Here is a 105,011-nt window from a genome sequence, read left to right on the forward strand (position 1 = left end):
GACCTGTTCCAGCGCACAGTCACCAGCACAGTAAAATTCTTCCTCGTGTTCAGATGAAACTTCCTGTGCATCACTTTCTGCCTGTTGAAGAGCCTGGCTCCATCATCTTGTCACCCCCTTTAGATGATTATATATACTAATTAGGTAAACAAATCTTCTGAATTTCCAAACCTATGAATTGTATCTTCTTAAAACAAAGAAACCTTTTGGAATATGTGATATCTGTAGCTTGCTCTGACAGACTTGCTGGGGGTTGGTAGGACATCTGGAGATCATCTAGGCCTATGAGTCAGCTAGGGTGTATGGAAGTGTCTATTATTCCAATTCACATCCATTTCCTCTTGTCCTGTCACTGGACACCACTGAGAACAATCCCACTCCACCTGCTTTACTCCCACCATCAGTCTTCATCCACATTGGTAAGAGCACCCTGAGCCTTCTCTAGGCTGAGATCACAGATCCATTAGACAATTCTCATACATCACATGCCCAGGCTCTTCACCATTGTCATGGTTTCTAATCATCTTCATGGCAACCAGGTGTTGTAAGGAATGACATGGCTTAATTTTTCAATCCAGTACTAGGAAACAAGTCTCAGACACCACCAATCCAAAAAGCAACCAGTCCCCTGCAATAGCCCCTCTCTAATGTTACGGTGGATCTTTGCCAGCGCTCTGACTCGTTAGCACTGTCTTCATCTTTCTTTATAGGCAGGACCTGGGTCTTAGACAGTACTGTCCCTTTCCAGCAATGGTCATAAAAGCTACAAATACTGTCATCTTCATCTCAAAAATATAGCACTGATGCTTATGCACATTCATGATTGTGATCAGAAATGTGGATAAGCACAATGGCAAGTCAGGAACTTCCCATCTCCTGCTATTTGCACTGCTGTTGAAAAGGCAAAATGACTCATGCTTTTGCTCATTTTTCTGAGCCTTAAAAAAAATTAGCATTCAAATTCTCTCTAAAAGGAAGAAGCCTCATGTAGCCAGTACTCTACTTCCAACACATCTCTGCTTTGTCCTTCAAGAAAAGATTTTAGAGCTTTTGCACCAAATGACAAAAAAGCCAAACAAAAACAAACCACAGACTAATTTACCAGAATTGTAGCATTTTCCCAAGATGCTAAATTTTGTTTCTAATAGTTCTTATTAGTGAAAATGAAGAATTAATGACTGTTCAGTAATAGCAATGCAGCTGAGATTGCAGCAGAAGAAACACAATATTCTTGCCTGATGAGATGTGGAACTGCAGGTGCACAACTGCAAGTGTAGATAAGGGTGCTGCACAATCTTTTTTCCATTCCTCCTGTCATTTAGTTTTCTGACTCTTCATGCTCATCATTACTGTCTCTTCCTCTTAATAGGGACAGCAGTGGGAACTTTTAAAATGCAAAAGAATTCAGCTGAGGGAAGAGGAGAGGTAGCACAGGCATTCACGTTGTGGCTGACCAGAATGAGGATGGAGCTCCATCTGCAGCAGCTGCCCTCTTATGGCTCGGCAGCTGTGGCGTCAGCCCCGGGTTTAGTGACACGGAGCCAGAAACTGCATTTACAATTAGAGCACAAATTCTGCAGAAATTCATTCTACCAGTCCTTCTCACTTGCCAGATCTTTAGATTTGTGTGTAGTTAGCAGCTGCTTGGGGTTTAACAGACATCTAGGAAGCAACAGCAAAGGAAAGTAAACAACCCTTCTCACTGTAGCTGATTTAGAATTGCAAACAAACAAACAACAACAAAACAACAACAGAAAAACATTCTTGAAAGGAACATTATTACAGAGTGAAAAGCTTTGAATTCCTTCCAGATCTGTGGTGGTTCAAACAGAAAGAAAGAGAGGAGCTTTCCTGCACCACTTACAACAATTATGACTATGTTACAAGAATAAATTTGTATTGTTGCATTTGTATGTTAATAAAAATTATATAAAGAAAAAAACATCTGAATTTTTGTCATTTTTTTCTGTACTACACTCTCAAAAAAACTTCTCAGGGTTTCAGATCTACAAACCAGCTGTCCAAGCTGAATTTCCAGTGTTGTTGATACACAATTATACTTACAAATTCAGGGTTCAAAGTTGCCAAAAATTGATTCTGATTTTCCTTCAAACTCTGTTGAATTCCTCTGTTTGTCATGTTTTAAAAGAAACAATATTTTAGGGGAAAGCATAATTTATATACCTTTCAACATGAAACTAAATTAGAAGCTAAGACTAAAATGTTCATGAATGCAGAGTGAAGAAGCCACCCCTTCAGGTTAGATGCAAATCTACAGATATAAATAATTAATAAAAAGTGGATTACTCACCCACTGTGTTCATATCTTGTAGCTATTTCACTTTCACAAGTGATAACTTTAAGATGGAATTAGTATTAAGTTGAGGCTGCAAAAAGCTATGGGGAAATGGTATGTTGTGCCAGTGGAATAGCTCCTGAGGCACCCTCCTTGCCCACAGTTTGTGTTCTTTTGTCCACCTGTGGCAACCTATCTAGGTTGTCCCTGTACAGATCCTCCCATTTGGTCCTTTTGGTAATGCCTTAGAACAGCATTCTTTTTCCTTGGTGTTTTGATCATAGAAAAGATTCTTTTGAGATATCATATTACACCCTACTTTATGAAGTTTCTTGTTCCTGCAGCAGCTCCTATTTCTGTGAGGAATTGAGGGGGAAAATATCCTCAGAGGTTTCCAGTTCAATCTTGTAAGCCACACAAGGAGGGAGGGACGGGCAGACTTCATTCTGATAAATTCCAGGTATTGTTTTCTAAATATTGTGTTGGATATGAAGCAGCTTTATTCCAACAAAACTACTCATGAGTCACAGGCATTATATCCTAGTTTATCCTGCAGGTTACAGTTCTGTCATAATTTAGCAAAATAACCTGCAGTGCCTGCCAAGCCCAGCATCAGTAAGTAATAAAACAGAAATGTGCTCCATGTCACTGAGATTTGATAAGCTACATCACACAAAGCTTTATCAGAAAGCCATGTTCACCCACTGTAACTGGTAAGCCATGCCAACTGGTGGAAATCATGAGTGTGCCTTACTGCCCAAAGCTCTTCCAGGTTATGTTTGTTCTATTTTGCAGTCCGAGAAACAGGTAAACCTAATTTTGCTTTTACTGCACAGATTTTGCTGTGCTGTGTAGAAGAGCACTTCTGCAGTGGAAGACAAGGCAGTTGTGTCTTTCCATAGACTATTGGAAGGCAAGGAGGAAGCCTAAGTTCCATTCTGCCTTCAGAAATCAGGCTCAAAAGTGCTCACAGACCCCTGCACTGAAATTCAATTGTCCTGAAGCTGTCTGTGAGGAACTGGCTGCTCTGAGACTGGAGGAAAGGAAATGTTTCACTGCAAGTATTCCCAGGCCTCCTAGCAAGGGCACCTGTCTCTGCAGCTCATCTGTTCTGTTTTCACAGATCCATATCCTTCTCTAGGCAGGAACGACCTGCCAAACATATTAATACTGGTGTGCCTTGCAGGTATTGATGCAGATGTTTTGATTATGAGAGGCTTTACTGCACCTACTGCCCTGCTCAGTCCATGTTCTCCTTGTTGTAGCTCACATCATAGCTCTGATGGGCCTGTGAGTGGGCCATTCTTTCCTGCAGGGGATAAATAGGATGTGTGTGCTCAGACAGCTGGAGACCACAAAAGCAGGACATCAATATGATTCCACGTTCCCTTAGATACGAGAGAGAGGACATTCAGATATTCATTCTCTGGTCCTGTACAAAGGCTGTCATCTTATGCTGAATCCTTAGGGCAGGCTGTGACCAGTCTAGCCTCAAACTTGTGTTTTCCTTCCTGCTGTCTCCTCCATAGTAGGGGGGGATACTGACAGTGGGGATCACCCTCTGCCAGAAGTGTGCTTGCTTGCAGAAGATTTACAGTCACATAAATCACTGCTGTAGAGAGTATCTTGATCAACCAGGTCTATACCTCTTGAGAAATCATGTCATTGAAGTACCAGGCAACACACCATAAAAAATTATTGCACTACTTTCCGTGGGGCATTGTTTGCTGTGAGCCAATTTCTTCTATCAGATAAACCAGGAGAAACGAACATAATCAGGCAGGCAAACTAATGTGCACACAGTCCTTCTTCTGGTCTAAAGGAGAAGCTACATCCTCAAAGCCAAGTGCAATTTGAATGAGATTTTGTGTTAACCTGTTAAATGGTTTGAAAGAATATGTGATTGTAACCTGTAAAGCAGAGGTTGGTATTAGAGAGACATACAGCTGTAAGACTGGTAGCTCCAAAAAAAGAGAGAGAGAAGTCATTTACTCCTTACAGAGTAGATCTGTAAGGGATAAATCAAGGATGTGAAGTAGGCAGAAGCAGTATGTGCTACAAACCCAACAATTTTTTTCAGTCTGTGGTTTTCAGTATGCAGTACAGTTATCAACTATGCTTGCCAGACTCTTCTGGTTGAGGTAAACAACTTGAGGGTCATGAGAGAGGTGAAAGGAGCATTTTCTCTGAAAATGCTGACAATATGACTGTAAGGAAGTGTTTGCTCTGGGATACTGCACAGCAGCAGTTTGGTTTCTTCAAAATTCAACATATCCACTTCTACAAAAAACAGCTACAGTCCAACATATCAAGTTCAGATACTTGTAATGACAACATTCATTTAAGAAGGATGTTCCTTCTTAAAACATCATGGGATTGGGGAGCCCCTTAAATACACCTTACTATGTTATAGAAACAAACCCAGGTTTATAAAACATGCTCAGTTGTCACAGAGCACTGCTGAGTGTATGGAAGAAATGCACACTCAAGAGTGACCTGCCTTCTAGAGAGAAAGAAAAGATCCTTGGTGGGAAGGAATTGCCTCTTTTCTTCAAGGTGGTCAGCAGAGACTCCTAAAATTTTAACAGCTTCCATTTCTATTAGGCACTTTAAATACTAAACATCACTTTAAAACTCAGCTCTCATTTAACTTCCAATTAAAATTATGCTCTTTAAAGGGTTTTCTGTTTTAAAAAATCCATTTTGGATCCACAGTTTGTATAAAACCACAGCTCCCTGAAGTCTGCATGTAAAATACTGGCTTTTAGCCATCTTCAGCTTTGAAAAGTTTCCTTTGATAGAGCAAGATATTTTTGCACTCTGATCAAGTTTTTTAGCCTCTAATCTTTGTAAGTCATATTTCTTCAAAGAAATAAGCTTTCCACTTGGACTAGGATCGAGCTCAGAAATAGCTATTAATATTTAAGTATATGCTATTTGTATAGTGAAATACCTTTCATCTGGAGGTCTCAAGACTTTAGGCCAGCTTCAGTCTGACTCTTGAGTTCAACAGAGTTATTTAAGCTGTCTCCTGTGTCAGAGAAAAGGCCACAGGCTCCTTTATTTTCTGCATGATCAGATTTAAAGTGCTCCAGAGGCCAAATAATCTCAGCAGCTGGAGAGCATGGAGAACAAGGATGATCGATACAGGATTCCTTCTGGCCAGCACTAGGACAGGAGGTCAGAAATTTTCACCAGCAACTAGGTGAGGTGTATTCATTTGTGCACCTTTGAATGAGGCTGCCCCTGTCACAAAGGGCTTGCTGGTAAATTGAAAAGGCTGAACTTGCTGATCTGCAGGCTGTCCTTCCCTGAGGGTCTGGCAGTTGCACTTTCCAACAGTTCAAAGATTATTTCATAGTGTGGAAAAGTTTTTCTCTACAGCATTGAAAACCTTGATAGGTAGCATGCAGCCTTTCTTCAGTGAAAGTCTCTTGTGTGAGAGGCTGTGTGAGTGTGGAATTTTTAAGTCTGTTCTCAATAAGGAATTTTTGTATCCATCCACAGTCTTTCTTAGGCAGAGAAAAACCACCTCTTTTCAGCTCACGTAGGTCAAAATCTCAGTCTGGTGACTCTGCCAGGCCTAATCCAAACCACACTATTTCCAAGTCCACATGGTTCCTGAAATCCCAATTGGCCTCTTGTTCTCAAATGGAACTCAGTGGGACAGAAAAGGGAAGGGCAGAGGTGAGTGCCACCAGCTTCAAGCACCATTCAGCCCTCTGTGTACTCTGGGCAAACACGTGGCACACCCATTCACCAAAAAGAGAAAAAAAACTGCTACAAGAACATGCTATAGTTAAGCAAATGGTTTAGAAAGCTCAGCTAAAATGAGACCACCAGGCATGTTTCAACTGACAAACGTTAACTGCCCTTCAGTGACAATTGCCTGATATGCTAGTTCTCTTGCTAGGGTGGTGTTTGAGAATGGAGTGAAGTTCTAAAAGCTCAGTAACAGAAATAAGAGGCAGCTTTATGCAATCATACTATACATGTCATAATGGAACTACTGGGCCTTATCTGTACAGATCAAAACAAAATAAGATTTTAGTATTTAAAAAGAACGTAACAGTCATAAATTGGCATCAGCTTGATATGGACACAAATGTGAAACAATTCACAGTACTGGTTTTATGATCAGTGTGAGTGGAAGTGATATGCCTGAAGCCTCCTCATGAGAGACACAATTAATGCTGAGATGCTTCTCTCCAGCAAGAGCGGATTATTAACTTCTTGCTGCTTTTCCATGTCTTCAAGATCGATTTTTGGATTACATGGGATGGAATGAAAATGAAACTTATAATATCCATATATCTTTCTTGTAACTCAAGTTCCTAGTAAGCAAGTTATCATATATTTTGATAAGTCCATTATGATAATGAAAAGTGCCCAATGTCCTCTGAGCTTGTAGGATACAACAGTCTTCATATCTAATTTAGAAGTTTTTTTATAATGAGGGTGGTAAAACCCTGGAAAATTTCAAGGCCAGATTGGATCTGAGCAACTTGATTTAGTTGAAGATGTCCCTGCTTACTGCATGGGGATTGGACTAGAGTCCATTTAAAGGTCATTTCCAACCCAGACTGTTCTACGTTTCTATGATTGTAAGATCCAGAAAAAAACCCTCAATATACAAGAGAGCTAAGGAACTCCAGATGAAGTTGAAGAACTTCAGTTCTTAATTTCATTTTTTTTTCTTTAATATAGCCCTTGGCAGTGGCTCCAGATATTGAAGTTACATAGTAGGAAGCAGAGTACAAGTCCACATAATGGGGGCAGCCCTCTCCTGAGGCATGTAGAGGTAAAATGGGAGTGAGGGATGTTACAGCAAGATGCCCAAAAGGAGATTTGAGAAACACAAAGCATAAAAATATAGTCACACATTGTGTCCAGGGAAGACACCCCAGCTATCAGTCCCAAGGGGGAAATATGAAAATGCACTAGAAAGCCTGTTCCCAACTCTTACCTTTGTGACTGTGATTAAATCCTCCATCATGAGCAGTGAGAAAGTAAACTCTGGTGAATTGTTGATGGAGTATCCTGTAACTGTGCTACATTGATTGGTTTCAAATATTTCTCTGACTTTCCAGGAGGAAAAAGAAAACAACCAGCAAGTCAGTTACAGGAATAAAATATAATTGAACTTAATTTTCTTACCATCTTCACAGAAGCAACAATGACACTAAAGCAAGGTATGTTGGGAGAACATAAGGCTGGAGATACCAGCACAATCTCATGGTTAAAAACACCTCTTTCAGATTTTCAAAAACTTACATCTGGTATCAGAAAAGAAACAGATGTGGTGGCTGAACTAGTCACAGTCCTACTAGCTAGTACTGAAACTTGCAGGACTGGTGGCACAAGCTGCTTCTTTGCTGAGAAGCTGACTCAAAGGTTTCCAATGTTGATGGATAGCAATAGGAAGAATTTATGTCCTGAAAACTACTCATAAGCAAAATACTGGACAACAGCCAAGGAAGATGGAGAAAAGATTGCCAAAGCTGGGAAATACAATGTGTACTAAGTATTAAACTGTAGGAGCGTGAAGGGAGCTAGGGAGTCAGACAATAAACAAGTGAAAAGTGGAGCCCTAAATTAATTTAATCAGACAGTAAAAATCATAACACATTTTGAAGAAGAGTGAAAGGAAAATACCAAGAGGCTGAAAATTAAATAAAGGTACAGGAAAAGCACAATGGCTTTAAATTGCTTTAATTTAAAAATGAAATCATAGGAGGAACATTTATCACTGTAAGGGGAAAAAGAGACAAAGAGTTCTCTATCATCCTTCATTCAGCTTCAATTTGGGCAAGTCAGCTTCAAAGCATGGGTGAAAGCTACTTGCAGGCACAGTGTGTATGGTTATTTGAGCCTGACAGCAAACTTTTCTGTGACTGTCTCCTACTGCCACAGTACTGGAGTAGATGGTGTGGAGCCATGGCAGAGATTTGAAGGGTCTTGCCCAAGCAGTCCATGGCTAAGCCAGGAACCAAAACCAGATGTTGCTTGAAAAAACATGAGCCAGAAGCAGCTGGTACTTGAGACCATTCTTTCTTGCTCATGCTTGAGTCTGGCCTACATATTGGCATGGCTAGACTGGTCATCCCCAAGCAGCGCTGGAAGACAACCAGGGCTTTGTAAATCATTGTTTACAGCAGTGGAGAAGACCCAGACTCCTGCATGTGTTCCCAGATCCTCATGCCTGTGTATCTTCAGAAGCTCTCTGGCTTTAACCAAACACAGTTTATTACTGTATTCACTGTTAAGATCCATCCTATAAGAGTTGCTTGGCTTCAATGGCTTCAGAGACCTGCCATATATAAATATGCTATTACTATTCCAACAATATTGAATCAAGGCTTCAGAAACTCACACGACTTGACTGGAAGTGGAGCTGTCTTCTCAGTGCAGCAACGCTGTGTTATGGGTTAGCTGGGCAGGCAACTGACCACCACATAACTGCTCACTTGCATCCCCCTCCAATCAACAGTGGAGCAGGGGAGGAGGAAAGGAAGAGCAAAAGCAAGATAAAAGTTGTTTAATAAGAAAAGGAGAAGTGGAAGAAGAGAGAAAGAAAACAAACTGAACCAAACCAAAACAATCACTCACCACCTCCCACAAGTGGACTGATGCTCAGCCATGAGCAAAAAAATGGATGGCTCATTTCCCTAAACACCGTTCTGTCCATTTTATTGCTGAACATGACCTTATATGGCATGGAATATCCTTTTGCTTAGTTCGTGACATCTGCCTGGTTGTCCCCTCCCCACCCTCAATCTATTCCCCGGTGAGGGTGGACATGATGAGTGAGAAACCAAGCCCTTGCTGCTGTGCAGACACTGTTCATCTATAGCTAAAACATCAGCATGTTATCACCACTCTTTGGTCACAAACCCAAGGAAAGCACCATATGAGCTGCCATGAAGAAAATAAAGTGCATTCCAGCCAGGATCAGTACAGGGGAAAGTGGAGGGGAAGATGGGAATCATTGCCTAGTGGAAACGTGTCTGTCTGCAATTAAGTGACACATCCACTGTGGGAGCCCTTTCCTGTCCTTCTCCCCCTGACTATAAGCAGGAGTGAGCTGAACAGCCTACACTTGATTTCTGGGTAGTCAAGGAAGGTGAATCATGCATCTCACTTTTCTGTCACCCCCACTACATGTAAAGGTAGAACACCTTCCTGTTAATGCTTTTGTTTGAAGGCGATCAACAGTGGCAATTACTGAAAAAACAAATGCATGGAGTGGAAGGAATTGCATTTCCTACAGCATGCTTGGTGAGGATTGCCCCAGTTTTAAGACACTCATAATCAGAAGATGAAGGAACTATTCAGGCTCACACATCATGTGATAGCAAGCAAATTACATTGCTATGCAACTCCTGAAGAAGTGTTTAAGTTCAAATCTTACCCTCCCAAAAGGGGAGAGTAATATCAGGCTTACTTCTAGACAAGCCCTGCTGTTACGGATGTCATAACTTAAAAAGGAACATGGTGTGTTGTACAGCTTACAATTTTCCCATCCCAACCTCAGGCTTTTCAGTTACTAGAAAAATACACAAAGATTTTCTATCCAGTTTAACAGCAAACTGCATTTGTCCACGTCTGCTTGCTGAATATGCTCACTTATCAACCAACTTAATGGACAGTTTTTGGGTACTGCTTAACATATGAGGAAAGTCAGATTCGTAAGTGTCAGAAATAACTACAGGGTACAGCCCACAGCAGAAAAGAAAAGTCTTGATGGGGGTGTGGAACTAGATGATCTTTAAGGTTGTTTCCAACCCAAACCATTCTATGATTCTATATAAAACCAGCTGATAAAAAGCTGTGTCTTAGCACATTTTCACTTCTTCAGCCTTTTTTTGCACACATCCCATCTTCTGTCCAGACTGGTCTGTTCTGTACTTACCCTTTTCACTCTGGAGAAGATTGTTAAGATTACAGCTGGGAAGGGAACACGGAAATCAGAGTAATTAGCAGTAAGTCCTGGGAAAATCATGACAGCTGAGGATCTACGCCAAGCTAAGGTTCACCTTGTCACTGAAGGCTCACTGAGGAACAGACTGACAGAACAGTGAGCTCCAGGTCAGAAAGACTCAATAAAGACACTTCAAGTATTCCCCACTACAGGACAGTGATCACTTTGGAAAAAAATATCTTGTTTCTAAAGACGACAGAAAAAGATAGCTAAAAGGTAACTGCTTGACGATGCCACTCTTCAGTGCCAGCCTACCAGAGTATGGTTTAAAAGAGTATCATGCTGCATAGGAGATAAAATAACAATTGAAATATCAAGCTGGTGGGTTTTTTAACAGAACTAATGGCAATACGAGCCAAGTAATTTGTTTTACCAGATATTTCAGAAAGTGACTTGCACAGACAGGATAGGTCCATAGTGTCAGGATAACTGATGGTAGGCTGTAGAAGCAAAGGACAGCGTAAACAAGTCTTGACACATTTGCTCTGTTGTGCAAAGTACCTTACCAAGAGTGAGAAGCATGAGAGACAGAGGGAGTAATTGGAATAAAAGATGGCTTGCCAGGAAATGTAGTCATTAGGCAAAATAAAGATGTTTTGGATCCTTGCAGAGACAAAGAGGCCAATGACCAGGAAGGTAGGACAAGCAAGATGCTCAACACAGACTTCCAGGTCCTTTGAACAGATCAGAATTTCTTGTCAGTGGCAATAAAATAATATATCCATGAATATATCTGAAGGGAAGATGGGACATATTTTGTAAATAAGTCTTCTATCTGTCAGCCTAAACATGCCTCACCAGCATTGGCACTGGCTGCCAATGATCCAGGAGAACATGGTTTACTCTCATCTCAGAGTACTAGCAGAGACTCTTCTTTAGAAGATGATGTGCACAGAGACCTTTTTCTGCAAATTCAATATATACATTCAGATCCCTGCACTTACCTAACACAAAAGCTGAAACAAAGGCCCCACACCCACATCTCCCTGGGGTTCACACAGACAAGCTTTGCAGTGCTCCTTGGGATGAGACACGTCACTTGCCACCAATGAACTGAATTTCTTTTAAGAATCTTGCTCTTTATAAATAATGGGAATCCTTGTAATAATTAGTTCATTTTCTTCCATGGGTTAAAGGATTTAAATTATGCAATTCTGACAGTGACTGTGGTAATTATACCCCTGCAATTACATAACAGATTATTTTCACAGATGAGGTAGATTTTATGAAAAAACAGTTTGAGGTTTTGTTTTCAACAGCAATCTAGACTTGAAAAAACCACCATGTTTACAGAAGAATCAGGGGAAACCCAAAACAAATTAGCACTTTGATTAAATTCTGTCTGGGCTAAACATATTTTTTGCCCAATGTGAAGCAAGGAAGGAGAAGCTATTTACTGCTTATGTTCATCAGAAGGGTCCCCTGCAAGCCCTGCAAGATTACAGCAGGAGAATGTGCATTCAGGGTCTGACCTTGGGCTCGCTGAAACCAAAGGAAAAAAAGGTAACGCTTTGCACCTTGGCATCACCCCTGGATTTCTGAAGGCACATTACAGAATTTCATGCTGGTTTAATTTTCTAACACTTCTTTAGCCATCACATTCCCATCTCTAAGCACCCTTGTGAACATGTCAGTAAAATAACACCCACTGGTCAGAACATTTACATTTAGCTCCTCTGTTTTCCCTGGTTATTTATCTTGGCATTTTTTCAATAAATGCTCTGAGGCACTCTGAAATTGCTGGTTGTGTCAAGTTCATGCTCTCCTCAACACCTGTGTTTCTCTATTATGCTGCCATTTCTTCTCTTCAGTGAAGGCTGAGGTGAGGAAGAGAGAAGGAATAAAGTGTTTGCTGCCTTTCACCTCCACCAACACATGAAATCATCCCAAGCTAGTAATAAGACAGCAGGCACTATTTTCAAGTCCACATTTTCATAAGTGACAGATACTGAAGAGCACAGGTCAACTTTAGAAAACAAACTGCAGTTCTCATTGTTGTTTCATTCCAGTTTTAACTACCACCCAGGCTAGGCAGTACATTCAGTCCCAGCACAGACATCTATATGGTCAATTGTGTGCTAAAACAGGCACTATCACAGGATCAGTCAGAAGTGGGGGGGGGGGGGGGGGGGGGGGGAGGTTTGTGCCTAGGAGCTCACACTCTAGTTGCTGGTGACAAAACTACTGCTGAAACTATTTTCAGCACTTTGCAACACACAAACCTAGGTTGGAAAGAAGAGTTCACTCACTAGACCTTATGATTAGGAGCATCTTTTAGTTCCAAAGGGAAGGATGAACAGTGGACATAGAAGCAGGCTAAGCCCATTGTACCTCAGTTTGCTTTTCCAAGGGTCTGATGCCAAAGCATTTGCCGAGGTACATGACATATAGATTGCATCCATATTTGGCCAGGCCCATTCCTTGCTGAAACAGTGTCAAAGAAGCGTGGGCCGGACATACCTTCCATCATACACAGCAACGAGTACAGCAGATGCTCTACACAAGTACTGAGAAACGTTTGCTTCCAGCAGAAACAGCACAGGCAGCTTTGCTGAGCAACAGCATTACCTGTCTCATTTGGGCTAATGGGAGCAGTCTTTAACAAGCCTCAGAGAAAGACCTTCTCTACAACAGGGCTGTCTTTGAGGATGCTCTTCCCAAGAGACCACCCATCTTCCTTCTACTAAAACCTTTGACTTGCGCTTGGTTCGAGAGGTGTTTGTGCCAGCTCACTGACAGGGTGCAGGTCCCACCCTGCAGGACTAGGGGCATAGAAATAGACTAAGCCAGTGGTTCCCTGCATGCTTTTTACATTGTTGGCTTCCTGGCAAAGCTCCTCAGAAATTGCTGGGCAAGGGATGGCCAGCAGTTTTTCATTTTGTGGGAACAAGCAGACAATTTGATGAGAGAAATATGAGAAGACTGAAGCATTTTCACTATACCAAATTTTCAACCTAGATTAAAATCTGAGATGAGAGCAGTCGGTCAGGATGGAGGATGAAAGAGGAATGTCCCGCTGATGCTGTACCCTCACAAAAGACCAGCAAGGTCAGGAAAGCCCATCAGAGCAGGAGTGACCCTGCTTCCTAGACCCAACATGCATTGAGCTGAATGTGCATAGAACCCCAACCTACACAAGGGGTGTTTGCAGTTGCTGGATCAGTCACCTCCAAAGTAACAGAAAAGAAGTAACCCTTGTGCCTGAATGATGGATTTATCCTGCTCTCCTTTCAAGCAGCACACATTAAGAGATACTTCCAGATAACCCCACTTCTCGGGGTCATGATCTGTCAGCTCCTTTTTCAAGTGTTCAGGTTGTATGAGCATCCCAATACTCAATTCATAAGCATTGCTGCCATGCTTAGAATTTGATTAAGAGCTTTACCAAGAGGAAATCCCACTGCATGAAAAAATTTATACAACCATTATTTATTAAGTATTTTTTTAATACTCATATCATTATTATTTACTGAGTAAAATTCCACTATCTTTGGGTCTCACTGTACACAGCCTAACAGGATACAAATTCTGAATTTGCCTCACACTCATTCTCCCTTGAGTACATAAAATTTATTTGCAAAGAGTGCCATGATACCAGTCTATTTGAAAGGGGAAATAAAAGCAAACATGCTTTCACTTAGGAAGCTGTTTGGACTGCCAAAACTGCTGCATGCCATTAAAAATACAACTGTGCATGGAATACAAACAAAAATTGTATCCTGTGCATTTTTCTGTGGAATTTATTCACCTGAGACATACTCTGGTGTTGTTATTTTCCTATTTTATTAAACATGACATTTTTCTGTTGGCTTTATTCCCAGTGAATGGAATCTGAACTAAGTGTTGTTCCAAACCACCCATGGCATGGTCCATCAGTCCAGCTAATTTCTCTCTTATGCTGAGCAACATTTTCATTGCTATGGTAACTATAGAGTTGTTATAGGACTGGGGTAGAAAATCAATTTAGGTAATTATTTCTCAATTCCTCAGATCCAAGGGAACTCCTGCTTATTCTGCTATATCTACGTATGTTTTGGGGAGCACAGATATTCACTGATTACAGAACCTCTTTACAGCCACATCTGCAAACGGAAAAAAACACTCCTGCCACTGTCAAGAAGACCACACTTCATGCTGTCAGAGGGATCTCAGCCATTTGCAGAGATGCAAGGTTATGTGCACTTTCCATGTTCATGCCATAAGATAGTTTTCAGAGTTGGACTAGAGAAACTAATACAGAGAATCAAAGCCAGGCACCTGAAAGAAAAAAAGTTCTGGTGCTTTCAGCTTGTGTGTCAGATCAGGACACCTCAGTGCCTTGCCCTAAGACATTGTTTGGCTTTTTAATAGATTAAACTGTTCCAGCACAATCTAAGTTGTCCATCAGTCTCAGTTTATGGCTTCTGGTGTAACAACTATGGTTCAAAGGTACCACAAAACCAACCACTATGATGCAGCACAGCCAGACCAGGAGCATTAAATCTGCTGCACAATTTTGCTGGAGGATATATTGGGATATCAAAGTAGAGTTCACTGTAAGTTCTCTCAATGGCAACTGATGGGCTGAGGGAGCTGAAATCAGTCTCTTTACTCCTAGTAGTCAATAAAAGGTTAATAATTGATGAAAACGTATTTCAAAGAGTTATTTTTAATCATCCTTAGCTTGCAGAATATAAATTCTTTTTTTTTTTTTTTTTTTGCTGCCTCGAAGAATATAGAAAAGTATAATTTCTAGTTGAAAAAAACTAAGCAGTTATGCACAGGATTCATGAGTTTTCTTGGCTTCTGGCAAAGGATGAAAAAGGAAAGGAGCTGCACTCAATTTGTAGACATTTTGAAATAGTCATACTAATAATCAGGAAGAGATTACACAAAAGTTTGGCCATTACTTGCAAGTTTTTTTGCCAGATCTTTTTTGCTATTAATGTTTTACAAACTATTTTCCAAAGCAATTATTTGCTGGGCTGGGAGAAGCTCTTTTGCAGCTATAGATACACTGACATTTTATTACTAAATTATTCTTATTTTACTAAGAGAATGCTAGGGAGTGCTACACAGATTTAAATGCTCACTGAGATAAAGAACACCTTAGCACAAGGCCTTATCAAGAGAGACTGGCAAATGTCTTCCTTACATATGCAAGACACCATTTTCTTATGTCCTCAACATATGCTAAAGGAGTGTGTTGAGGTTTTCTAATCTTAACAAGATGTGTTTTACTGGGAGACGCTATTTCTTGTCTTAGACAAACTGAAATAAGAAAAAAAAAAAAGGAGGGCACACAAACAGCAAGAAGAGACTTCCAGCTGAAATTTGAGATGGTTCATCTGAACTTGATTCTGTTCCTTAGTTACTCAGCTTAAGGGGAAAGGAAAGAGCAGCATGGAGCAGAGGAGAGTGCTCCTGAGGAGAATGGTGAGCACAGTGTTAGGCACAGGGGACAGAGACACACACACACACCAGTCATGAGTGCTGTGGAGTATATAAAGTATATAGGTTCATGTATATGAGGTGGCTTGAGATCTTAAACTGGAGCGAGTAGGGTAGAGAGACATTTTGAGACAACAGCATTGAATAAGGCAAGCTAAGCTAGAGATTAGTTGCACTGGACAAACTGATGTATAAACAACAAGTCTGAAAAATAATACACCAAACATCCTGTATAAGCAGAAGCTGGTGTATTATCAGTGCAGAATTTCCTCCCTTGCCCTTACTCCCTGACCATCTGTGCTTCTGCAGGACACCATTGCAAAGGCCTGATCGAAGGTCTCTTGAATGGAGTTTTTGAGAGGCTATGTCTCAAATATAAATAGAGCCTAGGAGATGAGGTCAAAAGGTAACCAAAGCCTCATAGGTTCACATTTAAAACAACCTATTTATTTATTTATTTAAATATGAATAAAATATCTGATAAGGCTTTGGTAGCCGTTTGCATCATCAACTGAGAGAAATGTAAGAACAAGCTGACTCTAATTAGGGGAAAACCAAAATTGTATAACTGAATATCCACTCAGGCCTATGGTGCACCAAATTCCTGCTCTCCAAAATGGCTCTCTGCAGGAGCTGGAACACTCCCCATGTTCTCCAGTATGCACCAGTCCACAGCCTCCAAGGTCTGCGAGACAAGCCCTTCAGCCTCTACCTCTCTTCAGTAGAGGCATGGTGGGGTGCAAGGTTTGCAAAAACGTTTGGCAGGGTCCATCTGTACTGTACTCACAAAGCCCAAAGCTAGGGGAGTACCAGTCCTATGGTACCCATCTCTCTCACACTGGGAGCCTGAACAGACACAAAGCAGCCTATGCCAAGCTGCGTGGTTCCAGGATGCCAGCTTGGGGGGGCTGGTCAAGTCCCTGACTTTTCTAAGAAGAGGACATAGCAGTAACTCAGCATGTAAACATTGCTGGCAAGTTTCCTGAAGTTCATGAAAATACAGAAGGGAAGACATTAAGTCATTAAAATTGCTTCACTTATTTCAAAATATGCAGAGGAATCTCTGCATATAAGTATTATTTATCCAGAACATTTCTTATTTAAGATTTCCCTATTCAGTATTCTTTATAGAAAAGTAATTGCACAGAAATTTCTGCACCAAGAAAGAATAATGTTCATTTGACTAGTGTACTGAATTTCAGTTAATGAATTTATTTTTCCAGGGAGGAATGATGCAGAGTCTTGAAGCTACAACAGATGTATTTAAAGATGGTTATTTAAACACATTTTTAGACTTAAAACATGCTGCCATAAAGAATCTACTCTGCTTTTATTTATTAATCTTGTTGAATGGCTACAGGGCGGCAGCAGGTGAAGATGACCTTACTTAAAACTCACATAGTGTTATTTAGGAGCAAACTCCACTGCTCCAAACAGAATGAGCTACCAGAGACACTGGATGCCCTTTTTAACAGTGGCTCAGCCTGCTGTGGAGGTAGGAGATGGCTCTTCCTTAAGACACACATGACAACTGCTCACATTGGTGAGCACTGAGGTACTCAGCTGCTCTTTGTGCCACCTGGAGTAAGTTTTTGTGCCCCTGCATTTAGGTATCTACCTTCAAGTTCCTGATTTTTAGAAGTCTTCCCCACAAAATTCAAGTTACACTGTAGATACCGTCCTTTCTCTCTCCTACCCATGGTCTAAAAATACCTGTAAAGGCCTTTCACCACTTAGACCACTGACATATGAATGGATCACTAAAGACAAGAAGGCCGTTTTTAATTTCATAGTGGGCAGAAGCCTCTAAATTATCACCTTCCTCGACATCATTTCTTTCACCTCTCAAATAGCAGATGTTTAGACCTGTCACTTGTATCTCCCATATTGCCATTTTGGAGCATGCAGCAGAGCAGGACCTCCCTGCCTTCTCCATGAACACCATTCATGGTGCAGTTTTCACAACTTTAACTGAAGCAGATGACTCTTCCCTGAAATGGTTTGTCTCCTCTTCATCTTTTATGGAGCTGATGCTCAAAATTTTACTTTGTGTTCTGCACTGACCTTCATTTCATCAAGAGGGACACAGTTCAAAGCTGAGATCAACAAGACCAAAAGGGAAGCAAGGTCATCTCCCCCTTCTTCCATCCTGAGCTGCTCGAGTGGTTTAGCAACTTTTTTCCTCTTTACTGGGAATGAGCAAGGCCCCACTTCTAACTTGAGTAGAAAGGTCCTGTCATACTGTGTTTTAACTAACATACCTGTCTTTATAGACATTGGTAAAAGCTTCTCTTGTATGACTAACAGTGTAGTCAATTCGAGTAGCATAAAGTCACTTACTCCTCTATCACATAATCTCAAGTGCTTTTCCACCCCTCCATTTTCTGCCAGGTAAATATCTTTGTATCTTTGGCAAGTTGATTCAAACTTCTTGTTTTATTTGCTTTTAAATCCACAATAAGTAGATCTTCCTTACCTTATCTCATGCATTTTAAACAGATTCCTTATTTCAAATAGGAGAAAATATTTCCAACAGGATCATGTTTTCTACCTACAGATGCAAATACAGACAGGATTGCCAGCCGGTACATTTTAGTTAGAAGCATTTGCAAGTTGGTGATGAAACCCAGACATTCCTTTTTGACCTCTACATGCCCAATCATCAATAACAGAATCAATAAATCCCTTGGGAAGCTAGAAAACACACAAGGCAAGTGCATTTCTCATGGTTAAATGCAGAAAGATATGCAAGTTGGGAGGAACATTCTGCCACTTTAAGGTTTAAGACCACCATCTGCATCCTAGGGAGCTCCTCACTCCCTTCTGGGACATCCAGCAGCAGCTCCTGGCAGACGCCAGATGCTCAGGCTTAGCAGCCAGCATGGACTTGACACTTTTCTACACCTACTAGAATTTTTTACCTGTGTTGCCACAGCAACTCAGCATGTCCAGTTTGTGTGAAGACAGTGATCTGTTTCCATGAGAACTAAGCACGGAGGCCTGCCCTGAAACTTCAGCTGGGAAAATATGAAATTTATCCAATAACAGGAAAATCAAAGAATGAAAGGCAGGCAGTTAACTAAGAGAATTTGTATTGCATACTCATAGGACTGTAGAGAGAGACAGACACAGAATATTTACTCTGAAGAAGAACTAAGTAAATTTGGACTCTGAGTAGAGTGTTCACATACTCTAGGACAGCTCTGTAAAAATACGAGGTTTTTCCCCTCAGTGATTGGCAACTTTAATATTTATAATATCTGCTCAAGAAGTTGAAAGTGCTGTGGTACAGAGAGTTTGGGGTTTTATCAATCCAAATTCCTCCAGGCTAGCCTAGGAAAACCTGCTCCAAGTAGATTTAAATATCTGTAGAATACAAAATGAAGTAAGCTTTTTCTTGCTGCTGATTGTGTGAAAGCAGCTATTTTAATAGGACCATTTAAAGTAAGATCAGGAAAATCATAAAAGTATTAATTCTTTAGGAGTGCAGATATATTTTTTTAAATAACCATATTCAGGAAAAACCTGAAGACAGTTTAAAAAAAAAAAAGACACCAAGAAACCTAAACCTGCTTTCATAGCACTATTACTTTACATCATTAGTGATCAAAGACCTAGTTATTGAGACAGATTGAGGCAGCGAACTGGGCTTCTTGTCTGACAGGCATAAACTGAAGGAAAAACAGACAAAAAAAAGAGATGCTGTTGATAGGTCTGGCTTGCCACTGAACGTCTCAAATGGCCCTGGGCACCCTGAATCCCATATCCAGCACAGCTGAACCAACTCTCAGACCTGCACAGGTTGTGCTGATTTGAATTCTAGTGATTACAAAAGGAGCTTGGAAATGTAGCTCTGCCATAGGCAGGTCATTTTAGACAACTCGTTTTCAACCTAAATTCTGCTCTGAGGAGATCAAATAGACAGAAAAAGCACTAAATGTAAGGTGTTTAAAACTTTTTTATGATTTTTTTTTCTGCCATTTCACCCCTTGCCCCATAACTTTTTAACACATCATAATGCAAAGGATGAAAGAATGGGAAAGTATCTCAACTTGACAAAAGTAGCCATGGTACTTTCAATATCATCCTACAAAGGAAAAAAAAGGCTATAAGGTAGTGCTTATATAGGCAGAGATAATTGTTTTGTGTGTAAAACGTGTTGATATTCATCTAACCACAGAACACTGTATTGAAGGAATGTTACTAGAAGCACTCAAGTGAATATTTTAAGTACTTTGTTTCTCTTGCTTCTTTTGTAAGTCACACAATTTGCTTTGTGTTATACCTTATCAACACCAGCTCACATATGAACATTGAATACTTGCAAGAATCACAGAATCATTTAGGGTGGAAGAGACCTCTAAGATCATGAAGTCCAACCTTTGAGCAATCACCATCTTGTCAACTAAACCATGGCAGTAAGTGCCATGCCCAGTTGTTTCTTGAGCGTTCCATTGGATGGTCACTACACCACCTCCTTGGGCAGTCCATTCCAATACCTGACAACCCTTGAAAAAATTCTTCATGATGTCCAACCAGAACCTCCTCTGGTGCTACTTGAGATTATGTCCTCTTCTACTGTCACTGGTTGCCTGGGAGAAGAGGATGACCCCCACCTCGTTACAACCTCCTTTCAGGCAGCTGTAGAGTGAGAATCTCTGAGCCTCCTCCTCTCCAGGCTAAACAACCCCAGCTCCCTACTCAGCTGTTCCTCACATGAGTCACTCTCCAGACCCTTCACAAGCCTTGTTAACCTCTTCTGGACTCACTCCAGCACCTCAATGTCTTTCTTATAGTAAAGGGGCCCAGAACTGGACACAGGACTCAAGCTGCAGCCTCACCATTGCTGAGTACAGGGAGACAATCACTGCCCTGGTCCTGCTGGCCACACTATTGCTGATATTGCTGAAGGCCACTGGCCTTCTTGGCCACCTGGGCACATGCTAGCTCATGTTCAGCCACTGTCAACGACCATCCCCAGGTCCTTTTACTGCTTTCTAGTCAAAAAGTTCTGTGCCTGTTTGATCACATTGCCAGCAATAAAGGTTAATTACAAGAAAAAACCCGACTGCCAGCAGCTCCATTTTAACTGCTGCATTAAGGCTGGGATGATTCCTAATGCAAACAGCCAGACCATGAGCACTGCTGCCTTCAAAAAACATTTCCACTTGATTTTAGATGCTCAGCCTGGTGGCCATCACTTTAGGAATGTAGTATAAAATCTATAACCTGCAACAAGGCTTTCAAGTATTAGAACAATGTAAGTAAAACTTAAAAGATACACTTCAGGCACTTTTAACAAATTGTATCACATCTAGATTAGCAACTTGAAGGAATGTCAAATGACCATTTGTTGCTGAGCTACTCACACAAAGATCTGTTATGAGTAATAACAGATCTATTCAAAACTCCAAACGAAATCTGAGGCTTTTAGAAGTATGACAATTAATCCTAAACTGCATCTGAAAAATCCTCAAAGTGCCTACAGTTTTTAGAGCCAGTCCTGGGGAAAACCAGCAACTCTTCAAAGTTCCAAAGTGAACTTTCTGCTGAGATAAGCAAAGTGTCCCTCCACTTAACTCCACTATAGGTACCAAATTATGACTCCCCTCAACTACAATCTTCTGAAATAAGTTGTGACCTATGGGCAACAACTGACAACCACATCCTTTTCTAACTTCAAGTCCAATAAACTGAAGAGGAGCACTGAAGAGATGACAGTTCAGTTAAGCACAGCCAGTCACTGTCAGATAGCAATTTTAACCTAATTTTAAAAGGGTATCATTAAGACATTTTTCATTAATGTATTAATGCCACAACTACAAGTCTTGCCTCTTAGGAGGAAGAAATATCCATTCAACACAACAGGAAGACAAACAGTACTAGATGTCACACAAAACAACGCCTACATACACTACTGACAACATCTAGAACAGGAGTAGCTGCTTTACTGCTTTTTCCTCCAAAATCCTACTAGGCAGCAGATTACTGCCTCATGATAACACATTATTACTCCCAATAATGGAGTAAAAAACCACACTAATGGAAATAACCGTATTTAACACTAGTGCAACCTGTCAACTATTTTTAGCTATTTCTGTGGTCCTGACCCTGTTATCTGTGCTCTCATGTTTTTATCTTCAGATTGTGTCATAACAAGGGATGCCTGACATCAGTTATGTGATCATATGAGAAGTTTTGTGGGAGACCAAGACTCCATGGCTCTGTTTTGAGTTCTCAGCTGGAGTACTAAGCTTGTGGAAACCTTTTTTTATAACATTATTAACTAAAACTACAAAAAAAATTTGCAGAAATACATGAAGTAATGTAAAATTATTATTTTTTTTATTTTATATAAATTTTATATTTTACCAAAGGTACTTTTCTTCTTTGTTTACAAAGCCAAAAATGTATCTGGATTACTTGCACGTCAAACAGAGACATCAGATGAAAAGGAAAATTTTTCAATGACCGATTACCTGAGTTACAGTGCAATATTTAATTTCAGACAGTATTGCTCTTAGGACTTTTTACAGTAAGAAATAAGCTTTATCAAGTCAAAACCTTAATCAGAGCTTGTCGTAAATTTAAGAATTCTCATGAACCAACAACATGAAACACCAGACATAATGTATAATATACTTTTTTGCTTGCCTCTACAATAAATTAATACCCTGGATGACTTAAATATTAGCAAAAATATTTACAAAAAGAAGATAAAACACAGTATAAAACTTTTTTCAAAGATACATGTCTTCCAAGAAACAGTTTGGTACCAAGAGTGAAATTTCAAGTCTTACAAAATTGTTTCTCACTTATTTAAATTCATGAAGATAAATAAATAACACTGAATTATATAAACAAACATTGATATCCTCATATGGTTTATGCAGTAAAAGCGTGTATCTCTTCCTGGGAGTATCCAAGATCCTTCAGATATCTGAAAGTCAGAAATCAAGTTGGTAATATTAATATTTGGAACTCAAAACCCACCACAGACACAGATGAAGCATAACTTTAGCACCACTTCCTTGTTTTTAATCAGACATGCACAATGAACTTTACCACTGCATTTAGAAAACAATCAATGCCCAGGAGCTCAGATATACTACATGAACTTTTTGGGTAATGAAAACCATTTCTAAAAATAAATACTGATATCATCTGAATTATTTCAGATTTCTCAAGAGGCAGTGTAATTATTGGTCAATACACGTTGACTTCAGTAGGAGTGCAGAAATGCAAATAATGTCATATTGGTTCAATATTTTGAAGCTAGGCAAGAGAAATTTAGACAAGCTTTTATCTTTAAACATGCATATAAAATAAGAAAATATTAGGTACAGGCAGAAATGCATTAAGTTTAAAAAATAATTAAGAAAGATGTTTGTGATAGAACAACTGCTTTGAACTTCTGTAACTTAATTTATCAAGCTAACACCAACAAAGAGAGCTTATTTCCTATTATTCCAACTTTTCTATGAATATCAACTTAAAAGCAGCATTTAAAACCTTGGGAAAAAATGTTAAAGAACTGTTTTTAGAAAGTTCTGGACAAGTTACTAGACCTCATGAAACTTACATATTGCTGATATTACTTAGCTACATATAAATATAAATATACACCTCAAGTATGGTGCAAGGTGTTTTTTTTAAATTTCCTTTTTTTTGTTTTAATTTTAAAAGTTTTCTTGCAAAGCAGACAACGTAAGGCCATTTTTGAAAGACTACCAAATCAGAAACACTACAGCTGATTAGGTGATCAAATTTTAGAAAATTTCTCACTTTCCAGTTCATCATTTAAAATACTCACTGTACTCCTTGTTCTGTAAAAGGTGCTGGACCACAGATGCAGATAAGCACTTTGGAGTCTCTTCTGCTTCTTTTTACCAACTCAGAGAGAAGAGATGAAGAAATCTTCCCCTGTTTACCTACCCAGTCTTTTGTTGGTTGTGAAAGAATGAATTGAACCTCAAACCTGGTAAGCAGAAGAATATTTCATAAATATGACCTCAGATTAGAAATCTGCTACACAAAATGCTAGTGACCAAGACACTGATGTTTCCTATGATTACCTTCCTGTTCTGCTCAGCTCCCCACTGCAGTATCAGATCTCACAGATATTTTAGTCATTCCTACTGATCAAGTCAGTCAAATCACCTCCAATATTGTGTATTTATTTAACCATCTCTTTCAATGTTAAAAATTCCAGCTTTCTATTTTGCCTTACAAAAAAACCCCATCTGGGACCAACTATGATACTTGAGCACAGATTTTACTGCTCCATTATTCACTTACACAAATGTTGGTGTAGATCAATACAAAAGTAGTGAGATAAGAATGCTTGGCCAAATTAATGAAAATGTCAGAACAATTTCAGTAATGAGAAAATACTACAGTTGGTTTCAAAAACTCACTAACAGAATAGTAACTGAGTAAAAACCAAGCACTTCTGTATCTAAGGCTCCTACTGAAAGGGAGAAAAGGCTTTTACTGTAAATTTGCACAGTGCCTAGACTACAAAGCTTTGAATGTGCCAGACAACACTAGGGTATGAAATAGTATTGATTTTTCACTTCAGTGTTGTGAAGGAACAAGCGGTTTCTACTGAGGAAGAATTCAACTAAGAATTAACCATAAACAAAACATATTTTTATCACAGAAAATCTGAGCAATGACAATGTATCTAGTGATAACAGCACAGGAACTGAAATTAAAAGGTAATCTGATAATCCTGTGTCTCCTGACAGAACTATGGCCTGTTGAATTAAGTTGACATTACATGTGCACTACTTGCATTTTAATCTGCAATTACATTGTAATTGAGGGCAAAATGCAACAATTATTAAGGAAAAAATTAAAGTAATGAGCCTAATTAAACTTTGAATTTCTACATAAACATTTTCATAACCAGTGACACCAAAAAGATTTTTATAAGACTTCTCTAAATTTGGAGTGTTGCTCCTGTGGTACATTATCCTCTCTCTCTTCTGTGCTCCTTTTTGCATATCTGTGCTTTCTATTGTTAAGGCTAAGGCAAATTTTCTTCTGCATCAAAAAGCTTCTGTTTTAAAAACCATCTAATCTAACATATCATCTCCAATAACCATCTATTAAACACTGTCAGATGAAATCCCTGGCTTCCCATGGGACCTACAGACCATAACAGCATAGCTTCTGCTATGCATCTGCAACCAATGGATCTCCTTGCACTCCCTCATTATATTGTTAGCTAAGAGCTTCCAGAATCAGAATCGGCCCTGGTGCCAAAGCTGTACTGTTAATCTAAGCCCCAAGACTTGTTCTGTATGCAGAGAGGTTACAAGTTGTTCTCCACAAGAATAAATTACCTTTCATCTTTAAGAGCTAACTGCTCTAGTTGGTTTCTCCAAAGTATGTCATCCTCAGTTTTGTTGAAGAAGATCAGCTTCACTGTCCTTAAAAAAAAAAGAAAAAAACCAATTAAAATTAACTGCAGATAGTTTCTGTTAAATAATCAGAACTTAATGCATCATACAGATACCTTTTAATTACATTTTTTGTTTGTTTCCAGATGCATTATAAGTGAAAATGAGACACACAGAACAAGCTTTGGAAAATTTGCCTGGTATAGACAAAACAGACCCAAATCAGCTATGCTACATCTTTAAACACTAAAATCATCCTGTTCAGAAGCTAGAATGTGCCAGAATCTTTACATGCTTCCCACAGGCCACTTCTCTGGAAACATGGAAAATAAAGCCAACCACACTAATGTAGTGCTCTCAATGGTGCCATGGTGCACCACAGCATCGAGTGTTATTCAGGTGGGGGAAATGTCAACAAAAAGTGCATAGGAAAGTCATGCATTTTGTTCACTGGGCACAAAAGTACAAATTAGTTATTTGGAGAATAATGTTTTGAGACACCCTTACTAGTACTCCCAGGGGTAGACAAATACATCTGCTGCAGTTCTGCTCAGTACTTAGCACTATAAAGAAGAGAAAACTCCAAACTTGGAATGAACTGGTTGCAGTTTTGCTGGAAATAAGGGAGAGTACAGCTAAAATGAAGAAGTGGAAATTTAGATATGATCCCCACCAGTAAAGAAAAGCTGATTGACAGAATGATGACTAAAATTTAGATAACAAATAAGAAGCTTAATCAGCCCTTTGGAAGGAAATAGAGTGAATCTAACATACTGGAAACTACTTCAAAGGATGTAGATTTTAATAAACTAAAAAAACCTGGTATGAACGGTCTTATGAAAACTGTTCAGAAAGAGGAGTTAGAGACCCTCAAAGGACTTTAACAAAGAGGAAGAAAAGGAGACAGCAAGTTAAAAAATCACCTTCCAAACAAGAACGATGATGAAATTGGGATACTATATTAAAAGTGAATATGAGAACAGAGTGGTAATTTAGGAATGAAAAGCTGGAGACAAAGCAAGATACAACTATCAAGGAGACTCAAGAATAGACTACAAGCATCCTATACTGAGAAGACCATTAGCCCCCTACCTAGTGTTTAGTGCCTTTGTGCTTCAGTCTTCTTTTAAGAAATCTACCTACCTGACTGCAGTTATACACAACCAGTAAAAGGAGCAAAAAAACCTCATCTTAAAAAGCAAGCATAGAGGACCAATATTCTTTTATAGTTAATACTTCGGCCAAATACAATTTGGCCTGTAAGAGGAAACAGGGCTGAAGAAAGAGCATCATGACTTGATGCACAAAAGAATAGTGCAGCTATGAAGAGAACAAATTGTTTTGCCCATTTACAATAGGCAACAAATAGACTTACAAGATAGTAGGCAGACTTTGTCTAGACAGTAAGAACGAAAATCCAATTATCCAGGCTCATTACAGCAAATGCTGCCTAGGGAAACTGAAGATTCTCCAGCGTTCACAGTGCAGCCCCAAAGCTTCAGCAGCACTCACCCAGCACTCCAGAGAGAGGTTGCTTTGGCACCCTCAGGTGACAAGTCTGTCATTGTACAGGTTATTCTTCAGCTTTCTGCAATTTGTGTTTTTAGCATGGGCAATCCAAGCTTATGGCAACAGTTACTTTGCAAAGTAAGATAATTCTATGCAAATTATATTTATATTGTTCATATATACATATATATATAAAATATATATTGTATATATACATATACACACACATATGTCATACAGATAAACATACATGTATTAAAGACACTTTGGTAGTACTTTCCCAAAAAATAAACTGAGAGTTAAAGAGCAAATATAAAGCCAAGAAACTAAATTGCTTAGAGTAGTCAGAAAAACAAAGGTTTAAAGTGTTTACGTATAAATAGAACCTGTCTCAGTTCAAGTCATTCAACCAGCCTCCACAGCAAGAAGGAAAAATTAATTTACTGTGCCTAGTAAGGAAACAGATGCTGCTGCACCCTGAACTAACATTGAGTTTCCATAAGAAATTGTGCTGAAAAGAGCTAAAAATGTGTTCCCAAGCACTTTGTCAGATGATCGACTCATCCTTTGGATTCGCAAAGTCAGTCAGCCACTTTTTATTTTCTACTGACAATACAGGACATTTTGGAAGAGCCGAACAGTACGGTCTCTCCCCTCACAAAACAGGATTATATGTAACTGCTGAAATAGAACAATATAGGTATAGTGTCTGGATTTAGGGTTTGTTTGGTTTTTTTAAGACACAAACTTTTGCAGGACATGTCATCCTTTGTAGCTCTAGTATGTAGATTAGTGTACAATTAATCTCTCTCTGTTGTTTCAAAAGCAGAAGTACTCATTCTACAGTTCTGAAGGACAGAAAACCCATTCCCTTGACCAAAAACAAGTAGTGCTTTCCTCTGTAGATTTTACAGAGTACAGAATGCATATGCAATACACATCTTTTCATGCATTTGAATACTTAACGCTGTACTTACGTAAGTGACATACAAGTCTTTTGTGAAAACTGGAACTCATCTGGTAACAATGTGTTACTGGTGGGTAGCAGGTGAAAACCACAGGCTAACTATTTTAATGTATCAAAGAGAAGCTATAAGTAAACAGTTGCAGCCCTCCTCAGTCCAAAACCTGGTATCTACATTGTAACATTGCTATACTAAAAAAAGACACTCAAATGTGAAGCTAGTTTAAAAAAAAACCTCCTCGAAGTTTCTACTCAGTGAGCTCATTTGCACCACAACTAAATTCCAAAATGCAAATCAGTCCATTACGTTGATGGTAGCCAGTAACCAAATATGTGCAAGTTGCCTAAGCTTCTGACAGATTCTTCCCTAAAGCATGCCAGTTTTTGGTGTAAGTTCAAGAAAAATATTTTCATACCATTTTATTTGTTAATTGTTCTATTAACACTGAGGCTTGTGTGTAAAGAAGCCCACATACCTGAGACAGCTAACTTCAGTCAGAGCAAAATTCAGCAGCTTAACCATTGGTGTGAAGCCTGTGCCTCCTGCCAATAAAATGAGGTCTTCGGAAGTTTGAACTTGCGACTTCTTGAAGTTGCCTTCAGGATTGCTGACAAAAATATAGTCTCCTTTATTTAAAAAATAAAAAAATTAAAAGGTAAACATTATTTGCTGAAAACAAGCTAATTAGCATTCTGATTTTTTAAAGGCCATTTCATATTGCCTTCATCTTTGTAATATTAGGGTTTCTTTCAGAAAGGCACTGTACACTTCACATAAGGAACATTCTTGTTAAAAGAAGAGATGTATAATTAAAATGTTTTGTCTTGATGGATTTTACACAATATGAGTACACAAACATTTGCAAAGTCAGTGTTAAAAATCTACCTCTGTATCTGAAATGGAAAAGGAAGTGCACCCTAAGTCCCATAAAACAGACCTCCTTTCTCTATGCAAAAGTACAAGAAGTTGTTCTCAGAGCATATGGCATCAAAGCCATCAACTATAATGCGTGATATAGTTCACAGACATCAGTCAGGAGAGCTGCCTGTAATGGGCAACTCCTAGTTACAGTGAGGACAAGCCTTTACATTCAGGGAATGGAGAAAAAGGTTTAAAGGAAGTTTTAAGTAAGTCTTGGTGTATGGGTAGGTAAACAATAAGAACATCACAATACTCAGACAGTGAATCTTTGAAGATGGTGCAATTGCTGCAAAACCAAATACAAAACCCCCCAAGGCATATTTACCAATTTGTAGGTGGTCAAGTGCCTGTGTGAACAGTCCATTGGAATAAATTTTAATCATTAAATATATATGTACACCATTACGGCGAGGTGGTTCTTGGAAATCCAGTGGCAAAAAAGGCAATACAGGTGTGTATGGTTTTACTACCTCTGTCCCTAGAGAGTAGAAAGAAAGATAGCTCAAATAACATGGAAAGTACTCTACATCCAGATACTACAAACAAATACTAAAATAAACGAAGAGTAAATAAATAACCTGTATATACCATAAAAATAACACCATCCCATGCTTTTGTGCAACTTACTACTTTCCACTGCATCAGTTTTTATTACAGAATTGGAAGCCTTCTACTTCCAATCAAAAACTTGAGTACATTATTTCCATGCCACTTAGTAATTCAGGACACAGGATAAAGATCTTCAGTCATCCCCAAAGAATATGAAAATCTAAACATTTTCATTGATTTTCAAGTACCACAGCTTGATGTATTCTAAATTTAAACAGCAGTTTTTTAGTACTGCACAATTATATTTTCTTGCAGTATCATTTCAAAAAGCTGTTGTATGATAAAAGATCTCAAGAGCCAGATACTAGCAAAGAATGAGGCAGGGAGGAGGAGGAGGTCAAAACAATTCTTAATTAATGGATTTTTTAAAATTCTGAGAAGTCTCTACCATGTATAGTGCAATCCAAGTACAGTGACCAGTATAACTATTAATATGCAAATTTTAAGAAGTACCCTTTAAAATAATAAACTGGCTATTTCTTTAACCTTCCATTTTCTTGAGTTCACCTTTTACAAAATATTGAATAGCACATTGAAGAAAAGCACATGTGCTTTTCTAAACACATTCCTCTCATAACCTCATGTTATCGTTAATATTGCACAACTGGAGTGTAAAGCAGTGTTACCATGACTACTATAAATCCCTCAGAAGAAAAAAAAAAAAAAAAAGAAAAAATTGCAATAGTACCCTCCTCATTTCAAAAAAGCTGCAAACTAAAAGGAACTGACTAATGATACATCACACATATACAGTAAGCTTCCCACACTTCAAAGATGAACAACACTGTTTGGTAGAAAGAATGTTTTAAAGGGAGAGTTGAAGGTGGAGACAATAAGGTCACCAGTAAATGCCAGTCATCTCAGTAGTTAGATTTTCATTAATATTAATTCAGTCAGTTCATTTAAGCATCATTACTGTGATCCTGGAAGCAGAGAGTTGCTAACAACAACCAGGGAATTAGCGGCCATGGACTTGGCATTCTCCCAACACTATGAAAAGGATTTATGTAAATATATCCATTACTACATTCTCAATTTTTCTTACCTGCAATAATTTGTTTGAGGTAAACATGTTGTCCAGTGGGAACATGGAGATGTGTGCCCTTAGGCAACATTAGGCAGAAGAGTCTGGTGTTATGGGTAACTTCTGTCTTAGAAACCAACTTGCATTTTCTGTAGAACAGTCCTAAAAACATGATTTTACATGTTAGTTAAGTCCCAATCTGTCATTCTATTATTATATATCTTTCAGTAAGAGAGAGAGAAATGCTTATATTTCACTATGTACTTATAAAAAGACAATAAATAAATGCTTCTTGTATAATTACTTATAATAATTTTTATAATTTTGGACTAAAGACTCAATTATAATCTCACTTTAAGAGCCTCTGAGTTATTGACTGGGAAGAAGTAGAAAACTACCAAAAACTATCAGAACTCCTTGTCCCGCATTGCACCTATACTGAGTTTGCCATACAAGTACAGCATGGGTACACACAGGCAGACTGAAACCAGCAAATGAAACATAAGCCAGCACAGCACCACACTCCTCAGACTATCCACACCCACCCAGTAGGCTGAGAGAGGTCATTCTGCACCTCTGCTCTGTTCTTGTGAGAGCTCATCTGGGGTACCATGTTCAGCTCTGGGGTCCCCCCATAAGAAGGATATGGACCTACTGGAGCAAGTCCAGACAAGGGTCACAAAGATGATCAGAGGGCTGGAACACCCCTCCTATGAAGATACACTGAGAGAGTTGGGGTTTTACAGCCTGGAGAAGAGAAAGCTCCAGGGAGCTTACAGCAGCCTTCAATAAAGAAGATGACTAAAGTAATTTTTCTTCCTCTACCTTTAGAAGAGCATTTTTCAGTTAGGCTTTTGTTTCAGCACTGCATTATTTTAGCTCTAACCTGGAATATCAGTGTGATCACAGCACCACAGGGCCTAAACAGGTTTGTAACTCAAGGGAACTTTCAGGGACTATCAGGTACTGGAAGTTCAGCTCTGCAAAGAATTTTAAAAAAAATAAAGAAAAAAGAAAGAAAGAAAGCTAACAAGCAACAAAATCTGGGTTGCTTCGCTCTGATGAGGCTGAACACGGGGCACCAACCGACACTGTACCGTGCTGTAAATCAAGTCCCTCCGGATGGGAGAGAATTTCCTGAAAGTCCTTGCAAGGAGTTTCAAAGATAAACCAAGACTTTTCCTTGAGTTTCAATGCTTCCAGATAGTTGTTTATTAAGTCTTATCAGAAGAACAGAGCCAGTAGCGTGACCCAGGTACAGCATAGAAGGAAGAAAAGCAGGAGTAAGGCCTCTCTATCAAGATTTACACAGCCTTTTAAAGATATTTTAACCAAAATTACTAAAAACGTACATTATTTTCACTTTCCTACCAACTATTCAGTAACATGAGCAGGACCTGCAGAATTCTCTATCCAATCATTCCAAACTACTTTTACTGCAGAATGTGGAGTAGTAGAAGAAGGAGAAGAAGATTTAGAGAACAACAACAATCCTCCATTTTGGTATTTTTTACTCTTATCTATGTACTACAAAGAGAAGCCCAAAACCTCTAAATTTTTCACCCTGTGACAATCTTACACAGTAGTCTATCACCTAATTCATACCACTGTATTTTCTAGTTCTTGTCTGACTGTTGGTAATTTTTTCCAAAGTTTGATGCTAAAACAGTGTTGTTCAGGGGGGTAAGAACCCTTAAAAACAGGCAGAGAAATAATCTCGGCACTCTGGGTTCCTACACAGCATTATCTAAACTTCATACATCCAAAACAAGCCAAGTAATTTTTTAAAAAAGGCAAGGAGAGGAAGCCACTTTCCTACAATAATCCCACTGTGTCATTTGTCAGTTTCAGTGAAGAATTTGTGAGCAGTTCCAGTGGATATTTTTATGTAAAGCCTCTCAAAATTTGACAGGTTCATGTACGAGAATACTTGAACATGACATCCTTCTAACAACACTTTCTACATTGGAGCAATTTCAGTGAAGTAACATTTCCCCTTTTTTTCATGGCATTGAAAAATACTCATGTTGCTCACACAAATAGCTGAGCTACTCATGAAACAGGATGAGATGCAAAGGAAATTCCAACCAGGCATCACCATAAGGATGGTCTGGTCAAACACTGGGGCAACTGCTCAGAGGGAGACTGTTCTTGGAGGTATTCAAACCTTGACTGAACAGCTTTGAGCAGGAAGTTAGATCAGATGACATCCAGAGCTCCCCTTCAACTAAGTCAGTCTACAGTTGTATTATTTCTCAAAGGCCTTAAGAGTTACAAGTACAAGCACCTTTATCTTTTGTGTTTTGCCACTGCACCAGCAGATGCTTCTTTACTTCCTGACTTCAATCTCATGTTGATTCTCTTTTGACAGGAATGGACTATCAGAAAATGTCTAATAAATGCTTATCACTTGTACATGGTCTTAATCCTGATGCGAGCCAAAAGTCTTTCTTGAGTCAACACAACTCTTCTTAAATGAATCTTGCCTGAAGGAAGGCTTATGCAAGTTTCCAGTGAAGTCTCCATTAAATACAAATCAAAATGTAAAGGAAATTCTAGCATTGCTGCAGCTCAAGTGATCACTGCCATTGCTTCCTTGCTCTTTCTTCCAACAGCATCAAAGAGAATCCCAAGTCAGTACACCTGGTTGAACTTTACGCTTAGGGTTACAGTTCACAAACAGGTAACAATCCCTGGACTTTAAAAAAACACAAGAAAAGCTTTAGAGGGGCTCTCAATAAGACAGCCTGTCCAGTCTCCTTGCCCAGTGATCCCCAAGAGCCATTTAAGGACCACGTTGAGTATTTCAGCAATTTCACCTAATGAATTATCCTTTTTCAAGTAACTTATCTGTACTACAGTTTCCTTATAACATTTTGCTCTTTCCAGATATCCTAGATTAAAAACACAGCTAAAGAGTACAAGACAGCTGGAGACCAGATAGAGAGTGCCCTCTGACAGTGCAGTCAATTGCTGCTTGAAGGAACAGACATTGCTATTAACATTCCCTTTTTCACTAAGTGCAGGATCACAGCCTGTCAATTCAACCATAACAGAAACAAAATAATTTTAAATAGAGGAAAGCTTTCAATAAACAGTATTTATCCACACATTGCTTGAAAGTTAAAGGTTTAAACAATATGTTCCTGTTCAGCCATGCTTCTTTCTAAATGAATTTATCTCCAAGGGTATAAATAAACTCTGCTGGAACAGTCAAGCATCTAAATACATTCAGTTACGCCTCGAAACATACATTCAGGTTACTAAATCTCAGCTGCATATGCAATTTGTGCATGGACTAAATTAGGATCAAATTTCTTATATACCACTACTGATATATATACCAGAGTAGATTGCCATGGCAGTTTTCTGCTTACACTGGTTTTCTTAAATTATTCAAATAGCTACTAGTGAGTTATCCACTATAAATGCCTACAGAGACATAATGTAATGCTTCTGACATGGAATAAATCTTTCTTTATTAAGATTTTCTCACATCTTTCATCCAACATCCTACAAATCCCTTATTTTGAATGAACAAACATTTCAGATGAATCAAAAGAATGCCTAAAGCCCTGAAAAAATGAAAGTCAGTAATTCTATTTCATATCAATCTTGAAGTAAAGCAGAACATCAGCATCTCTCCAGCTATATAAATATTATGAAAGTTTGTGGAAATTTGTTTTCTATCCTTCTTTTGAAAAACAATACACAATAAGATTGCAAAGTACAGTAGCCAAATAAATATGCCAAGATTGCTGTCAATTCTGCAGACTTAAGAACTGCCTAAAAGGATGTGTGAGGTTGGTAATATAACCCTTAACACTCATCAGCTAATACTCTTACAGATATTTGGGAGTGGAGAAAGAAGTTAAAAAAACTGATTCATCAACTGAATCACTGTTCCCTGACAATTTTTTCACCTTTCCAACCTAATTCCAGCCTTTTCCACATAAATAACCTTTATTTCCCTTTTTCTTTTCAATTTGCCATACAGAACTTTTGTCTTGATTCATTCAATATAACTTTTGAAAACAAGAGACCTTTCTAAGTGAACTTCTAGTTTAGACTGTAGTCTTTGCTACGTTAACTAAAATTAGTTCATTATCAGTCATTCCAATAAAATCTGAAGCAACAAGTAAAAATTACTATCAAAGCAGAAAAGCCTTTCAACAAAAGGAGCCAGTCCTTAGTAGCAAGCTGAAGCCAAACAGTTGGTTGTGTCAACCCACCAAGACACATTAACTGTCAGATGCCAAAGACCTATGATTTGCTACTATACAGAAGCAAAAGTTACTGTTCTCTCAATTTTGGATCACAGTGCCAGTGTCCAGCAGCAAATCCTAATTTTCATAGTGGAGAAAGTCATTAGTGAGGAGGTTAGGTTTGATTAAATGCTTTGCAGACATCAAGAGTCAGCACTGCAGCTCCTGATCTAGGAGAGGCAGCCCTGCAGCCCCTCACTACCAAAGGCTTGCCACAAAATCCAATACAATCATGGGCTACACATCATTCTAAATTCAGCTTCCTCCTTTGCTGGAATCAAGAACTACAGCATTTCAATTCATAGGCATATAAATTCAGTTTTACTAACAAAATTCACTATCATTATCTGCTGTACAGATAATGATACCTTTTGGAGAGTATCATCCTTCTGCGTACTGCGTGTTCTTCCTTGTCATGAAAGGGAGTCTAAGAATTTTTCCTTAATCACGTTTTTTGCTTTTCTTCACTCATAAAAATTTAGTCACAATTCTTATTTCTTAGTTACCAGTCATAATCCTAGTGACACTACAGTGGCAATATTAGCCTGTTGGCTTTGGAAAAAGCCAAATCACTCCACTACCCTTCTATCTCAGGTAGAGGAATTCCACCCCATTCCTAGCAAGCATTTGTCACCCAAACATGTCCATCAGCCAGCTGAAAGTTAATCCTTATTTTGTTCAGGTTACTTGGTTATGGAGCCTTTCAAGTACAATTACTGCCAACATAATGGAGATTAGACCACATAGCTGAAGGAAGGTGGCTGCCTACCACTCCCAGCAGCAGCCCAGTCTTAAGAGTTAAGACAACCATGAACCCTCACCGCTGACCATCAAATCATCAGTACCCTCAAATGCTTCAGTTAATTACTAGATATCACAAGCTAGCTCACATTATCCAAATAGGCCAGCCATGCTCTCCCCAGACAGTCTCTCTCCCCTCCCAAAATAACATTCCCACTGAATCAATACCTTCTAAACTTTTCTGAGTTCCACAGCACCCTGTCACAGTGTAAGTCTCGCTGATATATAGTAAATGCTGCAGCAGCACTCTGCTCCCTTCTGGTACTTCCAACAAAAAAACCTCTATGATCTGGCACTTAATGTGGATGAAAACCACTGCACAAAACAATGAAATTGCACCCCATTTCAGCCCTCAGAGGCAATGACACCTTGTTTCTTTACTGAACACTCTAAACATCTGCCAATAGTTGCACAGTCTTTAAAAGAGCAGAACTTAGTAATTAGGTTACTTTCCAAAACAGCAACCCGAGGAAAAGTTCAGAATCATTTTCAGAAGGAAGAAGCATTTTATTCTCCATGGGAAAAAATACACACATCCCCCCAGGTCATCCCTACTAGCACATCATATTTAATTGCATCTGGCTACTGCTTTTATGTGCATTCCCCCTCATATCTCATTTCCCAGAAAAAGCACTAACAAGAAAATAATGTTTTAATACCTATTTGAAAACCTACACTCTATCATTGTGCTAGATGATGCTTTGATTGGCTGGGAGGGGTCAGGTTTTAGGGGTTTGCTTTGGTTTTTTTGTTTTAATGAGAAAGCTCTATCTGACTTTTTATACTGCATATACATTTGACAGGATGCCAGCACTATGACCATAAGCTTTTGTTTACACTTTTAATGACCAGTTTCATAATAGCTACCTAAAAGTAACGTTACCGACTCCCCTACACTGACAATCTAATTATAGTGAATTGTGTTTTCTGTGCAATACTGTGGGTTGTAAATAATTATTTCTCCAGAAAACTAAGCACTTAATCCTTCTTAAGGAGTAGAAGCAGTATTGAATATTCTTCTGAATCTCCTGACCATCCTAAAACACAGTGCAGTTAACTGAAATTGCAATACTTTTTTTTTTTTTTAATCCTCTTCAACGAAATTCAACAATTCTGTTCATTCCTTCCAATTAACTAAAATACACTGGCCAAAAATTTTAGTATAAACTCAGAAGGAATTTGAGAGTACATAGGCAATTTATGTGGGAGTATGACTTTCCCAGCCTACGGAAAAAGAAGGAGGGGCTTATGTTAATTGTTTCTTCATATCACAAAGCTATCAAAGGCTTCCAGTACCATCTCTGGATTATGTCATTGGCCCTGAAGAAGACCTTTATCACTTTTTTTGCAGAATTTCAACATCTGCTTTGAAACTAAAGATTAAATAACCTTTAAGTATAGATGCTTCTGCACATATGGTGGACACACATCCCTCCTTTATGAACTCATTCATTAATACTGTCATATGAACAAGTAATAAAGAAATAAAATAAAATAAACTTTTCAAGTATCAATCCTGACTGGTTTTCAGCCCTTCCTCCTGTGCTCTGAATACAATTGAAATGTTTTAACTGGTCAATACACACAGAAATACTAAAAAACTCAATGACATGAAAAACTCAATGAATTTAAACATCAGTGCTCCCATAAGCAGTTACTACTCACAGCCTTGCCACCAAACTGGAATTGTGTAATCATTTCAGGTAAAATGATTACTTTTATTAGAAAGCATAAATTACCAAAAGAATATTAATATACAAAAGTTGAATAAAATAAATAAAAAACGTGTACCAAGATAACACAGCTACTTTCTATTCTGTTCCCAAATTTTCAGAAGTGAAAATTATTAGTTACACTGTCTTCACACATGACTCTCATAATCCTTAGAACTAAAAAGTAATGCTGAGAGTAAGGAGACAAATATTCAAGTGAAAAAAATCAGAATATTTTGGGCAACATATCCATGCTACCATGTATTGACTGCTGCATAGAAATACCAGATATAAAGCTATAAAACAGCTTTTTAAATTTTTTTTTAGCTATTAATTATTATTTCTTTGTTCACACTGCACAAGATAGGAGTTTCTTTGCCCATAACATCATTTTGCTCCCACAGAAGTGAAAACAAAAATGAAAATTCTGCAATTTAGAATAAAGGAGCACAGTTCTAAGCAGAAAAGGAAAATGGCTACTTGAAACTAAACCAAGTGAATAGAAGCCTCCAACAAGTAGATTTTATGGCTGAGCTGAAAGCAAAGGTTCAAATGAAGGAAAGACACGGAGGCCTGAGCATTCTTCTTCTATAAACACTCTTACATGCTCAATTTTAAATTAAGAGATTTTAAAATTAAAAAACTGAAGAACAGGAGTTTCTGGAGTAGGAATTAAAAAGCTACAGATATCAATTTATTTGCTAGATTACTAATGCTCAATATGTCTTTTGTCAATTGCATCTAACTATCCCCAGCTTCCTCGTTGTAATGAATCTATAAAACCACTATATTCTATATCTCTTATTCTTTCAGATTACCTTCTCTTTCTGTTTTCTATAATCACAAAAAGCGATAAGGAGCAGAAAATGAGCAATGGACAGTGGACAACACATTAGATCAGGCTGCAACCCCTTAGATACCGAGGTTATATTGAAAAATCTAATATTAAAGTGGATGACTCAACAGTTTCTGAAACTCTTATAAGGAAAATGACATTCTACATAAACTAAAGGTAGCTAGAGAGATGTGCTTTTACGCAGTCTTCCTTTCTGTAGCGCAGTAATCTCTCAACTTTAAAGGTCCATGTAGCATAACTGAGGGCCAGTAAGAGGTGTACAACATGGTGAGCAACATTTAATTAGCTCATAAAAATGTACAGCTTTGTTTTCACACATAATAACACAGACTATAATCCAACAGTCAATTTTTGAGCACTATTAGACAGAGGACCAAGAGGGCTTTTGAGAAACTAGGTGACAGTAATAACATCAGGAGTGTGGTTATAGTACACACTATAATTTTGCAGAAAATTTTAGTTTAGCTGACAAAAACCCAAACCCACACTGATCACTGTAATATTCTTTGGTGCTGCATCAAGTTCATAATGTTCTGTTAGGGCAAAGTGAATCCATATATAACATTTACTGCTCCTTGCAGACACATCAGCTTATTATTAATACCTACACAGGATTTGAAGTCCCTTATTTAACCTGAGCTCAAGTTACATAGATGCAGTGTACTGGAACAACCTTACAGCATTGACAAATGTTACTGTATCTGTAGTAACAATTGGAAGTGAAGGTTTCTGACCCTTCACTCCAGTTACTCCCATAGTGATTGACACATGTCCATGCACTCTCTCCTCAGGGTCTACTGTGGTTTTCATATGGACAGAGAGGTCATTAAGCACACAGGTAACCATGAGATGCAACAACACTAAGGCAGTGTTCACCTTCCAATATTAGGTTCACCTTCAACTCCACTGTGGAACAAAACAAACCAAGAAACCAAAGAAAAGCAAAAAAACCACCTCTAAGTCAAACCCTTTAAAGGAAAATTCCTGAGTAGCTTCCAACAAGATCAGACAATTGTGAAAGAAATGAAGGTACAACAACAGAAAAAGAAAATCCTGGAAAAAAACCAAATATTACTAACAAGCTCCAAGACGTCCTAAAACAGCTGGTAGCTGGCCACGAAATTGCTTACCTCTGTCTGTGCGTTTCACAAAGGTATTATGACCTTCCTGGGCCTGTCCCAGCACTTTCCAATGAATGTTATCCTTTTTACTTAAGATAATCTCTACTTTCCCTACTTTTTCAGCAATATTTACTAAAAGAGAAAAGATTTCATATTGTTACTTTTAGTTACACTTTGTACAAAAAAATATTTCACGTCAAGTATAATGAAATTCAGAACAATTACTCATTTCTCAAGACATGTCTAATTAAGTCCTTAAATCAGAATATCAAATTAAAGGTACTTACAGCTACCTCTCTATAATGTTATACAGTGCAGTTAAAACAAGCACTAACTGCATATGCATAATTAATACATGTTATTTGCTAAACAGATTGTGGAACCAGGACAGCTTCACAGACCATCTGGTCAAGAAAAATGCTCACGAACCCAGAGTCGTCATGTACTAGAAATTGGTAGTTACCACTGCTTACTACTTTTCTTTTCAAGGCCGCTTGAATTAACAATTAAATCCAAGAAAATCCCAGTCTAAGCAAAGAACAGTTTACAAATCACAACAGAACTGACTTCTAGCTTTTAACATTTAGTCATACTAAGAGGGATCAGAGCACTATCAACGTATTACTTTCACAGGCCCAAATGGCACAATTAAAAAAAAAAATATTTAATGTTATGGCTTGGTTTGATTGTGTCAGGACCTGGTGGTAAGTAAAACTGTAAAGTATCTGATGAGTCAGAAAAATAAATTGAAATTCCACATTCTGATATCAGAATCATAGAATATCGTGAGTTGGAAGGGACCCACAAGGATCATGGAAGTTCAGCTCCTGACTGGACTATCCTAGAAGAGATACACAAGTGCTGCAAGAGACAGAAATTACCAGCCACATCTTCTGAAACTGCATGATCCAAGTCTGAAATAAATACAAACAAAACTCTGTGTTAAGCAATAACAAAATTCTATTCCAGCCATCCTATATACATAGTCTAGGAATACTGAGTGAACTAATAACCATAAAAAGCTATGCATGTTTACCTGGCCTTGAAATTTGACTCATGACTTCTACAAGCCTCATGCACAAAGGCATTATTTTTCCCATTACTTTTAACAATGGCTCATGTAAAGCAACCGATCTGCATTTATGTAAATTATTGTGCCAGACCCTTGGGAATGAGGGCATTTTAATAATCACAAAAAACACACTTGAAGAAAAATTTTACATAAGTTTAAAATCAATTTCTTACTGCACTTTAGTCCGCATGTAAGAAATTTAGTACATACTAAACAAATGAAGATGTGAGTTGATAAACAACGTAATTCCTTTACATCAAGGTGCTTTAACAATCTCTGATGAAAGAGAAATAAAATATTAATTGGTACATGTAAAATGCTTATGGTCTGATGAGTGGGTTTTAATAAAATAGAATGAAAATTCAGTATTTTCAACTGCAAAATTATAGTACCTACCAACTTCTACAAGATATGAGTGGTCATCCATGATGATCTCTCCCCTTAATCGTTTGTCTTGACAGTCAACTATCACCAACTCTGCATTCATATCCTTTCATAGTCAAGGGGAAAAAAAACCAACAGTTTTTGTAAAATTCTCCCAGAATTCAAGCTAGATCACAACTGGATCTTGTAATTCTTCCTTCACAAAATATACTTACCTTCTGCTTAGTATATATGACAATTGTGACCAAACTATCTGTTTGGAACCAGTCATAACTGTAAAACAAAAAATACAATAAAGAAAAAAATATATACTTTCTTTGGGCATATAAAAACATATTTAACCCCAAGCCTTCCAGCAGAGCTTCTTTAATGAATTTACAAGCCAAACATATTACTTATTACTTTTGAAGACTAAGTCCAAAGTCAGTAATTTTGAAAAAACTACTAAAATAACTATCTAATTATGCATCCTGATAGTCAGTACATTGTAGTTAAAATTGTATGGCATTAGTTTTACTTAAAAAGTACATGCATTCTCTTTGTAGTATATGAACCTTGCTTGCGAGACAATAAAAATCTTGAGTCCAGACAAAAGCACTAAATAGGCAGCATGACATCCAAGAGTTAAAGATTTGGTGCACATACCACAGAACCACAGTTCCCTTCATCTCCATAGATCAAGTTTTTGCATTCATTCCTATGTTCCCAAGTCCAAAACTTGTAATAAATCCAGGGTAAGGTAGAAAAAAAGAAAGCCTTCAAATGCTAATTATTTGTATGGCCTTACACTTGCCAGGAAGTAACTTCCATCTACTGTTTAGACTCCTGGACCAGAAAAACAGGCAGAGAGGGAGGAGCAAACCCTCCTGACAGCCAACATATTTTAGGCTGCACACCTTCCAGTCACATGCCAGAATATGCCTGACACACATGGGAAGAAAGGCAGCAAGGTTTGTAGAGCACTTCAGCACTTCATTCCAGTTGTTTACAAGCCACAATATTTTATGACTGCATGTAACTAGCCCAGAGATCACACACTCACAAGGGATTTTGATGCCAAGTGAGAAACTGCACCTTGAGGACCAAAGGCATCATGGAATAAAATGACACTTCAGTGATAACAGCAGGCATATCACAGTGAGCTTTTAGTGCCTGCTTTGCTTTACATGTTGTAGAAACTTGAATGCAGCTATCCCATGTTAATATATTCCAGCCTGAAATGAAGCACTTTTTGAATGGCAACTGAATGGCAATTCAGATGTTTATGGACAAATTAGTTTAAGTCAAGAAAGTAGTCAGTCCAGTTGGAATCACTTTCCATGAGTTTTCTCAAGAAGCAAAGCTGAGGAGCCTGCAAATATAAGCCATACATTTGTATACAATGCAAGACAGCACAAGTGTTAGGAATCAACAGAACAAGCAAAGAACCATCATCTGTTCATATGAACTTTGGCAAGTTCTTTAAACCTGAATCTCACATTTTCTACTTACACAAGGATAGTAATGACAAATACTCATTTTACTGAAACTTCAAGAGCTAACCATGGAAGCAGTTGCCTGCCTTTACTAAGAATTGCACAGAATTCTTAAATAGAATGTTCAACAGATAGTAACAGACAAAGGCTTACCTCGGACCTAAATCTTTAGCAGAAGAAGCCAGTACTTTCTTCTCAGGAAGCACACCTGGAAAGAGCAGAGAGTCATTAAAATATTTTCTGGGATGCTTGCTTAATAGAAATAATACTCAGGTATGTTTGGGGTTTGTGGTTTTGTTTTTTTTTAATTGAATGTTCTAAGTGTCTGCCTATTTAGTGGCCTTATTTCCACAGGTAGCCAGACTATGTACTTTTTATATTTATTTTTTATTCAGCATTTTTCCCTGGAGAGCAGGGTCCTAGAACATGGAGCTCTACTTCAGAACTTAAGAGTTCCATACACCACAGTACCTATGTTGTTCTCAGCTTCATCTGTTACTAGCTTGTGTTTTTACATTTTGTGATAGTGAAGCACAAAAAGACAAAAACATTTTCTGAACGACTTTCCTTTAACAGAACTATTTGTTTCTACAATTCAGATGAACAAATTCAATTTGAGATGTCTGATCTAACCTAATTCACAAGTAAAATTTCATGTCAGCAGGTTAAGCAAAGGTATCAGCCCTAAGCTTTCTACACAGCACTTTGCTAGGAATTTCCACAGAACACAGATACTCACTTTAAGTATTTAACTACATTAAACAGTCTGAAACAGCCTTTGCTGGGAAGCAACAGTTGGTCAGTCTTTCAAAATGTCAGTTGTACTAACCTCTGGCATAAAAGAAACTGAACGTATTTCGCAAAATCTCGAGCACAGAGACAGATAAACAACTGCAATCCTGCACCAATTTTAACACCAAGAAGCTAAACAGAATGATGATGGAGGAAGTTGCACACTGAACAGCTGGTAAGTGCTGGTTTCAAGCCCATTCAAAGTTAAGCCTTGCAAACCTGAAATGGCTATGCATAAAATAATTAGCACATGAATTCTCAGTTACCCAGATTATTATCTTCTAAATGCCAGTAAGTTTTGTAGTATGACTACAAGCTTAAACACCATAACTGAGTGGCTCCACGATGTGGGAAGTAGATGAAAACAAAGAGAACCACCCTGGTCTAATCCAATCTGTCAAAACTATTTGATCACCCAGATCAGGGAATTAATCCAAAGCAATTAAAACTCAGTCGAATTACTTATTCTTTGATCCTTAATTACTCCTAAGTACACACCATCTGCAGCTGCCAAGGAAGCTAAATGGCAGAGCAGTCAGATCATTGCAAAAGAAAACCAATCACCTAATAAAAGCCTTCTCAAAAGCTAAGCCTTTCTTGAGGACACACATCATGTGATTTACTTGGCCTCCACAGATAACAGGAATCCATGGTCATACACACTTCTATTTGCTTTTGCAAGTCAAGAGAAATATATGAACAGCCACAATAAAATAGAACATTCTGGCAAACCAAGTGATTTACGAATTATTTGAAATACTGTAAGAGGCTACATGAAAACAATGATTCATGCTGCAATAAAAAGACAATGATTCAGGTGATCAGTGAACCAATTAAGCAAAGTGTTCTAGTAGTCATGGTGATCATAAATAAAGAAAAGCTGGGGGTGAAGCCAAAGGCTGATGGCAGGCATGAAATGAAGAGTTTAAGGTGACCACATGAACAGCAGAATTACAACCCTGTGTGTCACGGGACTACTTTGCACAATCCCACGGGACAGCAAGGCTAGCGATAAATGTTCTTACATTATCCTCATAGCCACATTGGAAAGAGCTGGGTTTGACAGGTGGATTGCAACACCGAGAGAAAATGAGTAGAACTGCCAGTCACAAAAGGTGTGATCAGCACACAAAGTCCAACTGGAGGCTAGTTACTGTTGGCACTCCCTGGGGAAAAGGCAATGCTGATACTGTTTCACACAGTCATTAGCAAAAATATAGGGCACACACTCTTCCAGTCAGAGCAATAACAAATCATGCAAACAGGCAAAACATTAAAGGTTAAGGTTATTAAGGGATGCAGAGAGACTGAAGAAATGGGCTGACAAAAACTTCATGAAGCTCAGAAGAAAATAAAAAATTTTCACTTTGAAAGAAAAAAAAAAGAAAAAAATATCCAGCAAAACAAGTGTAAGACCTGACTGGATAGAAAAGACTTGGGCAGAAAATCTTCCAGGCATTTCACAGACAAGCTGACCTCGTTTGTCCATCCCATACCTCCCACATCTATACTACTCTACTGCAGTCTTACAATACTTTCAAACACAGAATTCACAATACTTGGTTAGGGTTTTGCCTTCTGAAATTTCTTACAGAGCACTCAGCACTGGATTCGAATGCAAAGAGAGAGAAGTTTGGGTAAATACTGCTCATTCAGTGATATTCACGTAAGTTTGAGATTGACTCCCCACTTCACTCCAGGTGAAAACTTACCATTAAGCTGTTTCTTGTCTTCAGACACAACAGAAGAAATCTCTGCAAGCATTAAGAAAAAACAACTAGGACAACAGTTAAGAAGTTACAGTATTTGCCCACATCATGCTAAATTAGGCAAAGTAAGGATCTCCCAATAAACCTTCCAAAAGGCTTAACGGAATGACCAGGATGCTTCAGACATCAAGAAGCAACAAATAAATGCAGCACTGTTTACCTTTCCAAAAGATTAAGTCTAATTAAAAAATTGGTACATTACAAGTAGGTACATTACTAAAGAATACGAAATGCAAGAACTCTGACACTTCAAAAAAAAATAACAGATTATCTTGTGCAATTATAAACTTCACAGCTAAGAAGCTCACTGAATCTGTTAAGAATTCCAATGGCACTTGTCTCACGACATCACATTGTATAGTGGACTGCAAATCTGACCAACCCAATCCTTAGAAATCTAAACCCAATCCTTGGCAGGAACACAGGAAAAAGAAAATATTTCTATAAGCTCCCTCCACCAAATGATTTTATTTTCAAGTTATTATCTGGGTTTTGCATTTATTCTACAGTGCTCTACACCTATTCCAAACCAACCAACTCTAGCAGGAAAAAAAAAAAAAAAAAAAAAAAAAAAAAAAAAAAAAAAAAGAAGAAAGAAAGACCAAGCAAGTGAATTACACAGTGTCAATTCATTTATAAGGTGCTCAACTCGATGGGAAAGGCACTGCACCTCTCAGCCACACGTCCTTCTGTTCACAGTAAATCTGTGGAGAAACTAGTCCTCTGGTTATACCTGGGCCCTTTTCTGCCCTTCTCTACACTGCACATCTCAGAGTGTCCCAATATGAAAGGCCCAATTTATATTCTCTCTTATGGGAGCCAAGTTTGGGTGGGAGAAACAAATCTGCTATTTCTGCTCCCTTTTATGAAAACCAAAATGGAAATGTTTCTCCCCTGTTCTTCCATATCCTTCCCAGTGTCCTGCATCACACAGAGCAGGGTTAGAGGAAAAATGCTAGAGAGATGTTAAGGAAGGCTCCTAGAGCAAAGCACCAACCACACAGTATTCCAAAATTACTTGAGAGCTCTTCAAGAACAACCTTCATCAGAGGCTTTCATATTGTGCCATTGTAAGGTAAAAAGAAAATACTCCACATATTTTTGGTTGAGGCAACACTTGTCTGAATATTCTGGTATACACCACTTTATGGTTTCTGCTAGGATGGGCAAGTTGCTCACAGAAACTTCTTTCTAATGAAAGGTAATTTTTTGTATTTAGAAGTCTGCTCTCATTTCACCACATTTTAACATACTGCACAGAAATCAGCACTGCCATTTTAAGGACCACACAAGACACATCAAAGGCAGAGCCCAACCTCTCTCCCTTGGATGACATCCAAGCTCTCAGTCTAATCTAGCTGAACAGTAATACAACATGCATTCTGACTCCCAAGCAACCACTGAAGTAGCATAGGGACATACACTAACGTGTCTCTGGAAACATCAGCAGTATTAAAGTATTTCAGACAACTCTGATAATGTTTACAGCTGAGCACCCTGAAGGGACAGCAAGCAGTTTAATGCTGTACAGGTTTGATGAGAGAGATTCTGAAATCATCTCTTGCATACCTGGTACTGCACTGGCCTCCTCAGCAAGTACAAACACTACATGTTTCAGTGCAAAGACCCACTGTAACACTACAGAGGGGACACTTCAGAATTTCCTATTAGTCACTACCAAAGCATGAAGCAGTATTCCCAAAATACAAGTTGACAAAACATTAACTATCACCAGCATTTTCAAAAGACTCTTCTTTCTTAAAAAAAAAAAAAATCTAGAGTGTGCAAGGACAAACTTCAGCTTCCTTAAGCAGTTCAGTAAGCAAACCATTGTACTGTCTCCCAAAAAATCACCAGAACACAGGAAAAAAACCCTAAGCTAAACAACCACAAATCTTCCAGCAATGCCCCAACAAAAAAAAATCTGCCATCCGTGCTCTGTATTGAGATTGCACCAAACAGCAAGTACCAATGTTTCTCCTACTACTGAATACACACTCTCTGTCACAAAAAGAAAGCAATGTAATCCATAATTTGAAGTCTTCCCTCTACACTTATGGGGGCATTTAATCCTCTGTTCAAAAATATGCACGTTAAGTTAGTAATTTATTCTTCTATTCTGAAAAGCAAACTTCACCAAATATGGTTTTCTGGAAGGATAAAAGACTAGAATTAGTACTGGTTAATAGCGAAGTAAGTCAATCACTTTTTGGTAATTCAAAGGAGGAGGATACACAACCTTTGAGGAATCAAAGTAAACCTTGAGAATCTTACAGTGAAGGATTTCAGCAAGTCCAGTGCTGGAGTGTTCCAGAGAAGGGCCAGAAAGCTGGTGAAGGGTCTAGAACGTAAATCCTATGAGGAGTGGCTGAGAGACCTGGGGTTGTTTAGCCTGGACAAGAGGAAGCTGAGGGGTGACCTTACTGCTCTCTACAACTCCCTGAAAGGAGGCTATAGCCAGGTGGGGGTTGGCCTCTTGGCTGCACCAGGGGAGGTTCTGGTTGGAGATCAGGAAGAACTTTCCTGAAAGGGCTGTCAAGTATTGTATTAGCCTGCCCAGGGAGGTGGTGGAGTCACCATCCCCAGAACCGTTCAAGAGATGACTGGACACGGCACTCAGTCTATGGTCTAGTTGACAAGGTGGTGGCTGTTCAAAGGATGGACTTGATCTTGGAGGTCTTCTCTGACCTAAATGTCTCTGTAGTTCCGTAATCAGCTTGATTCTTTATTAACAAAATTACTTTTTTTCAAGTCTGAAATGGCTAAAAGTGACACAGGCAACAGAATTGGTTTTATATAGTTGACAACCTTTATTCTGTAAATTTTACTACAGCAAAATGGATAGCAAAATAATTACAGAACAAAGCAGAAAAAGTGAACAGCAGAGAAGGGACTGCCAGAGACAGCAGGGGCAAAGATATCTTTATGCTTTACTGACTGGCTGTCACAAGAATTCCTTCCAGTTGCAGAAAGGTTAGGTTAATAAAATCAACAAAACTCATGTTTACTATTAAATTTCTAACTAATTAAATTTCTACCTGACAAAGTAGCACTAATGTCTCTAATGTCTCAACTCAGTGAGGCAGTCATGCTGCTGAGGTTTCTCCATACTTTGCAGCATGTACCTTAAAAGTTCCACCCTGGAATTAGCTACCTAGCATCATGGAGATGTAAACTACTACTCCATTTCACACACAGACCAAACTCAATGTAACTGTTGTTAAGATGTTGTTATTTAAGCAATGTTAAGATGATGTTATTTAAGCATTAAGCAAGCATGCAGAGCACCTTTTTAGGAGTTGACGAGCTACAGAATGACTGAAATTGTGAACTAAAGGATGCCACAGAATTCGAAAAAAATAGTTGTAATCATTAATCCTTTCATGTTTTCACTGCAGTTTTGCTAAGGGTCAATACTGAATAACAGTGTCTGCTTCCCAGGCATAGGAAATTTTGGCTGTGGCCTACAAACTGAAAGACAGACTGAAGATTAAAAGTTTCTGGAAACCATCACCCACATTCTAAGACTATACTCCATTTCTTACTCTCCTGGCTCAGAGGAGTCTGTTGCATCAGCAAAATTTTCTCAAGGTAAATTCAAACGGAAGGACCCAATAAAGTGTTCTGGAAAGAATAACTGCCCATAAAGTGTACACAAATACCTCAATATGTATGTAACTTGCCAGACATATGTAAGGTGCTAGAATCACCAGACTGAAAATACTGACTTTTATTTCATGATGAGAACTGCTTATGACAGTTTGCCCTCTGGGATAAGAAGAAAAAAGAGGGATCTTGGAGGAGAGCAGGGCAGGAAAAAGTCTTTTCTATACACACAGACATATAACACACACACACAGCTGTTTTCTAATGACTAAAAACAAAAGAAAAAATGTAGCAGTACACTACTTATAAAAGTCTTCAACTATACAACAACTTCATCTTCAGGTATCTGATGTAAAAAAAAATTAATATATGCAAAAGCCTTCAACTCTATGCAAGAATAGAGACTCTCCTCATAAATATGAGGTGATTTAGGATTTCTCATAATTTCCAGATAACTTTGGAATAAAGTATAATAGACAATATTTCATTCATAAAAAAACCTCACCTTTTGGAGCAGCAATAGGCTTGACAGCCATTCTCCCAACAAGACATTCCTTCAGCATTGATTCATAGTTGACCCAACGATGAACCTACATTAACAAAATATTTTTTCATAAAATTTGGAATTCTTACTATGTTGTTGTTCTATGCACTGAAATAAAAAAGTTCATTTTTGTACATTGACTAATAGAATTCATTTAGCAGATTATTTCTTAAACACATTAGAAGTCACTATTACATCATTCAGTACTTATTTGTTCCTCTATTACAGGTATCATGGAATTAAATGAAAAAATAGGATTATGAACAAAGTAGCAATAGGTTAATTTACTCATTTATGCTTTTCAATATCTGAACATCATAACCTTGAGCTACAGAATATATTTCAGAAGAGCATTTTTATGATGCATGCTACACAACTAACAGAACAAAGACCATGTCATTACCACAACGTTTATTAGTCTTGTTTAGACAAGTGAAGGGAAAAGGGATTAAGGAAACAAACATAAAGAATAACAGTTAAGCCAAACAAACACCTCCTACCAAGCTGGTGTATTTCTGTTTGCTTCTGTCTTACTATCACTGAATCATTTGGAAATCCCCTAATTTAAAAAGTAAAATAAAGTGAAGAAAAAGCAGTAGCTTTACAGACCAGAACTGGAGAACTTGTAGAGGAAATGGATGGCAGAAAAGCGAATTCTGATAGGGCATCCAGGATAACATCACAAGAAGAGAAAAGGAAACAAAGTGTTGCATGACAAATTTGAATGGTATCTAGATTTAAAAATAAGAACTTTAATCTGGACTAGCTAAGGAGATGAGATAAAGAATCCCATCAACAAATTGTAGCTTCCTCATATACAGATAACAGAAAGAAATGAAGGATTATGAATGACAGTTAATTTTTCCAGAAATTTGGGGAACACTAGCAACCTACCAAACTCTCAAAAAAAGACCAGTATCTGACAGACACAGAAAGCAGAAGGGAAAACAAATGCCTCAGGTAACAGGAAAGTCATAAGCCAGAAACAATAAAAGCAAAAAGCATAGTTTCAGGATCTAAACCCACTTTCATTCCCATGACAAAAAACCCTAAAAAAAAAAGTAGCAAGCATATCTCTGAACAACTACAAGGGCTTCCCCAAATATTCCTGATGTCAAGACTCCTGTTTTCAAGGACATCATATAATGACCCAGCCATGTAATTCCAAGCCACAACTTGATACTACAAATTTCTTGAAAACAAAGAATTATGCCCAAATCCAACACTTCACTTGTGAAAGGATTAACCAAGGATAAACTCAACAAAGATAAAACATTATTCATCTATTTACCTCATTAAAAACATTTTGCAATTAAAGGCATAACATACTCTGATGCACGACATGTAAAGAGATAACAGAGAAACAGAGGAGATTTCTCTTCTGCTCTTTCCCAGTTTCTCAGCTAAACCTAGTGAGTAATGGAAACTCAAAGAATGTCTGTTTCTAAAAAATACCAACTCAGTGAATCACATTTTACAGCAACAAGTTTGCAAGTGATTCCTTGCAAAAAGCACACCCATGCTGCAGAACCTTTATTTTCTGAGTATTTTCAAAACATTTAAAGAAACAGTACACAAATAAGAGACCAACTCTCATCTTGTGATTTGTTCACCAGTAAATAGAAGCTCCAGCATTTTTTCTGATAACACAGCTGCCAAGTAAATAGACAAGGAATTCTACAAGCATTTTTCAAAAAGTGAAAGCTCTTGGAAAAATAGGTCTCTCCAACAACACTAATTAGTCATTGCAGCAATTTATTAAGAAGGTGGTATCTCAAATTGTTGCTAGCTTTATTGCTATTTCTGCTAAAAAAGAGCTCTAATTGAAGCATAATTCTAACAACATAAAATGACCATGATTTTTATTACGGTCTTTTGATACAAAGTTTAAACTACATGTCTCTTTCAGCACATAAAAGTGTCATTCTGAGCAGTGACCAACTGCCTTTCCTTAGGACTGAAAAAGTTTCCACTTAAATGCCCTAGAAATAATCACAAAACATGCATTTTTCAAAGTATGGTGAGCAAGTGTTGTTTGCTGCCAGTTGTTCTCACCTGATCAAAGAGATCTGTACCATCAGTTCCTGCTGCTTTCATTAGTTCATCCTCACCACCTGGATGATATTCCATGTATGGTGTGACATTATATACAAATCCTGAAGAAAATATAATTTAAAATTAATATGAGCAGCATTTCTACAACCACTCCTGTCTCCAAAAACAATGGAAAGGTTAGCACAAATTAAAGAATGTACTAGTAAACAGCCAGCATAATTGGAACAAACAGTATGACTTCACAACAACAGAAACATAAGTGACACAATTGTATAGAGCACAAGAGCTATCTTATCACATGGAGATGCCAATCCTACAGTGCTGTACCACTTGCTCTGGTTTAAGACTTCAACCTAGAAATTGAACATGACGTATCCTAGATAGAGGGTAAAAGTACCACGGGCAGGTTTAAAAAGAGACAAAATTGAACCAGCTAGTGCACAGCATTGTTTTCAGTTTCTTTTCCAATTAAGTTATCCCTGAAGTGTTGCCGTAGTTGTTTCCCTACCACCCAACACCATCATGGAATGAAATGCATACAGGAACAACGTGTCTCACACAAGGAAAAACTGCCACCATCAGCAACAAAGCTTCCATTCTTTAGATTCAGCAAAATAAGAAACTTCACATAGCTTGTGCTCATTAAACGTTTACAACTCTGGTAGCAATCCGTCTCCAGTAAAAGGGCTCAGCAGTGTTTCTACACTTGCAGCGAGATAAAACAATGTTTCCTCACAGGTCTGAAATGATGAAATTACTGTTGCTAGGCAACTGGGTTATTGGAGGCTGAAAAATGCAGCTATACACAGATTTAACCACAGACATATTGCTGTTAACATGATTATTGCATCCCCACCTAGCCGAATATTTGAAGATATTTAACATTATCAAAACAGGAAGCTACCAGAAGTGTAACTGTGGCAGTACTTTCAGAAAAGCTTTCAAGACATTAGGAAGTGTACATTAATTACTTCAGAAGGAGAGAAAGGCATTCAGCACTGAGCCTGGGGGCAGACATACTTGGGGCAATCCTAGCTGGAAAGAACAACCACCCCAGTCAACAACAAGACACAGTCAATAGCAAAGGAAGGATCTCAGTACACTTTACTGACCTGCTCTTCTGATGGCTGTATTCACTGTGCCATCTTGTGTGCAGCTGTGATTACTGCACACAATAAAATATAAGTATCTACATAGTCATGGCCTCCTGAATATTACTCAAATTTACCATCAAACTTGCTGGAGCAGAAGAACTATCATTTATATACCTTTCATGCTTTTTTTAACTCTCCTGAACCCCCCGTTTATATACAAATTTGTGGCCTATATGACAGATTTCTTTGATCACACCGGGGTTTTGAACAAAGTTAGCTCCTGTTCTTCTTTTATTTCACATTGCTCTCATGAGTTTCTGCTCTTTCATATAGAGACACAGTCTAACTGCCAATGCAGAGACCTCACTTAGCTTTTCCATAATTATATTGTTTTACTACCTCTCCACATATGAGGGCTACACATAATCCACCATGATTTTCAGTTATGATGGCTTTTTCACTAGTCATCCAAGAACAAAGAAAAGGCAGACATGGAAAAATTTAAGGAAAGATACAAATGCAGCTTGATGGAGTTCGTGTAAAAAAACAGAGATAAAGTGAAGGTAGGATGAGTTAAAAACTGAAACAGAAGCATTTTTAGGCAGTAATTCTGTCTGCAGTAGATGTCCCTATTTCAGAGAGAAAAATAAACAGATGTCCATAGCAAACAAGATTTTCTTTAGCTTTCCTCCCTCCTCACTAGCACATGCAACTGCAGCACAGGGAATTAACAATCCTAGTATTTTGCTCAAAGACCAGTACTGAGTAACATGTTACTTTTACTTTCACTCTCATCCCCTTTAACAGCCAACAATAATACAATCACCCTCACATGGAAATTCTTAACTTTCTTTGCTGAAGTTCAGACATGACATTTTATCAAATATCAATGCTGCTCCTTACCAGATCAATGTTATCACTAACAGAACCACTCTTTCTACAGAAGTGCCCCATTAGCTACTCCGATCTTCTTAATCTATCTTCAAAGAGATTGGTGTTATCTCCTAACAAACTTAAGGTGATATTTATGTATTTTAGCCTCTAAATGATTAAATTGCAGAGGAAACATTTTACTCCTTTCTGTAGGACCACTAGGAACTTCATCTGAAACTCCGAAAATACTCTTCTAGCCACAGCTATTGCTCCAGACCACCTTCACACATTGCTAAATGTATAACATATGATTCAACTTCTGAGCTGAAATGTTATTAAAATAATAACAGAAATAGAATTGCTTAGTTACTACAGGTATTTGTTATTGTGGACAGAGAATACAGATGCTCTGTGTGGCAACAGTCATTTGCATTACTAAGTATTATTTCCTAAAGACCATTCTACACGTTTAAGTAGTATTTTTAATATTTATATGCCTATGGATGCTCTAAAGCAATCCCTAAAAAGAGTCAACAGCTCAAAATAATAAACTGCCCAAGACTGAGGAGCGTACATGTCAGCATTTTCAGACTCCTATTTTCTTGCAAAGCCCTTTTTATTTGGTACATTACCTAAAATCTTGTGGTTTATTATTTCCACAGGCATCTATAAAATAAGTATAAAACACTCCCATTTCAAAGACTTCTTTAGAAAGGCTTGAAAGCAAAGAAAATCTTTGTAACACAAAATCTCTTACTTGACGTTACGCCCAATTATGTCACGATTACACCTGGCCTAAGCACAGGACGTGCATAGTTTTCTTTTGGCGTGTGGCTTTTGTTGTTGTTGTTTGGGTTTTGTTGCTTCTTCTTTAAGTACAGAAAAGAGAAGCCAGGTAAAAAACACAGAAGTAACATCACAGCAACTGACCTCTTATACATATCCAGCAGTCCTCCTTTTTGTTGTGTTTAGAGAGCTCATCTTCAGTCACTTCAATCAGCCTCCCTTTCAAACCAGTCAAGTCCTTCCCACTTTTAGTTAGCCGAATCCAATCCATAAGACTCCTTCCTGGTTTTAAAGGTACCTGAAAAATAACAAATGTACAAACAACTTCAAACTCTAAAGGAAGAAAAAGCCATTCAATACACTTTTCTAAGCTCCATAGGAGAGCTCAGACAAAAAAAAAAAAAAAAGAAATAACCCAACTCATATTATTCACTGATATTTGGGAGCCCTACTCAGCAGTAAGGGTGCTTAAGGAAGTGTTGTGGGTAGTAACACAGACACAGAAATTACTGAACATCAACAAACATTCAGATGACTCTTCCCAAAGCAAACTGAAGGTATCAAGTCTGACTGTGGTGGTAAATCATTTAAGATGCAGTCTAGAAACCTAGGAGCAATAAAGAAAAGAGATTTAAAAATTATGGTCAGGTAAAATAAGGTTTTCCTTCACAGCATTCATAAAGACTTTCCACAAGCCCTACAGCAACTGGAAGCCTCACCCAGAGAAAGCTGGGACAGAAGTCTGATAGCTTTCCAGAGAAGTATTTCCATGGCCTGCCCTGAAAGGCAGAGCAAGATCTTCAGGGGGTCTAACACCTTCCTTTTCAACAGCAGCACATTCTGAGAACCCTTTTGATCCAAACTTTAACAGCAGGAAACGGGGTTAAAGAACTGCGGTCGTACAAAACCACAGGAAAAACAGAAGCAAAAAACCTAAAGCGTACATAGATAAACCCACATCTTTTAATGCTACTTTAGTCCATGTCTGCTGTCTAAGCGAGGTCTGCAGACAACAAGTGTTCTCAAAATCTCTCCAAAGATGAAGATCCAACACATAAAGCATAAGCTGCACGCAATAATTCCAAGGTGAAAGTCTTCATCTCTGCACAGGAGGAACAGCCTGGGCAGGCAGTACCGGAAGCGTTATCACCGCCGCCCTCTCAAACGAGAAGCACCAAGCGCTTTCCAGCGACGCAGCCGAGCCGGCCCCTCGCCCGAGACCTTGCCGCGGCTCCTCGGCGGCCGCTGGAGTAGGAGACCGCTGGAGGGGAGCGGCCGGCGGCAGCCCAGCCCCAGCGGCAGCCGGGAACCGACCCTAACCACCGCAGCTCGGCCAGGCGGGGCCAGGCCAGGCAGCCGCCGCCGGCGCAGCGGGGAAAACTCGGGTGTCCTTCACGATCCCCCAAGAGACAATCAGCGGCAGAGCCGCCCCTACCTTGCTGCGGGCACCCGCTGCCGCTCGCTGCTGGGAGCCGGGCGCGGGGAAGGCCGGCGGCGTCACGTTCAGCATCCTGCCGGGCCAGGCCGCGGCCGGGCCCCGGCGGGCGGGCGGGCGGAGCGCTGGGGCACAGCGCGCAGGCTCCGCCGCGGCGGGCGGGGCCGCGGCCCGGCCGGGAGCAGGGCGGGCCGCCTCGGCTCGGGGCCGTCGCCGGGGAGACCGCCCGGGAGTGGACGTGGTTGTGAGAAAGGAGAGGGGCGTAACCCCGTGCGCCGCCTTGTCGCCCCCGGGGGTGGTAGGGGTGCCTGCCCCGCACTAAGGTTGGTTTTCCGTCCAGGTGTCCCAGCGGCAGGTGCTTAGGCTGGGAGGTTGTGACAGACACAGCTGCTGCAGCCCACGCTCTGAAGGTTAAGTGTGAGAAGGCTCTGTGTGAGGGCCCGCTCCCGTCCTGCAGCAGGGCCCCTGGGAGCAGATGGGACGGGACAAGCACTCCCTGGATGGTGTCGGCACTCTGAGCCGACGCGGCCTGCAGCAGCACACACAGCACTCACACAAGGGCAGATCCAGGTAAGTACACAGGCTCTACCTGACAGAGGCACTGGCCTTTAATTTAAAGCTTTGCATTTGGTTTTTTGTTGTTGTTCTTTTAGGGGCTTTTGCCTTCCCGATGATTGGTACCAAACTTTGCTTCAATTATTAAAACCAAGCTCACTATTATAACAACTCAATTAGACCTTCTCATTTATTGATGTCCACTTTATGGACAAATGCAGTATGAAACTCCCACTTTTATGTATAATACAGTACATGTACATGAGAGCACAAGTGACTTGAGGCAAACACCTCTACACAACAAGAACTAGGTTAGAATTTGGGCTCTTTTCTCCAATTAGAAAACAGCTATATTGTCTCTTCTCCAATGCTTGGAACTCTATTGTAACAGCAGGCACAAAACAATTAGAATACTTAATCCAATGATTCCTCGATACACTTCCATATGGAGCCTACTAAATCACAATGACAAGCTTTCCTTGTGTCCGCAGACTTTGAGAAAGTCACATAACCATAGAGCCTTCAAAGTAAGGCATCTGTTCTCTGCTTCAAAAATTGGTGTTCAACTTATGATCTACAAACTGTAGGACCCCAGGTACTAACATACTAATCAATACCTTCCCCACTTAAACCAGAACAAGAACAGAACAAAGGAAAAAGGCTCGGATAAAATTACAAGACATCTCAGTTTTATTAAGAATAACTTACATAGAAATAAATTATCTTTAAAAATACTATAATACATATTTATATTAAGTTTAAATTACATCTTAGAAGTGGCATTGGCCTTGCCTGCAATCAGCAACCTGATTCTGTTCTTGAATCTTATTCCAGTTCATCTTCATCATCTTCACTATCCGAATCTTCATAAAAGGAAATTGTAGCCTGAACTGGGAAGTTTTTCAGAAGTGCTTCAGCTTCCTGATACAAGTAATCATAGCACCTTGATTTGGGCCAAAATAGTCTGAAACAAGTATACAATAGATTTGCTTATTGTTATTATGTATTATGTACTTGGGGGCTGACATGCAAAAAACCAAAGCGAAATTTTATTTAAAGAAGCATCCTACAGAAATTTTCCTTACATGCTCAATTACTAAGTTGCTTTCTACATTTGATTAGGGAAAAAAATTCTCTGGATTCTTATTTTCATCTGAAGAGATAAAGGTGCATTTAGAGTGCTAGTTTTGCAGCGGTTCTTTGTTTTAGTTTTTATTAAAGCCCAGGACTCTGCATCTGAAACTTCCCACTCCAGTACCTCATAAACAGTACTATTAAAATGCCCTAGGGTATATTACTGTGTCCCACAGCCATAGGGAGGAGGAGAGAAGATCCAGCAGGCAGGAATTGTGCAGCAAGATTGATTTATTTAATTATTTTACAAACTCTTTTATAGACTTTTTCTTCATAGCCTAACTGGACCAAGGATCAGCCACCCCTTGGGGGTGATTGGATAAAATCCTAAAACATCCATTGTCAAAATATTTTCCTACTGTACTATAAACAAGACTTTTCAAGGTTTCAGGTGTTTTATTGTTTATAGAACTCTGTTACTATCTCTGTGAGAGAGAAAACTCTCACGGACTTAGAAAATAGCAAGAAAATCCTTGCTAGCAGCATTTTTGTATCCACACAGTACTACTGATCCTAGTAGTACTGCCCCTACTGGAACTATTCCTAGGGAATATAATGGGTGTCAAACAGGATCAAAGATACATTTGAATCAAATTAGTAGTTTTTTTACTGAAGGTCCCCAGTCTAGGTAGTTTTGATACTTGTTTCACACCATTGTAAAATTCAAAGGAGTGATAAAGGTCATGGGGTGATCAGACCTTGATATTTCATGTGTGTTTCCAAAAACAATCAACAGACTCCTTAAGGAGGATGTCCCACTGATGTAGATTTTAAAGCAGTCGGTGTTGTGTCCAGAAATTAACAAAATAGGCTGATAAGATCACAGTTAGCAAGGGCTATCAGCTAATGAGAATATATTAATATTATTATAATTGCAATTAATACACTGCAAGTTCCTGTTACTTTTCAGCTGCTATCCTCTCTTGCTTACAGTTTGGAAATAGCTACAAGGAACAGACCATGGAAGTCCTAAGAGCCAAGAGACTAGCACACTAAAACATAATGAAATGCTGACTACAGATTGTTTAAAATAGAAATGCTTTAAGAAACAGAACTTGATAGCTTTCTAGCAATTACAGGAAATACTTTCTAGGCTACTGTTTAACAGAACACTGCTTCCTTGACACAAAGTCACTAACATCGGCTTTGTAACGGGTCTCCATTCCCAATGTTCCCTGCAATAGCATTCACTCAAACCTAAGCACTGGAGCAGTCACAATAAAGTCTGCCTGTACAGTTGCTGAGTTGGTGCATCAGTATTTGAGGGATCAGAGCCTAGATTTGAAAGAAAGCTGCATCTTATCTGGAAAAACTACCTGTGCAATTATTTTAAGTACCTTGCAACACCTAGCAGCATTTCTGAATACAGACTCTCCTACAGATTCAGCTGTTATTTTTTTTATTTCCTTTTCAGAACTGACAGTAAAGATACTGTCATTACCTTCGTCATTAAAGCAGTAGTTACACCAGTACTTTCCTCGGCAATGGTGGCTTAGCCAGTGCATGCCCTCTCCTCCTGCTACTCGCCCACGCCTCCACCTGCTTCCTTGCTCTAGGATGGCGCTGGATGTTTGCACAGCAACACAGCCTAGGAACTACGCCCCCTTGCCTTTTTTAATCCTGAGCGCAGGAATGAGTAGCAAGATGCTTCAGCCAACTCTACCACCACCAAAAAACACCACATAACTGTGTAATAAGTCTTAAGTCCCACACCACAGAGGGACCTCAAAGATGTTAAATCCACGAGTCCTGGCAATCATTTGCACAAAGACCTGTCAGTTCAAAAGCACATCGATGGCAAATTCACTCCCAAGGCTCTTTAATATCTACATAAATATATGGGTGGAAACAAAAGGGGCGGGAGAGCGAGTGCTACGGCACTACCCTGGCGAGAAAGGGACTCCCCCCTGGCCGCGCAGCGCCACGGGCCCCTGGTGCCCCGAGGTCCTCCCCGGGAACCGGCGGCGGGACACCGGGACTGCCACTTACCTGACGGGGTGCGTGTACTGCGCCAGCTTTCGGGAGGCTTCCGCCAGCCCGCCGGGGCTGTGAGGCTGCAGAGGAGAGAGCAGAGGTCAGCCCGCCGGCACGGCACCGGGCCCTCCCCGAGCATCCCCGCCCCGCCGGGACTTCCCGGCCGTGTGTGCGGCGATGCCGGCGGCAGATGCTCCGCCGCGCCGCGCCCCACTCACCGCTGTGGGGCCGGGGCTGCTCCGCCGGGCCGCCTCACCCGGCGCGGGCACCCACGGTCTCCAGAAAGGCGCAGGGCTGCGGGGCGAGGACAAGGCCGTCAGGGCAGGACCGGGCCGCCCCCCGCACCGGGAGGAGGAGAGGGGCGAGTAGCCCTGCGGGGGCAGCGCCGCCGAGAGCGCCCGGGGGCGGCAGCCCCCCTCCATCCTCCGCCGGTCCGCGGCCGCTCGCCTGGCGCTGCCTCCCGCGGGCCCGGAGGCTTTTATAGCCGGCGGCGGGCGCTGCGCGGCGCGGAGCCCCCACCTCCCCCGGCTCATCTGCCAGCGCCATCCACAAAAAGGCTCCGCGCGAAGGCGCCGCCGTGTAAACACGGGGCGCGGGCGCGTGCATGCCCCAAATGGCCCGGGGAGGGGAAGCGGGAGTGGGGGGGATTTGGCGAGTCGGTGTTAATCGCACTTGAGCAGACACATGGCAGCTGCCGGGGGGCGGGCGGGGGCAGCCCTGTGGGAACGGGGCGGGGGGCGGCGGCACTGGGGACGTGCCCGGCCGCTCTGCGCCCCGCCGGCGGGGTCCGGCCGCCGCAGCCGCGGCCTTTTGTTGTTCCAGCCGTGTTTGTTTATGCCCCGGAGCGGCGAGTCACGGCGTGTGGGCACCGCGACCCGCCCGCGGATGGCAGCGCCCGCCGCTCCCCGCGGGAGCAGGCACGGACAAAGGGATCCCATCCCGGGGTGGCGGAGAACATGACGCTCTTTGGAGGGGTCCTTACTCAATAACGCGTCAGCCCCAGTGCGCTCCCTGACGTGTTCCCCCTCAGGCAACGTTGATGGTGTTATATATACACATATATGCACAGGCACCCTTTTTAAAATACGGTATTTTTACTGAGGAAGCGTGCCTGCCTTAATTCTTTTTTCATGTGGTCTCAATACTTCATTCCACTGCCAGCACTGGATGCTGTCCCTACACGTGCAAGGTTTTACACTGAGCTCCTACCATTTCCATGTAGGCACCAAGGGAGTTTACTTTTGTTTCTATTTTTATTTATTATTTTTGTTTCCCCTTCTCTTTCTGAGATTGCAATCAGTGATGCATGTGAGAGGGGCAGAAACAGGTTATAATTACTGCTGGTAAACAGTAATAATACCAGCCTTAAGGAGGGTCGATGGGATGGAGCTGACCTAGATGCTGAAGGAGGGCTTAAACCCCAGGTAATTTATTGTCCCATTAAGGACACACATTACTGAGGCACCACAAAGATTGAGGCACTCTTTGGAATAGTATTTTGCCTTTTTGAGTTTGTATGAAGCATAAGGAGTTAGCACTGCCCAAGAGTAGCTGCAAGTAGCTGCTACTCTCAAAAGAATAGCTATAGACATGTGCCTTCTCCACAACATCTTCAGCACAATCCATTTCACTAAATAGTACCAGCAGTACCAATTGTAAAAATGTTGCATATTAGAAGCTGTGTGGGAAATGTAATCAGGTTCATCTTTCACATCTTAAAGTCAAAACCAGATGTAGACTGACTTGCCTTTCTGAAGAAAAGCAAACCACTTACTTTGAACAAGAAATAGTTGGAAGAGTGCACACATTCAAGCTTGTGCATGCTGTGATACATTCCAACTTCACCAGTGGACATACTCTGTCATTTTGGAGATTTGTGCCATGTGGCCACTTGGAAAAATTTATAATTATGACTTTAAGAGTTAATAAATGGAAATGTATTTTCCAGTGAAAAGTCCAGTTTAGTAGGATGTGATGTTTGTAGCTGTTTATGTTTTTCCCTGCCTCATTTTCACTGTGGCCTAGAATCAGATTAATTAAAATCAGAGTGAACAAAAGGCTCAAACTACAATGCATATTCGTCTTACAGCTAAGAAATAGAGAATGGAGCAATGTATAGTAACTTGTGCAGTAAACTGAATGTGATCATAAGCAAAATTGTTTCTGCTTTTCTTCTTTTTCCAAATAGCTACTGTGAAGCTTGTCAGATGAGGTAAAGCTTAAAAGACATGTTTAAAAGCTGTCTGATGTCAAATTCTTCTTTGGCCTAAATGAAGTGAGAGCAATAATTTTTATATTTCGCATTTCTCTTTTGAGAAATTTAACACAGGCTGTGTAAGGAAAAAAAATGAGGCAAGGTTTACTGTCTAAAGAAGAAAAGCAGGAACATCATCACATTAGTAGTGACAAAGGGCTAGGAGAACACAGCATCAGCTTTAGCTGTTTGATAAAGCATAAAAATTAGTTTTAATATCTACAGTGAAAGCAACAAAAGATGGGGTGTGTTTGACCTATGACTGAGACTCTTAATTGTCTCAGGATTCCTTTAAGTACCTGCCTGAAATGAGAAAATGTCCTAGGGAGAAAGTGTGATTTACCCATTAGAGAGCAAATTGAATGAGAGGTGTTGAAAGGATAAGGAGAAAATAATGACTAACAGCTGTTGTTCCCCTGCATATTTTCACACTGTACGAGTCTTCTTGGCTTTATAGTTCAGTAATGCAGTCCTGTTTATTGAGAGAAATACAGAAGTCTGTCTTTGCAATAATAACTTGTTATCATTGACATAATAAAAACAAACAAAACAAAACAAGCCCTTAACATTTTGCTATCTTCCCATTTGAAATACAGGCTAGAAGTTGGTAAATAAGGCATAGGAGACGCTTTGTCATGTTTGTCTCTTCTGCAGGTTGTACACAGTAACAGTATATTGATAATTTACTATCTGAGCCATGTTTTCATCGTGCTAAAATCTCTTCAGGCAGGAGCTACATAGAGCTGCTGAACAAATAGTTGGTGAAATGGGAGTGATGGAATACACTTGAAACTGGTTCCTTGCATATAGTAGTGGAATACATAGCTCTGAATTCAGCATGAAGACTGATAGAGGCAGTTCCCTCATGCATTCTTGACTCGTCTAACTAAAGCAATATCCCCCCTTAGTTCCTGCTTTCTTTGTATTTCTACTTTTTAAGAAAAGTACAAGTCCTGAGTTGAAGGTTGTTCTTGATTGTACATATATAACTAGACTGCCTCTAGGAAAAGAACGCTGGGAATCAGGATCTAATACACTGTGCTTTATTATACTGGAATGAAAACTGAACTATTGTGGTTTATGGTTTTATTACTCTTATGCAATAATAAAAATAGCTGGGCTTTTGATCAGCTTTCAGCTTTTTGAAAATTTCTCTCAAGGTTATAAATTTTAAAAATTTCTTTATACCACTTTCCAAGCAGATCATACCTAGTCATTTACAGGGTGCAATCCTGCTTAGCCATGGTTTGATTTTTATAGGGATTTTTGTACAAAATTGCAGTTGAAGAATTTCAAATGCAGCACAAAAATTCTTGTACAGGCGCTCTGAATTTACAACAGTAGAACTAAACCCCAGTTTTGTTTTCTCAGAATTATACCAAGCAGTATTTTTCCGGAATGAAAGTAATTTTTAAAATTTGGTTTAAATTGATTGAAAGTGCTTTTGTGGCTTTCTGCAGTATGATGTCTTGAAATGTAGTGCACTGTTAATAGGATACACAGAAAAGCAAACACAGAGGTCTGTGCAGATTTCAGTGTGCTACTATAAACAAAGAAGGTGTTCACAAATGGCTTAGAGCTAAATTTGACAAGACAGTGCTAATCACACTAGGACATGGGAATATCTGGACAGGGGACACTCAGCTGGCTTCATATTCACCTCCCTTAAGGCAGAGAGGGCTCTCACTTATTAGTTAAGCAGGGACATTGCATGAAAATTATTGCATGAGTTGATACTGGGAGAGAATTGGCTTCAGGATCTTGTCAGGAATTTGTTTTAGTGACAAAAGCAAGGTCAAACATGTGGAACTGTTCCTCTGCTTACTGAGACCGAACTGAGAAAACTGATTAACGGACAAAATTTGATCTTGATTATTTTATAGCCTAGCTTCACCTTGATGCTTTCACTTTTGGCAACACTTTAGGACCAGGTTTTGAAATAAAGTATATGCCTGATATTTGCATATAGATATTGACTGTGCATGCATATGTCATTTATTTACATATTTGGTCTGTTAGCTCATAAATTGAACTCTTTTTTTCCCACTAGAAATAAAGTTTGCACAGGAAATTTATGAACAACTTTGATATATGTTCATCTATGCACAATGACAATTTACGGAAAACTTTGCAATGGTTTTTTATGAGGCCTTCAGCATTTTTTATTGCGATATGACACAAAGAACATTTTTTCTGCTATAGTTTGAAAACAAAATATCAATTTGCAAAGAAAAAAGACCACTACAGATGTTTTCACCAACCTTTATCCTTACCACTATTTGGATTTGATACAGTATTTTCAAAAAACCTAATGTATCTGGAAGTGGGCTTCACTCAGTATTTCCACAAAATTATTTATTTTTGTCAATAAATAATATGAGATCCAAACTAGATTCCAAGAAATAAAATAAATGCAAATTAACTTTTTTAGTTAAAAAAAAAAAAAAACCAACAGAACTAAATCAGCAGTCTGTCTATTTACATTACCAATGGCTATAAAATGATTGCTTGGCTACTAAAGGTTGTGCTCATCCTGTTGCTGGTGTGCATTTTTTCCATACTTTTTATACACAAAATTGCAGTATATATTCAAGCAGTGTAATTCCACTTAAACCAAAGTGCCAGGTGATTCCTACAGAGGGGTATATTGGAGGTCTAAAGATTGAATCCTCTTTCATGGGCATATCCATCCCACTTCTCCCCCTTTCTCTGGATTTTGATTAGGCCGTAATTGTATCATCATTCTCTCATTTTATGGAGAAAATTATTCTTCCCCTTCCTCTGTTTAACTGAAACACTGGAAGGAAAACTTTGTGAAAAAGAGGGATGCAATTCCAGGACAGGACATCTTTTCATCCTCTTTTTGCAATTGGGAACCAGCCCCTGGTAATTCAGGGGCGAATGGCCTCACTTGAAGGGACACAGCTCTACACTCCACTCTGTCAATGAGACTGAAACCCTCCAGCTTTCCCAGATTTATCCCAGAACTGATGCTGTTACAAACTTTGTAGTGGGGTGATCATTGGAATCTGCTGGGGGATGAGCAATGTGCTGTGTTCGTGGCACACGCAGAGCTACGTGAGAGCCCCGCATGTCCATGTGGCGAAGTGTGACTGCACACAGCAGGTTGGGCTTCTTCATTTCCCTCCCCCTCTGCACTCTGCTCCCAGGCTCAGGCTGGCAAATGGTAAAGGATAATGTATCCACATGGGAAAGCAGCACATTAAGGGGCTGAGAATGTGTAATGGAATCAGCCACCAGTTACAGGGATCTTTAAAAAAATAGGAGTATCAATTGCTATTGAGTTATGGGCACTTTACATTCCATACAGATAAGAAACAGAGACATCAGTGCTGAACACCAATCTTGTTAACCTCTTTTAATAGAATGGGAGTCAGTGAAACACTGATACATCATTGATGCCAGGGCTCAGCCGAAGTGTCTGGCTGGCTCAGCATAATGCAGCATAATGTCACAGTGTTTGCTGCAGTTGGAGCACACAGTGCTGCAGTGTGGCACTGGCAGGATTTGCCCTCTTGCCTCTGGAAATAAGTGAGAGGCAGCCAAATGAAATGAAGTCAACAGCTATTGACAGAAGAGATGAAGAAATTAAGATAATCATTGGAATGCCCTGATATGACTCCTCTGGTAATACAGTCCCTAGCAATGTCATCTCCTCTCTCACAGTGTTCCATTCAGTTAACTGTTTGTTCAGATATATTGCTTTCCTGGCTACAAAGATAATGATGGAGGCAGAGTGGTTGTTGTTCAATTTCCCTTGTCTCTCCAAGCTATCAGCACAGCATCAACTCTGTGAAAGGATGCATGCCACTAAGCATGATGTATGTAATGCAGCATGATGTATATAATGCAGGAAGGAATGAATTCCTCTATCAGGAAGGAATGAATTGCAAGAAACAGAGCTGTACCTCTGACAAACAAGTACCTGAGAAAGGGGATGTGAGTCCTAAAGATAAGCAGTGCCAGCCAGAGGAGTACACACAGTATCTTGTACTGCACTGCAGGGATGTCAAAGCTCTTACACAGGTGCCTGCACACAAGTGCTGACAGAGACCCTCTAAGCCTGCAGTTCCTCCCTGGCTTCTTGTGACTGATGTTATGAGGCTGCCAATTCCATCATGTCAGAATTTCAGCACTTCTTCGAGCATGCTCCCAGGGATCCCTAGTGGTAGCACTGAACGCAAGGAATAGGCTGGTACAGGCTGCTAGCCTGTCTGTTTTAATGAAGATGCAGATAAATGCCAGAGGTACCAAAGGTAAATACTGATATCACTTGTTTTTAAGGCTGCTTGTCAGTACCCTTAAAATCACAATTTCCATTGCTTATAATTTTCCAAATTTTATCTGGGCTAAATTTTCCTGTGTTAGGGGAATTAGTTGGGGGGAGGGGACTGCAGTCAAAATAAGGCAGCTCAAATCACTGAGCCATTTTCAAGAATCATAGAATGGTTTGGGTTGAAAGGGACCTTAAATATCATATAATTCCAACACCCCTGCCATGGGTAGCAATGCCATTCATTACCTCAGGTTGCTCAGGGCCCCATCCAACCTGGCCTTGAACACTTCCAGGGATGGGGAGATCACATTAAAAAGTTCTGGTGCCTTTTTTTGGAGAGGAGTAGGCTTCAGTAGATATGGGGAAGGGCAGCCTGAGGATATGGGAAGAACAGACAATTTTTGAGCAAGCAGACTGGATCCAAGTCCCTAATAGGCAGCAGAAAACAGGATGAGGGAAGGGGCAGGACAGTCACCAAAAAGCAAGGTTGCAGAAGCAAAGCAAGAATGACTGTACCAGGAGCTGGCAAAAGAAAACATTGAGCATGGGAAGGACAATTTGGACTGGAAAAGAATAACTTGGTGATGTCAGATAGGAATAGGTTTTGTGAAGGGTAAAAGATGGATGGAAGGAGAAATTGGGAGAGAGAAATAGCATTTACAGGGTAAGAAGATTGAGGTGAAGGACTGAGGACAGGAAGAACTCCAAGTGCTTAAAAATGGGAAAATACTGGGAAAACAGTCAAAAGGCATGAGACAGGTTCTTCTTAGTGAAGGACATTGAGCCTGGATGTCTTGGTCCCAGATGTGATCTAAAGAGAGGTCTGAAAGGTAGAACCTGGGACTGGTTAATAAGAATAAGATGAAAAGCCAAAACTGGGAAGATACATGACTAAAATATTAGTACATTGAGGGGAAGGGAGAGGGGAATTGAGTTGGTAATAGAATAGGTATAGGAGTTGTACACCTTTCCAAAGCCTGTGTAGACCTCAGGAGACCCTATTCCAGCAAAGCCTGAGAAATCTGCTGCAAAGGTCCCATCACCACCTAGAGAAGCTCCAAGTACCAGTAACAGTTACTCTGTTAGCTCAAGGAACAAAATCCTGCATCATAGACCTGAAGTTTTCTCTCCGGGTGATATTATTGCATGACCTGATGATTTCTTTCCCCCTAGTTGTTCCATTTCTATTTGTGCAACATAGAAGTTCACCTCTAGATTGTAATGTGGAACAATTTTAATGCGGCAGTCTGTCACCCAAAAAAACCAGAAACTTTAAAAAAAATTCTGTGAGGTTCACATGTGAGTTATATCTCATCAAATTTAAGTGTTTAGTGGTTAGTCATCTAAATCTAAGATGGTGAATTCAGGCTGCTGTTAGATAGAAACCTTCAGAGACAACTGATTGTGTCCTAGAAGAAGAGAATGTCTTCTAAAAATGTCCTAAAATGTCTAAAATGCACAGGACAGGCAAGATGACAAGCTCTCTGGCACAATCTGTCTCTACTGTCTCTGAAAGATGACCAGTTTAACTTTGACATGCCTAGTTTAGCTTGAAAATAGCTTTTAGATGTCTCAAGCTAGGTAATGTGAATCCAAATGACATGTTTCTGTATTTGTGTGTCTGATACGAGAGACTGAAGTAAGATTTGTAGAAGTGTTTAAGTCTAGCCCTCCCAGAGTTTGCAAGTGCAAATTCCCTTTTGCATTTGTGTGTTCTAAATAGCTTGAACACTATGGGTCTGAGGCTCATAACTGCACTTGAAATTAATGAGAATCATGTCTTAAATGCAGCACTATATTATTCAAGGCTATGGAAAAAGGAAATCCTCACTATCTCAGACTGGCCAGCCAAGTTTAAAGAGCCTTTTTAACATTAGCTACCCGGTATAAAATGGCAGCAGTAGTCCCTAAAGGCTCTGTGCAGTCTGTTTAATTCCTGCAGCCACCACAGTTACTGGCACTGCAGAATCTTAGAATCACAGCATGGTTTGGGATGGAAGGAACCTTAAAGATCATCTAGGTCTGAGTCCCCTGGCCATGAGAGCAGCATTATGAAATCTTGTCTCGTTTTTGCTATGCAAGAGAACCATCAGAGTGTGCAGGCTGTGCAGAGAACAAATGATATGTTGAAAAGCCAGTCAATACCTTCTCATCACCTATTCTGGGCACTGAGAGAGGGAAGGGACTTGTGAAAAAAAGGAGGTGGTGGTGCCATTGACTGCCATAATGCATATACACATGCAAGCCAAATTTAAGTTGTGCAGACAACCATAACTCTGGCATTTTTCTAACTTTCTGGTGCTCACTCTCACAGTCTTTATAATGTTGTTTTGACACATGATTATCTGTGAGTGTAAGACATATGTGTCTGTGGTGTATTCCATCTGGAGATTTTGCCTAAGATCCTCCCCTTTTTAATTTCCCTCAAAATTAATTTTAATTTCCCTTTGTGCATGTCTTTATACACCCAAACCTAATATTCAAGATATTATTTGCTATCAAATTTACTATTAAATTTATCAAAATATTCAATATATTTTATAACAAGCAGAAAACTCTGGGGTACAATGTTTGGTTTTGACCTGAATATAGATGCTCAGATACAGGTATCATACACAGGTAAAAGTTTCAAAGTAGATGATTGAAAATTTTCTCTGATAGTCATAAACTTGTAATTTTTGAAGAACTGGAAGAACACTATCACAATGTTTCTAAAGTTCATCTTCAATATTTTAATCACCTTCCTCTGCTCACATTTTTATTGATTTCTTTCCTATTTGACCTACTGCCACAGTCTCATTATGAGACATTGCATTCCTGCACATCCTAGCATTCACAGTATGAAATACAGGATAGCAAGTAAGTGTGATATCACGTTATTAAAAATTTTTACTGTCTCATCTTTTAAATTTTCTCCTGGCATTTTTTCATTAGTACGCTTTAAGAATTCCACAGATCCCACTTTCCAAGTTACTGATGTGGCTTTTCTCTGTGAAACAGAAGTCTCTGAATAATTAGCATTTTGTTAGTCAGCCAAGTATCTCTCTGGCCTCCAGGCATTACTGCAGCATGAGTATAAAAAAAGAGTCTGAAATTTTTCCATTACATTTACCTCGCATCTTCCCAAACTGGTTCTTTCTTCAAAATAACAGCTTATATCTTATCAATTTTCTTTTTTTTTTGTTAGTGAAATATTTTGTTGCTACAATAGACATTGTAAATTCTTCTTATTTCTTTTTTCACCTTCACAGAATTTATATTTATCTCTAGAAATATTTATATTTATACTGTAAAAATATATCGTATATAAAATATGTGTCATATAGGAGAGTATATATATTCTTACCATCCATGAATACATGTATTTTTTATATATATATCATGAAATATAGATGGGATTTTTATATATATATGTACTACATAGTAAATTAACTTTCACCTGAGTATATATGACCTAGTTGCAAACTGACAAATAGCAAATCTAAACCTTGTCAGATGTATCTTCCTAAGTAAAAGTGATAAAAAATATGTATTTTTAAATGGTGCTGCTATTAAGAGGAAATGTAAAATATGAAGAATTTTAAGAGCATTTTTCAGCCAAAATGCAGAGCTAATTGTGGAAATTATTACCTTAGGTATTCATTTTCTCAGCACTGCAAGAGATCTCTCACATAGTTGGCAAATACTCCAAAATAAAATATGTTTTCACGTGCACATTAAATGCCTTTCTGTCTAAAATAAATGCTTTAAATACATTGAAACATGTATATTTAATGGTGGGGGTTTTAATCAGTTTATTTATTTACTGAGTTACATAGAAAGGATTAAGAGGACACAAATATGGAGCACTAGGCATAATTATTAAAAATATTGAGTGCTCTGTTAAAGCAACTTTTGTACATAAGCATTCTTAAGCACTTTGTTGAGACAAAGTATTTTTCTTTGCATTTGAACATATATTAGTACATATATTAATATATCATTTTCATTATGTATGAAACCCAGGGCTATGTAATAACTGTAGAGTAGCTGAGGACTTCATTTCCAGGTGCCCATTTTGCTTTTATCAGAAAAAAACTCGTGTTGACTGGCAGCACATGGGAAATCTAGAAAGGATTCGGTGGCCTCAAAAGGAAATACAGTTTTAAATCCTGCCCTGGCTGCCTCCAAAACCTGCAGCAACTTTACTTTGACCTGTAATGGAGCCGTATGAACTCTCAGCTGATGGCATAGTGCCAATAAATACGTTCCATTCAGAGGCAGGGAAAGAAAATCAGTCTTGACACTGCAAGACCTGTTACTGTTCAGTCAGACAAAGTACCATCTTCTGAGGATCCATCCTTTCATTTCAGTTCTTCAAAGAACTGTAGAGCTGAGATGCCCTTCATGAGTTTGCTTATGTCATAAGCAGGGAAATGGTGGAAGATCCATGCTTGTTTTTTCCCCACACTGAAGCCAAGAAAAAATGTTTGAAGAAAAACTGATGGTGCTTTTCTAAAGAGGTTACTATTTTTCTTTCCTGTCCTGATGCAGCTTCTTTTTTCTCTCATTGCTCTCTTTCCATGGTAGGAGAGCAGGTGCAAGGCAGATGCTTTGGCAGATAGAAATGTTCTAGTACTATAATTATAATCAAAATTTCTGTGTAAAATACCCAAGGGTTTATGCACACACACCACATACAGGAAGTTCCACATGGAGTTTTCAATTTCTTACTCTTAGTCATAAATACAAATACCTTTAATTTTCTGGACGATTCAATTTTTAGGGGTGTGAGGGGGTTTGAGGGGGGTGTAAGGGGTGGGATGCCCCTGAAAAGTACTGGCTTGACCATGCTTAATCCTCCCTTGTATTCAAGATGCCCTTGTTGTAGTGGAATGAGAGGAAGCACTGTGAATATTCTGCAAAGGCTTAGATTTATGAATGGCATCAGCCTCAGCCTCCCCAGCACACCCTAAGTATGCATGTAAGGCTGACAGTGGAGAAGGAGCATGTGCAACACAAGGCTTTGTTATTTTCATGGGCTTTACATGGGATTCCCTACAGGCCAAGTAGCAGGACAAATCTGTAATGGAACTCAAGGCTGGAAAGCTTTCTGGGAGCACTCTCTGGAGGGGGAGAACACAGGTTTTGTGTCTTCCTCTGTGCTGTGCATGCAAACCACAGTGACAGTTGGGGTAATGGCTTTCCAAGGCAGACACAAGAAATTAGCTCAGCTTAATAGCACACCTCAGCGAGCACTGGAGCCAAGGATATAATTTTTAATAATAAATAATTTACTTCAAAAGGTTCATCTCTGTGTTTGAAAATATGCCTGTTTCTTTATTTCTGTTGTATAACTGTGTACAGGTTGAGAAACAATTGAATTTTGTTTGCTTATTTAAAAACACACATCTCCATTTTTAATAAATTATGCACAAACTGTGTTTGCTGTTCCTTCTAACCAAACTGATGTGTACCAAGGAAGTCTGTCAGCAGCATCGACAGACTCACCATGTCTCTCTGCTCTCTTGTTGAACTGGGCTGCTATGATTGACTGTTCCGTGAGGACATTGCACAGATCCCTATTTATCAGTAAAGATTTCTATTCCCTGAACATCTCAAGTATTGTGTTTAAGAGTCTTTATTTCCATGAACCATCACTCCTGTAAATAGAATAGAGGCAAATGCAGAATGTGTGAAAATCGCAGCTTTCAGTGTAGAGGAGAAAGGGTCTGCTAGAATTCAGGATTTAAAAAAAAGAAAAAAAAAAAAGACTGTAGGAGTGCTTTAAAATGGAGGATTGAGGACAAGGTGGCAGATGCAGGAGAGCATGCCAGTTGGAGTGACTCATTATTGAAAGGGTAAAATTGGAAACACTCTGCATGCCTGAAAGAAGATGCCAAAATCTGAACAAAGATTGGTGCAAACACTCCAGAGAAGTCAGGCATACAAATAGGGGTCTGATCAGTACTCCACATGAAAGTGTTCTGTGTGAACACTCAGACCGCTGGGAGTCTGAGTACAGAGGTTAGTGAACTGGAATATTTAATTTTAAATGTTTATAGTAGTAGGCATCTGATAGAAAATAATCAGTGTTTTACTGTAATACAGTGGAGTTCAAATACATCTGAATAACAGAGAAGACTACACCATTAGAGGAACAGTCGTGTTTGTTAAAAGAAAGCTCAGCTTTGCATTGGTAACAGAGTGAATATGTGCTGTAAAATCAATTTGGGTTGAAATTTCCTATCCAAGAAGGAACAGTAGTTAAAAACCAGTTGTCCTGCACTGGGAGGTTAGCCTGGACAATCTGGAGGACAGCTCCCCCATCCCAAAGCTGGTAGAACCAGCAACACTGTGCATGCCTGTCCTTCTCTGTTGATGACAAGCATGGCAGTCTGCCTGGCAAACTGACAAAACATTTACCTGTTCAGTGGGTAAAGTTCAGCATGATAAATCCACCTGATCGAGACTGTGCTTCTAGTGACTCACATGGATGGTGACAACAGCTGCAAAGCACCCTCAGATTAAAGACTGCAAGGGTGCAAGGGACCGCTGCTGTCTGCAGGGGGATTAGGGGGAGTTCAGAGCCCGCTATTATTCAGACAACAGGTTTAAATAGTTTCAGTTCTTGGCCCAACTAGTCAGATGATCCACAAGAAGAAAAGCTATTCTAGATTTAATCCTGAGCAGTTTGAAGGAAATATTTCTGCATATGAATATGGAAGAATAGTTCTGTAGCAGTGACTCTAAGGTATTCAAATACAGTATCCCTGCAAAAATGGAAAAGGCACCAACATCCCAAATTCAAGAAGGGAGATGCTTACAAATGGTGAAATTAGTCAAAAATGAATGACAAAGAGTCACAAAAAAAGGTGAATGCTTTGTATGTGAGGGAGTAAGCATGGCTTGTAGAGGTTGAAGTCACACTTCACCAGTGAACTAAGCATTGTTTATCAGAAACTCATTAACTGCAGTTATCAAAATGAAACAGAAACCATGATTTTACCACCCTTTGAGCCACTGGCGAAACTGTGTCTTGAGTATTGCATGGACTTCTGCTCCACTGATACAGTACAACTAGAAAAGGTACAGCTAGGCAGCAATTAGGATCACAGACTGGAAACAACACCTAGGCATGGGGAGGAAATACTGTGGACTAATTTCTCTTATATCACTCTTCAGCATAGAAAAAAGTGGCTAAAAGAATTTTATTGGATATCTGTAAGTCATTAATGATATAGAATGTAAACAGCTATTTTTGCATAGCTGTAGTGCATCGCAGGCTTAAAATTATCAGAAGATGCTTTTTCATATAATGTGTGATTAAAATTAGAAACTCATTGCTAGAGGGTGTCACAGAGACCAAAAGCATAGGGAAGTTTAAAAAACTATCAGACATAGATAAGGCAGATCCATCACATCCCTCTCAGCATCCAGTGTCAGAGACTGAACTGGACAGGCCTGTCTGGGGGTTGCTGTTCTCACATTCTAACCAAAGTAATTTAAAAATTGCAAGAAAAAGCCCAAGATATTATTTTCTTCACTTCTACCCATCAGATAATAACCTTTGATTATTGCAAACCAGGCTGGATTCCAAGTGGAAATTTCAAGAGGAGCATCTCCAGCTAAGTTATCATACCCCAGGGATTCTCATTTGTAAATGGAAAATAAACATGAATATCAAGTCTTTCTAACTGAATGAAGCACAGCAGCTCTCTGTCAGGTTATTTTAATGCAGATAAGTATCTTTAATTCATATGAAATATATCTATTTCCATGCACAATTCAATTATTTCCACTTCCACATTCTTCTTTTATAATGAGGATTTGGTAAGAAAAATTGTTAATAGAATAGGGTCATTTTCAGACTGGTGCTTCCACTTGTCACAGTTACTTGAAAAACACAGGAAATGGGGGTGTCCTTATCTGCCTTTCTCTGGTGCTCAGTATGTGAGACACCATGGGCCAAGAATGATAAATTTAATTCAGTTCCTTAAGCAACAGCATTCTGACTCAGTAAACATTAACACTTCCCCTTATGCCTGAGCAAACACAAAGATCTGGTCTCAGCTTGGGAATAGTTCAGAGTGCTAATGCAAACGCAACTACAGCTATTTCTACAAAATGGTCCTGAAGGGTTTTCTAGCAGGTGTTGATCACGCATCTCACTTAGGAAGGTAACTCTACTCTGTTATTCTGTATCTTACAAGAGGAATCTTTTGTGTCAACAAGTGAAACTATTTCTTTGGGACAAGGAGGGGAGGATCTGTGCTAAGAAGGCTCTGGATAGGCCTCCCACAGTTTAAGAAAAAGTGAACAAAACCCAAACCCTCAAGTAACTAGAACATACATCTGCAGTTATTCCCCACTAACAAGAAGAAGGTCAGATTTTCGCAGCCCCACTGTCACAGTCTGGAGGGGCTAGAGTGTCCAAGTCAGTATCAGCCCAGTCTACATCTTACACAGAGAAGTAAAAGGCATATGTATGCATATATGGTTATATGTGAGTTCATATATTGATCACTAAGAGCCAACATTGCCACATGACCATTGACTGCATCTCTGTGCCAGACCAGCCACTTGCTCACTCTGCCCCAGCAGACCTTCCTCTCCATCTGAGGGGCTATGTGACACTCCACTCTTCAGAATTCCCTTCATTCGTGTTGTTCTTTTAACTGCTGACTGGTGTTTGAGGTGGGGGTGCAGAAGAAGCGTACAGGAATTATCCATCCTCATACTGTGGAAATGCCACATGATCTCACATGTTTGGAGCTCCTGGGTCTCTTGGGGAAAAATGGCTCTGCTCAGGCCGTACTCAGAGAGGAACAGCATCACAGCCATGAACTCAGTCGTGAGAAAAGTATTTGGGAACTACCATGTGGTAAAGTGTTGCCTGACCAGTGGCAGCACAGCTGAGATCCTGGAGGCCTGCTGGAGTGTCTGAGGTGCTTCCCTTGGGGTTTTAGGCCAGGCATCTTTGGAGCACTGTGGGGATAACTGCATTGCACACTGGTCCAGTGATGCATCAGAAATGCAGCAATTCTTGCTTTTGAATTAATCTGTATTTAAACTCGGCAGTGCACATATGGTGACATGGGATTTCTGTTGTTGTTTCTTATGCCTTTGATTACAATGGAGACAAAGAAAGCTAAAGGGGTTTCTATATTGTCAGAATTTCTGTAAAAGAAAACCAAAGCACCTGCCTCTCTTTGAACTGAAAGACATCAGGCCTTGACCTGGTTACTTGTCTTGGTACTTTTTATTATTTCTATTTCATCCAAACTGAATGCCAAAAAATACAGATTCACTTGTTGAGTTTTTATGCTTGCCATTTTGTGTTCTACTGCTAAGTGTCAAATTTCATTTTGCAAAATCTGAAAACAGGGAAATCCTTGTGTCCAAGGTTATTTTTCATTTGAAATACAGGATAGTTATATTATTTAAATAAGTCTTTGAAGTTTTTGGAGCACTTAAGGCTCAATTGACCCAATCAATGTTCCATTCAGTCAGCACATCATCCAGCCCTGACTCTTCCTGACTCCAAACTACACCCTGTTTACAAACACATACATGTTTAGCAATCAGCCCTTTTGGTCTATGTGAATTTTGTGTCTTTTAGGTTCTGCAGGAAAGCACCAACTGGTTTACAGGATCCCTATTATTTCACTATCTTTGTTTGCAAATGTGTTTTGTTTCCTCTTAGGAGCCCCACTCTCATTCATCACATTTCTTTTGTTCCCTTTCATTATCAGGCCGTTGTCTAAGAGAACATGAGCCCCTTTGTTAGTTACTTGTCCTTATCGTTATCATCAGGATCAGTTCTCTTTACATTTTCACATCTGACCAGCCTTCCTGAAACTCAAAATTATATTACAATTAAAATGCTGTAGACGTAATGTGCACAGGAACTTCCTATTCATATTCACAGAGTTGTGTATCTTGAACTGAGTAGAAAAACAAGTCACTGCCTTTGGAGTGCTAAGTTCAGGGACAAGGCAGGGTGGACTGTGGTCCGCTCTAGGATATGTCCATTTTATCTGCCACAGTTATCAGGGTTGTTGATCCTTGTAAACCATGTGGAAGATCTCAGCTGTGTTCTGCACCTGGATATATCTGTTTGACTGTTATCTCAGACTGAAAGGACTAAAGCTCAGGTTTTCAACTTCCTCAGAAAACGGCCTATCAAGAAGCACCAGGCCATACTGGTGGGGGAGGATTGTCCTGGGAGTAGGAAAGTCACACTATTCTCAAGGTCCTCATTCACAGATTAGGTAGTTAAAATGCACTTTGTAACTCAAATATAACATCTGTTTTTCCTTTGCTTTCAAGACTTCCTTATGCAGACCTATTTCCAGCAATGTCTTGTTTCTTTCCGGAGTTCCAATCTTAACTCCACCTGTTGGCATTTCATCAATATGAGAATGTCTTTTCTTCAGAGATCAGCAGAGAAAAGAAGCTGGATGTGTGCTGTCTACATCTCTTCCCTCATTAACTGTGCTGGTAGTATTAAAGCTTTTGTTATTTTCCTTCCTTGCTGTAAACCTTGGGAGTGTATTTTGATAATGTTGACAATCTTCTGAGCAGATCTCGCTGTGCCTTCAATCAACTCAATACATGAAATGAGGCAAGCAAAATATAGAGCTTGCACCTATGATTACTTGTAAGTATAGAGACTTCTTGTCTTCCTATTGGCCAGAACCTATGAAGAGATTCAAGGTGAGCAGTTCTTCAGAGGATGATCTTTATGTTCTCTCCTAAACCAAGGAGATTCTGTGTAACATTCTTCTTAGGCTGCATATTTCCATAATGAAAAACAAAAATAGGTTGAAAATACATTCTTTGTTCCAGGTGCTCAAAAAGCTGAGTGGGAAATCTGCAGATCATTGTGGTGCATTCAATACTCCATACATTGTTTCTCATGTAATCTTTCCTTTCTGATAAAGATCCTTGTGTCTAATTAAAAAAAAAAAAAAAGTCTGTACAGTTATTGATGTTTTTATTTTTTCAATTTTTTAATAGATTAAGATTAGACGTGAACATTCATGAGCCAAATTTCACTGCCTGTGCAAATATTGATTTAACAAGAGGGAAGTGGAGGAAAACAGCAGCTGGGATTGAAAGAGGTCACGACTTCTTTGCAATGAAATAGTACAAAAACTGGAGTCACACCCTGGCAAGAGAGCAAATGACATAAGGCTGGTCCTGAGGACTCGTTCAGTTCCCAGAGCATCCCTTTGCATTGTCATGAACCATGCTATGCTGAGCAGTGCTGGTGCCCTTCTGACTGGGAGATCCTGCCACTGCACATCATGTGCTTCTGCCAGAAAGCATAGAGCCTAGGATGAAATTTTTGTTCATAGTCTCTGACTTTGTGTCTCAAGCCTGAAGAGCCTTACATAAGATATTTGAACACATTGAGCCAGGTGCACAAACTAGCTTTCAGTAAGTAAGGGGTACTGACACTTGAAAAAATTAATTTGAGATTATTTCTCATATACCCAGAACATTCTGCTTTCTAATTCTTTTCTAATTTCTTATCTCAACACTTTACTCATTACCCATTTGATACTTTAGGGCTGACTCGACTCTATGTCATATAAACTGAGGAAAGAGATTATACAATGTGGTTCCCTGTGCTTCTAAGCCGAAACACATTTTGCCGTCAGTGAGAACAGCATCATATCATATTCCCACGACAGACTGTGGTGACAACAGGATTACAATCTGTGGCTTAGTATAGGAAAGAAATAGTGGAAGGAAACAAAGTCTTAAGAAACAAAGATCCTGTTTTCTTACAGCTAGTTTTAACAGCCAAAAAATAAAGCAAGGTCTTGAGAATTTCAATTTGAGGCATACTTGAAGGCATTTTATCCTAAAGTTTTTTTATTTCACATTCATGCCAATCATTAGAGCATCAAAGTTGTGGCTTGCAGGCTGTGCAAGTACAAATATATGTGTTACATTTTATAATTATTTTTTCCATGTTTATAATTTTTTATGATATCAAGGAGAAGAAATAAGAAATCTGAAAAATGGAAACTTAGTAACTGAATCTAAGATAGAAGTAAAAAAAAATTAATTACAGGTCTTAGACCTGTAATTAAATCCCCCCTATAAATCTCCTCTGGTTAACTTCAGTAGAAACCAGTACTCACAGGGATACTGGAGCACCTAATGCAACAAAACTGAAGCTGAAGCTCTGTAATGTCACAAATCATGACCCATATTTTTAGCTTCTCAGCCATACAGAAAGTCTCAGAAATGCCCATTTATCTTGTTCTACTGCTGGCTTAGTTACACTGGGCACTTGATTTAAAAAGCTTTTTAGTGATAATGTTTCATTTGAGCATGTCCTGTACTTTAATGCTTATTCTATTTTCCTGCTCAACTAGCTTAGACACGTTAGAAATGAACATCTTTTTTTAAACCTACTAAAACCAAATCATTAATTCAGATCCAGCTGCCACTGAGGAGTAATTCTCGAGTCATGGTCTCTCATGGAGGATTAGTAACTGCTCTTAACTCGTTCATGGCTCCAGTGTTGGTAAGACTTCTCAGGTTTTGCAGTTTCTTGAAGGGATGGCTGGATTCCTTTAGGACAAAGAATTCACCTTTAATTATATGTTTATGCTTATATTGTTCTTCACCTGATTCACATGCTTGGCCCACCTATGCCAGCATTTAATCAACATATTTTAGTATTTCTCAGCTTGTACTGGGAACACAGCTAATCATGATGAAAAATAGATTCATTTTAATTTTTCCGCTTAGTATCATGTAACTTCCCTGAGAATGTGTCTCAATTAACAGTGGTAAGAGATTATATATGAAAGTTCTAATGTAGTAAGAATGAGTTAAGGTCACCCACATATGCCTTCAAAGCTCTGTTATCTTAGAAAGATGTTGTCAGCCATTTAAAATCCAAAATAATATAATGCAATATTTAAGCATATCTGAGCTTATCTTAGCTGGAGATGAATTTGTCTACATGTTTAGCTCTTGTGGACAATTTTGGTGAAGCATCAGAAGTGTTTTACAAAACCAACTGAATGTAGAAAACCTCTAGGATTTATTTTAATATTTTAGTTAAAGTGGCTGGTGCTTGGGTTCATATCCATAGAGAACAAAATCAAAGCAGTTCTGGGAGCTTTCATATCATGCCATGATATTTTTTCTTCAGGTTAAGTGAAGCTTTCTCAAGCTTCTGGAACAGGTTGCCCAGAGAGGCGGTGGACACTCCATCCCTGGAAACATTCAAGGTTGAGTTGGACAGGGTTCTAAGAAACCTGATGTAGTTGAAGCTGTTCCTGCTCATTGAAGGGGGGCTGGACTTGACCCTTAAAAGTCCCTTCCAACACAAATTGTTACATGATTCTATGAAGCAGCAAGCTTTTTGTTGTGATTTTTCATTAGTTATGATAGTCCAGAGGAAAAAACCTGCTGATTGTAATTGTGCAATGTGGCAAGAAACAACCAAAGGTGGTTGTAGCACATGTGGTAAGTGTTGGAGTGCACAGAGTGATCCTGAACCTCCCCAGCCTCATCTTCCCAGGATTACTGTGGCCATACTGTGATGTCTTCTCTAACTCCCCTTGAGTGATGGGCTCAAGCTAGCTGTAGGAAGCCTATTTCCACACTGAAGGAAAAGTAATTTTCCTACTTAAAAGGATTTAAGTAATCCACGAATATCTATGTGGTTTAAAATCCAACGCAGTAAAAAAAGATAACTAGTATTTGGTGCAATCTGAGATCAAAATGCCCTACAGCAACAGAGGCAAGAGTTCTCAAACCACAGTCATAACCTCAAACCACATCAATAACATCAATATCAATTAAGGTATCTGGGGGAAGGCCTCACATAGGCATCATAAGTAATAACTGTAGAGAGCAAACAGGACTGGTAAGGCAATTAGTGCCAAGATACACAGTAAGTGCTTGGCAATCTGCTAAATTTTGTAGTCTTAAACACACCCTGAAGATCAGAAATAAGTGTTTGGGAGAGAAAAGGCACAGTTCATCATTAAACAGTGATTAAGAAACACTCAGAAACATTGCTTTCTTTGCAGCTCTTTAAATGCTTAGAAAAATCATCTGTTGAATCACATGTGATCAGGATGCAAGCACAAAACCTGCCAACCATGTAGGTGAAATGTATTCAGTTTATAGCTGCTTCCTGAGAGGAAGCTGAAGATGAAATAGCCATGGGTGTGCTCTGGGCATCGATGAGTGTGGCAGGCACCGAGGAATGTGCACTACAGTGGGCAGCCCCAAGCACCCACCACTGCAGTGGCAGGGACAGTCCCCAAAGCTGCTTCCTAAAAGCCTCTGTGTGAAGCTCTCACGTGAAGCTCAGATTTGCTCTGCATACTTTATCTGTATGAAAGGATCAGTTTTCTGCTCAGACTGTATAGGCAAAAAGAAAAATATAAACCACAACAACAAATTTTCATCTGGCACAGAAGTTTTCTTTTTCATTTCTGTAAAATTAACGTGGGAAAATTCAAAGCAGTGCCTATCAAATTTACGCATTTTCAAATATACCATCCTAGAAATTTCACACCTAGGATTTTAAAGGAAATAAATAAAGATTTTTTTTTCATTGCTAGCACTAATATTTCAATGTATTGAACTATTTCATTATATTTATTAGCAATATTAAAAAGATGGGAAGAAGATATGAAACCTAAGAGGCAAAACACTGGAAGGGTTCCTATAAGGATGTAGCAGCAAAGAGGTGAGGCTAGAAATGTGTTCAAGATGTGTCTGCATCTGATGCTGGGTGATGGTGTTTAGTGGTTTAGGGGTTACAGAGGCACTGCTGGGTGAATGATTGGACTGGATGATCTTGAAGGTGTCTTCCAACCTTGATGATTCGATGATTCTATGAAAAATGCAAGTAATCAATGTCATAGTTTCATGGCAGGTAGATCTTCTTAAATCAAATGTCATTGTCTTTGACTTAGCTACAGTTTGGGCAGAAGTGACAATATGTCAATACCATCTGCTTGGGTTTTGGCAAAGTATTTATATATATTTAGTATATCAATATGTATCTAATATATATTAACATATTTAATTTATATTAATTTATTTATATGTTTAGATCTAAAAGCTTTTGTCTGGTGAAAGAAGGCAAGTGCTAAATCCAGACATTTACAGACAGGTCTCAAGGTAGATGAGAATGGAAATCTCCAATGAATTGGGCAGGTTTTGATAGGTCTCCCAGTACTCAGTGTCTGGTGCGAGGCTATTCAGCATTTATGTTGATGGCTCACAGGATGAGTCACAAAGCCTTTGCTGGCAAGATTTTGGATCTCAGAAGATTGCATTGGTAAAGTGTACTAGGAGTCAGGTACTTAGTGCTCTGGATCTGCTGTATGCATGGTCCCGATGCAGTAGGGTTTGCTCTAACATCTACAAGAGAAAGATCCAGTTATTGGGGGAAAAACATATTTCTACACATCTTCAGTGTAAGAGAATATGCTGGAAATTAGCAGCTCCAAGGAGGAGAAATGGGAAAATAAGAAAGACAAATCATGGTGCTGTAAGGAAGGAGAGGTCATGTCAGGGTGAAGGTGGCCTGTAAGTGAGGGGGTAAACCTGCCCCCCATGCAGCCCAGCTGGGAGAGTGCCCACACAGCACCAGCCTTGAGAAGAGATCCACAAATAATTCAGAGATTAGGAAAAACCTTTCACAAAAGAAAGGTGGGAGGTGATTGGCAAACCATGTCTCTCATGGAGAAGCTGCAGTGGTTTCACCCTGGGAAATAGAAGCAAAATGTGGCTCAGGAATTTCCCTCTGAGCTTAGCTGAACAGAGAATGCCTGAATGCTTCATGCAGCAGGTGAATGCCTGAACGCTTCATGCAGGAGAGAAAAAGATGTTGCTTACATGCTTTCAGGTGAATTACCTGTCTCACTCTTGCCTGTGGGTGTGGTAGGAAAAGTTCTGTGTGTGTGTGTGCATTTCAAATCTGAGGGTCACCCTATGTACCCACCTGTGGTCTTCTACAGAGAAAAGGAAACTTTCTGCTGTGCTCTTAATACTCATAAATTCTGCAGCTCTGCAATGGGACAATGATTGTAATCAAATCTCATGCTTCAAGGCTTCAGGGTCAGGAAAAAATAACACCCTCCATGCCACCATCAGTACACGCTCCAAATACCTCTGGGGCCTGACAGGAGTCTTTTCATTTTCCATGAGCTCAGGCACATTGAGGACATTGGGAACTCTCTACCTGCCTGTGCATGTGGAGATTGTTTTACTGCCTGAGGTCATACGAAACCTGCTCCTAGGTTTTGGAAAGCAAGTAATATTCAGCCTATCCAAAAGGCATCAGTTTGATACTAGGTATCCTGGAATCTGCAGGTGAATTAATCTGGTACTCTGATTTGGACTTAATTTCTGTGAAGAAATTTACACAAAATAAATTCCAAACTGAAGCTGAAAATATTGTCTTCTTTTCTTAATTCAGAGGGAGTCACTGTTAATACAAAATTTTTGGGCTAAGGCAATTGAATTAATATTCTACTTCTGCACTTTGTGTTCCACCTTTACCAAGGCTAAACTTGCAACACAACTATAATTGATTTCATAGCTAAACTGTTCTACAGAATGCACACAAAATGCCTGATCTCTGGAACTTATTACCTATTGTTTAATGACATACCAAAGTCTTAAAAATCCAAATTTGTGTTTGCAAAATAAATTTGATTATCCTGTTTCTGTATTTATTTAGTACTTTCCCCTTTTTAGTTCCAGTAGCAATCATTCAGTATCAGTCAATATTAATTGACTAAAATGAAATGGACATGTCATGAAAGGAAAGGAGTCTTCCCAGATGTAATCTGTGCATCCGAGTTGAGGATTATGAAAGCAGGCATTCAGACCCAGCAATATGCAATCTTTCTAGCCTCTGTTCTTAACTAAGGATACAGAAAACATCACTTAATGTGTGCAATTAAGTTTGCAAAGAGAGTAGTAAAGCTGGACCAAAATACAGTAGCTATGCTTTGGTACAAATTGCCCACCTCTGAGTAAGTATCGCAAATTAATCCCCAGTGTTGCCTGTTCATCAGGTCGTTGTCTAATTTTTGTCTAACTTTTCTTGTTTCAAAATAAGTTATCTATTTCAGAGAGGAGAGAAGCCTGACTCTGCCTCTGCAAAGTTTGTAATAAGCCTTCCAAATGGAAAAAGCTGTTAGCTCAACTGCACAAGGAAGGCACGGTGAGGGCAGTTTCAAGGTGGCCATAACTGAGGAGGAGGGAAGGAGAAGGAGGGATGGAGAATAATGGCACAGTGTGCTTGAAGGCAAGCAAATGATTAGAGAGTGTATTCAGAGAAATAATGGAGGATCAGCACTGGGATCCAGTTTAGTGGTCAGCTTTGGGGAATGGGTGTGCTCCGAGGTGCACAGAGCTGTGGGACACCAGCAGGTCAGGGGACTATCAGGCTGGTGAGCTGCAGGAGACTGATGACCCTAACAGCAAGGCTCCAGACAACAGGTAATAGCACAAAGTGAGTTGAGAAAGGCCTTGACCTCACATGTGGCCCAAAATGTCTATTTTCTAATTTCCCTGGTATGCCTGCAGCAGGCAATGAGAGAAGCCTCCAAAGCTAGTCGGGAGTCTGCCCCAAGCCATCTGCACCCTGTCACCTCTTCCCTAGAGATCCCATGCCCTCACTTCTTTCCTTGCCTGTTTACTCCTTACTCGTCCCTCCCCCCGCCTTACCTGACTCCTGCCCTCCAGATGGCCTCATCAAGCTGATGTCTTTATAAACCCTTTATCCAGTCCATGATGCTCTAGCCCCAAAGGCTGATGGATATTTTGTTGGGACACAAGGAGGGAAAACCTCTAGGCATATCTTCAGGGTATGCAAGTGAAGGAGAGAAGTGAAAACATCTTTCTCCTAAGCCTGAGACCCTGTAGCTGCAAGTTACACTGTCTAATGGTGGGCAGCTCTGTTGAGCAGGAGATACTTGGGAGGGAGAAGAGCTATTGAAACTAGAACACAAAGTTGATAGAGACATAAAAAAGAAAAACATGACCACAAATTAATTTGGGCTGAAACTTAGAAAGTTTCAGAGAGGCACAGGAGAAACACAGGTAACACATCCAGGTAACTATTGTTGGAATAAAAGCCAGTAATCAGGTTTTAAGATACAGCTTCATCATTTTATGAATAGGATTACTTCACCTAATTGCATGAAAATGTAAAAATTAGGCTTCATGGCATACAACCCTATGCAAAAACCTATTCAGACTGCTAGGTCTTCAAAGGAGCACTGGTCCCATCCCACGCTTTTTCAAAGTGTCAACATTCTTTATCCATGACTGTGTTAGGACCTTCTATATGCTTCTGCATTTAAAAAGGAATAACCCGAGGGTAGGGAGGAGAATTAAACAGGAAAAAATAAATGTGTCACTCAGAAAGGTTATTTGATTTGGGGGGATATGCAGAATCGTGTCTTGGAAGAAGCTGTGACATTTCTGGCACCTCATGGCTGGCAGTCTGTTTGCTCGGGCTGCCCCAGCTGCGGCCTCAGCCGACTGCTCCATCTGTAAGAAGGGATTGCTCCGCTCGTGGTTGTTTGGTGCCATCTATGGCCAGAGACTGGCTCCCACACCCCAGGATCATTTTAGGAAGACAAGCGTGCATATATGGATGAGTTTAATGAGATCAGCAATGAAACTGATGTACAATACACACCTTTATATCTGTCTATGGATATTAATATGTCGCTTCTCTGTCAGCTTTTTGATGCTGCAGGTGAGCTCCTAAAGGCTGTTAGTACCTTCTGGAGCAGGTAAATACTTCTCAGATTGGCCTTTGTATACAAAGCACAGAGTATTAATTTGGGGCATGGAGTAAGGAAACTTCATAGGAAGTTAGGAAGTTAGTTTCTTCTTTACTGAAGAAAAGGAAGCACGGTGCTAGAGAAGATGCAGAATTTGTTTTTCAATACAAATATTATGTTCATTATAGACATCAGTTGCTGTGTCATCCCCTTTTTCCTCCCATGCATCCTCAAGGACAGCCAGCCTTCAGTGCCACGGCCAGAGATCGCTGTGTTGTTTTAGGAGTGCTGTCTGGCCATGCCCATGGCTTTGAAAAGACAGCTCTCAGATGTAAAAATCACTGAGTGGACAAGCACATCCCCAGCTGTGCTGCAGTGTGTCTGTGGTCTGTGTGTTCATCTCTTGGCAAGCACTGCTGGCAGTGCTGCCTATAGACTCCTGCCCCAGCAGCAGCTCCTCTGAGGGGAGCAGTCAGTGGTGCTGGCAAGGGCGTGTGCACAAATCCAACACCTCCTGGAGAGCTTGCCCAGCCCAAGGCAGAGGTCTGTGTCTTCTCTCTCCTCCCTCTTGGTTCAGGGTCTGACTCTGAATTTGTGGACAGCTGTGAGACCTCCCAAAGTATTCATGGAGAAATGTGCTCTGTAGAGCACATCAAAGCTAGGACCAGCCCTAGGTATGTCTAAACAACCTCTTGAAATGAATCTCTCTCCCTCAATGGCATACAGGGAAGGATGCAAACACCTGCAGATAGATGTCTGCATATCAAAGTCTACATGTGAGACAATTGTCCAAGCTCCCACAGCCATGGAGAGAGGGCAGGAGTGGGATGCAGCACCCACACACCAGCACCTTGTGCTATTCAAGATACCCCTGTGTATCTCACTCGTCAGACAGAGCTGCCACATGCAACAGCAATGACAGTCTCTGCAGGAGACCCAAACCCTTCTGCAGCAGGAGCTGAGGGCCCAGCAGGATGCCCAAGGGATGTTCAAAAGGCTCTAGATGCTTGTGTGTGGGCAACAGTATGTGCTTGAATTCAGATCTATTGTCCTGAGCTGGATCCCACTGACTGCATTGCCATCTTCTCTGAGCTACTGACAACCCACAAACAGCTGGTGCAGTCTACGCTAAACAGATTTCAGAATTTCCTCCAGTTACTCATAATATTGCACCAATAATTTCTACTGATATGATTAATGGCTGCAATGATGGTTAGGCAGTTTAGGTTGTGGGAACTGCTACTGAATTTAAAAGAAGGGTATTTTAACTGGGTATTTAAATGGCCAAATTATTAAAAATTGTCTACAGATCCATATCTATAGTTTCAGTCACCTGATGCTTACCCATGCAGCATATCTCCTGACATCAGTGGGGTTTCTAATGAAATACTCAAGTGAAGGTGTTGTGCATCTGCATATATTACGTGTGAGCCAGAGAAAGGGATGGAAGATGCATTCCTGTTTTGAGTAGGATCAGCCGTGTCACATTGATAGTAACACTGCTTTAGACTGCAGATGAGCCAGAATGTTACTAGTCAGGGGCTTCAAGATTCAGAATTTGAAAGGCCCTCACTATTTGTGACATTTGCTTTGCAAATAAGCCCTAAATTACTTTTCTGTATTTTAGAAAAATGATGATACTTAGAAAGAGATATGGCTCCCTAGTATTCCGGGGTCAGTAGGAGCCAAATGCAATAAAACAATGCTAGTTGCCTAAACTGTTTAAGAGATATACATGTAATAGAAAACAAAAAATGTAGCTGGGGAGTAGGAATTAAAAAAAAAAAAAAAAAAAAAAAAAAAGAGAGATGTGTATCCACGACACACAAAATATACAAGAATATTAAAGAGAAATAAAAGCCAACTGTGAATATACGAAAAGTGGGTGCAGGGACACTGGAAGAGAGAGGTTAATATGATGAAGCTGTTAAATGACAAAAAAATTGTAGTATTGGGACCTTTTCTTCTCAAGGGGAGTAGATGTAACGTTACAGCAGCACCTATAAGGACTTTTGATTGCTTTTGTAATATCAAAAATACAGAAAATAGGATTGAGTATGGTGCTGTCATGAGTGTCTGAATTTGGTCAGTGATGGTAAAACTATCCCCTAATAGTCTAGCAATCACAGAAATTTCTTAAGAAGACTTTTACTCAAATATCCTCTTATTGTCCAGTTTAGCCCAGAGGTAGAAGTACAGCTGGACCAGCTAGACATGCTGTCATTCTCCTACCACCTGACAGAAAAGGAAAAAAAAGCAGAAGAGGGAAAAACAAGGGGCAAGGAACTTTAAAAATACAAATATTTCCATTGAAGTGACTCTTGGTATGGTTCAACTGGCGTTGTTTGTGGTTTTAGTGTTGTGTATAGATGTCTTGAAAAGATGTCTGGCTTTTGAAAATGAAACTGATCAACACGTAGAGAAATATTTTAAGAGCAATTATTGTGAGGGTAGTAAACATTGCAGCCAGCCTGAGCAACTTACAGCTGGAATAATAGGTTTGGTCTTCAAATGACAGGATTGTAATACTTGGCAATTACAAGTCCATTTACTTCAACAGGAAGAAAAACCTTTTTTTGGTTTTGGATAAGGACATGACAAAGCACTGAGAGTAAGTGAATCCTTTAAAATGTAGGTCATGCCAGAAAAGAGCAATGCAAAATTCGTATGTCCCAGTTCTAACTATCATGAAAAAACAGTGCAACTCAATGCAAATAAAATGTGGTGCAAATAAGCTAGTTTCTGAAGTTGAAGCAATAGTCAACCCTGCTGAAGCAGAAGAATTTATCTTTTCTCTTGGCTCTTTGACAGAGATGCAGTCATCTCCAGAGTCCAGAATTATCCACTGCTGTTAATCCTGCTTCTCTTCACTGAGAATGCAGTTGACCTTCAATTTGACCCGTCTTTGACAACCTCCCTTGCCTTCAATTACCAAAATTGCATCCATTCTTTTTGCAAAATCTGGATCCCTAGGATCTCCCCCTCTCATCTGCTGCTTTTCAAAGTCTGCGATGCAGCTCTGGTTCCAACTGGATGCAGGGTTATGTCCCAGAAGTGTTCTATAATTAGAACTGACCACACAGATGTGCTTCAAGAGACTATGCAGCTGAAATGCAGAAAATACTAAAACAAAAAATAGTTGGTTTCAATTTGCATCATTGCTGCTTTCTGTTGGCAGCTTTTCTTCATGGTATTGCACATCACTCTGACTCCTTTCATTTGAGCAGAGGTAATTAATACCTTTTCTATTATTAAAGCCTTGGGAACAGAAGATGAAATCCTGCCTTCTTTAAAGTCAGTGGCAGAACTCCTGTGAACTTCAATTCCTTGAGTGTCAGGCCAAAAGGGATCATTAGATTGTCCTGTATATCATTGATATTGATGTTTTTGTCTTGGACTACTGCCTATCCTCCAGATGGCATCCAAGCTGTGACTCCTAAAGGACAAAAAATCCACCACTATCCTTGGTGGTGACAAAGTCCCATGATTAGTTACCAGCCCACTAAAAACCCCCTGAATTTTACCCTATTAAGCTTGCCTAGTTTAAAATTCCAGGCACTGGCTTGTTATAGCTTTCCTTCCCAATTGAAGAGACTTATCCCACCTATCATATTTTCTCCAGAAAGATACCAATTTAGAGTAATTTAATCTCTTTATAAAATTCTAACATCTACCCCAAGCAACAACTGTGATTTCTGACCCTTTGCCAGAAATTATTTTGTTTCTGTGCCTTTTGCCTGCATTCTCCCCTATGTTCTAAAATGATCAAAGGACTCTGTGGTATTTCGATATCCATCTCACCAGCTCCACCTACAGCATTATCTTCTCACACTTCTGCTGCTTGCAACCCCATTCAAGCACATCCTGTGTGATGCTGGGTTCTCCCGGAGAGCTGCTTGCCTGCTTGTCCCAGACACATAGCCCTCATAAAGACACAGCTTGAGTACTTTGTTCTCAAGCTTGGGTACTTTTGTTCCTTGTATAAGATTGTTTTAGGCTACATCAAAATATATTTTGGTGCAGGTAACCAAGTAGTTCAGATTAATGTGTAGGACAGCCCAGTCCCCCACATGTATTTACTTGTTCCTGGTAGTACAGCTCTGAAGCCAGGCAGTGATGCTGCACATTTTATATTTGCCATCAGGGCCTTGGTACCTAATCATCATGCTCAGGCCAAGGAAAAATAGTGATATTAATAAAGAAATCTTGTCCAAACAATTTTTAAAGGCTTATCTCCTAATAAAATTATGCCATTATTAGTATTTCCTAACAACACTTTGTGTTTGACACTTCTGTTGCAGCATGCTATTGCATAATACTTCACACTTTCATAGCACATTCCACCCTGAGAATCTGACCCTCTACCAACAATAATGAGTTGAGCTCCATGAAACTACCCTGAAGCAGCCCTTGTGCTAGTCCAAACCTCAAGATGATGAAAGGGAATGACAGCAAGGATAAGGAGTGCCCAAGGTCACTAAGAAAGACTATGGCAGAAATAATTCTGGAAATAAATTTCCTAATTTCTTTCCTTAGGCTTTCACCACACGACCATTTTTCTCCAGAACACAGCAGTGATAAGAAATTAAAAAAAAAAAAAAAAAAAAAAAAAAAGGTCCTTTTATTAAGAAATTATTTCAATATTTTGCATCGAGATATTCCTGTTGATGTACTAGAGAAGGCAGATTTTGCAAAGTGAGGCTCTTAATAAGTGGGAAATGCATGTGCAACCTGCTCTGTTTGCATTACAGTGTTTTTCTGAAGATGGTTCTTTCTCTGCACTGAATAAGATGGGAAAAAATTATCTGCAATCAAATAATTAAAGAGGGTTTCAGGGTCATGTGTCTGTTCTAGCTGTTGTCAGCATGACTCTTGCTTCACAAGCTCCAGAAGTTATAAAATGTGCAGAAAATGAGGCAGGGGACTGTGGGCAATTGAATGCTGCCCTCGAGAGATTGATGCTATCCCTGCCTCTGTAATTTTACATTTTCTTGCGGCCCAGTTGGAGACATCTGGGTCTAAATTAGAAAAAGGCTGAACATTCACAGCTGCACTTAAAATTGCTAGCTGCAATTTGAACAGAAAAAAAAATCAGGCTCTGAGTTTCTAAAATTGGGCACTCAAATTTAGATAATACTTGATAATTCTGGGTTTAACATCTGTTCCTCAGGTCTCTCTGTCTCAGGTCCCTGGACATAAAATTAAGGGAAGAGTAACCTCAAAGCAGAGTTGTAAGAATACATTAAATAGTGTTGATGAACAGTGATAATATTGGAAAGAGATTATCACAGTAAATCTCATGAGGAGATTAGTAATTCAATAGAGGATTTGAACAATTGTGTTAAAAATGTGTAAGTAATACTTGAGCTTACTGGAAGTGGAATATTTGATTACTTTCCCCTCAGTGAGGTCTGTCCATCCTCCAGACAAACGAGGCAGGAGCACTGTGGGAAAGGGATGTGACTGTGCCATTAGGTGTATTACCAACTGTACTCACAAGTGAGCTAAATTCCAGTTGCTCTTCTAATTTTGGCACTCCCTAACTTTCAAGAGCCTGAATAGCTCTTTAAAAACATCTTTTTATTACATGCCTCTGCAAACTAAATTCTATGTATACTAATTTTTCAGTGCAATTTGGGTGTAATTGTCATATACCCAATGGTAAATTGCAGCTTCCATGAACTTTCAATTTATGTGACAAGTAGAGGGAATTATGTTTAGAGAAGATAAAGCAGATTGCTGTTGCAAGCAGACTGAAATACCATGTACAAATAATAATGAATTACTCCCCTTTGTTTTAAAGAAGTATATTTTTGCTGCCTTTCTCTGCTTGGGCTTATTTCCTATGAAAATCACATGTTCCTGCTGCTCCTGAGAGGCAGGTATACTTTCCATAGAGAAAAAAATCTTTGGTCTCGTGGTGGGAGCACAGGCTCTTGTTAGACACGACATACAAATCGCTGCCTTCAATTCCACAAGTGCCGCCTTGTGACACTGCATTACAGAGCAAGCTGTAAGGTCCTGGACATCCCACCAGTGGGGTTTGGCAGACCCCAGCCCAGGAGTGCCCTAACAGGCAAAACCAGAACCTGCTAATTTACAAGGGATTTTTGCAAAATGATGCATGGATGTTGTGTTTCAAGGTGCACATGATGGGCGGATGCTGCCAACTGCTCACAACCTCTGCGCTGCTGTTCCTCCAGCCCAGGAAAAGCCCTTGTAAGGCTTTGCCACCACCAGCCTGATTTTGCCTCTCCTACGGTACCTTCCCATCACCAGAGGGAATTCCCTGGCAGCTTAATGTTGAAGAATCCCTGTCCCACTGTTAGAAAGCACTGATATAACAAGGGTGGAACTTTTTTCACTGATAATCATCAACTTACCTATTGCACTGCCCTCCAACTGCTGCTGGAAAATCAGGCTATGCAGACCTGTGGCCACAACAGACCATGGGGTAATATATAAAAGGGATGATGTGGCTTGATGAAACACAGCATTTTGGGTTAATCTTCAAATAATCCAAGCTCCAGTTGATTCTTCTGAGACCACCAGCTGTCTCTCTTCAACTGCTTTCAGGTATTGGCAGACCCAGCTTCATTTTGGGGTCAGACCTTGCAAGACCAACTTCCACATCACTTGGAAATAGTGCTGGTACTTTTAAAAGTTTACACCTATCCAAATAAAACCAGAACTTTTTCTTTTAAAAAACAGGTTTTTATCAATATACAAAATTAGACAATCTCAAAAACTAGAATCCTGTTATCTATTCCAACACCAATCCAGACACATAATACAGCCTAATTCTAGTGTAATGAAGGAATCTGGTTTATATTATTTCTAGTGTAACTTCACACAACAGATTTTAATAGTTTGGAATTTTTTACAGTATGTGTTTTAATTTAGAGAGGAAGGACTTTTTTTCTAGCTTCAGAGAACTCCTAAGGCAGTCAGCCAATATAGAAGGTGTATTTGGAAAATTTCCCTTTGTTCAATTAAGACAGCTGGAAGCAATCCAGATTCAATGCAATGCTTTCTTTAACCAGCTCTCATCAAATTTATTATTCATTTTTTTTAGCCTAGCTTACAAGTAAAACGAATGAGGATATTAAACTATGAAAAAAACTTTCAGATGAAGGGCTGACTTCATCTCTCAAAAAGCAGGAGAGCCAAGGTTAAAACTGTCACTGCTAAGAGAACCTCTACAATATTAAAGAGACACAATGAGAGCAAGCTGAAAATGGTATTTCAGGATTAACTCAATTTTTTTGTGTGTGTTTGCAGATTTATTACAGAACCAACTCCTACTTATGTTAGGTGACTAATCTCATTGCAATGTAGTAACTCACATAAGCAGGAAAATAAGACTTAGCCTTTACTGATTGCTAGCTTGCTGAATTAAATTATAGCTTATTTTAATAACTCTTGAAATATATTATACCCTTAGCTACCTTAACTACCGCACTGGTTTATATTTTTGATATTGTTCCTACCAATGACAGAATGAGCTGGATTTTAGAGAAAAAAATAGGAATATGTGAATCATGTTAAACAAGTATTGCCTGGCATGCCCTGAGCACTGTCATCCCGAGTGAGCAAGAGAGCAAGAATATAAAATCATTGTCATATTTAACTCTGTTCCTTGGTATTACAGTTTTTTAATTAAAAAAAAAAAAAAAAAGAGAAAAAAAAAGATTAGCCTCTCCCACATGTGTGCAGATTGGGCTGAGTTAAGGTTTAGAGTGGTGAATTGTTCCATAATTGGTTTTGATAGTAGAATTAGTATTATGTCTGGTTGGGGCTTCAAAATCTGTGGCAAGAATGTTGGCTAGCTGGTAATCAAATACCAGTTAGTTTTATTATAGAAACATGGCACGGTAATATGGAATGAAATATTTACCTTATCAGTCAACTGTTAGAATTAAAAAAAAAAAAAAGTCAGAAGGTAGAATATTTATTAAAGTTTATTCCCTGACAGTGAAAACATCGGGTTTTCTTAAACTAAAGAACTAGATGCAAGAAATATGTCTATTTTCCAGCAATCAGACGCATCTTGAAGTCACAGAAGGTGCTGAATCATAGAGAGAAACATTAAATGAAATGACTGTTTTCAGTTCTGAAAGATTTTGTATTGGCTCTTGATTGCAAGAGAGCTGGAGCAGTCTATGTTGTGATGATCTATGTCTGGCACTTCTAGACAAGTTCAAAAACTGGAGAAGGGAAATCTAAACATATTCAGGATGCTCTCTTAGATTCAAATTCTAAAACTTTTATTCATGTCAAAGAATAACTTATTACCTTTATTACCTATAATCAGTGCTTGCGTTCCACAAGGAGGGACTTGTTAGTAGATATAAACAATGACCTGTGTCTTTCCTACCCCTTGTTTCCCTGGTGCCTACATATAAGAAAATTAATTCTATTTTACATCAAGGAAAGATTTTTTTCCCCATTTTTCTAAGCTAAGAAACAGCACTGAGGGCTGGGATGTGAGCACACCTTCATATACCTCCTAGGTTCTGTGGCGCCTTCTTGGTTTGTGCAGTTGTGACCTCTAAAATTTCTCTAACATTACATGTGCTTGTCTGCACATTTATGTTCATGCACACACACAGTCTCTCACTGTGTCTCTTCTGCCAGCCTTGCCAGCTGACAGACACAGAGATGCCACTGGATCTAAGTGTCACAAAACTGGGTACATCAGCACAGAGTGCCTTCCTTAAATTTTGCAGACAGTTTCTTCTCCTGAGGTAAAACAACCCTGATTTACGCTGGATGAAGATCTTAGTGTTGTATTTCTAGAAAAACCTGTCATGTTAAAGTCTACTTGCTGGAATAGGATGCTGATATTAAGGTAAAACTCTTTTACCCATCCTACAGAGTTGCACGGACGGGGGGCATCTGCCCGTGTGATGCGGAGCTGTGTGAGTGGGAAGTCCCTGAAACAGGTATGCAGACAGTACATCATAACTTTCTCTGCTCTGGTATTACTGGGTCATGTAAATAGCAGGAGATAAAAGCACATGGCACAAATAGGTCAGAAACCCTCCTGACGGTCTCTTCCATGGAGGCAGCCACTACTGCAGCCCGCTGGAGAAGCAGATGTCCTGTTCCTTCTCCATCTGCGTCTACAAAACAGAAGGAATTTCCTTTCCCTTGTCTTTCCCCACCTCTCCCACTCAGTTTCAAGGCAGAATATTAAAGCCTATTTACTCAGGATTTGTGGAGAGCTCTAAATTCACCCTCTCTAAAACCGTTTTTCCCCATAAAAGAGGGCTGCAAAGGAGGATGTTCTGAAGTATTTACAGCAGCTCAGCAGGTCTCAGGTTTTTTGACCTTTGATACAGCCCAGAGCCTTTATTATTGCTGAAGACCAGGTGTTCATCCTGCACTTGAGCAGCCTTTGAAACTGTCAGCTATAAGGAATTACTGACACTCTTGAAATCCCTGGTAGATGGATACAAAAACACTGGACAAAGACACTGTCCAGATTCCTGTATGTTATGTGTTTTGCAGAGCTAATACTTTTCAAGTGCCCTATCCCATTGTCTCTGCTTTGCAGGATTCATTCAGCAAAAAAACCCCAGTGTCAATGGGGAAGTAAAGGCCACAGAATTTAAATTCAATTGGTAAAACTAGGACTAACATTTGCCTTAGGTCATTTTAGGTGCCCACACCATGGATATTTGTGTGTGAACTCATTACCTGGCTTTCCTTTATTGTCAGGGGAGAATTTTATGCAGGATTCGTCTGATCTTTATGAAGACATCTATTTTACAGTAAGATAGAGTGTAGCTCAGAATTGCCACTTCTTGGCTGGAAAGCAGATAAATAGCTTAGCTTAGTGTCCAAATTTCAACAAACTAATTGCATTCTTAGAGGTAAATCTCCATCTCTTCGCACTTTTGGCATTGCTAGCACAATGTTCTCTGTTGTAACAGTGACGTGTAAAAATGAGAACTAAAACCACATGTAGCTTTGAAGAAGTTTATAGAATGTAGGAAATACAGCCAAAGACAAAGACTTCACCCTTCTGAGCAAGAGCTGGAGAACAATGGTTCTGCAATGATCTCGTGTTTCACCAGTTGCAGTGGGACATTTTTTACCCTTTTTTTCCCCAGTGATGATTTTTCTAGGAAAATTTCACATTTTTTACTATTTCAACACAAAACTTACATGTTCGGTACTGTAAAAAGCATCACAGTCTTATCTATTTAGGAAACCTCCTCTTAAAATACAATCCCCAAAGCATCTTCCACTTATTTCAAGCTGAGTATATGTCAACACATCATTTTTAGATCATCAAATGTTAAGTAACTGTTTCACTTGTTCCTCAAGTGGGTGCAGATTCACTGCAGTTTTCATTATTGTTTTAAGTGGGTGCTTGAAGCAGGTTGACTGCAGTTTTTGTTATTACTTTAAGAAAATCCTGTTTTATTTTCTTTGCTATGAATCTTATATTATTTAGTCTTGTCCTTTTGGAAAAACAGAAATATAATGACCTAAGCTGAAATATATCTAAATCCACACAGAAATATTACCTAATTCTTTATTTGCTATGTATGTTACATGGAGAAACAAAGTTTAGTTACCCTTGCTTAAAAACCCGAACAAACCACAACCTGAAGATGCATATGCACTTGAACAGATACCTCGACTTTATCATTTTCCTGGAAAAGACTAAAACAATTTTATTGTTGCTGTGGTTTGAACATGAACCAGAACCAAGTTGACAGACTCACAGTTCTGAGAAATCATGAAGAATCCACCTCATCCAATTGTTCAAAATCAGCAAATCCAGTGCCAAAATTAAAGATGTCTCAGTGAGTTTCAGAGGGAATTTTTATTTGTTTACAGGTTTGTGTGTGTCAGGATTGACAGCAAAGGTTATAATGAAACCTGACTTCCAGATCTGTGAATAGAGGCATTTCTGAAAATCTCCACAAACCCCTAAACAATGCAAATGACAAAACAGTAATAACCACCCCCCACAACATTACTGTACCCAGTTTATTTGGATTCCTGCACTTATACTTGATTTTCTTGGAGAGTTCTGCCTTTCTTAACCCCACTCTGTCTCAGAAGAATCCTGCCATTCTTACAGAGCCTTTGTGCAAGCTCCAGGTTCTTCTTTTACATCTGCATCAAACACATAGGGAGAATCTGTCAACTGTGAATGATTTTTATTCTGTATTTTTATATACTCTTCTCTTATATTCTATGCTCTCATAAAGGATCTATATAAAAACTATCTACATGAATAGTGAACCAGAACATGGCTGAATTGTAAAACAATGCAATCAGACATTCACCCTCCAAGGTAACTAGAGGGAAGGTAAGTGTGTGAGGGATGCATGGGGCAAGATTGGCTGCATCTGATTTATTTGGGCAAAAATGTGTTACCTCGTTGTCCTTTTCTGGCACTGCACAATGGAAAAGAAAGTTTAAAGAGTTCTGATTTTGTTTTTTCCAGTTTGTGAGCAGTGATACAGAAGAAACCTTTTTTCCCCTTCAGATTGTTTTTGAGGCAGTTCAATAACATTTCAAGGATTTCTGAGGGCAGCAAACAACCAACACACCAAAAATCAGAGTATGCAGGGACATTCTTGCATTGCCTTGTATCATCCAAACAGTCTAAACACTGAGGTAATCTCTAAAGTTTGAATTAACTCTACAGACTGCTCTACCCTTTTAAATAAAGGCTTACCACATAATTTAGGCCTAACTTCAACACTAGAGCTGAGCTAGGGTCTATTTGATGCATTGCAGTGACCCCTAAAATTCTCTCTGGCTGATACAGGTGATGAAAAACTATGATGAAGGGCTGCAGCATCCCCATTACTGCTACTCATGATTGAGATTAGCCATCTTTTCTGCTGAGGGGCTGGAAAGAGACAGCATGCTATCCATATGTCGTCTTTATTCCACTAAAAATACTTGTAGGATGATCCTGGTAGGTTTTCAGATCATTTATGGGGCAGGAGTGGCATGAAAGGGCATTGGCAGCTCCATTATTCTGCTCAGTTATTCGTTTGCCAATCCAGATCCTCAAAAACTACTTTTAATCTTCAAAAATCGATGGTTTAAATTAATAATGATGCTGACAAGATGCAATGTAAATGAGTTATTCCACTTCATTACATCTGTTCCAATGTCAATAGTGGTAATTAGAATGACTATCAAGCATTCTGGATATGAAACCTTCATAATTGATTCAGTGAACTCTCCAATGTCAGTATGGAGAGAGAAAGACCAGTTTACCTCACTGAAAAATTCATTTATTTAATGATGACTCTACTATTACTGTACCTAACATGTACACATGGTCTGAATGAAAAGTATGCACATTCTGTCTTTTCATGAGTAGTTATCAAACAGCTTTATAATCCAGGTGAAATTCTGGGTAAGTAAAAAGCAGTGTCTTCATGTTATAGAGAAAAATCTGTTTATTCTATGAATGCTTACTAAAGGGACATAAATGCATATGATATATTATTTGAAAAGACATGTAAATATGTTAGCATTATGCAGTGAGCTAGCCTCCCTCTACAGTAGTCCCACTCACACTCATCAAGATGAAACACCCACAAATACTGAGTGTTCTGCCCTGATCTGCCAAGTCTGACACTGTAAATGCAAAAAAAAAAAAGAAAAAAAGGTGCAAAAGGATGAACTTCGATACTCTCAATTGCAAAGTACAGCGGTAAGGCTTACTGACTGCAATTTACACCTGAAAGCCACATGTATGTTTGTCCCTGTGCTTATCAATAATGTTTGTGCACCAAAATATAAATGGAGCATAACACAATATACATATTTTCTCTATCACACCCTTGCTGCATCTTTTTTAAAATTTATTTCATTAAGCTGCATTTTCCTGACCACTTTTAGACTTAGCGCCTAGAGATTTATTATCAGAATTGTTTTGTGTGGAACAAAGATAGTCTTTTATTGGTTCTGCTCCTTAGGTGTCTAGTGCTGCAAACAGCTTATTGTGGAAGGTCTGTAGCACCACCAGCAACGTGGTGAGCACTTCCTTGACACAAAGAGAAGGCAGTCCCTGGGGGTAATAATACTTACGTTCCATACAGAGAAGCTGGGAGGTTAAATTAGCATTTGTGAAACACTTGGAGTTCTTTGAATGGAAGACACCATAGAAATGAAGGCTAAAGCAAATTACATTGTCAAGCAAAACTGTCAACAATCAATATTATTCAGTAATGGCTGTAATTTTTCTATTAACAACATGTAGAAATGAGGCTCCTGTTAGATGTGGATCAGTTATTATTTTAGACTGAAATTTTCCACACCAGCACTTCATTGTATACACAGGGATATAAATAAGTAGCCCAGTAGACGTGATCAGTTAGGCAATGTCTGTCTACATAGAGATCTCAATCCATGTTTGCTTCTAGAGGATGTTCCTCCCTTTCAAGCATAAAAATTCGTAGTCATCTTTAACCTCTTGCTCTTGCAGGCTCTGCTATGCTTCTTTTTATGTGGCCCCACTCAGGAAGTACTGGATTATCACTTCCTTTATCACAGTTCCTTCTGGAGATCATTTTCACTATTCTGCCCACTGGAAGCAGCATTTCTTGATCAAACCATGCAGGTTACATATACAAGTGTGGATGCTAAAAGAGCATTGCATTTTTCTAGTTATAGCTTTACATTCTCTAAGTCACCCCAAATTTAGCACATTATTAGCTCTCACACATGTTATTTCTAATCTGAGGTAGGGTCAATAACTTGCTCCTGTCAATCTTTGAATCTTAAAAAAAACAACACTTTCCAGAGCTGTGAGATACCCATAGTACCATCACTTTCAAGGAGAGTGCTGGCAATCAGGGCTTCTAGAGAACTCTCTCATCAGATACCTAAATAAAGATTGGAACATGTCAATAATATTGGGCTTATTCTTCTCACAGGATAAACCCAACTTGGCATCAGGAAATATTTGTCTCTCTTTCTGAACTCAAAGTAATTAACAGGTAATTGTTTTGCTCCTACACTGAGCATTCCTCAGCAGCAGGATGAACGCAGTCTGGCTTTGTTAAGGATGATGCTTAAGCACTCCTTACTGTAATTAGTATTTTTTTTATATTTTGAGGACTCCACAATGTGCTTACCCAATTGCACTAAACTCGAGAAGAAATCAACTTTGATGCATATTCTTTAAGTAGTAATTTGGTTCACTAAGGTCAGGTGCTGCACCTCCTGTAGAAATTATGATTTCTTGTGTGTCACCTAACTGTGTAGCATGTGAGGAAATATTCCTACCACAGCCTAAAGAATAAAATGAGCTCATCTCCTCAATGCCAAATCTATGAACCTGTTTTTTATAGTCAAAATTTTCAAGTTGAGGATGGCTTTTCTGGATTTCTCTTCAAGTAGAAGCAGTTTTGATGAAACAAGAAAATCATTGCACAAGAAGATGCAAGGAGAGAAATAAGGAATACCCCATGGGAAAGAAAGCAGGGTCTCATTATAAGGAGGACAGAAAGAGCCTTCTAATACTCTAATGCATTTTCTCAAAATTCCATAAAGAGGACATGAAAATAGGAGTTTAAGCAGTCTTGTAGTGCCAGTGTTATTCCAGTCCTAAACAGAAATGGAAATGACACTCCAGTGCTGTTGGGGGTATCTGATTACAAAGTCTTAAGTTGGACAAGGTCTTTCCACACAGCATCACACTGAAAGTTCAAATATGTTGTTTGCCTGCAATGACCCCTAATCCTTTTTCAGAGTAAAAGCTTTCCAGCAAGTAATCTTATAGGATTTGCTTCTAGATATACGCACTTGACTGCATTAAAGTATTGTTAGTGACCCTAGTTTATCAAGCAATCCAAAATCAGAAGGGCTTAGTCTTTTATATACTTGTGACACAGCCAGTATTGTGCAAGAAGGACCAATTAAATGTGAGAGTCATAAAGTCAAGAAGGAGGAGTGAAGGTTTGATTGACTACATCCCACCACCAAAATGGTTCTTAGGTTGCCACTGGAGGCCAGTGCAATCAAAAGTGTCCTTCTGTGGGTGTACAGATTCAGTTAAAGAGCAGCTTCAAGCCTGGAAGAGTAGGAAGTGAGAACTCACTAAGCCATACCAGTCACACTACCACTTCAAACGCATAATAGCTGAAGAATTTGATCTTACATTAGCAGACTGAGTTTTAGGCTCACAGCCCTTAGCAAAATTATGATGTGCACTGAAAATACCAAACTATTAAAAGATTATGGATTAAGTATTGCTAAAAACAGGAAAAAATCACTATGGTATACATATTTGCATATATAAGTTTTAGCATATATTCATATATCTAATTGCCTAAACCAGTTTTTTTTCAAGTGAACAGAGGTCATGTTTGGTCATAAGGTATCACAATTCATAATCTCCCTTTCCTATTAAATACATACTTATCTATTTTTGCTTAAAATTTATTTTACCCTCTGGGTTGAAAGTTGTACTCTTATTTGACATATATCTGGCATCTATTGAACTTCTGCTGAACAAATCTGTCACTGAAATTATAACTTCAGAAATTTCCTAGAAGACTTTGACTGTCACTTTACTATACAGCTGGGAATTTCTGAGCCTAGAGCAGCAGCAGACAGGGCAGGGAGTGTGTGCTTGAAAGCTCAGTCCTGAACTTTGGATGGTACCACACTTCCACAGACCGGGAGGAAAATTATTATCATTGTACTGAATTCCTACAGCCTCCTTCTTTTTGGTCAGCTTCTTTCTATGACACACCAAGTTCTTCTTTGGTTAAAATCTGCTTCTAGGATGTCAAAAAGCTCAAATAAACAGTTCACATCACCTGGCAGAGCTCTTAAGGAGAAGGTGGGTTACCCTTCCCAGACCTGGCTGAAGGCCCACTGTCTTAATAGCTTTTGCCTAACTCTCTGTCTATCACAACAGTTACTGTAAATTACATGTAAAATTAAAAAATGCTGTAAATGCACATAATTTGCAAAGTACTCATCATGTTAAAAGTTACTGTTTAAAAGCAGCACCTCTTTTGCAGAAATTGGGGATTTGCCAAGAGGCAGAGAAGCAGGTGAGAGACAAGGCTTTGGCTTCAGGATGGCAGCCTTTACTGATTTAGAAGAGCAAAGAAATGGAATTTCCTTGTCTTGACGATCTTTTCTTTTTGGAAGAATATAGAGAAGTTTTCTCCTTTGCAAATCATTGCTAGCTGCTTCTCAGGCAGAGTTTGTACCACTTGTTCTCAATGTAAGAGACAGCATTTAATGCTTCTGCTGGTAGAGCAGACAGAAGTCAGTGAAGCATCCCTGGTTCTATACATGATGCTCATAGTCAGGATACAACCACTGTTGTATTAAAATACAATTATTACAGCTAAACTATTATTACTATCATTAATACAACAATTTACCATTTACAGAAAAGTGCCGCCACTTTGTCAGTATGAATAACAAAATAATACACCTTTACCAAAAAAAGTGGGTTTTGCTTGAAAAGAAAAATTGAATGTCCACAAAACCAAGGTAGCTTAAAAGTCTGTTGTAGTTCCATGGATCAAAATTTCAATGGTAGATGAAATTTAGATTTTATTCCAGGCCGTGTCCTTCTGTCTTTGAGGAAATGATACAGTTGGGATCAATGCCTTCAGAGTTACTTTGTATTCAAAGACAGGACTGTCAATTAGTCAATGAGTAATACATTTAAAATTTCAATTAGTACTAAATTATCTATTTCTTTATACTCCTGCAAATCTGTTTCATGATGTCTGTGAAGCTCAGTATGACTCCACCTAAATTTTTTGATAAATGTTCCCCTTTCCAATATCAACAGCTTCAATGGAATACAAAACATTTGTATTGAGTTGACTTGCAATTTTCTTAAATTAATTCTCCCCTCTGTCTTATATCAATAGAAAGCTGCTATTTCCACATTATTAGAATACATATTACCTATAGAAGCAGTAAGTTAGGTAGCTTTTGGTACACAGACTTGTTTAAATAAATCTGTAAAAGATTAGTGCTCAATGTAAAAGAAAAGGTTAAAAAAAAAACTCAAAAAGACAAATTTAAGCCTAGCCAGAATCTGTTGTGTGGAAGTGCAATATACTTCATACCTCCAGACTTTTGCATTGGAAGCTCTATCAGGACTACAAAATTAATGACCAAAATCAATACTAAACAGTGAGGAGTTTCACAGGTACTGACTTTCATGATTACAGGACTTTTGCTTCATTTCTGATAAATTTGTCCATCTGTCCCCTTTCTGGTCTGTTAGCCTCAGTGTTATTGCCAGACATAAGCCAAAAGCCACTCCAGCAGCAAAAGCTATCCTTGTGATGTGGGTGATGGGGTCCATTAATAACATCAGTCAAAAGAGGTCTCTAAGATAATACAGATTTTAAGATTGTCCTTGTGGGAACCAGCATGCAGGATAAGGGGAAGGAACACGCCTTTTTCCTCTGTACAGAACATGCCAATTACCACCTTTCTATAACCATCAACTCTGTAATATGCAGTCACTCCATATCCTGCAGAACATGACCTCACTCTGACATGGCTTAGCGAGCAGTAAGAGAGCTCGTTAGCTATTCTTTGTGTAACTTTTCTCTTGTATTAATTCTCTCTCTTATCTAAATTAACTTTTTAATTTTCAAAGTCCTTCAAAGACACAAAAAAGGCATTTTCTATGGGATGTAGAGTATATACTCACACCTCCAAGCCTGTACCCTTACCACTGTGTATTGCTATTCTCTTAGATTCAGTAGCTCAAGTGGTTTTCCACCACTAAGTAATGAACCTTCTACCTGGGATGTACGAACACATTGAGGCTACATCCTTCTCAGACCATCATTCTGACTGGAAAATTGACAACCTGCTTGAATTTCTTATTGCTGCTTTATACCACAGCAACCAAAGGAACTACTGGAACAATTGCCATTAAAGGAGGGTGAGTAGAGAGGCTGAATGAACTGTTGTGGACAGAACCCACACAAGACCAAGCAAAGAGGTTATATTTAACAGCAGAAGCACAGGAACTCCTGAGTATTGCATGATTTGAGTACCAACTGTTGTTTTGCAACTTCTGTTGCATGTGCTGTAGAGAGAGCATAATGCAAACTACCTGGCTCCATCAGCCTGATACAAAGTCAGGAGGATGCTCCTCCTTTGAAAAGTCTTTTTGTTCCCCTCCCCAGAGCTAAACAGATCTGTTCAGGACTGCTGCTATCACTATGGTTACAGCCAGCCTCTCCAGGAGCTCTGTTTGTACCACTGGCCCTAAGAGTAAGAGGGAGAAGCAGAACAACAGCATTGGGCCTGAATGCAGGCTCAGGCACAGGCAGGGTAGGGTCCAAACTTCTGCCTGGCCTCTGGGCAGGAGGAAAGGGCATCAAAGCTGGCTGAAGAACTGGAAGACTTGACAAGAGAAACCAGGAAACAAATGAAAAAAAAGGAGGATTATGGTGAGAAACCCCCAGCTTTCAAGTGCACCTTAGTGCATGAAAATAGTCTACATGCTTTACATCATCCAAGACATAAGCACATCTGGTGCAGAATTCAGGTGTGAGGTGTGATGGATCAGCCCTTAGACATGCCTCCTTCCCTCCATATGTGTGCTTGAATGTGAGATTAACACAGACCAATTCTATTTTTCTCAATTCAGATTCAATTAAGAATGATCTTTGTGTCTCAAAATGGCTATTCAGTTTGTCATTAATATATCTCCTCTCCTTTAAGGTTTTCATTATGAAGTTGAAAGCACAGTTACGGTAAAGAAAAAAATCACTGATTCTGTGTTATTTTTAACAGCAAGAACCCTTTCCAGCTGTTTATGTGGCCCTCATCTAGACCTCCAGTGCATTCCACCAGCCGAGCTGTGAACCTGGGTTTCACAGAGCCAGCACACCAGGCAACTTCTTGGGACTTCGCCTAAAGCTATCCTGTGAAATGGTAACCTCAACTCTGCATCTATTAAGACCTGGGCAGCTCTCTGGTGTATCCTTATTCAAGATGGTTCCTACTTCCTGCATGGCTTTTACTACAAACATGAACTCCTGTTTTGTGAGGTGGGGTTATTTTTGGGGGGATGGTGGTTGGTTTTAAATCCAAGAGCAATACAGCTTCAGTAGATCACATCCCCTCACTCTGAATTTAAAGAGTACTAATGTTGTCTTGTCTTACCTTCCTAAAGCACCTTAGGTTTTCATTGAGATTATCATGCACCAAAAAATTCAGATAACATGCTTGTCAAGAATGAGATTTGCCTGAAATACCTCAAGAAACTTTCAGGTCAAGTGGTCCTGGTTTGGCTCAACAAAATCTTTGTATGCAGTCAATGGAAGTCCATCCATTGACTTTAAGAAGAAATAGGGGAGTCCTACGTAGAGCAGTACTGAGCAAATGCGACACAGATGTAAATAAGACAAATTTTCACAGTGCTTTTTATTCATTACCTTCATTAGTTGTTGAAGAATGTGCAAGTAGTGGCAGATAAATTAAAATCTTAAAGGGCTTCTGTAATTGTACTCTGGTGATTTGTTCCTTTGGGTGCTTGAGATCATGACTTGCTGCCTTATAACCAAAAACTGGAGGGTTTCTTTATGACTTGCATTTAAATTCAGCTTGCACTGCATAAATTTTAAGGCAATAGTACAGATTATCTAACTTATCTATTGGTTCAATATTTTGACAATGTGAAGATATAAAATTAGCTGAGTATTAACAATCACAATTTTTTGTGACACAGATGAGAATCTCAGTGACAGTAACTGTTGATAACAACATGGACTAGTTCAGAAAGTATCCAGACCTTCACACTGAAGATGTACACTAAACATTAATAAAAGTTGCATCACTAATTAAATACTTTGCCTAGTATAAAGTTGAAAACTATCTTGCTTGCAGGAAATAAAACCATTCTAAATTTCTGCTGTGTAGATTCAACAAATTATCAGTAGATCCCAACTGTTTCTTTCCTCTGAAATCAATTGGGAATATGACCCCAATAACTGATTGTGAAGTACAGAGGAAAAATTGTTTGTGTACCTCTGCTATGACGTGCTTCTATCTGCCACAAATCACTCCATTAATGACAAATTCCTAGGCATTGAAGTTAACATTTCTGTGGTAACAGGAACAATTTCCAAATATTACTAAAATTCGTCTGTACTTGAACGTGTACTACAGTAATGCTAAAGAATAGAGTATTATCTTTCTGTGCAGCTCCAGGGTTTATTTATTTGCTACTCATTACTGAATAGAGCTGAGAAACACGGACACATTCTCGCTATTGGAATATGAGAGTCTCTCTTACAGGAACAGTCAAAGTTTGCAGACTCCTAATGCTGACTGCTAACAGCAATATACACTTTAACATCTTTTTTTTTTTTTTTTTTTTTAATTAAATCCCTCTCTATATTCAAGCACTGCCTTTGAGAAAAATTTTGAATCTTGAAATCCAAAAATCTCTATCTGCTCTGCAAAAATGAAGGAGATTTAACCAATACCGGAAATGTGAAAATCCTAACACCTTTCTTCAGTGGTCCAAGGCATCCCATTTTACAGCTTTTTTGGAAGAGATTTCCCACAGAAAAGATAATTTGAACTTTTGAACATTATTTTAACAGCATTCCCAACCTTTCAGGCTACCTAGGATTTTTAAAGCTCTGTGTTGTTAGGGGAAAAAAAAAAAAGAATGAAGTAGTGAAAAAGCTGCTGTTTCATACTGTCACAGACCATCCCTTGTCAGTGTTATGCTCCTAGTATAACAAATGAAAATGGTGCCATATGTCTTTGTATGCAACACAACCCAATTATCACTTGGTGTGCACAACTCTTCAATACTGACTGTACATAATGTTTTCTCCAGCTAATTAATAACATGCACCGACATTGTCTTCTGAAATTTGTTCTTCCGGCAGCTCGAAGTAATTGCTACCAGTGCCATTTAGTTTAGACCCCACCCACTTAAATCACTTTACTCCAAAACTTAAGTTCAGCCAATTTATGGTAATATATGTACGCCACATTTCCCAATACTCCACGGATCACTCTGGTATGCTTCAATTACACAAGAAATTTGTAGCAATATATCCTCCCGAGTGTAGCTGGCTTGTAACCAAGACCTTTAGGGTATCTTAGATAACAGACAGAAAACCCTTCTGGTGACATATTTCAGATGTTTTTGATAGCAATAACATCATAACAATATTCTGGAGAAATCTCGTCTATGTGCAGTTTTGGGATCCCTCAAG

At 39.3% G+C, this 105,011-nt stretch overlaps 2 protein-coding genes and 1 long non-coding RNA gene across 4 annotated transcripts; 1 reads left to right on the top strand and 2 right to left on the bottom strand.

The window, feature by feature from the left end:
• Nucleotides 1–22,504: 22,504 nt before the first annotated feature.
• Nucleotides 22,505–54,905, bottom strand: CYB5R4 (cytochrome b5 reductase 4). Of its 2 annotated transcripts, XM_069011231.1 has the most exons (16): nucleotides 54,783–54,905; nucleotides 53,492–53,645; nucleotides 50,595–50,695; nucleotides 48,501–48,585; nucleotides 44,333–44,374; nucleotides 41,982–42,036; nucleotides 40,569–40,626; nucleotides 40,366–40,459; nucleotides 39,779–39,811; nucleotides 38,907–39,029; nucleotides 30,164–30,304; nucleotides 28,835–28,987; nucleotides 28,064–28,214; nucleotides 25,058–25,144; nucleotides 23,521–23,685; nucleotides 22,505–22,647 (listed from the first exon to the last, which is right to left on the bottom strand). In XM_069011231.1, exons 1-16 carry the CDS (start codon nucleotides 54,855–54,857, stop codon nucleotides 22,593–22,595), a joined length of 1,572 nt encoding a protein of 523 aa, XP_068867332.1. In that variant the 5' UTR covers nucleotides 54,858–54,905; the 3' UTR covers nucleotides 22,505–22,592. The 2 variants fall into 2 exon arrangements, with proteins under 2 accessions (XP_068867332.1, XP_068867333.1); XM_069011232.1 differs by lacking the exon at nucleotides 44,333–44,374.
• Nucleotides 54,906–54,968: 63 nt separating this feature from the next.
• LOC138107350 (uncharacterized) lies at nucleotides 54,969–103,931 on the top strand. Its single transcript, XR_011149429.1, has 4 exons — nucleotides 54,969–55,352; nucleotides 92,656–92,723; nucleotides 101,517–101,707; nucleotides 102,568–103,931. It is a non-coding gene; the product is annotated as an uncharacterized lncRNA (long non-coding RNA).
• RIPPLY2 (ripply transcriptional repressor 2) lies at nucleotides 56,027–58,978 on the bottom strand. The gene is made up of 3 exons (XM_069008605.1): nucleotides 58,664–58,978; nucleotides 58,461–58,525; nucleotides 56,027–56,301 (listed from the first exon to the last, which is right to left on the bottom strand). Exons 1-3 carry the CDS (start codon nucleotides 58,976–58,978, stop codon nucleotides 56,163–56,165), a joined length of 519 nt encoding a protein of 172 aa, XP_068864706.1. The 3' UTR covers nucleotides 56,027–56,162.
• Nucleotides 103,932–105,011: the final 1,080 nt, after the last annotated feature.

The sequence above is a fragment of the Aphelocoma coerulescens genome, chromosome 3 (genome assembly GCF_041296385.1).
Source record: "Aphelocoma coerulescens isolate FSJ_1873_10779 chromosome 3, UR_Acoe_1.0, whole genome shotgun sequence".
NCBI lineage: Eukaryota > Metazoa > Chordata > Aves > Passeriformes > Corvidae > Aphelocoma > Aphelocoma coerulescens.

Coding starts and splice junctions, on each gene's coding strand:
- CYB5R4 (XM_069011231.1), bottom strand. CDS start 54,857: ATGCTGAACGTGACGCCGCCGGCCTTCCCCGCGCCCGGCTCCCAGCAG. Junction 53,646..54,782: donor CAGCGGGTGCCCGCAGCAAG/GTAGGGGCGGCT, acceptor GTTATTTTTCAG/GTACCTTTAAAACCAGGAAG. Junction 25,145..28,063: donor ACTGAAGTTAGCTGTCTCAG/GTATGTGGGCTT, acceptor TTTTTTTTTAAG/GACAGTGAAGCTGATCTTCT.
- RIPPLY2 (XM_069008605.1), bottom strand. CDS start 58,978: ATGAGCCGGGGGAGGTGGGGGCTCCGCGCCGCGCAGCGCCCGCCGCCG. Junction 58,526..58,663: donor GCAGCCCCGGCCCCACAGCG/GTGAGTGGGGCG, acceptor TCTCCTCTGCAG/CCTCACAGCCCCGGCGGGCT. Junction 56,302..58,460: donor CAGTACACGCACCCCGTCAG/GTAAGTGGCAGT, acceptor TACTTGTTTCAG/ACTATTTTGGCCCAAATCAA.